At 38.9% G+C, this 144,179-nt stretch overlaps 2 protein-coding genes across 5 annotated transcripts in view; one reads left to right on the top strand and one right to left on the bottom strand.

Moving 5' to 3' along the window:
• The first annotated feature begins 26,867 nt into the window (after positions 1–26,867).
• On the top strand, positions 26,868–114,299 carry PAK3 (p21 (RAC1) activated kinase 3). 4 transcript variants are annotated; one of them, XM_069462931.1, is made up of 16 exons: positions 26,868–27,042; positions 46,476–46,576; positions 49,068–49,130; positions 50,699–50,743; positions 51,919–52,072; positions 54,369–54,406; positions 62,578–62,709; positions 63,233–63,398; positions 68,585–68,648; positions 89,419–89,467; positions 89,763–89,875; positions 91,180–91,297; positions 92,811–92,910; positions 93,413–93,609; positions 110,575–110,712; positions 114,210–114,299. In XM_069462931.1, exons 1-16 carry the CDS (start codon positions 26,868–26,870, stop codon positions 114,297–114,299), a joined length of 1,743 nt encoding a protein of 580 aa, XP_069319032.1. The 4 variants fall into 4 exon arrangements, with proteins under 4 accessions (XP_069319032.1, XP_069319034.1, XP_069319033.1 ...); XM_069462933.1 differs by lacking the exon at positions 49,068–49,130; XM_069462932.1 differs by lacking the exon at positions 50,699–50,743.
• A 24,399-nt stretch (positions 114,300–138,698) lies between these two features.
• Positions 138,699–144,179, bottom strand: part of CAPN6 (calpain 6) — a 17,757-nt gene continuing 12,276 nt past the window's right edge. Inside the window, exons 6-12 of the mRNA XM_069463781.1 lie at positions 143,872–143,949; positions 143,579–143,765; positions 141,802–141,924; positions 141,421–141,623; positions 140,311–140,432; positions 139,806–139,942; positions 138,699–138,881 (exon numbers count right to left, since the gene is read on the bottom strand). Coding sequence (XP_069319882.1) covers positions 138,699–138,881; positions 139,806–139,942; positions 140,311–140,432; positions 141,421–141,623; positions 141,802–141,924; positions 143,579–143,765; positions 143,872–143,949 — 1,033 coding nt within the window. The remainder of the gene's footprint in view (positions 138,882–139,805; positions 139,943–140,310; positions 140,433–141,420; positions 141,624–141,801; positions 141,925–143,578; positions 143,766–143,871; positions 143,950–144,179) is intronic.

The raw sequence follows: 144,179 nt of genomic DNA, 5'->3' as shown, positions 1-144,179 counted from the left end.
ACATATATATGCACACACACACACACACACACTCTCTCTCTCTGAAGAATTTTTCTTCTTTGTATAATGCTTTATGTTTTGAAACGTGTGCGTTTCATGCTCAGCAAAGTAGTTTCCCGATCTAGATTGCCATCTCTTTGAATCCCACTGTCACATCTGCCTCTGAGTTTTCTGTGTATTCTAGAGACTCCATCAGTGTAACCTGCTTTCCTGACAGGTGGTGTCCCAAATCCAGACCATTTCTCCCCAGTAAAACGTGCTGGTGTAGCTGGACAAATTTCCTCCTCTGAAAATTCGACTGAAATCGTAGTCTTCCTGAAGGGAGCAATTAAGGAAGATAAATGAAACCCCCCTTCCCCTCCATCCTGCCAGGTGCCCCTCTTTCTTGATGGCCCCACCTCTGTCTAGACAACCGTGACAGTGTAGAAGTTTCCATCTCCTTTCCCTTTCCCTCTCCATGTTCCCTCCCCTTCAGTTTTTCCCCCCTCCCAGGCGCTTCCTGCCTGGAAACAAAAGATTGGTCCCCAGTAGCCCACTCAGGGCGATTTTAGTTTTATGCTCACCATCTGATTGGCCTAGGTACGGTGCAGAGCCCAGGTGACGTCATGGGAGAGCAGGGTTAGGGAGCGGTTGCCGAGCAAGGGCTCTACCGCGGGCGGGCAGCGGTGGCAGCGAGCCGTCTAGGATCTCTCACTGGGGGCTGCAGCTCTTCCCCGCCTGAAGCCAGTGTGCGGGGGCGGGAGAAGAGTCGGGGGGAGCGGGCCGGGCCCGGGGCTGCGGCTGCGGCGGCGGGGCTGCGGCTCCCCAGCCCCGCCAGCCAGAGCGCTCCGAGGTAGAGGAAAGGTCTTGACAGTGTGGCTGGACCAGTGGCAGGTAAATCCCGCGGCTTATTGCCCCCGGGCTAGTGCGGGGGTGGGGGTGGCGGCTGGGAGCTGCTTTGAGGCTGCTGGACAGATGTTCTGTCTTTCCCGGGCCCCCCTCCCGCTCCCGTGGTGCCCTAGCTTCGAGTCTCCTACGTGGCTCCCCCGGAGCCCTGAGACCAAGCGCACAGTTTGCATGATCCCGGCTCGCGAACGGACAAGTGGGTGTGTCAGGGCTGTTCCCGGAGGGCCTGGGCTCCTTGGCTTGGTCAAGCTCTACACTCGTCTACTGGGGCCTGGGCCGCTTGAGGCAAAATTCGCCCTGAAAGCTACGTCAGCCTGTAAGTCTTATACCACCTTCCCGTCCCCCTCCACCCCGCCACAGTAGCGGTGACAGCAGTCCCCTAGAGAAGAGGAGGGGGTGTGGCCACGGTCTGGCCAAGTCCGCGTTAGAAGCCCCCAACGGGAGCAAACAGAAAAAGTGACTATTTTCTTAAAAGGGTGCCTTTCCCTCTTTCTTTTATTTTTCTTTATCCCCCTCCCCTTTTTTGGTGGGGGGATGGTAATGACAGGGGGACTCTTTTCTTCTCCTGTGGGGATTAGAATGATGCAATAACGTCCCTACCAAGCCCGGGGTCCCTTGGTTGGCCCTTGGCTTTGTCTGGGGAGCGGGGTCATTGGGTGCACTGCCTCCCCTTCTTCCCTGTGCCCCTCAGCTTGCAGGGGGCATTGCCCTCAGTTTGTGAACTGGCTCTAGCAAGGTGACTGCCGCACTTTTGGGTGAACTGAACATTTTAGATTCTTGCTCTGACAGGCTTTCCTTCCCTAGGTGGCTGTTGAGGGGTGGGATGGGGGATCAACAGGGAGGGTGGTTCTGGCAAGGAGGGAGCCAGAGATCCCACTTGTTTTTTTTGGTCCCACCTTCTAAAATCCACTTCCAGATTCTGGACTTGAGAGTTCTGGACTGTGGTCTGTAGAAGCAAAGGAGAGAAGGGTGAGTGGCTTGGCTTTGGGAAGCATGATGGGGGCGGTTGCAGTGCTATTTTAAAAAAAAATGGCTTTCAGCAGGGAAGCCTTTAGCCATGTTAGTCTTGCTCCCCCCATGGTTTTGCAGACTCAAATCCAGGCCAACTGTATGGCTGTCTGAGGTGTTGGAACAGAAGGAGGTCCATTCCTGTTGGTGACAACACTGTGGCCCTGTTCTGGGATGAGCAAGGTGTAAAGGTCAGTGCGGTTTTCACTGGGCCATTTGCAAAATTATAACTGGGCAAGATCTGTGATTTGGTACTTGAGGCCCCCAATCAGGGGTACCTTTGGGCAAAGGGGCTTAATACGGTAAGGGATGATTAACAGGCTGGGAATTGTAGAGAGAGCCATTGTAAGGCTCTGTTTCTGGATACAAATGTCATTCCCCCCCGTTCCCATGCAAGAAACTAAATGGGAAGAGACCAGGTCTAGGAGGTATGCTGCGTGAGATCCTACAGCTGAGAATCCTGAGGCCAGAGAAACCTTGGGATGTCAAGGAGCAGACCCTGCATGGCTCCGGACAGGCAAGTGGGCCTTCTAGGAGAGACCTAATGGATAAAGGAGGTTCATGTGCAATAGGGGTATAGGCGAGGGACCACAGCACCCTAGGGACATTCTGACTAGTTAACCATTCCCACAGGTTGAAGATTTTTCTGGTCGGAGGTGGACATGGTATATAGAGCACACAAGTTTGCTGAGGTCTTGGGGGAGGGTGGGTAGTGGACGTGCCTGGTGAGGTAAATGAGGAATAACTGTGAGGATGGGGAGGTGCTGACATCAGAGACTGTGCTATGATGAGGTCAAAGAGGGTGGCCAAGGCAAAAAACGATCAGATCTAGAAATCAGATGGAGTAGGTAGGATCAGATGGACTAGGTAGCATCAGGTGAACTAGGTGAGAGCAAAGCTATAGAGAGATAGAAGAAGAAAAGCCATCGTCGTATCAGGAACCAAAAGGCCCTGATTTCCCTGGTGAGATGGAGTAATTTTGGTGGTTGAGGTAGCTATGGTTCAGCCAAGAATAAGGGGAATGATTTCTAGATATTTAGGAAATCAATAGCATTCCCACCATTGTAACCCACCTTCAGAAGCCAGTAACTTTGGCCAAGGGAACAAGAAGAAACTCGATGAGCAGCAGCCTCAACAGCTGGCCCTTTCCTCCTGGGATAAGGAGAGAGGACTGGAGGGCCAGAGCCCCAAAGGGAAGTGGAGAGCTAAGAATCTGGCCTAGACAGGTAGGTTCAATGCTTTTACACTGGTGGGCTAGGGCCAGGTCTGGGACCCTTGCTAAAAAAAAAAAAAAAAAAAAAAAAGCCCTACTTCCGAGGGGCCGTTGGGACCCTGTGTGCGTGGGGGACGGTGTAAATCCTCTGCCCTGGAAGGTAAGTGTAGCTGTCTAGGCATCTGGGGCATAGCTTAAGCCTCAGCTGCAACCCCCCACCACCTGCCAGGGGCGGTTCCCTCTGCAGGGCCTGGGGTGGACTCTCCTGCCAACTTGGCACTACACAGCTTCTCCAGCAGGGGGCGGGAAAGGGCCTGCAGCGGCGCGCAGGACCCGAATCCTCCATTTCAGGTGTGAAGCCCGAGCCTGGGATCAACAGCTATACATTTAAAATCTGATTTAGGGGTACCGGAGAACCAAATGAATCTCCGAGTCTGGCAGTCTGTTTCCATTTCGTCCCAGAAATGCGTCGCTTCCTACCGTGCTCCGTAGCTTTGGAAGGCATTTGCATTTACATACGCGGTGATTATTTGAGTCACTAATATAGCCTAACCGGGAGTTTAATTGGAAATGTTAATCAGTGCAATAGATCTGTGTCTGATTTGCACATTCGGTCAATTATCTACAGGTTGGGGCAATCTGCGATGCACCCAGGGGATGCAATGAGAGGCCAAATGGTGCAGCTGGGTCTGGGGATGGGAAACATAATGGGGAGGTGGACCTTGAAGACTGGAAAGAGATTAACAATTTACTGATGGGGAAAAGAAATCATTCCAAAGGTGTGATCACAGGCCTGATCGCTGAGATGGAACAGGAGGGCCTTGGAATCTGCACAGTGGAGGAGAGGAAGGCTGGGGTTTTTCTGAGAGATGGGAGGGGGCTGGATTTGGAGGACGAAGTTTTTTAGGGGCTGGAACAGCAGGAGCTGGGGTGGAACGAACCCTGGGATTCGGAAGTCAGGTGTTCTGGTCTGAGCATGTCTGCCCCTCTCTGGGCCTCAGTTTTCTTGTCTTTCAAATTAGAGTTAGACTAGGTGTTCTCTAAGATGGTAGTGACATTGTAGGAAGTTAGTCCACTTATTCTTGGTAATGAATACAGGTCCACTAAAGTACAGCATCTCTCCCCCAAAAATTACCCCTTCTTTTTTGTATACCCTCCAGTTTGGGCAAAAACAATACAAAACAAACAACCTCACAACCACACACATTTCGTCTCTTTCAGCAATGTGGCTTTACTTTTATTTTATGTGAAGGGGGAACAAGAGGGAAAAAAGAAGTCCAAGTTGAGAATGTGCTAGGGACTCTGAAAAGCTCTGTATGGGGGTCTTATAGGAAGGCCCCCAGTGGGATGGGTAGACAGGAGATATTCACTAGTGGCCCTTACTCCCTAACTCAGTCTCAAAACAGAAGGGCTTGGGGGTGAAGGTGAAGAAGGGCCTGGCTAGGCGTGTATATCTTTTTCCTTCCTATCCTCCCCCGTCTCCCCCTGAGCCCTGAGACTTTGTGGAATTCTGCATCCTAAGGAGACACTATTCCTAACAATCAGCACAATTGCGCCCTCTAGTGACCGCAATGGGGACACCTTTGACAGAGCTCCCCATGTATCCCACAGCCCAGCCTGGGTGCCAATGCCCTTGTGCAGCTGTTACTCCCTGTGAAGAAGGGTTCCAGTTCTTCCAAGCAGCCTGACAGAGAAACTCAGGCAGCTGCTGCTTCTTGCAAGTCCTTCTCCTTCTTGCAAATGGTTGGGGGTTTATAGAGGGAGTCATCCCCCGTGCCCCAGTGCCCCTTCCTTCTTTGGGCCTGAGAAAGTTTCCAAAACTCCTTTCCCAGAAATCTTTGGTGCTGGGCAAGGCACTTGCAGTGGGAAGGCTCTATGGTAGAGAGAGTAGTTGTCCACAGTTTCACCCCACCCCTATCCCAATGATGGCAGCCCTAGTCCTCAGAGAGGGATTCTGGCAGGAAGCTTGACATGCAGCAAGGTTGGGGGGTGGTGGGTGTCGGATATGTACAAGATGTGTGCACTGATTTCTACCTCATTCTCTAACAGGAGGCTGAGCCTCCCATGCACAAGGCAGTATAGGCACACAATACCCACAACACAGTAAAGACACACACCATGGCATAGACATGACATAAAGCAAATTAGGCACATGGCACATTCACACAGCATGGTAGATATACAGTACACATCCAGCACGATACAGGCAAATAGTACACACACAATAGCATACTGACATGATCATGTATTAAACATGATATAAACACAACACTGTACACACAGCCAACATGATACAGATTCAATATACACACAATATGGTATCGATATGACATAGCACACACACATACAACATGGCACAGGGAGCAGCACAGAGATATATGACCCAGAATATGCATGTGCTCACACACACTCAACACAGCACTCCCCCAGGCAGGCAAAAGGAATGTGGCTACCAGGTGTAGTGCAATGCCCTCCCAGTTGCTTTTGTAATGGCTCAAGCTGGGCAAGTGGTGGGTTCAAGGCGGGCTGCCATGGAGTTAGTAAGCGGTGCTACAATTAGGGCTGCTGCAGGGAGGTGGAGGTAGGCTTGAGGAAAGCTCTTGATCTTGTTCAAAAATATGGGGGTTTTTGGTTAGTACAGTCTGGTGGTGCCGCTTCATCTTCCCACCTCCTCTAGCACAGTTTCTCACCCTAATGAGCAGATACGGCCTCTTCCACCAGCCCTCAGCCCCAGGGACGGGCAGGGGGCTTCTTGAGGCCATTCTTCTCTGTGATCTCCTCAAGCCCCACCCCTCTCTGGAGCTTTGGCAGCCTTCCCTCCTCCCCCCCCACCCTCTTGCAGCGTGAGCTCATGCAGCGAGGGAGGGGGCGGGTACACCACTCAGTGGCGCAGTGGGTGGGATTTGGAAAGGCTGCTTGGAGTATGCGTGTGGGAAGCACACAGGGAATGCCAGGGACGCTGGGGGACAGACTGCTCTGGAGTCTTGCCCAAGAGCAAAAGGCAGACCCAGAGTATGGCATGGCCTTTTCATTTGAGAATGGGGAATTGGAGATCATGTGGCTTTCCCTGGCTCCCTTAGCCTTCAGTTTTGCTATCATGCCACCTTTAGATATTCATCTATGTCTTTGGATTAGGACCCCATTCATTCTGGTATCCTTAAATGGGTGCTAGCCTGAATCATGTTCTTTTAGGAATTAGCATATAGTTGCTGCTTTTCTTTGAGGACAAACACTATTGAGGGAAGGGGAGTAGGAAGCCGAGTAGGAAGGATTGCAGAGCTTGGAGTTCTATAAAGGGGAAGATCAGCCTTCCCTTGAGAGGCTCAACTGATTGTGGGAAAAGGCAGAGAAGGGAGGGGTTAAAGAGACCCTGTCTCCTTGATGGTTAGACAGGGCAACCTCTGTGGGGAGGATGGAGTCAATTATCACCAAAGCAACAACAGCCACAGCAAATAGTATACATCCACCCTAAGAAATCTGGGGAAGACATGCGTACGGTGGAGATAGGAGGGTAGAGGAAAGGTCCCATTAAGATCAGAGGCTGAGGTCCTCAGCAGCTGTGAGATGTTAGCAAATTAGGGGACTGCAGAATGCTATTGCCTGGGAGACAGACTTTTATTCCTTCTCTGGTGAAAGAAGTTGGTGGGAAGGGGAATGGAAGTGGAGGCAGAGGCCTGGAGTCAAGGGTTGAAATGAATAGCAGTGCCAGGTTGTCAGGAAGTGCAGATATTCCCTGAGCCAACCAGCATTGGCCGTCATCTCTTCATTTTTTCTATTGTACACTAGACTCTACCACTTCCTGTAATTATGCAAATTTCTTCATAATTATGCAAACTATGTAAATATTTCACATCTGTCTTATTTGATTTAGTTCTCCTAACACTTGTCCAAGGCGACTAGGACAGGTCTTTTCCACTTGACAGCAAGCAGGCCCAGAGTGGTGAAGTGACTAACAGCAGTTCTCCCCTTGTAACTCCCATCTCCTACCTCCCACTTCCGTGCCCTGTCTGGAATCCCATGTAACAATGCTTTTTTACACTTCTTGCCTCTCAGATTCTCTAGCTGCCTTAAGGGATTGTCTGAAATTCACTGTAGAGTGTGTGTGTGTGCATGTGTGTGTGTGTGAGAGATGTTTGGGGGGTTGGATGAGGGAGTAGTAGCAGGTGGGGAAAGAGGTTCCCTCTCCCCCACAATGCTTCTCTCGGCAGGTTTCCCCCAAGAAAGAGCAGCTGAGTCCTTGCATCTTGTGGCAGCTGGTGTGCCCAGCACTGAATCCGTCAGAGCTGAAGCCAGCCCGGCCCCTTCTCATGGGCAGCACCCACCTGTGCTGAGGTCCTGCAGCGGTGGCAGTGTGAGGTGAGTAATGGATTCCAAGGCAGGGAGTTAGGGATCTCCAAATCCAGGTAAATGCTGCCTTTCCACCAGTGCTCCTGATATCAAAGACCTCGCTTGGGCCTCACCAGCTAGGCCTCAGGGCATGACCCCTGCTTTCTGGAAGATTTTGCCTCCTACAGCTGCCTTTGGTCTCTTGGTTCCCTCATCTCTAATATGGGAATGACAGCCTTGACCTACATTTTGGGGTGAGGAGGAGAAACAACATAACAATCATTGCCAAGTCTTTTGCAAATGTCAGGCACCATCTATGAACTTCAGTGTAACACAGACATGCTTCCCATCAAGCTGACATTTCCTTTCTCCTCCTTTCCTGATGTCTAAGTGGCATTTCAGCCACATGCTGCAAATTTGCCTGTCAGTTCCTGTGATTTCTACTGCCCTATAACCTTAATTTTGCCTTCCTATTCAAAGTGTACTCCCACTCCATCCATCCCTGCTTCTGGGCCTGGCAGAGTAAGCTTAAACATTCCTGAACCTTCCCTCTGCCTTCCCACCCAACCAAGGAGCACTTCCTCCCCCAGCTCTCCAATAACACTTGAGTTTGTAGCATGCAGTGTAGCACTTGTTTCTCTACTGCCTTAAATAGTTCTCGTATGGTTTCTGGAGTCTTTGTCTTAGCAGGTAGATTGTAAGCTCTTCAAGGGAAGGGACTAGATTTTACAGGTCTCTAGTCTCCCTTAAAAGTGCCTGACAGCTCCCTGGCAGCTTTGCAAGTTGAGCCCCTGTCTCTTCCTCTGCACTTCTTTCAGGTTTACTCAGCCTGCCTCTCTGATTATCCACCTGTCTTTTTGTCTGCCTCTCAGGCAGTCACCATAGCTGCTTCTGTCAGCTTCACCATCTGGCTTTCTGTTGCTATTCCCTGCAGTCCAGCTACCTGTTTGTAGCTTGCTGTCCCTCTGTCTCTCTGTCTGTCCTTTGTCTCTTTGTTGGCTACTTGTAAGGCATCTCTCCTATTGCCCAAGTCAAAAAGCAGCCAACCAAAATTTAAAAAAAAAAAAAGAAACAGCCAACCAGAAACAAACTAAACAACAACAAAAAAAAAAAAAAAAAAAAAACACCAAGAAGTAAGCAATACAATTCCCTTTCACACTGAGCATACATTGGGCCTACAGGGTGAGGTAAAACTGTAGCTCAGCGGCAGGTGTTTCTGTGATGCCTTCTCCTGAAAGGGAAGCTCCAGAGTTTCAGCCGTGGAATTGAAGGTATGAAATTACAGCCTTGTTGATACTGATGCATTCAACTTTCTAGCGATGTTCTGGTAGGGGATCCTCTATAGATCTTGATGGACAGAAGGTAACTAGAACTGCCTAAAATACGAAGCAAGCTCCTGGATCTCTCCGGGGTGTTCTATGACAGCTACAATAATAATTTTTATTTATTGAGCGTCTACTGTTGCTAGCTCTATGCTAGGCACTTTATTTGCATGATACCATTTGCTCCTATAGTAACCCTGCAAGGTAGGTATTTTTGCTAATAGTTATTTTTTTCTGATTATACAAGTGATACTAGCTCAAGTTAGGTATTATTATCATTGTCGTTTTACTAACAAAGAAATACACGTTGAGAGGGGCTAAGTAACTTGCCTGCAACTGGAGACATGCTGTGGCTTTGGGAAGAAAGATACTTTCTGGAGAGAGTTTCCCAGCATCCCAAGTTATTTTGGTACCCTCTAATGCTCACACACAATACGCACACCCTCACGAGCACACTCATGTGGTCTCGTACATTCCAACAGTTCCTCCCAGACTCCCACTCACTTTTCACACTGGACTCATTTGTAATGACAGTCACTATTACCCCCTCACCCTCACACACACTCATATTTACAAACACGCATTCAGTCACGTTCACACTGCCACACACTCATATTCATATATTCACATTTTCATATTAACACACAGTCACGCTTACCACACACTCCATCCTCACGTTCACACCCACTCACACCTTTGTGCTATTTATTCCATTCTCACACACTCACAGTCACATACTTTCATGCCCACTCACATTCACGCAGATGATATAGTCACCCTTACCTGCTCAAATTCCTGTATGGTCACCCATACTCTACCGACAAATACACATTGACTTTCCCCCTACCCACACTCAAACTCTTTCTCATGCTCACAGCCATACATATGCTCAATTTCATAACTCCAACATGCTTGCACGGATACCATTATTTCCTCCTCACAGTCACACAACTCATCACAGGGACATAAACATGTGCATATAAACTAATATATTCACATTTGTGTGTTCTCACACCATAAGCACCATCTCACCCACTTACACTCTTCCACTCAGAATTACACACTCTTGCACTCATATGCATGGTGCTGAAACCGTCCCCCTACCCCAGCATACTCACACATAGTCACACTCACACATAGAGACACACATTTTGACACACATTCACACTCATGCACTTACCTCCTTCACACTGAGACATAATCACCTTTTATACCAAACTCACAGGCGCACACACTAAAATATAACCATATATACACATTTTCATAAATTCAGCCATTTTTCACTAACAACCATCACTGTACCCTCTTACACTAATACACAGTCACTTAGGTGTATTCACATTGACCCATTGACACATACGTATGTTCACTTACGTTCAGTGCTCATACAAATTCACATTAGCACAGTCACACTTCACACATGCTTACACTCTCACACAGTCAAACACTCACATCCACAACCACGTATTCAAAATTACACACTCCTGCTCATTCCCACAGACACACAGTCACACTATCCCACACTCATGTACATTCACATGTATGCTCTCTCACAGACCATCTCCCACTCATACATCACACATTTTCATGATGACAAAATCACACTTACCACACACTTACATTCTTACACATTTCTACTCTCCTACTCTCATACTGATACAGCCTCACTCGCATTGCTCATATTGCTGTGTACATTCACACTAGTGCACATGGAATGACATGCACAGTCACTGACCTGCATTTACACTGGCACACACCACACACAGTTCACATTGCAATAGTCAATTCACATAGATACCTACATGTACTCATAGGCAATTATTGATACTACACATGGCCACATAGACTCACACACTCATCCTGCCACACCCTTTCTTATACTGATATGCATAGATACACTTAACTTACACTGACTCACGTGCCCACACAGTCTCACAGTCTCCTGTAAACGCCATGTACATTTATTCAGACTCTCACATGGACACATTAACACTGACACATATTCACATTGATACTGACCTACACTCCGTTACTGAGATAATCACATTGACCCACATCTATGCACATTGAGTCACATGTACTAATAGTGACCCACACTCTCATGCACATGCTTATAATACTTTCCCAAACTCTTACATATGCCCCCAGACTGATATTATGATATTGTTGCATTTACACACTTTCTCACTGACACGCACACAGTGATGCCCCCAATTCCAAGCAGTAGTTTACATTCATAGTTGTCATTCTTTTTTCTTTCTCTTTGCCACTAGTGCTCTCCTCATCTTTGCTAAAAGTTTTTCCAGCAACCAGTGACCAAAAGAAGAATGTTGGTCTTATCCACGGTGCCAGTGTGAAATAGATCCTTCCAGAGCAGAAAGGAGCATAATTTATGTCTAGGATTAAAAGGAAAAGCTCAAACCCACAGATCAAGTTTTCTATCCTTCCACCATAGTTTCTTTAACAATGATCATCTCTAATAGAGCCTTAGCCAATCCTGTCCAACAGAGATTGGAGTTTAGATGCTGTTTGTTTTCTGGAAATTTATGGCTTAACTTGCCACCCCATTTCTCTCCCAGGATAGGGAGAAGGTGAAGAAGGTGTTTCTTTATGCACTCTTAATGGTTTCCTACGCAAAAGTACACATCTCCAGTTTTATGTTTATGATCTGGAATTGCCTGCTGATTACACACATGGAAAGGGCAGGACTGCTTCCACCAGGCACCTCTAATGTAGCCAGGTATACTTAATACCCTGTTAACCCTGGAACATGGCATTCAAGAAAAGGAAAGAGAAGGTTAATGAACTAGCTGGGTGATATAGTAAATTTCTACTGAGTGTGCATGTGCGTACGTAGACCCCACTGAAATTTCAACAGCTGTTACTAACAAGTTACCAGAGGAGATTTCTCAGTAGGCGTGGGTAAAGATAAGCTGAAGGAAGTCCCTTGCACCCCAGAAAGATTGTAGATTTTCCTGCAAGTGGGTAAAAAGAAACACAAACCCAGGAGTGAACCAGTGGATTAGGAGCCTTATGCTAGAGCCATTTGCCACCAGTGATTTTGAAACACAAAAGCACCTTGTAGGAACCTCCCTAGTATGTGACTTCTTTTGCTGGAGTCTCCCTGGAGCAAAAATGAGTGCAAAATATGCCCATGCTGCCATTTGATATGGGTTCTGGCATGCTATGGGGAACAGCCTATACTATGGAACATCACTCAACCTCCCTCTTCCCCCTGCCACCCACTGGTAGATTGAGAACTTCTTTGACAGCAAGAACTATATTGTCTTGCTCATTTTGTGTTCCTGATGCCTAAGCACAATGCTAGGTTCAGAGCAGCTACTTGTGAGACTCAATTAAGAAACTAAAAGGAGTAGGTGGGCAGCAACATGTTATCAGTACAGATCCAGTGTCTCTCGTCTTCTCTTCCTCAATCCCAGAATTCCAGTGGCATTACTGGCTGAGACTGGGGATTGTCTATGGGCCGCACATAGTGCTAGGCCCAGAGAGAGATTCAAATGGGTGAAAGACACAATACTCTGCCCTTGATGTACTGACATCCGTGTGGGAAGGATAAAGTTCCCATCACCAGTAGTACAAGTCTTGAAGCTTGGGCTTGGAGGGGTCTTTATAATGAAATCCAGTGGTCTTCAAGCTCCAAAGGCCTTGAAGACTCACAAGTGGTTGGGGACAGCAATCAGAATTTAGGGAAGACACTTCCCAAAGTAAACCTCCTCATAGATGTCTTGCTCAGCACAGAACTGTGCCATCTCCCCAGAAGATTGTGTCATAGAGCACTTTGTCACTGGGCCTAAGCTAGAGGAAGAAAAGTGAACTATAGCCCTTAATGGAAATATCGTACTTAATTAAGATCTAGCCACCACGTTCTTCAGGAGAAGGCTAACGCTACCTTCATTTGCTGGCAATTTTACATTTGATAGTTTTTTTGCCAATACCTCAAGATTCACCAAAGGCAATTTTTACAATATACAGTACTGACTGAATATTAGAAAGGGAAAAATGCACTTACTTGAATTTACTTGAATTTAGTGAGAAGCACTGAGAAGACTCACGCCCTTGCATTTATTTGATATTTTACATTTTTCAAAATATTTAATAACCCATTCTTCCATTATGATAGAGGTGTTAGGAGCAACAACTCTGGAGCCAGGCAGACCAGCATTTGAATCCCAGTTTGGCCAGTTCCTAGCTGGGTAACCTTGTTTGAGTAATTACTTAGCCCCCTTAAGCCTCAGTGTTCTAATCTGTAAAATGGGAGTGACACTAATGCCATCTACCTCATGGAATTGTTAGGAGGATGAAATGAGATAATATGTGAAAATGTTAAGCACAAAGTAAATGTTCAGCATATGACTCATCTTATCATCTTTACCCACAGCCCTTTGAGGTAGGTGCCTTCAAAGGGACAGATCCCTGAGATAATAGAAACAATATGGTTCTTTGCAGTCAAAGACCTGATTTTCACAGGACTTTTTGCCTCTTTTCCTTTAAGTCTTTATTTCTGCGTAGCCACAAGCTAGATGTCAGTGCTCATTCCCACTCAAGAAGATGAGTGAAAAACTAGCTTAATACATGGAGAGTTTCCTCAATTCCTGTGTCACTTTAGGACGTGTTTATCTTGCCACTACAACAATGTTTCTTGTTCCTTTAGATGTTTCCTCTAGCCTTACAACTTCCCCCCTTTCTGAAATCAGTGAGGCCTTCAGTGATGCCACCTTCATTTACTGGTACAAAACTTGTGAGAGTAGTGGGTGGAAGCGACTCCTGATGCAGGTGGAGCCAGCAGTTGGCTCTAACCATAGGCAGTCCTCTGCCCTTGGTTTTAATGTTGAAATGTTCACTTTGTGGGTAGAGGGTCTGCCCATTTCTAGGCTTTGATCACAGGCACCACAGTGGAGGCACAGTTCACTTACTCCAAAGCCCTAAGAACATTCATGCCCATGCAAAATCTGTAACTGAGAAAGCATCTCATCACACTTTGACCAAGGAAGCAGAAATAAGAGCATGAGGATCGGAGTCACACAGACGTGGGATTGTATAGTCTTGCTCTTCTCTTTACTGGTTCTATGACCTTTGGCAAGTGACTTAATGCCTCTGAATGCCAGTTTCTTCATCTGTAAAGTGGAAGTACTGTATTTGGTTATGCAGGTTATGTGAACTTGTACATGAGCAACTTTTAGCAGAGTGCTTCGGACACGATAAGATCTCAACAAATAATAGCAATTTTGTTTATGGCTTGTGAAATCTGTGGCAATAATTGTAAACATCTTGCATTGGTAGAATGTCTTAAATTACTTCAAAGCAGTTCCCACATGTGAAGATCATTTGATCTTCATAACCTTCTAATAAGATGGTCACCTTTTCCAGATGAAGAAATAGACTCAGAGGGCCAAGCAATATACCCAAGGTCATGAAGCTCATTATTGGCCATGCTGGACTGAGAAAGCACCGGTCCAGATAGAATATTTGCATCTTCACTTGGCAAAGCCTTTGGGGCTACAATTAGTGAATAAGAGCTATTTGAACTGAACTTAATCCTTCTTGTAAAAAAATTAAATGTGAGCCACACTTTATCTATTAGCTGAACCATACTGCTTTTCTCTGTATCTTGTACAATGCCTAGAACATGCAAGAATACAGCAAATGTGACATAATATAGCAGTACCCTTCCAAACAGGGCTGAGTGATATATGGGCCACAGTGGCATCATTCACCACCAAGAAGATCTTTCTTGAGGCATACTGTGTGGTTCTGTTCATGCTACTCCATAACACCAAATGTTCAGAGCCTGGGAATTCTTAGAACACTGAAACACATCAACAGACCTCTGGTGCCACTTGGCCATGTCTTTTCTGACATGAAAATTACAAGACCCATAAACTTTAGGTAAAGGATGGGAGGGTGAAAAGATAGGAGTGCTTTTGACCTGTCTGTAACATTTGCCTGATTGCCATACATTCATCTTGAAGCACTCTTCTCTTGGTTTCTATGACATCATATTGTCACTTCCTCCACTTCATTGGCCATCTTTCTCAGGATTTACTGGTCCCTCTTCCTCTTCCAGCCCCTAGATGTTGGTGTTCCCTTAAGGTCTTTTTTATTCTATACTCGTCCTGGGCAATTGTACATATTCCCCCACTGACGGCCTCCAAACTAACATCTTCAGCCCACATGTTCAGCTCCCTGTTGAACAATTTCATAATGCCAAATGAATGTGTTAGAACCACTGCTGCAATTGTATTTATTGTCTTAATATTGCTATCTCTATTGAGAGGAATAGATATATATATATTTTTTCCACCACATGTGAATTGAAGTTTCTTTTAGGTTTTTAGTGCTTGCTATGTGGTTTATACTTCTCAAAGACAAGATGCTTAGATATTTGGCTTGCTTCCCACTAGATATTCTATAGGGTACTCCATTTTGAACATAGGCCAAGAATGGCAAGGATGCCAGGCCTGGTGGGATTAACTGGTCTCTGCAGCTAAAATGGAAATCTGGGTAGAAATATATTTCTATCCCAAGAGGCCCAGAGAAAGGTGGGAGGCCTGATGGTTTTTGTAGCCTTTAGTTTGTGCTTGGGATTCCAAATAGAATGGCTCCTCAGTTTCCATATTTGTGAAATGAAAGCAACCAGATAGCTTAGAAACGTGATGAAAAACAATGAATGAAGTTGGTGTGCTGATAACGAATATGAATATGTCAGAAGTCCCTTGTATTAGCAGCCATTGGACGACCAGTAACAATTGTATTCTCAAGAGAATGAGCACAAATAATTCTAATGTTTTTGGCCAATAGGACAGCACTATAATGAGTTTTATAGAGAATTCACCTGAATTTTTATACAGACTTTAACAATAAACATCATAATTCTACAAAGACTAAATATCTTCAAATCGACCTCAAATACATAACTTTTATATAAGTCAATATACAAAAATGAGAAGATAAGAACAGCTAATCATACTATCCTCTGCTTGAAACCTCTTTATATATGCAGGAAGAGTCCAAACCCTGCAGAAAGGCCTATAAGACCCTTCTTAATTTGTCTTTACTAATCTTATTTTTTTTTCCATTCCTCTTCTTTCTCTCTAATCTCCTCTGGGCCTTAACATGCATTATTCCTTGTGCCTGAAATGTGGTTTGGTTACTTGTTCTTCCTAATTCAACTCAAGTATACTTCCCCTGTGAAGCCTCCTTCTTCAGGCTGCTGGGAGTCTCTCTCTCTGTTCTTCCACAGCAACCTCTTCTCATCTTTGCACTGAGATGTCATGGCTGACACCCATTATATGTTAAGTCCCTTCAAGGGTAGGGACAACCTTGTTCATCTCTCACCCTAGAACCTGGTAAATTCCTGCTCATCCTTCTGCTCAAGTGCTGTATCTTCTGACCTCTCTGGGCAACATTAGCTACCCTTCTTCCACTGTCCTTTCAAAGCATGCTCTGCCTACCTTGGCACATCATAGATGCTATGTAAATGCTGAATGAATAAATTTCTGAAAGTTTAATGATTTCCTCAAGATTCCAGAATAATCCAGAAGTAGGGCTGGAATTAGTCATTCTTCCTTTCTTAGAAACAATTCTTTTGGGTTTATAAAGGACCTACTAATTAAAAATCAATCCCTGCAGCTGGGCATGGTGGCATACACCTGTAGTCCTAGCTACTCGGGAGACAGAGGCAGGAAGATCACTTGAGCCCAGGATTTCAAGGTTACACTGAGCTATGATCATGTCACTTCACTCTAGCCTGGGCAACAGAGCAAGACCCTGTCTCTTAATAAATACACACACACACACACACACACACACACACACACCTCAACCCCCCAAATGTAGACTAAATGTACAACAAGATGCAACTTAGTTCTTAAATGTAACGTGAAAGGAAATAGTTTTTTTTTTTTAATCCAAGTGTTCTATTACTAACACATTTCCCCCAAAGAAGTCTGTTTTGCTCATATGTGGCTACAGTTCTAGAACATGCTTTGTGTCAAACCATACTAATCCCTCTTCTGTAGTTCATCAGGAGCCAGCGTCCTGGGTTTTATGACTGACACATGTTACTTTCTTCTAGAGGTTTAAGATCTGTTCTCTTCCTTCTACAACATCAACATCATTAGTCCAGCAGAAACAGGGACCCAAGGCTAAGAAACCTAATCTAGCATGCTTAGAGCATTCATTGGTTGAAATATACTGTTGAATAATAATACCTGATACCCACCTAGCACTTTCTGTTTTTAAAATCCTGCTCAAGTGCTATGTGCTCTGGTCCCTCTGGGAATATGAATTACCCTTCCTGCTCTGTCCATCTAAAACGTATTATGCCTACCTGGGTTACATCACACTGCATTCCTATTGTATGTATGCATGTCTGCCTTCCTCACTAGACTGTGAGCTCTTCAAAGATAAGGGCTGGTCTTTATTCATCTCTTTTTGTATACTTCCTGTTCCTGACATAATACCTGGTACATATGAATGTTGGTGACAGGGGGTATAAGGCCAAATAGTGATGTTCTTTGGAATAATATCAAGCACGTTTCTTATGTGTGGTAGTATGATTTCCCATATAGCAGTCAGGTAAAGAGAGTCTTGCTCTCTTCTGAAGCGGTAAAGCCTCTCTCTCTCTTTTTTTTTTTTTTAGCACTCTTCATTTTGCAATGCGCATATCTTTAGTTGTTTTGTAGTTCTATTTTTGTCTGTATATTTGACATAGATTTAATACATAATGTGTAGCCAGGGATGACACCCACTGCTGGAACCTATAACCTCACTCAAGGCTGGATGCTTATTTATCTGTTTACACCCATCACCTCATATGGTGCCTGACACATACGCACTAGTAAATATTTGTTGTCTGAGTAAATTAATGCCTGCACAGATGGGTTGTTTAAGGAGCCCTAATAATAGATCATATTCTATACTAGAGTTACTGTCTGAACTCTCAAAGTTTAGTACATCTCTGTTTTTGATTCTTTGAAATGAAAGTCAACCAGAAATCAACAAGGATAAAGCATTAATTGGCGTATTTTCCTATAAAAAAAGCAATGTTTGGCTGTCATAAGAGCCTTTATTTTCCTCTATTTATACAGCTGTGTAACCAATAGACTCTCATTATTAAGGTGTACAGAAGAGTGTAGGGCATGCCTAGGCAATCTGCTAAAGGCCACAAAACCAGCTGCTGGTTGGCTGACATGATTGGGAGTGCTAAGACATTGGGAATTTATTAGGCTCCATCTTGAAGGAGAAAGAACACTCTGAGATGGGCATAATTTGATATAGAATAATATATATTTATTATGAACACCCTGGTTTCTTCTCCTTTATCTCCCCAATATTTTTATCAGGATGTGTCTGGGCCACAGCCAAGGCTCCACAGGTATAATTTAGGAGCTACTGACTGATTTACCTTCAGGCCTGCTGATTCCGTCTTCTTGCACCAAACTCTGCTTCTGCTTTATCTGCAATTTTCCTCCCAGAACACCATATCTTCCTTCTTTTGCGGTGAAGGCTGGGGTCCTCTTATCTCAGCTTAGGAGCTTTCCAGGGCCACAGAAAGACTTAGGCACATAGCAATCTTTGCATTGTATGTGTGTGAACAGCTGCAACCAGTTATTAAAGTGATGGGCAGCAAGGGGAACAAACTACTTGGTGGACCAGCAACTTGCAAATGAAGAGGTTGGCAAGCTGGGCACAGGAAGGCCATGGGGGGAAGGCAACATTTTATGGGCTCATCCTTCTGATCAGGATTTTGGTTTCTAAAGGGATTGCTTTGGGCTGATTATGATGTTTTTTTATACCCACGGTCAGTTTTCTTTAAGGCAAAACGTTTGTCATTGCTGAGGTCAAAGATGGAGAATTCCTACAACCAAGATTTGGAATTTCTTCAGTTAAGCCCATGGTCAGCTGAATGTTTATCCCCTACTATTGTGAAGTGGTACAGATGAGAAAGTAGGCCTTGTTATGTCCCATTCTTCCTTCAGTATTTGAGGAAAGCCTTTTTTTTTTAATAGATGATATTTCATTTTCCTTAATCATAGCTCCCAAATAGGATGCTGAAATGCACGCTCAGCTCTTTTAAAATATGGGCATGTAAACTTAGGTCAAGGGGCAAAAATTTGAGGAAGAATTGATGTATTTTATACCAGTTCAAATTCTTTAGCTTCCAGTTCTGGCAAGAAGTTCCTTTTTTTGGTAAAATGTGAATTTTGCTAAATTGATTTAAGGTCCGGGCTTAGAAATAATATCAGATCTTAATTGCCCCCATGTAGCTCTTTTCTTCAAATATGCAATGGACACCTGGCCTGTAGAAAGCTTATTTGGGTACGGGGAACCTGGGAATAGAGCAAGGATCTAGGATGATGAGCCACGATGCACAAGTTGCAAAGCAGTGCCCAGGCACCTCTATGGTATGCAAAAAGCCCTTGTAAATTCAGGAATTAGATTTCTGAGCCTAAATTTGAGGAAATTTGTGGATATTTCACTGGAATGGATCAAGGAAGGGTATAATTATAATTCATGCATAGTAACCAAGAGCAGCTAGAATTCCAGAGACTTAGGACATCGGTTTACCATATCCTGCTCACTTGGGATGTTAGTCTGCATCTAATTTGTTCCATCTGAATGCTTCCAAGGATGTTACATTCTCTGTTTGAGAACTAGGAAATGTTTTATTACTAGATTTTGCTTCCCTTTTCTTTTTCCTACCCATTTCTTTAAGGCATCTTTTAGGGTAATTCTGTTTTTTTATGCCTAAAAATATTTCTACCTCTGTTCTTTATGCATCTTATTTTCTCTTCTTAGAAGCATCAACATTGGAAATAAAAAGCTGAAACCTGTAATAATGTATCAGTTTGCAAATATAAATACATGTCAGGTAATCATTAGCATTTTCTTGGCATTAGCTCATGCAGCATACACAATGAATGATAAAGTATGGTGTTGCATACATTTAGAGGCTTAAGGCATTTGAAAAAGAACTATTTTAAAAAAAACAGAAAAATAGCTATTTGTCCCTCATAATATATGCAGTATATGAGGTCTGGATGCTAGAGTATACCTATTGATTTCCTTATTTGCAACCTGACATTGAAATTTGCAATTATAACATACTGGCTTATTAGACTCAATTGATGTCAAGTTCCTGCTGAAAACAATGGAAGTCACTCATAAAAATGTTAGCAGGGAACCAGGACTACAGCAAAACTGACCTCATTTGCTTGGGTGTATGAGAGAGAACATGAATGTATTCTGTGTGAGTGTGCTTGTATGTATGTCAGCAGTGAGCTATCTCTTGCATGATCTAAGATTGAAACTGGGCAGCTGTAAAAAGAGCTAGTACCTCCCTTGCTTGTCCGGCTGCTTTTGCAAATCTCCTGCCTAACAAGTAGCTCAGCTCCTCCTGATCAAATGATCTTAGAATTGGCTTCCCTCCATTACACACTGTAATGGTATCTCCCTGGCGAGGCTTTCTGAAACAGCACACCCCTGTCTCTGGTAGCAGAGTTCCCTTGGTGAGTGCCCCAGAAGAGGCAAGCTCCAAAACAAGGCCGTCCAAGAATTAGTACAAGTGGCCAACGAAACCTGTTGGAGTTTTGTCAGTAAATCACTTAGCCTTGGGCCTTTGGATGGGAAAAGCAATTGAAATCAGTAAGTACCAGCCTGAAGTGGGTTGAAATGAAAAAGCTAGACCTGTTACGTGAATATTTTGGAAGGATAAAATGTCTGTGTGAAGAGTGTGTGCATTTGTGGGTTTACTTGGATACACATTTTATTTGTGTGCTGGATAGGGAATTGACAAGAGTTTAAGAGCTCTAGGGATTCTAGTATCAATTCTTTCATTTATTTTGTGACCCTGGGTAAGTCACTTAACCTCTATGTTTTATAAATTTCTCATGTGGAAAATGGGGGTGGTACTCCCTTCTTCACAATATTGATGTCAAGTTCAAAGAAGAGCAAGATATGGAAGCTCTTTGGACATTACAAAGTCATGTATTTAAAAATGAGGTGTTGATAATCAGATGGTAGCTGGCTTCTAAATAATGCCCAATTGCTTGGCAGTTGGACTAGTGCTGATATTTCCAAACATGCCTTCTTGTGTCTGATATGCTACAAGTAGGCATATAGGCTTATGCAACATTATGAAAAACTTACTCATAGCTGTAACAATTACATAGAATGTGTAGAGTTCCATTTCATTACCTCACACATGTATGTAATGCTTATTGCGAACAAGAGACTGTACTACGTAGTATGAAGGCAAACAATTATGACAGAGGAGCTCTTACCCTCAAGGAGCTTCTGATCTAATGAGTGGAGTGACATGCATAAATGACTGTGCAATTTGAGACAAGATGATGGAAATGCTAAGTTGAGCCCATTTAGCTAACTGTAGTTAGTGGTTGGGCAATCCCTTTTCCACCTAGTTTGAGATGGCAGTGTGGGTTCAGAGCTGCTGGGAGATCCACACATGGCTCATTCTTCTTTCTGTAAAATGCTCTCTTTGGCATCTTAGCATATTACAGGAATTAATATTTGAAAAGTCGTTAGAAATCTTCTAATGCGAGTTGCTGTAGAAATGTAAAGCAATGTATATTATTTCCTTCAAATCATAAGACATCGTCCCTAAGACATGCTAGATGATTTTTCCTTCTTTCCTTCCTTCCTCCCTCCCTCCCTCCCTTCCATCCTTCTTTCCTTCTTTCCTTTGCTGCAATTAACTCCACTATATCTTCTTATATTATCAGTCATAAGTGAGCTGGTTGGTACATCTGTCAATAATGCATGCAAGATAAAGTGGATTTAGTGTTACCATAAGCTAGTTAGCAAAGCATGGTTTGTTTCCCAGTCTATACCTGAAAGCTCAGCTAGCCATCTTGAATATGTACGCTTTTGGTTACCATGGAGCCCTGGAAAGAGCCAGTAGGTGTAATTCTTGGATCCTTTTGCCCACCACCAAAGTACAATTCAATGAACACATCATTCTCACAGTAAAGGCAGCAACTTCAGCCTCAATACAAAGAAAAACCTAGTATTGATATTGTCTAAGGAGATATTATCTGACTTTAAGCCTGTGTTTACTTAATAACTTGAAGTCTGAAGGCTGTCATTAAGAGTTCAATTCTTCTTGATCTATAGAGGTAATTCTTGTTATAAAGAATTCTCAAATTCTATAAATTGGAAATACTCTCACGTTTTAACATAGTAAAAGTTCTTTGACCAGTTTATTATGCCTTTGAGATCCTAAAATCCATCTTGTTTTATATGTGCTCATTTCAGTATGTTATGGTAGGGCTGTCATCTCCTCAGCTCAAGGTTTCTTGCAACCCTATTCTTCATGTATGTATATTAGAAACATTAGGAAGTTCATCCTGGAAATTTCCCCTAGGCTACATTTCAGTCTTTTGTTAGATCCCCTCATCTGATATGAAAAGGACATTAAACAACATTGGTGTGCTCACCAACTTGCGATAATAGCCTTAAGTGGCTGGTGGTTTTGGAGCTTTACCGCTGGATTCATTAGATCATGACTGTACATCTGCTGGCCTGGGCTTTTGTTTTTGAAAGGAGGGTTGATTTGGTTTTCATTGGGAAAATATGAAAATAGTTATTTAGATTTTAAAAGCAGACAGAATAATACAGACATGTTTGTTTCTATATGTGTCTTTGATGTTATCAGATCTGATAAAATGTGTATTTTAATTGCTTATGGCTTAATAGATGACTTTGCAAGCTGTAGGACTGGTATTTCTGGATTCTCATCCTTTACATACCTGGGTAAAATGCCTGTGGCAAATGGGCACAGTTGGAATTTTTGGTTGTATGCAATCCAGCATCTATGCCATAGTGTGAGTTTTGTTCACATTAGCTAGAGTATAGTTGATTACTCATCTTTCCCCTTGACTTCTGGATCCATGCAAGTTGGTGGCTTTCTTTTTTAACCTACTTAGCATTCCCTGAGTGTCCAGTTTGGCACTGCCCTGATTAAGAGACTACCTTTTGGAGGAATGAGAGAATAATGACAATTATTTGTAATGTCTAATCCTTTCATCTATAGTTGCCATGAATTTTGATAATAGTTTTTCTCTAAAATGCTTTGCAGTAAAGTTCTATGTCAAGGCAGGTCAGTGAGGGGCTGTGTGTATGTGTTCATGTATTCACCTGTGTGCATGTGCCCTCACACTTGTGGGTGGGGGGAGAAGAGAGAGAAAAGGAGAAAGGGAAAGAGAGAGGTAATCTGTCCTAATACGCTGAAAGAGGGGGTGTTCAGATTCCTTGGGTATCATGATACAAGAGGCATATTTCTTATTGCTGATGAATTTCAATTGTAATTACAGAGCATTGGTAAACCACATTAAGTCCCAAGGGCTGGATCAAAAATATACACCATCCACAGAAGCCATTTGAATTATTTCTGAAAAACCTAGTTGTTAAGTATGTAATTAATTTATGAACAGATATAAACTGTTGCTGGTTGTCCATTAAGTTTAGCTGTTTCTCCACAATGCTAAGGGCCAAGATCTAAAAAGTGAAATGAATGCCCTGTGGCTAGATCCAATGTGCCACTCACTTGTATGTTTCTGTTCTGTTGTAAAAGTGAACGACAACAGTTAAACTTTAAAGATAAACAGTTTTTTGATTTCAGTTCCTAGAGAATAATGGTGTTTTTGTACAATTGTTGAAATAGAGCCTACATCCACCCCAAAGAAAATAGTCTCTTTCAAGATCTTGGAAATAATGACATCATAGGCAGATTGAACCAGCAACCCATTAATAGTATCCTTTGTAGAGACCTGTCTCAGGGGAGGACCTGGCTTAGTAGATTGGCATTGTTTATAAACATAACATAATAGAATCCCCTTTTCTCTACATTTGCCAAATAATAGGAGATACCTCCCACTTGCGAAATAAATACATTAACAGCAAGTCTTCCTTGCAGGTCCCTACCCTTTCTCCATTGGTCTTCTAAAACTGTGCTTTGAAAGTGAGTTAAAGATAGCAAGAATCTTCTGCATTACTCCTTTGTCACCAAATCAGAATTATCTGGAATTGTTAGCAGATGATGACTGCTTGTGCCTTGTAAAGGGTAGTGAACAGCTGAAGTAATATCAGAATAATTCAAGCAAAACCATATCTGAAATGTCTAGGGAAACAGATTATTTGGTTCATGTTTACTAAGTTCCTGGTGTGGAACTGGACATAGGTTCTTCAATTTCATTTCTGCCTCCGTAAAAGGTTTCTTCTAACTCTTCTTATGATGCTCTGATGAGTTAAACTGAAACACTTCCAGTTTGATGGACAGTAGAAAGGTATTCCATATAAGCTGGGTCCCCTGCAGAATGCCTGTGATACTGACCACAGTAAGTTTATGTTGTTGAAATTTTGACCAGGGATTTTTAGTGCCATAGAGAAAGAGTATAATTTGAGTTTCAGATCCCAAGTATCCCTTTCTTCCCAACCTAAACTATACCTGGTCAAATAAGGTCAGGATAATCAGGCAGCCTGAAAAGAAGCAGGGTGTCTACCTGCTTCTCTGGTCTGAGGGAGTAATTAGAATAAAAAAGGCAACTCTGTTGTTGGTCACACCTATTTATTGAGAACAAAGGAGCATAGTATTTTAAATTCTGCAGTTGCACTAGAACCATGACTAGCCCGGACTCTTACTTGCCTTATTATGCAAAATCAGCTTTGTATACAATTTTAAAGAGGTCATGGGGCATGTTTCTCTGTCATCTGAAGTAATATGTCATCAGAAAATATGTATCATCCAGAAAATGGTGGCTCTCTTTCCTTGTGAGACACATTTTTCAGAAATCTGTCTTCTAGGTATTTTGATTTAAATGTTCAATTCCTTTGCGATAACTTTGAAATTTCATTATTTTTACCAAGCTAGATTTTGTATATCTGAGATTTATGGAATAATCATTTCATATTTGGGCATTATTTCTGAACCCAGAAAAGTATAAAACAAACAAACAGACAAAGAAAAAACTAGCACCTTGTTTCTGGTGGCAAATTCTTCTTAGTGACCAAATGAAAACCATGAACCTGTCCAGTATGAGTAATGCCACTGGTGAAGTCAGTCCTAAACTCACTTTAATTCTAGAGAAACAGTGAATTTAGAAGGACCAAATATCAAAATACAAAAGAGAATGTAGACACATTAGCACTGGTTAAATTTAAACCCTAAATTTAAGTTCTAGTTAAAATATTTACTAGTACAAGTAGTGTCTATGAATATACTTTATCCTTGATATCATAGTTACTTTTTTAAAATTATTTTTTGTAGATACAAAGTCTTGCTATGTTGCCCAGGCTGGTCTCTAATTCCTGGCCTCAACTGATCCTCCTACCTCAGCCTCCCAAAGTGCTAGGATTATAGGTGTGAGCCACTGTACCTTGCCCACAGTTACTTTTTTATTGTACCTTGTACTATAGTTTCACCTATATAGGAAAATGTGAGGCTTCTAAAATTGTCAGTGGTAGTGACAAAACATTTATTACTGAGTATTTTCACTGTTGTGATTACTGAAAAATATAGAATTAGTCTTAATTCATTAAGATAATGCAAGGCATGACAATTAGGCAAAAGAAAATAGATCTCCTATCCAAATCAAGATCAATCCAAACATTGGTAGTTGGCAGTCATCTGTGAAGATGAAGAAGCTATTAGTTGATACTAACCTATTCTTGAGTATAGACTTTATTTATATATTTGACAGAATTTAAAACATAGTAAATTTTTAAAAATTCTCCACATAACACAATGTAGCTTAGAATGCATTACTGAAAATAATAAACACATTGTAACCAGCAAAGGGCTAAAAAGAATCATGATGGATTATTTCTCATTACAATAGTTAATGAGTAGATCCCTGCTTTTGTTATTATTGTTCTTAGGTTTGTTTATAATACACATTGTTGAAACAAAGTGATATGCTAAGTCATATTTGGAGAGTTCTTATGCTGTTAAATTAGTGCCAAGTAATACTTGATAAATTTACAGGGATTTTCTTGTGAGGGGATTTGGTTTTCCTTGAATTCAAACTGGGGATTCACCTGGAAGGTACTCGTAGCACCTAACTTGTGCTGCTAAGTGTCAGGGCCTTGTGGAAGGACATGAATTACAGTAAGAAAACACCTGGAGACAGAAACATTTCCTTGGGGAGTTCATGCTTTTCCAGTTCACTTTATTCTTACAGGGGAATGAAACCCAACTGTACTCAGACCTAGACACAAGATACTAAAGAACAATGAAATTAAGAAACAATTAGTTCCTAAAATCCAGACTGGATCTTATAACCCTGTTACCTCTGTTATCTCGCTTGTTGTTCTGTGTTCCAGGACATAAAATATGACAGGGAGTAAGGTTATGGTGTCTCATCAGGAAGTGGCCTTCTTCTCTGGAGCTCTTCTTTGCTCATGGTGATATTTGGCCCACCTTTATCTTCTACCTGCTTGGAAGACTATTGGGCATTGTTTGCTCTAACAGCACACCCAAACTCTACTGAAACTTCCAGATCATGGGATGGTTTCTCAGTTAATTACCATAAAACGAGAGAGTGCATTTTATAAATCAGGTATACACAAGTAAGAATCAGGCATCAAGGACGTCCCAATGTTAAAGCAGCTAAAAAATCATTATTATAGGCCATTAAAATCAACAGCCAAACCTGTGTAAATTCCAAACTCTGAAGAGATTGAACATCTGACCATTACAATCATCAGGACAGAATAAAGAAGATTGTAAATTGCTCATTAAAAGACTGTGAGTGGATTGCAGAAAATAGAGTTTAATTGTGGGAAAAACAAGGAACCTTGTGTGTTTTTGTATACATACTGAAAAACCATTAATTATTGCCTTCACTTTCCTCTTTTGAAAATCACGTCAGGGTCTTTGGGGAGGCGTTTTTCCCTCCAGAAGAGAAACCCCTCAAAATGATCCACACAAATCCTGAGAAAATGTGAGACCAATGCTTTTGTTTCTAAGATGTTAGAATCCCCGTATTTACTAGATTTTTTTTAGACCTCTCCTTCCTTAACTCCTGGTTTCTCCTCCTTTTCTTTAGGAGCTGTGAAATCAGTTGTAACCGAAAATGTCTGACGGTCTGGATAACGAAGAGAAACCCCCAGCTCCCCCACTGAGGATGAATAGTAACAACCGGGATTCTTCAGCACTCAACCACAGCTCCAAACCACTTCCCATGGCCCCTGAAGAGAAGAATAAGAAAGCCAGGCTTCGCTCTATCTTCCCAGGAGGAGGGGATAAAAGTAAAGTATCAGTGGTCGGGCATTGAAAAGGGGCTAGTTTATTTTTTCATTGTCACTTTCTTTCTTGGGTAGTTGTTTCTTGAGCATTGGCTCTTCAGAGTCTGCCTGCCCTTTTATATCTACATCTTCAGAGGTTGCATTTTATCAGAGGATAATGTTTGATTGAACTACTGTGGGCTGACAAAAAATATACTTATGCTGTGTTTGCCTTTCACATAAAATTGAATGCATAGTGTTAAGCCAAGGGAAATCATAGAAACAGTACTGTCTTGAATATATAAACAGTGACTTTCTGATAACTTAGAATACAATTTACAGTAATTCCTTCCTAAATTTAAGTTGTTCTTCTTGGAAATTTGAGTATAGGTTGATTTATTTCTGTATACCTTTTCGGTAAGTGTGAAGATTTTGAATTGAGTATACAGGAGTCAGTCCAAGTTGCCACAATATTGTCTCTCTGACTATATCACAAGGTGGGAGGAAACTTCTGAGTCATTTGTTTCCACTCTCATTCTTCTACCAGTTGTCCCCTACACAATCAGCCCATGCATCACAACAATATATTATCATTTATCCTTCTGGTGTTCGTAATATCATTTGGTGCTTAAATATCATATGCTAACACTTAGGGACACTCAGGGATATGAAATCTCTAGTAAGTAATTGTCAGGTTGCATTAATTAGCATAAAGCTGAAACATGGCCTCCATAGATGTGACTATTGAAGCAGATGAGAGTGAAGCAAGTACAAGGGCATTGGCACCATAGAAAGTTGTCAGAAGGGCAAGAAGGGTGATGTCTTTGGAAGACAAAAGGGACGTGCTCAGTCTTCTTCAAGACAGAACAAATATTGTAGGTTGCCTATACGGTGTTAATGAATTTACAATTCATATGATAAGGAAAGCTGAAACTCTTAGTAGGGCCAGAATTGCCTCTTGCACACCAACATCACTTAAAAGATGCTCTGTTCTTCATGACCCAAGGATGGAAAAGATGAAAATCTCTTAAACCTCTGGATTGAAGATACGCAAAAAATGAACCACATTCCATGCAAGGGATCTGTGACCATGGAAGAGAAATTTTCAAAGACATGTTTTTAGACACTGAACTAGATCTAGAAAAAAAAAATTTGCTGGGAGCAAGGGATAATTTAGGAAACATAAGGTGTACCATAACCAGGAGACCAAGTTTTATGTGATGGTGGTGCCAAAGAACAAACTACTAGATCTTGCACCTCCTATGTTGTATCCACCACAACTGCAGAAAGTGGTTGAAGAAGGGGATTATGTGTCTGCACAGATCTTTGGTGCTATTGAGACCATCATGCTTTGGAAACCCTTGAATAATCCTACTTGGCATTCTGGAGAGCAAGAGCCAGCTGATACTGAGGTCAGCAAAATCAGAGAGGCTGACATTTCTGTTTTGTGCCAGTACTTCAGGTGAATTCATAGTGAAACCGTTGCTGCTCTGCAGAAAAGTGTGCCCATATCTTCTCAGCGGAAAAAACTGAGCCAAGTTTCTGGTATCCTGGCAAGCAAATAGAAAAGCCTGGATGAGTCTTCCTCTCCTTAAGGAGTGGTTTGAACAGTACTTTCTTAGGGAAGTTCAAGGCTACTTAAAAGAAAAAAATCTTAAATTTAAAGTCCTGCTGATTTTTCACAATCCATTTGGTGTCTTAGGTACATTTGCCCATGTGCATGATAATGTCGAGGTAGTCTTTATAACTTAGCCACATGTCTCAGATCCTTGATACCTTAGATCATTGTTTGATCTGGCCATTCAGGAAGACTTACACTAAATTAATATATAACTTTGTTCAAAATCTTACAGTTTCCTCTATCTGAAGATCCTAGTGCATGAGATTCCCACATCATTACTAATGCTACATTCTTGATAAAAGAGGCATTAGATAGTTTAACAAAGCTTGTCATTAATGTGACCTGGGAGAAGATTTGGCAAGAGGTGGTGAAATATCTTTCAGTGATCACTCCAAAAGAAGAAGAATCTTTGGATCAAGAAGAACCTATGGATGAGGATGAACATTTGGTGCAAGAGTAATTATTGCCTGAAGTTGAATCTGAGCATGTTGACACTAATTGGAATGATATGCTGCTAGAAGATGATCCTCAGGAAGCTTCCAGTAACCCAGAGGTGATTATCATAAGTGATGATGAAGACAGTTAGGAGGCTATCGGACTGGAGACAAATACAGTTAGAAACAACAGGAGCAAATTTTTTAGAACAAGATTAAAACATCCCCAAGAAAGTAATGAAAATTGGCATCTTTACATGTAAAATCTTACCTGTTCAAAGCTTGAGTGATTTAGCAGCATTCTATAAAGAGGTGCTATAATGTCTTCAAACCCAATGACATTGGGCAAAAACCATCTTCAACAGAACTTAAATCATCAACTGCCATTTAATAGCATTGCTTGAACAGCTGATAAAACTACCTTCAGACAAAGCTTGAATGATTTAATTGGATTCTATAAAGAGGTCCTTCTCCGCCCAAAAAAAAAAAAAAAACATATTGGGAAGAAAGCAACCTCAGAAAAGCCTAAATCATCAAGTAGTACGTTTAAATACCCTTACTGGACAGCTGATAAGCTGCCTTTAGACATAGGTTGAATGATTAAATTGAACTCCATACAGAAGTGCTAAGGTATCTTTAAAAAAGACTTAAGAAGACAAGCATCTTCAGAACAGCCAAAGTCATTAAGTAGTGCCACTTAAATTCACTTACTTGATAGAGCTAAGGCCATAAGCAGGTTGGTACAACTTCAGGCTTGGACTTCAGTGACCGTAAGAGCATAGACATTCATGATTCAAACTAACAGTCCACCTCTGTTCATTGCCTCTCTGTCACCCCCATTATCCACTACCATAATGAGTGACAGACACATCCTCATCACCTGAGAAATCATCTCAGAATCTAAATGGAAATTTAAAGCCTATCATTTTTACTAATTTAAATTACATAAACTCTCATTATTCTTTTTATGTAATGTACTGTTATTTTATTTAAGTGTGCATAAAAATATTTATGAGGGCTCTCAAAAGTTTACTTGTGACCTCATTTCTCCTGCCCATTTTTTTTCTCCTAAAATTGTGATCTCCTCAGCTGAACTTTCCTACTTTGGGGGTTGTTCAGGAACCTGACCCTCATTGGGTAGGGAGGGATTACTGATTATGTGTTCCTACCTCTCAGTGACTGCTTGACTTAGGCCATAATCAGTCTTGAACTAATGGAAAGGCACTGGACTTGGGTTCTGGAGATCTGGGTTCATGTCTAGCTCTGTCACTGATTATTGTGATTTTTGGGCCAGTCACTTAGCTTCTCTGAGCCTCAATTTCATCACTTGTTAAATGAGGGTAGTAATACCTGGCCTGCCTCACAAGATATCTGTGATAATCAAATGCAATTCTAAGCACCAGAATACTAAATAATTGTGAGATATCATTATATTTGTAGCATTTTTGGACCTTATATGGACAAACAACTAAAACACTAGATTTTTGAATTCTTATTTCTTTTTATAAAATAACTTCCTTCTTAACTAGACTGTATATGTCAATTATAGAAAATTGAAAAAGAAAATTAAAATTGCTCATAATTTCACAAGCCAAAGGTAACTGAGTTGGTAATTTTCCTTTTAGTCCCTCTTCTCATTATATAGAAATTATTCATCAATGTGGAAAACTTAGAAAATAAAGATAAGCATACAGAAAAAAATCATCCATAATCACAAATCCCAGAAAAAATGTTAACATATTGGTGGATTTTTTTCAGACTTTTTCTATGGCTATATATGCACATATATAATTTGTGCATAGTTAAGATCATAATATATGCAGTTTTGTATCCTGTTTTTTACTTAACATTTTACCATGAATATTCTACATTTTCAAAAAGTCTTCATAAATATGATTTTTGATGGTGTGTAATATTTCATCATAGGGTGGCATCATGGTTTATTTAACCATTTCCTTTTGTTGGATATTTGTGGTCCTTTCCAAATTTTGTCATTATAAATAATGTCACAATGTCTATTTCATTACTTAAATGGAACTATTTGCTTTGGTGATAGCAGAGGGGTTTTTCTGTTGTTTGTTTGTTTGTTTGTTTGTTTTTTAAGAAATCCTTTTAATAGCTACATTTCATTGATCAAATGAAACTTCAAGGGACAGGTAGACGAAAAATAAGAAGTAGCAGATATGATTTCAAGATCTATGTTGGAGACTCTTCCAGGAGTTGAATCTTGGTATTAGAGCAAGATAGGAGAGAGAGTTTGACACAATTTTATGATACTTCACTATATAAAATTTTCAGGATTTAGACCAGGAAAAGGGCATCCTGAACAAGTGGTTTGATTTTATTTTATGGACCCTGTGAAGTGTGGGACTGATCAGGTTTCTCTTTTGTTGGCTACTAGAAAGATTGGAGCCAAATGTGTGGTCCATGCATAGCACTTGTAATGGGACTCTATGGTATGTATGCACTTTGTATTAGCTTTCTTCCAGGCTCCATTTTATGTTTTCTCTTTGTTTTTGTTTTTTCCTTTTACTTTCTTATCTACTTTCAATTTATGCTATCATGTTGTATTTTGTGCATTCTTGTAAGCCGCCTGATATCCATTTTGGAACAAGGTGGGGAATAAATACATGAATGAATAAATAAATACATGAATAAATAAATGAATAAATAAATAAGGAAAAGGCAATGAGGCAAATGTATGCAGCCAGGACTCTGAAATTGGCATAATGCCTCCAAAAATAATCAATGTTAAGGACTTGAAGCTTGGAAGAACATATGGGAAAGAAGCAGGTGAGGCTACATTTGGAGGTGACATGTTCTATGTGATGTCTGTGTCTTCTGAAGCGTGCTTATGTGTCTTGTGTCTTGTGCTGCACTTAAGCATTAGGTGTGCTTTAGAGGACATGCAATGCTGTGTGAAGGGTTGTGTCTTTAGAGGGCACAGTTCATGTGCATTTTGTTTGTGGGGAATCCAGAGAGATTTGGGAGCTGGTAAGCCTGGGAATGATGTGATGGCCCTACTTCCTGGAGGTGTAGGAGGGGATAGTCGTATATAAACCAAACCAAGACAAATGTGGAGTGTTCCACTAGTTGCTGGGTGCCAAGCTGTGTGCCAGGCACTTTACATGTATTGAGTCTTAATCTTTACAGCCAATCTGTATTATCCCCTTTTTACAGATGAGACAATTTAAGCTCAATATATTTAAGTAGACAGCCTGCAATCACATACCAAATGACAGAAACCAGAAATCTCCCAGGTCTCTCTGACTCCAAACCCTATGCTTGTTCTATTATATTACACTGCCTTGCAATGGGACAAAGGGTAAACTATATTTCTAGTATCCACAAGCCAGCAGTGGCTTTCATTTTTCCTTAAGAAGATAGTAGTGTGTTTTGAAATGTATCTGAATTTCAGAAAAGAGGGCTTTTAAAATTGCCACTCAGGAGGAAAGAAAGAAAACCTTTTCACGTTTTGGGGGGAAGAAATGATGGTGAGAAAATATTCTTGACAATAGTTATGTGCTAACCTTTGATTTGGGTGTTTTTTGGGTTAGTTTATTATTTAGTATGTGTACTTTACAGGCTAACATGTTGCTTACTTTAGAAAGTTGAGGCTCTAAATGAGTGTGTTCATATATGTGAAAAAGTTCTTAAAGTTCTATTTGTTACTGTATTGAATATATATTGCTGTTCTAATTCCTAGAGTATGTCATCTTCTATATAACCTACACAGCAGAAATCATTGCTGTGCAACAATTATATTAAAGAAAACTCTCCGTTATCCTTTATGGTCTTGTTAATCAAATGTTTTGGTCAATGCATATTACTAATTTTCATCTAATTAATGCACAATAAAATACACTTAGTGTGATAACAGTATGCAATCTTTCTTTGGTGATGCTAAAGACCCTTTGGGATCTTGCAGTAGCTCTAGGTTATTATCATTGCACTAATAATGTGTGGGAGTGTCAATTGAGAATTCTATCATCAGAAAGCCAGGTGTCAGAGATTGCTACATCCTGAATGGTGCTTACATTCCTCTTAGTTCTCCAAATGTAGCCCATCCAGCTCAGCAAAGAGTGCTCTTCAGAGATCACTGTCCTGCCCTTTGGGAAGCCTGAAAGGCATGGCATCTTGCTTATTCTTCAGGGTCAGTGCTATGCCCCAAGAGAAGAGCCTCTTTGTACTACTCCTTTAGCCCTAAAAATCTCCTGTTCAAGTAGGAAGAAGGTGGGATTAGGACACACTCTCCCTATGTACTAGGACTTGTGCTTCCACCTCAAGGCCAGATAAACAGGGAAAATTGGTCATAAGTATGGTAGCTAACTAAAACCACCAGACAGTCAAATTCAAGGGAAGTATAGAGTGTAGTATTGGGAGATGTACATACTAAGGTAAAGAAGCAATGAGGAGAAATAAATTGGGAGGAAGTAATGTTTGAGAGGGAGATTAGGAGGTGGAGAAGATACAAGGGATGGATAAAATGAAAGGGAAAAACAGAAAAGTGCTATATCAAACATTAAAATAAAATGTTGCAAGGAGAAGAAAATTGACAATGTGTAAGGGATATGAAGTTACTTTCCTCCTTAAAGCAAATGAGGCCTTTTTTTTCCCCTCTCAAACTTGTACCCTACGTAATTATCCACATGATCAGAAGTGTCTAGTTAGGACATTGCCTCATTTTTGCTTTTTGTTTTCAAATATTCTCCATTGAAATTGTTGCATATGTTAATTGGGTGTAAATGAGAGTGGAACCAGTATGTGTTGCCTAAAAGATGAGTAAGAGGCAACTTCCTAATGATTTCCCAGAATGATCACTGTTGCTGAATGTTGTTGAAGATGATAGCACTGAAGGCAATGGCTGTCTGTGTGTATGAGTGGGGGTTACTAGAGGGCTCACATGGGACTATCATTTCCTTTCCCCCATCTCATCATCCTCATGGAACATCTACCACTTTGAGTTTTTATCTATACATTAAAGGCTGCTAAGTTATGGAAGTCATGTGATATTTTCCATAGCCACTGAAGACCTGGCAGGAGGAAATGGGCTTAATATTCCATCAGAGGGAATGGAACTAGGCATGAAGAAATTCCAGATAGGCTAACTGGATGCTATGAGTTACTAAGAGTAAAATTTTATCGGTTCTTCATTGGGTCTCTCATGGCTTTAGCAAGTTCTAACTGAAGGCAGGAGAATGAACCTTCCACATGGGCCTTCCCAACTTTATGCTTCTGGGATTTGCTAATATAATAAAAGATATTCTAGTAAGAGCAGGGAATGTTTAAAATAGCCCACTTTAATCCTCTTTCTTGGCAGTTATATTTCCAAGAACATCACTCATGAAATGCAAGTGCTGGGTTTAAAAAGTGTCAGATTACTTAGTACTCCAGCAAACGTAGGCCCTGTTACTTAGTGTATTGCTAATGAGATGATATATTTTAGAAGGCTGTTACAATGTTCAAAGTACTTTCATATCAATTAATCAATTGCCTCCTTCAAACCTCCTATGATGGAGGCAGGGCAGGGATTATCTTCATTTTATAGAGGAAGACAAGTTCAGAGAGGTTAAATGATTTCCACAAAGTTGCCCCCCTACTTAATAACAAAGCAAGGCAGACCTAGAATTTAGATCCCCCAACTCCTAGTCCAGTGGTTATTGAACACTGTTTGCCATAAAATAAGAGTAACCTAACTTGTTTTGAAAATAGTTTTCAGCCAATGGAATATGCAAAAATGGAATTTTTACAGAAGCAGGTGAAACCCAGATGGATCAGAGATTATAACAGTAGTCATACTTTTGTCTTTACAAGTTATTCCTCCTGAGGGCCTAACTTGCCAGCAGGAACTAATTAGCCTTTGTAAAAAAAAAAATCATTAAGTATTTTCCCCAAATCCTGTATTATTTTGGGGGCTTTTAAATCTTTTTTTATTATAAAAATAATGCCTGATACTTGTAAAATTGAAATTTTTAAGAAATATTAAAATAGAACACAAGAATCACCTATTATCCCTCCTTTTAGATTCATTCCTAATCCAATATTTAAAGTAGATTTGAGGCCTCTTCCTGATTTAATAAACACCTTCGTTTCCTGCTCAGAATCAGTAATGTATTTTGCCCAAGATCCTAGGTTTAAGCCAGAAATATATCTGTTATGTGGAATCTCTTGAATTTTTGTCCACCTTGCATTGTCAATTTCTTTAACTACTTAGAGCTAACAATAAAATCTATTTTTATGCCTAACTTTCCACTGTAGTTACCATATAGTACTTTCAAATATTTCCATTGGGAAAAAATAAATTTGAAAGCCCACACAACAACATTCTTTTTTACCAAAAATATTAGGTGAAAACTAGAGAATTATTAATCTCTCCCTGTGTATGGGAAAATGTACATCTCGTAAATCCAGGAGGTAAGAAATTCCTCTTGGGTCCGCTCCTGTAATATGCCCCGAAACAGGATATCTGTTTATAGAGCAGATGTGTCAAGGATTAGAACCTTCTTTGCAGAAATCAGTCCCTCTGGGACTATTGCTCTTACAGTGAGAGCCTGCCTCTTTGACACCACCTTCAGAACTGCTGTTGCCATAGGAAGAACTATTCTGGGATACTTATTCTTATCCAAGTATAAGGAAGACTTCAGAAGACTTCCCCTCTGGGGGGTTATGGCACAGTGTGCTCTGTGACCCACAAATCAGAGAGTGGAGCAGAATGGCATTTTTTTTAAATAAAAGAGGAACAACCCCAGCACTTAACTCACTTTCCCGGTAGTTAAGTAGACACTAAGGAATTTTAATTCTTACAGGCCACAAAGGCAACATTTTGTATACAATCTTTGTGGGGCACTGACTAGCAGTCTCTTAGTGACTTAGATAAATCAGTGAACTGCTGAAAGCCTCTATCACCCAGCTAAAGAGTGACCAAGTCACTAGGGATCATCTGCTAGGCAAAATGAAGGTTGTCACCCATAGGAGAGAGAAAGCCCTTTAAAAATACTTTTATATCCTCCCAACATGGATTTCCCAGAGCAAAGCCCAAGAATATTGAGATAAAAAACAAGCCTTTTAGTATGACGGATCTCTAACCCACCCATCCTCACTGCCTCTGCCAGAAATGGCCCCCCTGTCTGCACAAAATTGTTTCATTTCAGGGATATATAACACTGAATACAGATTGTACCTGGGCAGAGTGAGCAGGACAAAGGGCGAGGAGAGGGAGGAGGGCTTCTGGTGTCAAGCTAGGGGTTGTGGGATAAGAGCAATTCCCAAGAGGGCCCCAACCCCAGTAACTCCAGTGTGAGCATCCTACTAGCATGTTTTATTAGGCATCCTATATCTCACAGGATTTCATGGAAGACCATGGGATAGAGAAATATGTGCAACCAGCCAATGCATAAATCTGGGCTGCATGCTGACTTTGAGCACAGATCTAATTGATTAACTCTCTCAGTTTAAAAATCAGATACAACAGAACCTGGACCACGTTTTTAACTGCTTATATACTGCATTCAGAAAAGATTTGTGCCTGCTTTGGTTTTGGGTTTTTGTTTTTTTTTTTTTTTTTTGAGACAGAGTCTCACTCTGTTGCCCAGGCTAGAGTGCCGTGGCGTCAGCTTGGCTCACAGCAACTTCAAACTCCTGGGCTCAAGCGATCCTCCTGCCTCAGCCTCTTGAGTAGCTGGGACTACAGGCATGCGCCACCATGCCCAGCTAATTTTTCTTTATATATTTTTAGTTGTCTGGCTAATTTTTTTTCTATTTTTAGTAGAGAAGGGGTCTCGCTCTTGCTCAGGCTGGTCTCGAACTCCTGACCTTGAGCGATCCTCCCACCTCGGCCTCCCAGAGTGCTAGGATTACAGGCATGAGCCATTGCACCAGACCCCTGTGCCTGCATTTTATGTACCTAGCTCTCTGCTGAATAATGTGAGGGATGCTACGTATGAAACAAGGTTCCCTATCCTCAGGTAATTTTTAATCTAGTTGCAGAAATAATATACACATGCATACATGTGTACACACACACACACACACACACACACACACACAGTTTGTAAGAAATGCCTAGTAAGTGATCTTACAGACAACAGATGCAGTGGTAGGTAGATCCCATTCCACATCCATCATTCATTCTCCTCCTCAGCCTGAGTGAAACAGCAACCATCTGGAAGCCTGCCCCCACCATGGCATGTGTACCTTAGCAGCTCACAGCTACTAGCTTGTCTTCTCACACCTTTTCTAATAACACCTAACTCCTTTTCTGTTATGTCGTCCATGTGCTCAAAACCCTTCCCAGCACATTCTTTATTACTATCTCCAATTACATCTTTCTTTTCATTCCTGATTTCCAAGGCTACACCCTATCTATTTACCTTTCTGTCTTCTCACTTCCTCGCATGCTGTGTATTTAGCCTTACTTCCAAGTTTTTGCTTCTACCACCCTTCCCACTTGAGAAGTCTTACCCTTTCCCACCTATCCAGTCTTTAGGACCCATCATTCAAGTCATATCTCCTCCAGTGAGCCCTGACTGTCCACCACAGATTTCTATGATCTTCTTCTCTTTTGACATGCTACAGTAATTATACTCTGTTTTGCCCAACTTATCACCTAATTTTCTTTGGTCTGGTAGTATTGGTTGCCATTTCTTATTTGTTTGCCATTGCTTATTTCCCCAGTTAGACTGCAAGTTCAGAATATTAAGTTCCTAATGAATCACCCAGCATATCCTGTAACTACATTGATCCACAATTCAGTGTACACTTGCTAACTGCCCCACTGACTGATTCAAAGGCAAAGAAGCTAGGACAGTAGCAGAAGAGAGTTGTTCCTTAGAGCCAGGGTTGTGAAATGCTTGCCTCATAGAACTAGCCAGGCTATGTGTTTATTTTTCTTTGGAAAAAAATATTTCTGTATTTTTTAAAAATATGCTTTATATAATATTTTGCTTTTAGCTTTCTTTATTAACATGGCTTTAAATGTTGCTTTTAAAGTTATACCATATACCATAATATTTTGCATGGTTTCCATTGCTTTTTTGAAAAAATGATTATTGTTTTGTGCTTTTAGGTTAAATTTAGGTAGGAAAGCACTTCCCTGTCTGTCTTCTGTCATCCCCTTTCTTTTCCTGCATGCTCTGTTTTCAAGAAGCTAGAAAGTGTTCTAAAAATAATTCTGGATGTGACCGTATGATATTCAATCAGAAAGCCCAACAAAACTTCCAGGAATTTTAGAGGAAGATGACAAGTGGAACTCCCACAACAAGGAAGACTCAGGTGACAGTTTTCTAAAATGCTTTCAGAAGGCACAGATAGCACCATCCAGGGATTTCATCTTGGGGAGAATTGGCTGTTTTGCTGTGCCTTGAACCCTGCCCAGCTGTGTTGCCAACATATGCCTTTGGCCCCAAAGTGGCACCTGGCAAGAGGTGTACCTGAATGAATACAGTCATCCCCACTATTGGGTAAAAACACCACCACCGCCACCACTACTACTGACTTCAACTACAAAAACAACTCTAAAACATATTTCCCACCCCTGGCCTTCTTGGCAGACATGGATCATTGTCCTCTCATCTGTGAATACATAATAGCAAATAGGCATGGCCTGTCTCCATATATCAAGTCTCATTTCATATAATGAAGGTCATTCATTCATCCATTCATTTGTTTGTTCTTTCATTTATTCATCAAATATTGAATCAGGTACTGCACTAGGTAGATGCTGGGGTACAAAGGTGAATAAGTCCCAGTCCCTGCGTTTAAGGAGCTGATGACCTAGTAAGGGACACAGACAAGTTAGTCAATGATTAGACATCAGCAATGGAAAGTACAATATAGACGTGAGCATTGAAGAGGAGTATTTGTTCAAGACTGAAAGGAGGAGTGATTAGGGAAGGCTTCCTGGAGGAGGTGACCACTGAACCGAGGTGAGTCTTAAAGGATGAATGGAGCTAGCCATGTAAAGAGCGAATAGCATTCCAGGTAGAAAGAGCAGCATTTGAAGGTAGTAGGTATGGCACACTGTTAGTTGAGTTTCTAGGAATACAATTAACAAGTAGTTCAGAATAGCTAGTGCTTAGATAGGAGTGGTAGATGGGTGAGAGATGAAGCTATGGAAGTAACTGGGGACAAGATCCTGGAGGACTTATATATGCCTTGCTAAGGGCTGTAAAGTTAATTCTGAATGCAATGAAGGAATATTAAAGTGGGGGAATGATATCAGATTTGTGTTTCAAAATATTACTCTAGCCACAGGAGGAAGAATAGATTGAATGGGAGGAGGGAGGGAAGGAGACAAGTCAGGCTGTTGGAGTCCTACAGGTGGAAAATGACAGCGGCCTGGCCCTTATGGGCCAGTATCACTACGGATAGAAGAGGATAATACAGAGGGAATATTCAGGAGGGAGAATTAATGGAACTTGACAACTAATCAGCTGGCAAGAGGAGGTCCTAGAGAAGGGTGAGACAAAGAACAAAGGAGGAATTTTTATTTCATGTTTTAGGTGGGGAAAGGAAGTGGAGAATTAGTTTACTTTTGAAAATATTTAGTGTGAGGGGTCTGCAAGGCATACAGACAGAGGTGTTCACTGGCCAGTTAACTACATGGAGTTGGGATGCAGCAGAGGGGTCAGGCTAGAGGTACATATGAGGAGTCACTAGTGTAAATGGTGATTAACACTGTGCATGTAGATGAGATGACCCAAGGAATAGGTGTGTTAATGAGAAGAGATGAGGACCTAGGACAGCTCCTGGAGGATACTATTTAAAGATCCTACAGAAATACGGTCCTGTAAATAAGACCAAGAAAGAAAACCCAGAAATGTAGAAATAGACTCTAGGAAAGAGTTATGTGAAAGAAGGTGGGGGAAAGTTAGTTTCAAGAAGTATATGGTCAGCAATGTCAGTTTTGACTAAGAGGTCAACAGATAAAAAGAGTGAAAAGTAGCCATTGGTCAAGGTGGAGACTAATTTGTGACTTTAGGGAGTCATCAAAGTAGTTTGGGGAGTGAGAGCTAAGAAAGTCTTGATTGCCTTTTCAAGAAGTTTAACCTAAAGAAGGAAAGATGGAGAGAACTCAAACCACTAAAGAAGGATGTGAGGTGGCAGAAAAGTTTTCATTTTTAAGGACAAGAGAGATCTCAGTATGTCTTTTAAGCCAAAAGGGAAGTGCCAGTAGGGAGGGAGAGATTGAAGATACGAAAAGAAATAGGACATAATTGATAGAGAGAGAGAGAGAGACCCCTGGAAAACTGAGAGGGACTTGGATCTAGAGCACCAGTGGAAGGACACACCTTAGGTGGAAGGGGGAACCTGCTTCTAGTGAGATAGGAGGAGAGAAGAGGATGCTACTGATTGGAGATAAATGTGTAGGGGTGGGAGAAGAAGTGAAGTCAAAGGAGTTCCCACCTGAGAAAAGGAGTCCCTCTACTTTTCTCAGTGAAGTAGAAGGAAAATCATATGCTGAAAGTAAAGGAGGAGGAAGTGGAGCAGAAGTTTGAGCAAAGTGGTGAAATTCCTGAATATTTGGTGAGGGGATTGGGAAAGGAAGTTGGCAAGGGCCAAGGAAAATATTACCAAGCATCACTAGTGACCCAGCTAAGGTCTGTGACCTTTATAATAAGCACCAATCTGCATGGCTGTTTGATTTTTCCCGAGTAACTCTCAGCAGTCTTGGTCTAGAAGTGGAGAAGTCCTATGATTGGATTCCATCAGGGTAGGGTTTTGTAGGACAATTGTAACAGAAAGTCAAAGGGCAAGCATTTATAGGACAGTGGCTTAAGAGCAATTTATATGATGGACCATAGAGTCTAGGCTAGGAGGAAGCTGAGAAATTGGCTAAAAATGGAGGGATCCAGGAAATGGAGGTTTTGTTGAGATCAAAGAACAAGTAAAATAGGAGCAAGCACTTGAAAGAGTTAGAAGGTTAGCCAGATGGGAAGCTGAGCTCAGAGAGTGACATAGCAGGGTGGAATATTTCAGATAAAGGATCGTTTGGGATAATGAAAAGACCTAGGAGGCAGCTGTGGTTCTCTGTTCTGACTGCACATCATCTATGGGGTTTTAAAAAATCATTTGCCCAGGTCTCACCCCCCAGAAAACCTGATATGGTAGGTTCTCGGTGGGCCCTAGACATTGGTATTTTATGGAACTCTACAGGTTATTCTGATGTGCAGCCCTCGTTGAGAAGCACTGGTTTAAAAGATGGCCATTGGAGTGGATTGCAGGAGTGGAAAGGAGGTAACGTTCATTAGAGTTGAGGGGGGCCAAGGAGCTATAAGGACAGGGTGTGAAGGAGATGTCCATTTATATCTTGTTGACAGAGTGATGGCAGCATGGGGTGTAGAAAGGAGAGGATTTTGTAGGCAAATGCAGGGATACTGATCTCAAATAAATGATTTGGAGTAAAAAAAAAAGGGGTGGGGAATTTGCCTTCTCCATTCCCCCAGGCCTAAGGATTTCGGGTGGAGGAAATGAGCAGCCTCCACCAGGATTGTCTGAGGAAGTGGTACCCTCATTGGATAGTAGGGTTGAAAGTTGTTGTTCTCAACCTCAGCTACATAATAGAAATACCTGAGGAGCTTTAAAAAACAAAGATGCCTGGACCTACCCCAGACTGACTGAATCATAACCTCTGGGGGTGGGGCTCTGGCATCTCCTTTTTTTTTCCCCCCAAAGTTTCCCAGGTGACAGTGATGAGCAGTGAAGTTTGAGAACCTAAGGCAAGAAGTGAAGAGAGGATTTAATGAAGAGGTTGAAGCTGTAGAAAAATTTATCTCTAATGGGACAAGCTCTAGCCACTAGGGGAACTGCTGAACATTGGAGTGGACACATAGGAGATGATAGATGATTAGAGGGGTTTTTCTTTCTTTACAAGGTAGTGGAATGGAAAAAATGTCAGGGTGAGAGATTTGGAGAAAGTAGCTGGCCCCTGGAGTTGCAACCAGAATTTATGCATACACAGTGGGTCCAAAGGCCAAATGCTGTTTGCAGTTTGTGGTCCAGTCAACATTTTGTGGCCTTGTTCTGGGTTTCAGGAGAATATGAGACATACAATTAGAAACTGAAACTCATTTGGACTTCTGCTCTCTGCAAATATCAACCCAGAGCTGATCAGGTTGGGTCTTAATATAAATGACCAATGCTCACAGAATTTTGGGGAGAGAGATATTTTAGTGTTCCTAAAGAAACAAAATAAAACAAAACCAGTTCTCATCTAGGCTCCATTCAGTCACTAAACATTTGCTGAGGGCTAGGGCTCAAACATGTTGATTTTTAAGAATGCCACTGAGTAATAGTGAAGCTATTAAGAGCTTTAGTTCTGGAGACATAGTGGGGACTTAGGTTCAAATCCTGGTTCTTATACTTGCCAATTGTCTAACCCTGCATAGTGGTTTAACCTCTCTAAGTTCTTTTCTCATATATAAACATAAGACCTACCTCATAAGATTGTTGTGGAGATTAAATGAGAGAACCTTAGAAGTACTTAGCATGTGGCAAGTGTTCCATTAATGATAGTTTTTAAGTGCATTGGCACAAGCCAAGTGCTAGGGAATGTGAGAATAAATAAGATACAGCCTTTGCTGTCAGATATCTCAAATTTTAGCTAGAGAGGTAAATATGTAAAGAGAAAAATCTAACAATACAGTGCTGATAAGTGCTAAACTCAGAGTATACACTGAGTAGTTTTATGAAAGCATTAAAGGAGGAGCACTTAACTTTGTCTGCAGAGGGAAGACAGGAAAAGACTCGTCAAAGGAGAGAACCCAAAGAGTGAGTCTTCAAAAATAAGGACTGATGAGAGTGATCCACACAAAGTTGAGGGAAGGGGTAAGAAGTAAGACTTTCCAGGCATAGGCATAGCATGTGGAAAAGCTTGGAGGTAAGAGAAAACCTGGCTGTTTAGGGAACATGGAATGAGTATAGATAGTGGGGTCAATGGCAAGAATAGAGGCTGGAGAGATAGGCTAGGAACAGATCATGCAGGCCTTTGGATATCATGCTAAGGAGCATGAACATTTAACAAATGGGCAATGAGGGATTCAAGACAAGTTTAGGAGAAATAATAGAGAGAAGTTGGTGATCAATTAATGTAGAAATAAAGTAGGAGTCAAAGATGATTCCCAAATTTCTGGTTTGGGCAGCTGGGCCAGTGCTGTACTACCCCATAGTGATAGCAAGAATGTTCATGTGGCATCCAGCTGATCAGGAGCACCGAAAATGTGGAAACAGTTGACTTCTGGACATATAGCTTTTAAAAAGACTCCAATTAATCATCGTGGGAACATAACTTTTGGACTTCCTAACTTTTTTATGCTTTAGTATTGTTTTTATTTGAATTGCATATTTGAAAGGGGGAATCATAATTTTTTCATTGCTTAGAGCCTCCCAAAGGAGGAGGAGTATAAGGCTTTACTCCTTCTCTAATCTGGGTGGTTAGTGGTACCATTTCAATGAGATATAGGGAACATTGGAAGAAGAGAAAGTTTGGGCTTCCTGCCTCTGTTATGTTTAGCCCAGAGGGAAGGGAATGGCATGATCAGGCTGGTAAGGGACTGGCAATCAGGTGGCCTTCTAGGGAGACACCATTAAGCCAATTCTGCATATAACTCAGCTAAAGTGGAGTGTTTGCATCTAAGTCAATATGTTACAAACGTGCAGCCACTATTAATAGAAAAGTTGCAAGAGTTTATTTGCCGGCAAGAGAGGGCATGAATCCAAACTGATTTAAGGTTTGGAGGTATAGATTAAGGTAGGGGCTTTTAACCTGGAGTCTAGGAGAATTATGAACCTCTGAAAGTACATGCAAAATTATATATATATATATATGTGTGTGTGTGTGTGTGTGTGTGTAATAGTGTATTTTTTATGGGCAGAAGTTCTACAGCTTTCTTTAGAATTTTCAGAGTAGTCTTTGACCCCAAAAAGGTTACCAAGAGCTGGTTACTATAAAGCAGATGAAGCTGCTGTTTCAGAGTTCCTCACTTACCTGGAACTCTCCCTGGGCCCCTCCACAATTTTGTAATTTTTTTTTTTTACTTTAAGGGAGCCTTCCTCTCAAATTACATAAAGTGTGTGGTCCCCCAATATCTGGATCCACCTCTGCTAACCACCGATTAGGGAATGAGCTAACATGAGTTAGTATCTGGGAGTGGATGCAGTCGAAAGGAATGAGAATGGAGAAAGGACTACAGAAGTCCAAAGACTGTATTAGTAAAGGCAGAAAAGAGAGAAGCAATGACAATCAAAGAAAGACTGGTCACTGAGGGAGGAGGAAAGTTAAACCACATTGTCGAGGAAGGGGAAAGAGAGACGGTTAGCCATGGCCAGCATAGATGGGAGATCAGGACAGGTAAAAAAATAACAAAAAGATTACGGGAGTAGCTAGGACACCTTCAGTGGAATGGCAACAACAGAGGGTGATTGTTCTGTTTGCCTTTCTGAGCAAGTAAAAATGGTAGTTGAACAAGGATAAATGGTAGCTACAGTGCACAAACATGCAAAGGAATTAGGAGTACCAGCAGAAAGCTCTAAACTTCACTGTTAAAATAGTGTTCATCATTAAAATAGGCTCACTGTAAAAATGGAATCTGTGCTGAGGTTAAGTTAGATAATGTGCACGTATTTTTTTCAGAATAAGTCCTAAATGTGCTCCATGGCCAGGCATAGGCTTTGAGCGACTCTTGTCCCCCTGCCCCCAGCCTTTCTTTCCTGATCCTGTGAGGGACCATAGTCCCTCTCACTACTTAAATTTTCATATTTCTGCCCCATATTTCTGTCCTTGGGCTGGAGATACAGAGCAGTGAGAGAGGGTGGAGAGAGAAATGTAGTCATGATAATGGCATTTGAACATGAAAAGTTTTGAATTTGAAATTCATCATGGGTAACCCACAAAACCAGTAATCCATATTTAGTTGAGTGTTGCCTATAATTCAGGCCAAGGCAACATCTGTTTGGACCAGTACGTTTTAAATTGACCAGCCTGGCAATTTTGAATTTGATTGGTTTCAACTGGGTAAACCTGGTTCATGCTGACTTGCCCAGTATTAGGAGGATGAGTATTATTTTTTCAGTGTGAAAAGCAGTCTTATCAGAGATAAATGCTAAAATCTGCTGATATGTGTGCTATAGAAGCTACTATATGCCATTTTAGAATGTTTCCACAGTAACTGCCTCCTGGGAACTATTTCCAGATAGCCTAATTTCATTATAGTTCTCTATTTATTTAGTGATTATATCTTTAAAGGCTTTTAACTTATTAGCTATTGATACGTTTATTCATAACTGTGTAACTGAAAAATCTGCTACTTGAGAAAGGCAATGATTTTGAATGGGTAATATGACAGAATATAATGGGAAAATGGGAAAATAGCTACAAACTAGAAGGCTAAACCAAGGAACTGGTTTGAGTTTTCTAAGAACTAAATAAAATTAATTCAGTAATAAAAAGCAGCAATTTGTAGCTTTTAACTAGCAAAGTACTAAGTAGGAAATGATTTTAAATGTTTTTAATGATAAAGATAGATTTGTAACATCATTGATTTGCAATACTATTCTTGTTGAAAGAAGACCAAGAGTCTATTAAGATATGCTTTATAGGCTGGGCATGGTGCCTCACGCCTGTAATCCTAGCACTCTGGGAGGCCAAGGCAGGAAGGTCACTTGAGCTCAGGAGTTTGAGATCAGCTTGAGCAAGACTGAGACCCCATTTCTACTAAAAATAGAAAAAAATATATATTAGCCTCGCGTGTAATGGCACGTGCCCATAGTCCCAGCTGCTCAGGAGTCTGAGGCAGGAGGATGGCTTGAGCCCAGGAGTTTGAGGGTGCCGTGAGCTATGATGATGCCACTGCACTCTACCCAGGGTGACAGAGCAAGACTATCTCAAAAAAAAAATATATATATATATATATACTTTATAACATAAATATGTAAATGAAAGAGGCTCTGACCACTTGATATTTAGCTATAGTTAACATAGAAACAATTCATAACATGCTTTTCTTTTCTATTCTTTCTTTCTAATAGTAAGCCTTAGTTTGACTTGAGTGTAAGAATTTCTTGTTTAGTAAGTGGTATTTGATCCAACAAAGCCAGTAAAGACAATATCCCTAGATGCCTGTTGGCTACACCATTAGCCTGTTAAAGGACATAAATCAGTTTAAATGAGGGTTTTGTTTGAACTGGGTTTGGGAAATTTTTGAATTATTTGGATATAACATTTTTCATCAAACTCTTAGCCACTTCTGCAAATAAAATTGGAAGGAATATCTGAAGAAGTATTGTTAAAATTATGTTAGAATCAATTGTCTTTCAACATTGTAATTGTTCTTGATGAACCTAGTTGTACAACTTGTGGATACCCAAACTGTACCCCAAATAAATACATGTTAACATTTTGCCTTTAGCCAATAAGAAGAAAGAGAAAGAGCGCCCAGAGATCTCTCTTCCTTCAGACTTTGAGCATACGATTCATGTGGGGTTTGATGCAGTCACCGGGGAATTCACTGTAAGTAAGCTCCTTATTTTGTTTTGTAAGCCATGAAAGGATTCCTTTATGAAAATAGGTTTCAAGCAAGAAATGCCACGTCCCAAATGTCAGACAATGTTTTTGATGATTCCAAATAAGATGGACTTTGCTTAGATGATCTTAGATGGAAATAGAGGGTGGCAGCAACATTGGCAAATTTATTTTGTCCATCTTAAATAAAATGTGTAATTGCTGTCCTGTCTTCAACTTGGTTGAAAATATTAATATTAATTTGCCATGGCACAGAAAATGTAGTCCCAATAGAGAGATCCTGCCTGAGTTTGTTCTTTTGCACGCAAAGTGAATCATAGAATCCTGTACTCAATTTGGCCAAGGAGGACAATCCATCTGAATAATTCAGGCTTTATATTGAAACCTGGATTACCCAGATGAGCTAACCACACTAACCAAAAATCTCTGTAAAACTGACCTGTTTGTTCTTCCCTTTGATTTCAAGAACATAGATTATTTTTATGATTATTAATAGGTATATTTATTTGTAGTGCTTACATAGCACAAGATCTCAGATCTATGACATTTTATATATATTTTTTAAGATCCAGTGTTTTTTTTTTAAGATGGATGAGGGAAAAGATATGACTGGAAATACGTCCCAAGAAAGGTCAACTACCTTTTTCCATACTAGTAAGGAACTCAATCAAAATGTACATTCTGAAATGAGGAGTAATTTTGAATGCATTGAGAAAAAAATCTTTGATAGAACTATCACCATTAATTCTTGGTTTGTAAACCAGAGAGAAATTTAGATGTTAAATAGTTGAAGTTCTTATTTCATAACATGATGGTTAGTGAGTAGACTGTCATATGATTAAGCAGAAAACATAAAAGAAGGAGCAAATTAATATGATGTGGAAAAACAAACCATGTTGCTGAATTGACAGTCTAATTAACTTATTTTTTTCAATTCTGGAAGTAAGCAATATGAGAATGAAATTGAGTAAATATCTTGGCCTCGTAAAGTGGTGTGAGCTGATTATTTCTGCGTTCTCAGTAGCAAGCAGAAGAGAACGTTAAGAAATATTGACACTGATAAAGTGGAGATAGGTAAGATTTAATCAATTTTGACATTGGAGTCAGAGACCTTATTCAAATGGCCTTGAGTTTGAGGTTGGCCTTTACTATATTTCCGGAACATTCTCTTCGTTACACTTAGAAACTATAACATCACTATTACCACTACCACCACCATCATCACCACCAGAAAAAAAGTAATTTCTATAATCTGAAAAATTTTATATTTTAAAAGAGTCATAAAGAGATTATAACTATTCTTTCTTACATTTGATACAATAAAAGCCCCTAAACTTTATAAAAGTTTTGCTAATAATGCTTCTCTTTTTTAAGAACTTTATCTTTCCAGTTTTGACCTTTTTATTTTCTCTGTGCTTCTCTTCTGTTTAAACTTATGTTTTATTGTTGTCATTCCAAATTTTTTCTCTTTTTCTTTTACTCTTGGGTGCTTTGTTTGTTTGTTTGTTTGTTTGTTTGTTTTCTGATGTGAAATTTTGCTCCTCCAGCTATTTCATGTGACATTCTGGTTCATTTCCAATATTTTATTCTTTCTACTTTTCCAACTTAACTTGATATGTTGTGATACAATATCTCTATCTTTAGCTCTTTCTTTGTCCTTTTGGGGTTCTGAATGTAAATGAAAGAAAGTGAATCACCACCATCTTGCTGACTGCAGCACCAGTCATTTTCACTTTGCTGTCAATTAGAACCCAAAGAACCAATCAGAGAGGGATGGAGCAGGATATGTGATGGGCAGTCTTTCCAATGGGGAAAAGCAGTTGGATACAATGGGACCAAACCAAACAAATACCCTGCCCCCTCAAAATCCCACAATTTGAAATAAACAGCTATTTGGAAGCAAACAATTGTTAGAAATCCATTGAATATATAGAAAGACACAGCCTAGATTTTGAAATTGGAAGTACTTTATTGTCATCTTGATTATCTTTTATAACTACTATCCACACATTATTTTTAAAGATACCAAATTCTGCCTTTTTCTACTGTTTTAACTTATGATTTATATCTATTATGTTTATTAAGTTTAAAAATGCCAAATAATAAGTTTTTAAGAAAGTCATTTTATTGGTAGGATTTAGAATTGGGTCCTAATTGCCACAGTACCACTAATTCGTTGTGTGTTGGGGGGATCATATTGCTAAATTTGATTATTGTGGTTGTTGAGGTTGAATTTTGAGCAATTCGTTGAACTGTCTAATCCAGTTGTCTTACAAGGGCCTGTTATTTTGAATGTTTGGACACTGATTTGGTGTGTTGCTTGGTGATTTCCCTATGGCTAACGGCCCATATAATCTTATATACCTGGTCACACACTTGGACCCTGAAGCTAAAAGTAGGTTGGGAGGTGAGATTTTTGGTATTAAATTATTACAAGTCCTTACCCATTATATTGCCATTTTTGTCCCAAATACTTCAGAACTCCCCTTTCCAGACCTCTAGACCTGTGACGGTCGCTTCAAGTCAATCAGAGGGAAAAATGGTATGAGTGATATAAATTATCATTTCTTATGATAAGATAAATGCTTGGCCTGTTATATCATGCTGCCATTCTCCTGGGCTACACTGGACAATCCCCAGCTTGATGTACATCTAGTTGTTATCGTATACATGGTCAGGCATTGATATGTGCTCCTGCTTCTGATGCTCAAACTCCTAGATCTCTAACTTTTAAGATTAGTGCCTCAATTTGGAGTTATCAGATGGCTTTCTGATTATGTGCCTTTGTGGCATACTTTCAAATTTAAGTGTCAGGTTTCATTGATAAATGGGTTTGTCTCAACTTAGAAAAAAGAAATTATGTCAGCAGTGTAGTCATGTGGTAAGTATAGTTGTCTGGAGGATTTTCTGCAATTGACAGCATTTTTTCCTGCTGTCTAGTGATCACAAGACTACTTATCAAGTTTAGAAGTGCCATAGGAATGTATAATAATTGCAAATATTCTAATGATTATAGTAATGATCATGCCAGTGATGTCTGCTCTAGTGGTTATGTGCAATGCATACCTCAATTTGTAACACTTAATAACTCCTTTGGCCATTACAGTATTAACCAAATGCTATTAATTGCACTTAGAATCAGAACTGGGATCATGCATGGGCTCCTGAGTTCAAATTTTTGGCTTAAGGCTTTAGCATCAAACTGCGTGATGAATGCATGTAAAAGTGTCGTTTCACTGTGCTTGGAGTAACCCCAAATGCCAGGAATCAAGGACGTATATCCCAAATCAAGCCAGTTGGGTCAAAGCATGTTTCTATAGCATTTGAGATATCTTTATTTAGACAACATTGTTACCTTATATCTGATCTTATTTTGTGGGAAGTGGGATTTTGGAACTGTAGCACTAAAATGGAAATTATTCATATATGGCTTGAGATGGAATGGTTTCCCTTTCCCAGATCTAAATGTCTAAGAAAGTTAAACATAGAGTCTGGCTGTGTGGGAACATCCTTTATCTAGCTTTCTGTAAGCCAGCCATGACTTTAGCTACAAAATGTAGAACATATCAATGAGAGGAAAAATTCAGCATCACCACATAGCCATCCTTTGAATTGTAGCCACACACACACTTTCAATGTGAAACTGAAATTGGTTAACCAGATTGGGAACTAAAATTTGTAAGTTCATCACATGGCCATTGGCTACTTGTGATCACTCAATTATAAAAGCAACTTACAAATTATTGTCAAAGGTTTTCATGATGCCATCCTTCTTCCCTCCAAATTCATGTTTCTGCCTTTTAGTAATTTCTCCAGTCACTTAATGGTAACTCTTATTATTACATACTTATGGAGGAAACATCTGGCCCAAAGTGGAATTATACATCCAAACTTTGGTGGAACACTGTCGTTTTCTCTGTTCTCTTAAATCTGTTGTCCTATAGCCTGTCCTGTCCCTGATTTAGTTAATACCTCCCTATTTTCATAACCGCCCCACTTTAGAAGGGACCCCCCCCATTCAGACCCATTGGTTTCATCTCCTCACACCTTCTAAGTTGTCCCACATTCTGTTTTAACTTTCTTTTCTTTCTTTATTTACGTCCATTACAGCCAGATCTCTATGGCTCACAGATGTGCCCAGGGAAGCTCCCAGAGGTGCGTCACAGGCCCAAAAGAAGCTTGCATCAAAGTGCTTCTTTGAGATGTCATAGCACTGCAGCAGCAGGTTCATGTGTGTACAGTAGAGTTGTTGCTTGGCTTATCTCACTTTTTTGTTGTCATTCCCAAACTCTGGAGGCCCACGTCACACATTGTTTTGCCGAGACTTCATAGGACAAAGCCACAAAAATTGTGTCTGGATGCACTTCAGGAATAGTGTGTCTGTTTCTCTCTCCAAGTTGCTCTTGGAGGTTGGATAATTATGAAATGGGGACATCTGTAGGCCGAAGATGTAGGAAAGAATGTTGAATGCTCAATGCAAAGCTAACCTCTCCGTGTAATTTTTGCAATTCTCCTTGGTTAGATATCCAAATGCTCCCTCCTCTCTGTCGTAAATGCTTCAGATTGTTACAAATTCTCTCAAGGCTTTGGCATGATTTTCATAGTCCCCAGGTTCTATATGGCCTATAAATTAAGTGAGGAGGAAGGGAGGGAGGGAGGAGAGAAGGAGGGCATGGCCTAGAGCAAGCTGCAGGGGAAATGCCCAAAGCAGCATTAATGTTACTATTTAGCATCTCAGTGGTTATTGCTCCTCCACAATTCTGTTTTTGTCTCCTCCCAATCCTCCTTTATGTTAAAGCTCTAGACCCAAAAAATTACACTGTGTAATCACAAAGTATAAACTGACCAAGGGTGAGGATTTCCTTTTATTCTAAAATATATTCTGATTACATCATGCCCAGAAACAGCTTATGTTATTCCAGTCATATAAAACCCATTGATTTGCACTATACTATGCTGTGCACAAATTTAGAGAAGTCTTGCTATGTCTGCCCTGAGTCGCCAGAAAAAAATAAGCTAAGCCGTAAACATCATTTCATGGATGAGCAGAGTCAATATGGAGGTGATTTTCATGCGCTTTTTTTTTCTATCACAGTCATACTCCCACCCACCCTTTTTAAGTTGGATCCTAGTTTTACCTATGTGTTTTAATTAGAGAAAAGAATGATTGCATTATTAAGTTACTAACTTTAAATCTAGAATGTAACTTCAGTTTCCCAAGTGTAATCTTACAGGTAGCATGGGCTTCTTGGTGAAGAACTTTACTGGAACGTGAAAATGCTGCTGCCAAATGTTCTGAGCTGCCATTCTTTCCCTTTGGTTGTCCACAGGGAATTCCTGAGCAGTGGGCACGATTACTCCAAACCTCCAACATAACAAAACTGGAACAGAAGAAGAACCCACAAGCTGTCCTAGATGTTCTCAAATTCTATGATTCCAAAGAAACCGTCAACAACCAGAAATACATGAGCTTTACATCAGGAGGTAAGAGGAAGTCTAAGGTATGAAAAGGTGAAGAAGTCATTCCAATCTCAGAGCCTCATTATTAGAACAAAATGTGTGTAGAACATTCAAAGTCAGTTCTAGTACCTTCTCCAAATGGCTTCAGCGTAAGTAAACCAAAAGACGAGTTGGAATTTGAGGTTGATGTTAGGAGATTTATATTACTCGGTGTTTTTAAAACCCAAATAAAGAATTGTTCGGTGAAGCAGTAGTTGTTAGCTTGGATTGGCAGCCACAATCGTTTTGTCTCTTTACTGGTATAAAGATTACAATCAGGCTTTTTGATATGTTCATGAAGAGGTGTATGGGTCAAACCATGGTCTCCGGAAATTTATCTCATCTCTCAGACTTATTGATTTGCACCATGATAATACAGCAGAAATTTTTTTGGTGTCAGCATATTTTGATCAGACCCCAAAATCAGACTGAAAAAAAGAAACTATGTCTGGCCATTTATAGAGATTGAAATAGCCACATTACTGCCAAATCTTGACATCGTTTGCTAGTGTGTAGACCTGACTTTTGTTTCAAGTTTTGATGTTCAAATTTGCACTACAAGCAACTGAAAAGTATATATCAAAATATACTTTCACATTTTGAGAAAGATGATCCAGGATGTTTCTCTAGAACAATTTATTATTTAACATCTAAAGAAAAAAGAAAATACTGTCATTAGTACCCTAGCTAGAAAGTGCACCTACCTCTTGGCACTGGATTTAATATAGGACAGGCTTTAAGTTTCTTTGGGAATAATTCAAGGATACACTTGGAAAGGGAGGAGTATCTGATTTGGCAATATCAAATATCAAAGCTCAAACTTGAAGGCATATGGCAATTTACATGCTAAACTGAACTCTTTTCTTAATGATAAGATAATTTAATTACTGTTTTCCAATGTCAAAACTCTTAAAAGAAAACCATCAAAGAGAACTTTTTATGAGATTTAGTCTTCCACATGGAATAAAATGTCTAAGAGATCCTGGTGACGCGTCAACAATGTTTAATGTGAGGAAATCAAGAGCCACGCTCTATGTTAGAACCATAAGCAACTAAAACTGAAAATGCATTCAAGAAATCATTTTAGTGTAACATTAATACCCTTCAGATTCTCAAAGCTTGTTCTTTCCTCCAAGCAGCCACTGCTCTTTAACACTTTTATTTTTATACGCCAAATTATTTCAACTCACAAAGATGAAATCTTGACAACTATGTTAGAACTCAACAGTATTTGAGTTATTGCACTATACTTAGCTGAGTGAAACTCATTGTATGTTTTCCGAATGCTCTAGTGTTGAGACTAATAGGATAGGAGGGGAGGAAGAGGAAAAGGTGGAGATGAGAAGGGAAGGTGAAAGGAAGGAATGGAAAGGAGGGAGGGAGGGAGAGAATGAGGGAGAAAGGAAAGGGGGGAAAATCCTAGATATATAGTAGCCCCCCCTTTTCCATGTAGAATACCTTCCAAGGCCCCCAGTTCGTGCCTGAAACTGAGGATAGTACTGAAATCTATACACACACACACACACACACACACACGTATATACACGCACACACACAATGTTTTTGCCTATATATGCTTACGTATGGTAAAGTATAAGTTATAAATTAGGCATAGTAAGAGATTAACAATAGCTAATAATAAAATAGAACAATTATAACAATATGCCAGCATACTACTCTTGTGATTTGGGGCCATTCTTAAGTAAAATAAGTGTTACTTGAACACAAGCATGGCAATACCTTGACAGTCAATCTGATAACTGAGACAGCTACTAAGTGACTACTGGGTGGGTAGCAGACAGCGTGAGTATGCTGGACAAATGGAGGATTCACATCTCAGGTGGGACAGAGTGGGATGGTGTGGGATTTCATTACATTCAGAATGAGACACAATTTAAAACCTATGAATTCTTTATTTCTAGAATTTTCCATTTAATATTTTTAGACCGTGATTGACTCCAGGTAGCTAAAACCACTGTGGATAAGGGGGGACTACTGTAGATGTATAGAATCGTACCAATCAAGAGTAGGTAATCTTGAGAGTCTTCCCTATAGGTAAGATTCATTGGCGGCCTTCATTAAGTCTGTCAGATGACTTGGTGAGGATGTAATGGTGTAAGCTATTTTAAGAAAAATTACGTTGTTAGTCATAAAATCTATTTAATGCTAAATTGGAAAATTTCTGTCTGGTCAAAAGCAAGCAGTTTTAATTTTTAAATATGGTCTCTAAACGAGGCAGTATTTATGAAACAAAGGTGACCTCTTTATTTTCACTTTTCAGATAAAAGTGCACATGGATACATAGCAGCCCATCCTTCGGTAAGTGAAAAATTGAAAACTGTTTCTCATGATCAGTGTTTCCGGAGAGCCAGTAGAATAAAATTGCACAGATCTAGTTTTAAGATATGGAATCTTTAAAAAAAATTAAGATAAAATTTAGGTATATAAAATTCACCTGTTTTAAGAGTGCAGTTCAATGAGTTTTAATAAATTTATATACCTATGTTACCATCACCACAATCAAGTTTTAGAACATGTCCATCACCCCAGTAAAATCCGTCATGCCTGCTTGCAATTAATCCCCACCTACCCCAGGCAATCACTAATGTGTACTTGTAGGGATTTATGTGGACAAATGTTTCTTTCTCTTACATATAGAATCTTGAAAATCATGGTCATATTAATAGCAACTTCTCTTTACTGAACACTTACAATGCACACTGTGGGCTAATATTATTTTTATATTCACTTAATCTTTCCTATAACTCAATTTAGTAAGTCTTACCATTGTCCCCATTTTACAGATAAGGAAAGTGAGGTTTAGAGAAATGAAGTAACTTGTCTAAGGTTACAACAGTACACGTTTTACTATCACTTATTCCAACAAACTGAGGTACAGTGAAGAAAGTGACTTTGCCCAAAGTCACATAGATAGTTTTATCAGAGAAGTGACTAAGTCTTTGGAATAAGTAACCTAGTCCTTGGAAGTGCTATAGTATTTGAAAGAAGGCCTGCAAACTTTAGACAAGAAATGATCTCAGACAAGGCTTCCCTTTCAAATGTGACTTTCATTTTGATTTTCTGATATAAATTATTTCCTGCCTCATTTACTTCCTTAGGAGTGAAATAATTAGCATTAATGAAAGTCTGCTAAGTGTTTATTTAAGAAGTCATGGATGGCCAAGCTGATTTTTCCTTTTCTAGAGGACCAGTGCTAGCCTGCTTGACATCACCCTAGGCAGCCAGTGTAACAACAGCAGATTATTAGTGGTAAAGAGTAAAGGCTCTGAAATAGTATGGTAGTTTCTTAAAAATTAAAAATAGGATTACCATATGATCCAGCTATTCCACTTCTGAGTATATACTCATAATTGAAAGCAAGGTCTTCAAGAGATATTTCTATACCCATGTTCATTGCAGCACTATTTGCAACAGGCCAAAGGTAGAAGTAACTCAAGTGTCTATCGACAGATGAAGGGATAAACAAAATGTGGTATATATAAACAATGAAATATTAAGCCTTAAAAAGAAAGAAAATTCTGATACATGCTACAACATGGATGAACCTTGAGGATAGTATGCTAAGTGAAATCAGCCGGCACAAAAAGAAAAATACTGTATGATCCTACTTATGGGAGGTACCTAGAGGAATCAAATTCGTAGAGATAAAAAGTAGAATGGTGGTTGCCAAGAGCTGGGGAGAGGGGGAATGGGGAGTTGTTTGATGAGTATAGAGTTTCAGTTTGGGAAAATGAAGAGTTCTGGAGAGGAATAGTAGTGATGGTTGCACAACAGTGTACTTAACAATACTGAAATGTACAACTAGAAGTGGTGAAGATGGTAACTTTTATGTTATGTATATTTTACCACAATTAAAAACAAAATGAAAAAAAGTGAAGGCTCTGGATATGGGTGTTTAATCTTATTCCTCCACTTACTAGCTGCGTGACTTTGGGAAAGTAACTTAGCTCTTCTGCACCTCTATTTCTTCAGCTTTAAGTAGGAATAATAACAGTACTTACCTCCTAGGACTTGTGTGAATATTGAATGTAATAATATATATAATGTACTTAATATACTACCTAGCACATAATATGTGTTTATTAAATATAAGCTACTATTTTATTATTTTTAGATGGCAACAAGAGGAAAAGCTCACTCTCGACATACATGAGGCTTGTATGAAGCCATGGTACTTGTCCCTTGCTCAGATTCCCCCAAACAGAACAGAATTGGCCCTCCCATCTCACTGGTCATTTCCACCCTTCCTTCTTCTTTGCCATGACAGCTTCCTGGGCCACACTGATAACAGCTTATAAAGGGAGGAAATAGGAAAGTGGGAAAGAGAAAAATGCCAACCTTCCATGATCAACATATTTTACCTCCTTTACTAATTGATATCATATTGTGCAACCCCGACTGGGTACTCCGGCAAAGAATTACCTATATTTTTTTTTTAAGTTTGGTCAGTTATCTGGAACACCAACCTGCTAGGATGGTCTACATATTGGTTTTCATTTTCTTCTAAGATATAAACTATTTCTTAGGAGATTGCTTCTGTTGGTTTTGCTTATAGAATTAAAACTAAGTTGAATTAAAACTAAGTCTACATAGTAGCCAAAATATTCCATTAAATGAGGAAAAAATGATGATCTCACTGTTTGGAGATAAAACAACTAGATGTTTACTTATTTAACATATATTATTAAGTGCCTCCTTATGAGCCATAGGCAGTTTGGAGTTCAGTGTCATAGGGGAAGATAAGTATGAACATAAAGAAGCACAATACAATATGGAAAGTATTACATACCATAAAACATGTCCATTTGCTATGAGAATTCTGAGAAAAGAGATTGCTTTTTGCTACATAGGGAAAGGGAAGCAGGCCCTTGTCTGTTCAGTGTTTGATACCAAATGGCACTTGGTATCTATTTGTTGGATGTTGAGTTAGAAAATGTTTCCTATAAAAGATGGCATTTGAGCTAGATCTTAAAGGTCAGATGAGAGTTGGATCTGTGAAGTTGGGAGGGGCATCCTAAGCTAAAGGAAAAGCATGAGGAAGGGCACACTGGTGAGGTGAACAAGGTAAAAGGGTCATGGGGTTGAATGAAGACTGAGATGCAAGAAAGTGAATCATGGGAGATAAGCCTTGAATGTTAAGTTGGAGCTGAATCATAGAGGACCCTAAATGGTATTCTAAGGAATTTGGCTTTTCCGGTATGCAGAGGGAAGCCCTTGAAATGTTTTAGAGCAGGAGAATTAAGTGATTAAAGCTTAGGCTTTGAGAAAAGTAATCTGACAGCAAATGTCCGTAATGAATTAAGGACAAAAGGTGAGACCGGATGAAGGGAGACTAGTTGGGGGAATATTATAAGCATCCAGGGCCAGAATTGAGGTAATGACAGAAGGAATGGAGATTAGATTCAAAAAATCTAGAGATGTTTAGATTATTGATTGGATGTTGGAGGAAAGGGTGAGGTCAAAGATGATTGCAGGCTTAAACTCATACGTAGGTGGGTAAAAAGATGAAGATTCTATCTTTCAGGAGATGCAGATTTCTGTGGGATGATGCTGAGTTTCCTATTGGACAGTTGAGTTTAAAGGGCTAGAGCTAATGGATTTAAGTGCTTGACTAAGGGTAGATTTCTATTGATTGAATGAACTGAATTGGACCCTGACATTCAGTTTGAATCACTTCGGTGGGATTCAGTTTCTTAGGAACGGAGAACTGCACCTTTTGTTTTCCTTATGGTTTTAGGGGAGAGTGCACTTCACACTGTGTATGCCTTTTTTTGGTGTCAGAAACACTCCCAGCAGATCTGGCTATCCTACAGAATCTGATTTAATTGAACTAACTACCCCTTATAGACATAGTCTGAACTGATCACAAATTTTGGCATCATTTAGTAACTGGGAATTAAAATGGAAGCAATGTTGTATTCTCTAAATGTTTTAAACTCATGGCTTTGTAATTAGTTTTGAATTCAGTGATACCCTCCCATAGTCATATGACATCTGTTTTACTGTACACTTGTGGTAGTTTCTTTGATATTAACGTATTAAATTCCACATACTGTTCAGAGACCTACTCTTTAGTTTGAGGCTAATTTTTAAGTTTCGTATTTTTATTATACTGTTGAGAATAAAACAATGTATTTAGAATCCTGAACTAGTATTTCAAGTGGAAGATAACATCATTAATATGAATATGTCATTTTTGCCTAGAAAAACTGGATGTGCAGTTGACAGATTGGTCTTTTTTGATTTGCAGTACTGATTTATTTTGTTCATCTAGGTTAAGTAGTTCCTTTACTTCAGTGTGTATCAGAATTTCCTGTGGAGTCTGTTAAATTGCAGATTCCAGGACTCTACTCCAAGAGTGGGTCTGGAGTAGAACTCTAAAATCTGCATTTTAAATAAGCACCAAAAGCAGCCCCAAGCTATTAATACATTTTGTATTATCTTTAGTCTTCAAAGGCCTTACCGCAATATACATAACCTAAACTTTTGTACCCCCATAATAAGCTTAAATAAAAAAAATTAAGCTTAAAGAAAAGGGAGTTTCCTAAGGTAGTTACTCTAGCTGGTGGGCTCTCTAGAGCAGGGTTCAGAACCTGTAGTCCATGGGTGGGTTTTAGAAGATCTATGAAGTTTTGAAATTATTATATATGTAAAAGCACATGTCTACGTGTATTTTTCTGGGGAGATAGGCCAAATCCTTCAGAATTTTAAGAGTCCAGGACCCAAGTCAGGTTAAAGAACTACCTCCCGTGCCCCAATGTGTGGTATAATAAAAGAGTCAAAAATATCTAATTTTGATAAAACAAAAATATTTCTTACTACCTATCTATATTTTTACAAGTTTAGAAATATTAGATATAATAATTCTCAGTCTGGAAGGAAGAGTGTGGAAATATTACACCATTGACTCCCGAAAAGACCATCAGAAAAATCTGTAAGTCAAGTAAAGCTGTAAACTTTATTAAACTTACAGCAGCATGAAAGCACTACATTGACAGAGTCATAGTATCTTAGAAAGGGGACACCAGGGGAGAATATTTATATGGTTTTAGCGCCTGGGCTTGTGACTGCAAGACAGGTCTTGAAAGGTGAGGAGGAGGTTAAGATTGTGCAGTATTTATGATAAAATAGCTTTGTACTAATGAATACAGCATGTCGAGGGTCTTGAAGCAAGTATTGGTGACCAAGCTGTTAGTAAGTAAACTGCTTTAGTTTGTTCACAGTATCTTCTAGGAGCAAATATTTCCTGAAGTAAGAAGCTATGTTATTTTTGCTTATTCTCAGTATTAACATAAGAACAGTAAAGTGTGTCTGTCCTGATACTGTTTAACACAGGGAAAAGAAAATATGCCCAGTCCTCGTATTATATATATATAGGGATAGGAAAGTATTCCTGGTCTCAGTATTTAGAAAATTATGTTAATTTTAGGTCCCAGTACCAAGGACTAGTGTTCTAGGTGGATTGCTGGGGGGTTAATGCTCCCTGGCCCAACCATAATTCGAAATATACTATCCACTGAAGGCCACGCATTCTTCCCAGTCAACCAACCAACATGGCAGGATAGTGTTTGGTCTGAGGTAAACAGAAATATCTGTCTTCTTCCTCTCACACAAACCTTCAGAGGACAAAAACCTTCAGGTTTTCCAGTAGTCCCCCAGGTCCATCCTTGGAGATGAGGAATGTCCTCTATTTGAAATTAGAATAGTGAAGATAGTAATGAATGTTAAGAAACAGCCAGTGAAATTTTGCAGACTGATCTTATATAGTGAAATATCAAGACTTGAGATGTGCAAGGTTATCCCTTGGCTGGTAGGCACTGATTGGCCTTTGTACCAGTCTAAGGATTGGAGAAGACCAGACTTTGAGTCATTATATTTGCCACTGTGGCCATTTTTAGATCCTCATAGACTATATATACTCTCACTTTTGGAGGCCACATGGTGCATTGTTTCAAATATTTTAAAGGACCCCATATCCCACTTTATATTTTTGCTGTAAATTTTTGAAGTGAATTTTAAAATATTGATTTTGAAATCATTTGGTTATCAGTAACATTTAATTCATAGGTATAATTTCATGGTAAATCATTGTGAATACTGAAGAATTATTGCTAAATAAGAAAATCGAACCTACAATTTGTTTTTAATGTAATTAAATTTCTATAAATGCTAAATTTAAATGACTAAAGTCTAAATATTATCTTATTTAATAGATATTTAGTTAGACATTAATTAATTTAGATTTTATAATTTTCTTGTGGTTTTTCAGAGCTGATGATTTATTTATTTCTGACCTCAAACATTCTCATAGGCCTATGTCAAGCTTATCATCCCTAAGCAAGGTTCATATTGCCTAATGGATAAAATAGCACCATTTGCCATATAAAAAAGTACTCAGCTTATATGCAAGTTTTGCCCTCCTACAAATGAACAATCATTAGGTGCATTCTTGATCCTAGTGGGCATAAGATAGAGCAAAATTTTCTGGAATATAATATCAAAGCAAATTCTGATAACCCAAAGGCCATTTTCCCCTGTGCCCACTGAAGTGCCCTGAAAAGTTAGTGTTTCACAAGAAGAAAGTAATTTTTTTTAGGACATGCTTGAAGCTCTGACTCGGGTGGGGCAAAGGCAATATATGTAACCTAAACATTTGTACCCTTGTAATATGCTGAAATAAAAAAAAAAAGAAAAGAAAGTGATTTTTTTAATCTGGAAACTAAATGTTATTAACATATGTTGCTATCCACATAGCCATAATACAAGAGAACAGCCCAATTGTTATGGCTAAATTAAGAATAAATACAGGTACATAAAGAAGAAAACCAATGTCCAATAAACATATAAACGTCAATCTATAAACCACTCAGCATTTATATCAGGGCAATCAAATATTCTTACAAATACTTGTTTATAAATTCTAGGTTGTCTTCCTTCTCATAGTAGATAAATCTGCAGGCTCCTATCAGATATATGATTACACCTTATGACTCCACCATAGGTTTATGCATGACTGTAGAAAAGCCACATTGAATTTTTAATCACAAACTGAGGTTCTTCAATGTAATATTCTATTAATAGGCTGCCTATAACTGCCTTAGGAGCTTTGTCCTCAAGAAATGAAAATTTGTTGTAGGATTATGCTGGGCCAGTACACCCAATGGCGTAAACAAAAACCAAATCAATAAATACAGAAAAGTAAAACAAAACAAAACAAAACAAAAACCAAAGACCACATATAATAGTACTGTCCAAAAGAAATATAATACAAACCATATATGTAACTTTAAATTCTCTAGTAACCATATTTTAAAAAGTAGGAAAAATAGGTGAAATTAGTTTTAATAATTTATTTTATTTAACCCAGTATATTCAAAATATTTGCATTTCAACATGTAATCAATATAAAAATTGAAATATTTTACAATTTTTTCATGTTAAGTATACAATATCTTGGATGTACTTTATACTTACAACACATCTTAATTCAGACTAGCCACATTTTAAGTGTTCAATAGCTAGTTGCTGCCATATTAAACTGTGTGGTCCTATACCATAATTCATGGTTTTTAAACTTGAGTGTGCATCAGGATCACCTGGAAGGCTTGTTATGACATAGATTGCTGGGCCCCACTTCCTGAGTTTCTGAATCATAGGGATGGAGCCTGAGAGTTTGCATTTCTAACAAGTTCCTTGATGATACTGATGACGCTGATCGGGGGATCAAACTTTGAGAACCATGGCTATAGTTCTTTCAAAATCCAACTTTGGAACCATTTTACCACTGCAATAATATGAATGATCAAGAACTGACTCTAGGTACTATGGGTGTTGGTGGTGGCAGTGTTATTGCAGTTTATGAAACATTGTAAATCACCATTTACCTGTTGGTTAATATTGAGTAATTATTTATGTGGATGGGCATTTCTTAGATCTTCATGTCTATTACTCTCTGAGTGCTTCTTTTCAGGAGGCTGAACAGGAAAGAAACATTTATTGGCTTGCTTGTTCTTAGTGAGTATTCACAGAGCTGTATTAATACCCTATCTATATGCATGCTCTGATCTTTAGGCAGAAAACAGCCCTTTTCAAGTTGACAGACTGTCAATCAACATTGACAATCTGCCCAGTACAGATTCAAGGCTGTAACGGCACTTAATTTGATTTTTTATTGTATTTTTTAAAACATTGACCTTTAAAAAATCAAGTGAATAATAGTTCACTATTTTTGATCTCAGTGAAAAATAAAAAGAATTTTTTAGACTTCATGGTCCTTTAAACCATGACATAAATTTATCTCTGAATGTGAGCAGGTCCTGGCCACCAAATTGTTGATGATTCTGCTCATTTGTAAAAGATGTAGTTCCCTCTTATTCCTACACATGTAAATATTTCATTTCTCTTGTCTTATTTCTGAAGAAAAGCCTTGAGGAGTTAATACCTGGTCTTTAAACTTTGTTTATCACCAGAGTACAAAAACAGCATCTGAGCCTCCTTTGGCTCCTCCTGTGTCTGAAGAAGAAGATGAAGAAGAGGAAGAAGAAGAAGACGACAATGAGCCCCCACCAGTTATTGCACCAAGACCAGAGCATACAAAATCAGTAAGTCACAAGTGACTATTTCCAAATGATTCAAAAGATGTGCTTTGGAACAGGTATAGAATTACAATATAGTTAATCAACTAGTACCTATTAAGCATCTCCCATGTTCCCAGAACTAGAGTATAAGATATGACCCATGTTTTGAGGTTGCTGTTTGAGGATACAAGATTAGCACATTAAACAACTAGAGAATAATACCAAGCAATATATAGATAACTGTTAAGTTATAAAACTGCTGGAGAAATTAAGATAGGGAAGGAAATACATGTGAACCAGGTAGGAAGAATTGCATATGCAGAGGCACCAAGAACAGAGTACAGAATACAGCAAGGCATATATGGGGACCTCAAAAGATTAGCTCCCAAGATCTTTCAAGGGCTGTGTACTTGAAGCTACTAAGAGTCCTTTTTTAATAGAAAACCACTTGTCTTTAGAAACTCATTGATATGACAATACCTTGACACCATACTCTTTCCTTGGCCTGCTGTTTTAATTGTAGAAATTTTGGGGTTTTGTCTTTTAGATCTATACTCGTTCCGTGGTTGAATCCATTGCTTCACCAGCAGCACCAAATAAAGAGGTCACACCACCTTCCGCTGAGAATGCCAATTCCAGTACTTTGTACAGGAACACAGATCGGCAAAGGAAAAAATCCAAGATGACAGATGAGGAGATCTTAGAGAAGCTAAGTGAGTTTTTTACCATCATTACTTTCTTCATGGGAGGGTTTCTTACAAACCATTGAGAATGAGGATTGATCCTTTAGAAGTATGAATCTGCTTATTTGAACTCCAGACTCCCTGAAATCAACAAGATGAAAAGTTTAGGACTCACTGTATATGCCAGATATGCCAGATGGCTCCCTTCCTCCCACTCCTAATTGACAGAAACTAAATATTTTTACTCGAAAAAAGTCAATTGAGGAGAAAACTTGAATTAAGTAGTAAGTTCTGTTTTAAGATTATGCCTTCAAAAGGAATAAAACAGTCTGATGATATCTTCTGATTGTATCTCAAGAGGCCCCAACTGATCAATCATGATAGATAAGTTACCCTCAAAGCCCAACATGGTCAGTCAATACTTGCAACCACAAATAATATAGCCTTAATTTAGGAGTGTTCCTACGTGGGGAGGGAGAGAGAATCAGCAAATGCTAGCAGTCTCCTTCCACAATTTCATTAGTGTGTACATGCTTGTGCATACACACTTGTTGCCCCAATCTTACCAAACACTCACCTTCTAGTTAGTTTTTTGAGTCAAGAAGATAATAATAGATTCTCTGGTGAAAAGAGTCAAAAGTCTGTGAAGCATATTAATGAAACTCATATCACAAAAGTATCTAACAGATTGCTAGATATTAGCAATCAGTGCCTCCTAATTTGATTAACTTCTACTCATGCTTCAAAACTCAGTTCAAAAGTTGCCTCCTCAGGAAAGTGTTCCTTGTCTCTCCCAGTCTGTGTTAAGGGCCCCTCTTCTTTACCCCCTTTATTGTAGCAAATATCACACCATACTAGTCTGTCTCCTTCACTAAACTGTGAGCTTCCCAAGGGGAGGTACTATGCCTTTTTTTCCTATATGTCCAATTACCAGTGAGTTCCTGTCACATAAAGGCACTCAACAAATGCTTTTTGAATGAATGAATGAAAAAATGAGCAAGCAAAGTCATTTTTACTGAGTTCCTACTTGTCTGTTCTATGCAAGAAACTTTGGAGAACACAAACAACAAAAAACTTACAATTTTCTTTGGGAGATAAGATTTAATAGCGTGATACAATTAAAGAATAGAAGTGTCTTGTCTCCTGCAAATTTTTATCTAAGAGACCTCAGAGAAGGAAGAAAGCAATTCCAGTTGTAGGCCACAGGGAGGCTCTGCAGAAGTGGTGGTATGACGATTTTGCCCTCCAGGGGACATTTGGCAATGTCTGAAGACAGTTTTTATTGTCATGATTCAGAGAGTACTACTGGCATCTAGTGGATAGAAGCTAGGGATGCTTCTAAACATCCTACAATGTACAAGACAGCTCCCCTCTCTCCCACTTCGCAGTAAAGTACTATTCAGCCCAAAATGCCAATGCTGCTGAGGTTGAGACATTTTGAGCTAAATATATTTGGAAAGGCAAAGGTTGGGGTTGCAGCTATCAGTGAGCACTCAGAACTGCAATTGCTGGACTTCAGCTAACTGACTTTACTATACATGATTAAATTTGTCTCTAGCACTAATACCAACCATTTGCTGTAATAACAACAGTAACAATTCTCATTTATTGAGTACCTTCTCTATGGGCCACTTTATATACATTATCAGGGTTAATTTTCACAATAATTCCTTGTGGTAGAATTTGATATCCTCATTTTATATATCAGTGAAAGTAAGCTTTCAAAAGCTTAAGTTATCAAGTCATCAAACTAATGAGTGGCAGAGCCAGAGTTTGAATTCAGATCGGTTTGCCTTTAAAACTTATACTTTTTCTATTACCCACTCTGCTTCTGCATATCCCAACTGTCTATTTGTGTAAAAAGGAAGGAAGAAATGAAAGAATTGCCTGGATAATATAAGTTCAATAATTCAGACAATTGCCTCAATTTTTTCCCTTTATTTTATACATATAGATGTGGCCCATGAGAGTATGTCAGATTTTAAAAATTTAGCAGCCTTACTTTAATAAAAATAACCATTATTTGGTATCTGTTTCAAATCTCAATAAATTTATTAGAATGAAAATGCATTTATAGCTTTGCTAAGTTAGCTGACACAGAAGCAAGCATTATTTTCTTGGACTGAAATCTTACTTTGCTTGTAAACTGCAGTGGTGCTAGCACTGTGGCCTTTATGATTTGTCGTTTATTCTGCTTTGCACTAAGCAACGTGATGAAGAAGGGGACGCTAACTTTGGTTCCATTTTAATTAAGAATTAAGTGGGGTTTTTTTCCTCTCTTGGACTTCATGTTTGGGCCTGGAATCATTTTCCCTCTAACTAGTGGGCCATCTGTGACTGCCATCTTTACCTTGGGCTTGTGGATATTGGCAGGGTGAACCTGCAGAGAAATGGGGGAGTGCTTGTCACAAAGCAGATCCAAGCTGAACTATACCTCAAAATCTGCAAAGTCAAGCTTTCCTGCTCCTGCTCCACCATCACCCTCTCTGAGCCTCTCTCTGCCACTTTCACACTTGTCTTAGACAAGTCATTTAACCCCTCTGAGGCTCAGTTTCTTATCTGTCAAGTAGAGATAAGAATCATAACTACATTTTAGGACTCTGTCTATAGGATGGATTTTAGGGTGCTCAACCTATGTTTAAGAGGATAGATACTGGAGATAAAAAGACCCACATGTAAATCACAGACCCATTGCTACCAGCTGTGTCACCTTGGGGCCAGTTATTTAATTTTTCTGGGGCCTCCATGTCCTCATCTAAAAAGTGGGGATAATAATAGTACCAACTTCATACCATTATGATAATCAAATGAGAATAATGCATGTAAAAACCTCAGCAACAGTACCCAGCACATCGTAGGTGTTCAATAAATGGTAGTTACTGTTTTATTACATGAATATAAAAGCCTTAATAAGATAATACCGTGGAATGAGTCATAATTGGGTCTGAGTCATAGACACAGACTAGCTGAGTGTCCTTAGGCAAATCACTTAACCTCTCTGAACTTCAATTTCATCATCTGAAAAATGTAGAGAATAATAGTACCTATATAATAGGGGTTTTCTGAGGACTAAATGAGTTAAAGTGTATAAAACACCTAGCATAATAAACAGTAATATAAAATTATTATAATGCTATTTTTACAAAATTAGAGTGACCATATTTTTTCAGTGTAACAAGTGGGGCATGGAGTCTTATAATGGGACAGAATGTTTGAAACCAGAGATAATCCCAGATCTTTGACCCCTATATAGAAGTCATTGAGGACCTTGGATTCAAGGTCCCTATTGGAGCTTGAAGAAGGAGTAGAGGAGCCTGTGCTATACTTTGCTGAGAGGCAAGGAGAGAGGAAAAAGAGGCAGGGAGGTAGAGGGATGGCCAAAAACCCACACCAGAGTGGACCCCACAAGCATGAGGAAGAGGAAATGATAGCCTCTAGTAAATCATCCTCACCTTCAGCCTTGGGGGTCCAATTACTCGCTGGTGGGCAGCCCAGACCACAGAGTCACCAGGCTATTCATCTTCCACGCAGATACTGATTGTGGGGGCCAGACCAAGGGATCAGTAATGGCTGAAATGGACAGATCATCTTTCACTTTTACACAGACAGTTAGCCTAGCTCTGGCTTATTCATTGTGGTCTGTCTGGATCTACTGGAAGACAAAGAAATCCCTACATTCGAGTGAAAATTTTCAAAAGGCACTGTCAGTAAAATTGTACAATACAGGAAATTTGTCTTCAGCCTCCCTCCTCCAGGCCCCACAATCACCTATCCCTCTTGTCCCTCCCCTCTCCCAACATTCCTCACTAAGAACTCTTTTTCCTAATTCACCCTCAGGTAGAACTGATATTAATTTAGAGGATTATTTTGCTTTTTCTCGGGAATCAAAACCTTCATTATGCTAAAGGAATAATCTTTTAATGGTGGGAGTTCAGCTCAGCTTAATATGTTAGGGAATATATTCATGGGCTTTTCTGCCACTGAAACCACATCATGAACCCTATTTACAAATACAAGTATTTAGTAATTTTTTAAAACCTTGCACTTTAAAATGAATAGTGTCTTATTTAGGGAATTACTCTACTAGGAAATTGTTCTGCTATTAGTTTTTTTTTCCTTTTGATTTTGATTTCTGATTATTCTTACCTTTTTCCCTATTGTGTCACAGTGTTTTTTTCTTTATTGTGATTTAGAAAAGCAAATTATAAGGAAGCTGATGAAACAGATGGCTTTAAAAGCTTGTTTTGTGATTTGGAATTGTAAACAAGGCCTCTTGTGCACTTGCCTAACATCAGTAGATGGCAGCACACACTCTCCTGTGAAGGGTAATGGGTGCGGGGACGCCATCTTATTTGAATAGCAGTTAAATTCAGGAAAGAGAATCTCATCAAAATGGTTGTCTTTTGGTAATCCTCATGAAAGGATTTATTTCCAGTTTTTTTTTTAACCCCACATACCACGGAAATAAAGGTTGAATAATTTACTACCAGAAAGCCTCATTAACTGAACCTGGCCAATTGGAATGGGTCATAATTCAGAAGGTGGCTTGGGCTGAAGCTTATTTGCTTTTACTCAGTCTTTGGAAAAGAGTTTGCTCAGCAAATTTATAGTAAAACTTGTAGAAGATTATAAAACATTTAATAAAACTATGGTTTCATGTGACTTTAAAAGCATTATTTAATTTTTTAAAAAGCCCGGGCCCTTACCTGTTAATAGCTAACTTAAATAAGGATGGCTCTCAGTGATATAGAATTCTGTTAGACATTTGAAAAATAAAATACCAACTCAGAAATTGCTAAATTGGTGACATTTGATAGATACAGCTCAAGTAAAACATACCTTCTCAACTCCTTTCTTAAACAATAGGGCATTTACAAAAGGAAATACCTAATTTTGAGTTTAATAAACATTTACTGAGTACCCGATATATTCCAAACATCATCAATTTTGAATATAAGCAGCATGGTTATTGCTGCTTTCATTCATTTCATACTACTTCCATTAATATATTACTATTTGTTATTTTAACAAATAGAAAATATCATCTTTCATGTAAATTATAGAAATCACATGGGAGTATTCTTCTAATTTTTTATTTGTCGTCAACTCTGCCTTCTTAATTTTCATTATAATAAAGAGAAACCAGTCAATTAATTCCAATCTGTCTCCCTCTCTCCCTCTCTTTCTCCCTCTCCCTTCTCCCACCCGTTTCTCAGGAAGCATTGTGAGTGTTGGGGACCCAAAGAAAAAATACACAAGATTTGAAAAAATTGGTCAAGGGTAAGTGATGATTATTTGAAATATCAAAAGATGAGCACCAGCAACATACATTGAAATTCAGTAACAGCTTGGGTTTCTGGTAAATTATTTTTCTCATTTCCTGGATTATATTTTTGTTTTGCATTCTCAACATTGGCCTTTCCAGCTGGCAGGCTGACTGTTCATTAACCTAGGAACACATCCTGCTGGAATCTTCATTGTTGTTGGGCTGACAGTGAATTCCGTAGGGACATTTCCATCCCATGTAGTTACAAGATTCAAACTGATTTCTCGGGAAAAACATTAGGGTTATGGAAACTTGCAGCTTATGTGAAAACTCCCCTTATCCCTGTCCCCCCTACATCTATACAGATGGTTAAGATCCTGTTTCATTGTCAAACTGTAAAGTGACAAAATGAGGGGTTTGAGGAAAGTTCTTATTGAATGATCTGGAGGTGGGCAGAGTTGATTATTTGAGTACAGAAGAAACATATCAATAATCTCTAAATGAAACAGAGTACATCATTTCACCTCACATACTTGTTAAAGATTCCCAGGCCCCACTGCCAGAGATTTGATCCAGAAGTCTGGAGTGGGGTCCAGGAATCTGAATTTTGCAAAAGTTCCCAAGATAATTCTGATCATCAGTTAGACATGGGAACCACAGTGTCAGATCATTCATTAGAGCTGAAGGCAGGAGTCACCAGTTCTGTAAGTCATCTATAATTAAGCATGCCTCTTAGGTCTCAGTGTGAAACTAAGCAGGAGGGGCTTAGCAAACAACAGCCTCTGAGACAGGGATAGTTTCGTTTAAAGAGCAATGAAGTATTCTAAAGGGACATCCTTAAATGGGGAATGACACATATTCATGTACACTAACTACTATATGTTAGAAACTGAGATGGCATCCCAGAAATCTTCCAACTGAAGCAAGGGACTGATCAGAAAGGGATACAGCTAATATGCCATAAAATTTTGCTAGCCCATCAGCCATCAGAGTCTAATTATTTTAGCTTAAGGGAATGTAGGATTTCTTTAAGCACCTGATTGCTTTTCGTGGGATTCTTAAGTTCAAAAAAGTATATATCGTATATAAGCTTGGTTATTTTTCATGATTTTATATTTCTTTGGTTTTCCCACTAGCTTTTGTAAAAAAGTTTCTTTTGGACTTGCCAATGTATCTCAGGAAATAAGGGAAAGCATTAGTTAGACGTTTGAGACATTTGTATTAGAGGATAAAAAGGGCACTCGTAAGGATTGTGCCCGATGGGAATCAAGGTGAGAAGACTTTGAGAGGGAGACAGAAACTCAGGAAGAAATACATAAGCAAGTTTATTTTATCAGTGGAAACCATAATGGCGTTGCACTTGACCTTCCCAGGGGGCTAAAATATATAACTATTAGTGCTTTTGCTTCTTTCATTATTATTTACTATTACTGGTATTCTTACTTGCTCACAAAAAAAGAAAAGTTTTATAATCTCTAGGGGCTCCTGTCACCTAGTGGGTCAAATAGTATTTCTGCCCATTGTTCTAAAACAATGCTGTCCAATAGGACTTCTGTGATGATGGAGATGTTTTATATCTGTGCTGTCTAATATGGTAGGCACTGGCCACGGTAGGCACTGGCTATGGGACACTTGAAATGTGGCTAGTGCAAATGAGAAACTGAATTTATTTGAATTCATTTACTTGTTTAGCAGACATTTTTTGAGCACCAACTATGTGCCAGGCACTATATTAAGTGCCAGAGAAACAGAGATGGGTAATGATGGTATGGGCCTTCAAGGAAATTATAGTCTACAGTGATAACTGCTTGACAGAGGGCTATGTAGGGTGCAAGGAAAACATTGAGGCAAGCCTGCTTAATTCACCCCTAAGTGCAGAGCAGGGCTGGTTTCTCCAGTCATTATCTCCCACCTGGAGTTTTACTTCTTAATCTCTGATGGACTGGTTGCTTTGCTTAAGTAAAAGAGCTGTACCTTCCCAAATCCATATACAAACTTCAACTCACCTTCTTTATGCTCAAAAGGTAAATACCACCAGGCAGGTTGCAAAACGACAATATTACATCTTAGGGGGCTCAGAAAACAAAAGTTGGCTTTTAGATTCTATTTTCATCTGGTTGGGTCTCTGGTAGAGCTAACAATAGGAAGAGATATACAATCCATTTAGGAGTAGCACTCCAGATCTTTGTTTTCAATATGGTGGCCACTGGCCACATATGGCTATTGAGCACTTGAAATGTGGCTAATCCAAATTGAAATGTGCTGTAAGTATAAAATGCACACCTGATTTCAGAAACTTAGTGTGAAAAAAGAATGTAAGGTATCTCATTAATAAATTTGATATTGATTACATTGTAAGATTTTGTATACATTGGGGTAAAGAAAATATATTATTAAAATTAATTTTACCTTTTTAAAAGTTTTTAAACATAGCTCCAGGAAATTTAAAATGTGGCTCACATTATATTTCTAATGGGCAGCATGGCTCTAGTTGTAGGTAAATGGTAGCAGCTATCCATTTATTAATTCATAAAGTTATTTCTCCAGAGTTGTTTTTTGGGGGTAGAAGTGGGAGATGTTATAATTTTTGTTTTGGTTGTTCATTCCCACTAAAACCCAAATGAGCCAAAAATAGCATTGAACTTAAAAAGGAAAAAAAGTAAGAGATAGTTTCCAATATCTCCCAGATGCCAGGTAATGAATGAAGCAAGAATAATTTCTCTAAGAACAAAGATCAGGCCACCAAGCAACTTTGTGTACCAGAGATTTCCCCTCTTGGTTATTATTTATGCCTCTGACTTTTAAAGATGAAAAGGAAAGTTCTTTATTTCTGAGTTCCTTTATGAAGTCTTTATAATCTAAAATAACAATCAAAGCAGAAATCCTGCTTGCCATTATACAAAGGCCTATTATAAATTCCAAACAAGTTCATCATTTTTAAAGAATGATGAAACCAGCAGATAATTCACTCATAGGCCCAACTCAACTTTTTAATAAGTCATTAGAGGGTAGGGAATCTATTTTATTCCTCCTTTTGTATCTTTTAGTTTCTAGCGCAGTGCTTTTGCACTTAGTAGGCTCTCAAAAACAATTTTGTACAGTTATGGTCAACAGCCCTGTTCACTCTTACTAGATTCAAAGAACTACAGAGCCACCCCTGTCTGCCATCCCCATCTCTCTGGGTCTGTTTTTGCCTCAATGAATATTTGCTGAACTAATCAAAATGTTTGTCTTTCTAGCTGTCCCTTTCTTTCGTCCTCTGTCTTTTCATTTGTATATATATGTCTGTCTTGCTCTTTCTGTCTCTATCTTTGTCCCTCCCTCTTTTTCATCTCTTTATCACCACATCTGATTCCTCATCCTTTGAGTATTGGTGTGTGCTACACGTCTGTCTTTTTCATGCATGTTGGCTTTACCTTCTATTTCTCATTTCCACACATGCACCAACCCAAATGGTCATGATATAAAATAAAGATATATTTTTTATAAAATAAATATGTATTTTGAAATTAGCTTTTAAGATATAATGTAGTAACTTAAATCTGTTTACTCTGATTTTATCATTTATTTAATTTACTAATTTTATTTTTTGGTCTTAGTAGATTGTTTGCTCTCTGTTCTTAATTTGTAAAGTGAATGAGCAAAATGTTGATCTCTTTCTCTCTAGGCCAAAAAACATCCCACTTATATTAATTTTCTTTTGACTTAAATGGCTCTCAACTGACTTTTTCCATGAATTATTGGCCTAAGTTAGACAAACTAATCGCTACTCTCAATATATAGAGTTTTTATTTTCTTTTCATTAAGTCTGGGTTTTTTTTATTGTTTTGCTTTACCTATTGTTATGGCAACATTCAAAATTGTATCAGTAATCATTTGGTGCTAGGAATAATCAGTCCCAGTATTCCATTTTCAGCTCCAGGGAGCACAGCAGCTCACTCTTGGGAGCCAATGTGAGAAGAACCTCTCCATTAATCACCCTCATTTACTTGGAAAACTACATTTTTCCAGTATGGATTTCTGCCATCCCAGCATTCAGGCCTGGGGCCAGAGAATTGGCCTCCATTTTCCATAAATCAAGTTCAGAATCACATGTCTAATCATTTGAGGTCATAGCTATGAGTTGACATTATTTCACTAGGTTTGCTGTGAAAAGTGTCCTATAATTGGCTACCAAATCCAGACATTTTGAGCAAACGTATGCAAAGTTTAAAAAATGAGGAAAGAAAGAAAACAGATCAGGTACCCCAAAATTGTCATTAACTCAACACCATGAATTTGTCAGAAATATATCCAGCGGAGACTTCAGAATCTTCACTTTCTTGAATAGTTATGTAAAAGAACTTGTTTAATAAATGGGGTAGGGTGAGACAACAAAATCAAATATTTATTTTCAGTCAACAGCTATCATTGGCAAGCCTGTATAATTCCTGAATAAGCAGTAGCTATGTAGCAGAGGGGTGAATTTACTAACATTGGCAGCTGTCCTCACAAATTTTTCATTAATATATTTGAATTTGTATTAAGATCTTTCCTTAAGTGAGAATGCCCTGAAAAAATAGACCCTCTTTCTCTTTTAGGTTCATATTGTCTTTTCGCCTCAACAAATAGAAAAATATTTTTGAAGGAGTAGCTCAGAGGAGACGGTCTGGATCCAGTTTAACAAATATCATTTTAAATTCAGTGAACTTTTACTGCGTGCCTATTATATGCAATGCAGAATAGCAGTTAAGAATCAGGTTCTGGGAGTCCACAGTGACCTTTATGCTCATTGTCCCCCTGAACATCTGACAGGGAGAAAACGAGAGTTATATCAAGAAATAAGCAGACTGTCCACTCCCATGCATGTGCCTTCCCCCTATATTTTATTTATACACTCATCTTCACTGTCATCTCCCCCATGAATCTTTATTCGGATGCCCTGGCTCTAATTGACCTTTTCTGTCTTCTGTTTTTCTGAATCCTACATACTATATCTGTTCCAGCATGTATTCACCACTTATATCTCAGCTTGTCTGGTCATGTAAAATTGCTTGAAACTTTGAGGAACACAGAGAAAAAAGGGAGAAATTTTGAAAAATTTGAAGAAAAAGAAAGAGCCAACATTCTGAACTCAGAAGGCTGTGGGCAAATTGTTTACTTTCTTTAAGCATCAGTTTTCTCATTCATAGTAAGCAGAATGTACATACCTCTTAAGGTTGTAAAAAATAAACAAAAGAAGGCATTTAAAGTGCTTAGCACAGTATATGGCATATAGTAACTGCTCAGTAAATGGTAGTTATTATTAGGGGTGAAAGACACACCCACATGGTGCTATCATATAGAGCAGAATATGGTAAGTATTGTAATGCAATTACAAAGATCTATGAGGACAGAGAGGAGGGATAAATGATTTACAGCCAAGGAAAGCGTAGGATGGATTTTTAGAGGATACAAGTGAGAAGTGACTTGAGAGAGTGTAGGAATTTAACAAATGAATACTAAGTTCAGACTGTAGGTTTCATTTGCTTTGGTATCCCTAAGGTCTGCAATACACGCGTGCACGCGCACACACACACACACCCACCCACCCATATATGCTTGAATATAAGGTGACACAAATAATTTTTAAAACAGTTCTGACTCATCTGAATATATAAACTGTTAAATATATAAATAAATGATTGAAATGGCTGAATGTGTACTTAGGATGTTTAACTTGTTAATTTACTCTCATTTACATATTTAAAGCACATATTATGTGAAATAATATATTAATTTGGAGGGATTTTTCTAGTCTCATATTTCATGAAGAGTATAATTCAAAATATTCCTATGCATCTTTAACATCATAATTTTTGTAATCATGAGAGCCCCTTTTTGAGTCTTCCAGCAGTTATCCAAATATATCGTCTGACTTCCATCTAAGATCTTTGAGATTCTGAATCCATATTTGATTCTATCCCTGGATTTTTTATTCCTAGTCACAATTCCCCATTAATATAACATGAAGACAATTGTTTTCTGAGTTTGTCCTATAGGTATATATTTAGATCTTCACAAATATCTACTATCTGCTATATCACTTTTAAATTTATATTACAAATTTTCAAACTTACATAAAATCACTTACATGAAAGTGATTTCAATAAAATCACAATGTCATTATAACATCTATAAAAATGCTATTTGTATATTTGATTTGTTCAAGTCAACATCAAAAGAAAATCCACACATTGCATTCATTGTTTCTCTTAAGTTTATGTACTCTGAATCAGTCTTCTTTTTTTTCCACTACCATTGACTTATTGAAGAAGCTGGTCATTGTCTTTTAGAATGTGCCACTTTCTGGATTTATCTGTTAGTTTCATTTGGTGTCATTTAATTTGCTCATCTATTCCCTGTATTTCCTAGGCTTAATTGCATTCAGGTTCAAATTTGGCAAGATTTCTTTATAGGTAGTACTATGTGTTTCATATTATACATCACATTAGGATGCACACAGTATCTAATTGTCCCCTATTTTAGTGATGAGTACATTGATCAGAAGATTCAATGGGTGACTATCCTCTCCTACATAAAGTTCCTCATCAGCTTTTCATTCAATGGTTTCATCTATTGATGCTTATTGCTTAAATATTTCATTAGGATTGCAAAATTGTTATTTTCTAAATTTATCATTCCTTCCATACTTATTAGCTAGAGTACTTTTGTTGAAAAGAACTTTATCTCATCAGCTAGGACTCTTTGATTATCCTGAAATATAATCATATAGAGAAATCAAAATAAATTATTAATTTTTTAATTGCCAACTTTCAGCATAAGGAGTTGCTGCCCAAGTTAGTTGCAAAAGTGTCCAATTGAGAGGTGTTTTGATTTTTTTTAAGTGGGGGAACTTTTAAAAATATCTTTATAAACCCTTTGGGTTTTTCTGGTTTTAATTTTTTTTCATTTAGTTGCCTTTGATATTGTTTTTAATGGTTAAACTGTCCCATAGGCAAACGGGAACCCCTTTGATTGCATTAGTTTTAAAAGTGATCTTTTAAAAGCTTATTTATGACATCTAACACTTGCAGTTATGAGGTCATACCCTCAGATATAATTTATTTACATCCTTTCTTTCCAATTCTAACAGGTACTTTCTATGAGCATCCAAAACTAGCATTAATTGAGAATAATATTTCAACCTAATATGTCTCTTCCAAACTGTACTTTGTGGATAAAAATAAATGAATATGGAGAAATACCACATTACATGAGAGATTATATACGGATTTGAATATAAGGCAACTCCTTTTATTCTGGGGGGAAATTTAGAGAAAATAACCTTTATCTTGTATGTGGACATATATGGCACATTTCTCTCTGTGTGTGTGTGTGTGTGTGTGTGTACGTTTGTTGTGGATACATTTTTAATGCAAGTGGTAACATACTACATCTCCCATTCTGTTATGAGCCTGTGTTTTAGAGATTTTTCCATATCAGTGCCTCATTGTTTTTTACAGATGCACAGTATTTTATTGTTTGGATGTACCATAACTTATTTAACCAGGCCCCCATTGATGGATATTTAGTCTGTTTATGATATTTTGCTATTATAAACAAGGCTTTCGTGAAGATTCTTACAAATAAACCATTTATACATATGCAAATTTATCATTAGGATAAATTCCTAAAAGTGGAATTGTTATGTGAAAGGATATGTGCATTTCTAATTTCCAAGTTGCCCTCCATAGAGGTTGTGCTATCTAACACACCATCAACAGTAAGAGAGTGCCTCTTTGCCCACACTCTCGCCAACACAGCTGTATTCATTTATTTGGGATTATAGTACTATAATAAAAACCCATCCCCACACTGATTTTTAAAAGAGAACATGTATAAGAAAGAAACTCTAACAAGAAATCTTGTGGCAAAACAAAAGTCTATCTTGAAGAATCCATTGGCCAATGTAGTACATGTCTGGATAATGCCAAAGTATCCTTGTTACATGTCATATTTCTACATAGATTAAATCAGCCATGGAGCTTTGTTTAACAGAATGTGACAATGGGAGCATTTCTTGAAATCATTTTATTTCCTCCTAGGCATAAAGATATACATCTGGCCAAAGCAATTTTGTCTACCATCTGGATCTTTGCCAATCATATCATTATATAGAATGATGATAATATGATCAGTTCGTCAGTAATTGCAAACAAACTTTACTGCTAGCTCATGTGTAATCAAGCCCTCAGTTCCTGTCTCTCTTAATTAGTTTTAGTTTTAAGGCCTCAGAAAGTAAATATATCATGTTAGCTACTTTTCAGACTTATCTCTGCTACTCAATGAAGAGGCCCTTCTTCTTACTGTAACATAAAGTTCCCATATTGATGATGAATAGTTTTGAAGCTTAATTCTTAAAGGACTTGATGTGAATAGCAGCTTGGTTTAGAGGACCTGACAAAGCAGTGCACAGCATGAAACTCAGGATAAGTGCTGAGAATAAAACCTCTGAGTTTTTTTGGTTTGGTTTTGTTTTGTTGGTTTTTTTTTTTTTTCTTTTTGTTCAGCGAACTATAGGCAAGAGCAGAAGTGGTGTCTAGTGTGCTTATAGAAGCGATTCTTTGGGTAGGACCACCCACCCAAAAAGTATTTGCTTCCTCATCCAATCTATTTTGGGCCACACAAGGTAGAACACTGCTAGGAAGCACTAAATAGATGTAGTCTGAGCTCTATAAAAGGATTTGTGATGTAGGAGATCGAAAATACATTAGCATTTGTGAAGAACAATGTTTATGGAGCAATTGAAGATGCTCTTTGTTCTACTTAATGCTCTTAAATGCGTTGTGTTGTGTACTGTCCCCTGTAAAGAAAGATGATGCCACTCAATCAAACACCATTAGCAGAGTTTGCACGTTAAGTTGTTTTTTCCAGCCATAGTAATGAGCTTGCATTAAGCCACCTGCCCCTGCTTTCCTGTTGAGGCCCTCTTGAAGCCAATGGCACACACTGTGGAGCAGCTGCTTAGACTTAATGTGAGAGTGAGTAGCTGAGAGTTATCTGGCCTTTCCAGGGATTAAGCCCTGTAACTGTGGCCTCATTATCACTGGACTATAACCCACTGAGCTCTCTGGCCCCACACCCATAATGTGTTACAGCTCTATTTAAAATTAGATGACCATGAATACTCTGGGAAAAGTCATGCCCTAGCTAAAGTACAGAAAATTCCCTGTTCTGATTTATAATCTAAGTAATTAAAGCCTATACCACCTGGCCCTGGCTACATTCTGTGTACTTAGAAAGGTACTGAGATAACATGATTTTTACATAATTTTATCTTTTTTAAATTTAGAGATGCATTTTTTAGCAGTAAAGTACATAAAAGAAAACACTCTGAAACTCTTTATTTGGAAAAGTTATTGCATATAATGGTAACACCATTCCTGAGCCATAAAGGACATATGTCTCAACAAAACAAGTAATATGTTAGTATTAAACAATATACATACCTGTGTATTTTTATGTCATGTGTATTAATATAGTGAGATGATTCCCAGATAGGAACCTGTAAGTAGAACTTTCTTTTTTTTTTTTTTTTGGAACTTTCTTAAGTACTCCTCAGAAGATAAAGTCAATTCCTAAAAACTAGCCCCAGCCCAGCACACTCTCATCCACATGACCAGTCTTAATTGAGTAGGAAAACAGAAGAACCACCTTTGCTTGGTTATGCCAAAGGAATCAAACACACCATGTCCTGGGACAAACTAAATGGCTTGTGGATTAAGGGAGCAGAAAATTAGAGGCAAGATAAATATTTTGGGGAGGCAGCTTAGCATAACAGATACAAATGTGAGCTTTGGGGAGTACCACACTTGCGTTTAGCATTGATGGAAAAATGCTAAAAGATCTGTAGAAAAACAAGAAATGGTGATTAAGAGCATGAGCTGTGGCGTCAAACTGATGCATTTTTAAGCTCAGTTTCTAACTGTATAACCTTGGATAAGCTACTTATCATTTCTCAGTTTCAATTCCTCATTTGTAAAGTGAAGATAATAGAACTTACCCCATAGGGTTGTATAGGGTGAGCATTAAGTGAGATCATTCATTTACAGAGAGCTGGTAGAGAGAAAGGCTCAATAAGTGAAACAGCCGTTTCTAGCAGCAGCAGCAGTAGAAGTAGGAGTAGATGCAAAAAATAACCACCCTAAATGGGGATTAAATCCCCGACCATGAGCTCATTAGCACCAGATTTATACTTGTAAAACCTAAAATCTGAATATTACTTATCCTTCTGGCTCGCTCACTCTTATTCTGACTAGGCTCACAGTGGACCTTGCTGAGCTTTCCAGTCCTCTTGCCCTTTTCTTTTTCTCTAAGTCTGTGAGCTTCTTCCTGGCCTCACTTCCTTTCCCTTCTTTTGCTCTAATCTGTTTCCATGCTGAAATCAAAGTAATTTATCTAAATTACTAGTTCTACCATGTTGCTGCTTTGGCAACTCCTTATGATCGTCGCTTGACATTGGCTCTTGGTGGGAAACATCGAAACCTGATGAAGATTACTGATAATTAAACTGACTTGTGAGGAAAAGGAAGAAATAGTGAATTATTTGTTTCTTTCTAGACCGTTCAGGCTAGATGCCAATGTTTCCATTTGAGTGCTAAGTGGTTGGCCATGTCAGGGAGAGACCGTTGATAAAGCATCTAATGGGATGCCAGGAACCCAGCAGTACTCATCACATTGTAATTGATGATGATTCCCAATGGTTGAGCCATGTATTGGTTTAGTTTTCTTTGACTATAGTGTTAACTAACTATAGATTAACTGAAAGATCTCTAACTTTAGAGTTAAGAGACCTATGCTACTTACTAGCTATGTCATTTGGGGCATATCCTTCCTGCACTCTGAGCTTCAGATTTCTCATCTGTAATGAGGAGGTTAAACTGAATGATCTCTATTTTCTTTTGGGTCCTGATAATGTATGATTTCTTTGTACTATCTGAGAGACTAAGATTTGGAATTAAAAAAACCCGTCATAAACAAATGTTCTCCTTGTAGCAATCTGGCTTCAGTATAACTGGAATGGAGGGATAGTAGGGATCAATGTAATTAAATGGTTAGCATAAAAATCAAATTGACAATCTTGATCATTTTAGCACACCAGCCCCAATATGCCAGACAATTAGGAGTTTTACCCTCTTCTTTGTTAGTTTGAGTTCTGGTATCATTATGTCCTAAAGTATTACATGATTCTGACTTATTTTTATGAAAGTGTATTAAAGTATTATTTTGGAAAGATATGCATTGAGATACTTTGATAAACCCCAGGCTGTTGCACAGCTCATCTTTTGGGAATCAATGTAACATATGGTTGGCTTGAAATTGTTTCTTTGGGAGTATACACTACTGTGTTTCAATTATTGCCAGGAGAGTGCTGCCCAACTATACCACCAAGGACCCCTTCAATTATTGTCTTTGTAAACTGCAGGTTATAAATAATTTTGACTATTAAACTACATTGATTAAGGAAAAGTTTATTTCTTGCACTTTTCCTTTTTTTGTGTGAGCATTATATAATATTATTTATTGCTATCATTTCTTTTTTTAAACTTCAAAATATCAAGGGAATAAAAATATTTTTGTTACATGGATACCTTGTATAATGCTTAAGTCAGGGCTCTTGGTGTGTCTGTCTCCAGAATTGTGTTCATTGTACCCAATAAGTAAGTTTTTATCCCGCACCTCCCCTCCCACTGTCCCCTTTCTTGGTTTCCAATGTCCTTTATATGTCTTTGTGCATGTGTGTACTCATCATTTAGCTCCCACTTATTAGTGAGAACATATGGTGTTTGGTTTTTCTTTCTTGAGATACTTCGCATAGGATAATGAACTCCAGTTTCATCCAAATTGCTGCAAATGAAATTATTTCTTTCCTTTTTATGGTTGAGTAGTACTGCGTGGCATGTATATGTGTACACACACACACACACACACACACACACACAAATATTTTCTTTATCCACTCATCAGTTGATAGACACCTAGGTTGGTTCCACACCTTTTCAATTATAAATTGTGTTGTAATAAACATTTGAGTACAGGTGTCTTTTTTATAAAATGACTACTTTTCCTTCAGGTAGGTACCAAGGGTGGGATTACTAGATTGAGTGATAGGTCTACCTTTATTCCTCTAAGGAATCTCCATACTGTTTTCCATAGAGTCTGTACTAATTTGCAGTCCTACCAACAATGTATAAGCGTTCCTATCACTCTGCATCCATGCCAGTATTTATTGTTTCTTGACTTCTTAATAATGGCCATTCTGATAGGGGTAAGGTGGTATCTCACTGTAGTTTTAATTTGCATTTCTCTGATGATTAGTGATGTTGAGCATTTTTCATATGTTTGTAGGCCATTTCTTTCTTTTGAGAAACTTCTCATCTTTTGCCCACTTTTTTATGGGGTTGTTTTTTTCTTGCTGGTTTGTTTGAGTTCTTTGTAGATTCCAGATACTAATCCTCTATCAGATGTATAGTTTGCAAATATTTTCTCCCATTCTTTAGGTTGTCTATTCAATCTGTTGATTATTTCCTTTGCTGTGCAGAAGCTTTTTAATTTAATTAAGTTCGATTTATTTCTTTTTGTTGTTGTTGTATTTGTCATAAATCCTTTGCCTAGGCCAATGTCTAGAAGAGCTGTGTTTTCTTCTAGAATTTTCATGGTTTCATGCCTTACATTTAAGTCTTTTATCCATCTTGAATTAATTTTTGTATATGACAAGAGATAGGGATCCTGTTTCATTCTTCTGAATGTGGCTATCCAATTTTCCCAGCAACATTTATGGAGTAGGGCTCCCTTTACCCAGTGTATGTTGTTGTCTGCTGTGTCGAAGATCAGTTGGTCATAGCTATATAGATTTATTTCTGGGTTCTCTATTCTGTTCTATTGGTCTATGTCTCTACTTTTATACCAGTACCATGCTGTTTTGGTTACTATAGGCTTGTAGTATAAATTGAAGTCAGGTAATATGATGCATCTAGGTTTGTTCTTTTTGCTTAGGATTGCTGTGGCTATTCAGGGTCTTTTTTGGTTCCAAATGAAGTTTAGGATTTTTTTATAGATCTGTGAAATAAGACACTGGTATTTTGACAGGAATTACATTGAATCTGTAAATCACTTTGGGCAGTATGGACATTTCAACTATGTTGATTCTTCCAATCTATGGGCATGGGATATTTTTCCATTGATTTGTGTTATCTATGATTTCTTTCATCGGTGTTTTTAGTTCTCCTTGTAGAGATTTTTCACCTCCTTTGTTTAGTATATTCCTAGGTATTTTATTTTTTTTGTAGCTGTTGTGAACAGTATTGAGTCCTTGATTTGACTCTCAGCTTGACTGTTGTTAACATATAGAAATGATACTGATTTGTGTGCACTGATTTTGTAACCTGAGACTTTGCTGTATTTATCAATTCCAGGAGTCTTTTGGTGGAGTCTTTAGGGTTTTATAGATATAAGATTATATCATTGGCAAACAGGATAGTTTGCCCTCCTCTTTCCCAATTTGGATGTCCTTCATTTCTTTCTCTTGCCTGATTGTTCTGGCTAGGACTTCCAGTACTATATTGAACAGAAGTGGTGACAGTTAGAACTCTTGTCTTGTCCCAGTTCTTAGGGGGAGTGCTTTCAACTTTTTCCCATTCAGTATGATGTTGGCTATGGGTTTGCTGTATATGGCTTTTGTTATTTTGAGGTATGTTCCTTGTATGCCTAATTTGTTGAGAATTTTTATCAGGAAAGAGTGCTGGATTTTGTCAAATGCTTTTTTCTGCATCTATTGATGATCATATGGTCTTTGTTTTTGCTTCTATTTATGGTAAGTCACGTTTACTGATTTGTGTATGTTGAACCATCCTTGTATCCCTGGGATGAAACCCACTCGATTGTGGTGAATTATCTTTTTGATGTGTTGTTGAATTCAATTTGATAGTATTTTGTCAACAACTTTTGCATCTATGTTCATAAGGGATATTGGTCTATAATTTTCTTTTTTGTTGTTTTTGTGTTTTTTTCCTGTCTTTTGTTTTAACATGATACTGGCTTCATAGAATGAGTTAGGGAGGATTCTCTCCTTCTCAAACTTACGGAATAATTGCTATAAAATAGATACCAATTCTTCTTTGTAGGTCTGGTAGAATTGGGCTGTGAATCCGTCTGGTTTGGGGCTTTTTTTGTTGTTCTTGGGAGATTTTTCTATTACTGTTTCAATTTCACTGCATGTTATTGGTCTGTTCAGGATTTCTATTTCTTCCTGATTCAACTTTGGAGGTTGTGTGTTTCCATTTCCTCTAGGTTTTTGTAGTATTCATGGATGATATTTTGTACTTCCATGGTATTAGTTGTAATGCCTCCTTTTTCATTTCTGATTGAGGTGATTTATTTGAGTCCTTTCTCTTCTATTTCTGATTAATCTGGCTAGTGATCTATAGATTTTATCTTTTCAATGAAACAACTTTTCGTTACATTGATCTTTTGGGGTTTTTTTGTTTGTTTGGGGGGTTTTTTTGGTTTTCATTTCATTTAGTGCTTCTCTAAGCTTTCTTATTTCTTTTTTTCTGCTGGCTTTGCATTTGGTTTGTTCTTCTTTTTCTAGTTTCTTGAGATGTGACATTAGGTTGTTAATTTTGATCTTTCTGTCTTTTTGATGAAGGCATTTGAGGAATTTTCCCCTTAGGAGTGCTTTTACTATATCCCATAGAGTTTGAAAACTTGTGTACCCTTTGTTGTTCAGTTCAAGGAATCTTTTGATTTACATCTTAATTTCATCATTGACCCAAGGATCATTCAGCAGCAGGTTGTTTAATTTCCATGCCTTTTTAGAATTGTTTCTCTTGGAATTGATTTCTAGTTTTATTCCACTGTGGTCTGAGAAAATACATGGTATGATTTTGGTTTTTTGAATTTGCTGAGACTTGTTTTGTGGCCTAAGACATGATCAATCTTGGAAAATGCCCCACATGTTGATGAGAAGAACGTATATTCTGTAGTTTGGGGGTGGAATATTCTATAAATACCTGTTAGGTCTATTTGTTCTAGAGTCCCATTTAAGTCAAGTTTTTCTTAATTCATTTTCTGCTTCAATGATCAGTCCAGTTCTGTCAGTGGGGTGTTGAAGTCCCCAAAATAAGATGGTGCTTTTTATATCTTTGCTTAGATCTTGTAGAATTTGCTTTATGAATCCGGGAGCTCTTGTGTTAGGTGCATATGTATTTAGGATTGTTATTTCTTCTTGTTGAATTGCTCCCTTTACAATTATATAATGACCACCTCTGTCTTTTTTTTTTTTTTTTTTTTTTACTATTTTTGTTTTAAAGTCTATTTTATCTGATATGAGGATGCCTACACCTGCTTACTTTTGGTTTCCATTTGCATGGGATATTTTTTTCTATCCCTTTCCCTTGAGTCTGTGTGTGTCCTTGTGGGTAGATGTGTTTCCTGGAGTTAGCAGATACTTGGGTTTTGTATTTTCATCCACTCAGCCAGTCCATGTCTTTTAAGTGGGACATTCAGACCATTCACATTGAGTGTTAGTTTTGATATGTGGGATACTGTTCTGTTCATCATGTTGGATGATACCTTATTGTTTTGTTTTTCCTTTCATGCTATTGTTTTATAAGACCTGTGAGCTTTAATTTTGTGGTATTTTTATACTGGTTGGAATCTACTGTACTGTTCCATGTATAATGTACTTTTGAGCATTTTCTGTAGGGGAGGTCTAGTAGTGACAAGTTCCCTTAGTGTTTGCTTGTCTGGAAAAGTCTTTATTTCTCCATCATTTATGAAACTTGGTTTTGCAGGACACAAAATTCTCATCTGGCAGTTGTTCTGTTTAAGGAGACTAACGATGGGGCCCCAATCCCTCTGGTTTATAAGGTCTCCACTGAGAAGTACGCAGTTAGCCTGATAGGTTTTCCTTTGTAGATTAGTTGTTGTTTTGGTCTTACAGCTTGTAGCATTTTCTCCTTCATTTTGACTTTGGTCATGTTGACAATTATGTGTCTTGGAGATGTTATATTTGCTATGAATCTTCCCAGTGTTTGATGACCATCTTTGTATCTGGATATATGAATCTCTGGCGATACAAAGGAAGTTCTCCTCAATAATTCCCTTGAATAGGTTTTCCAAGCTTTTTGTTTTTTCTTTTTTTCCCTCTAGAATACCTATAATTCATATGTTGGCTCATTTTACATAGTCTCATATTTTTCTGAGTGATTGTTCATTCTTCTTTATTCTTTTTCCTGTGTCTTTGACTGACTGGGTTAGTTTGAAAGCCTTGTCTTCAAGCTCTGAGTTTCTTTCTTCTTCTTGGTCTAGTCTGTTGTTGCAGCTCTCTGCTGTATTTTATAATTCCCTAAATGATTCTTTATTTCTTTAAGTTCTGTTATATCCTTTCTTATGTTGTCTACTCTTTAGTGGGTTTTTGGTATTTTTCATTTATGTCCTGAAATATTGTTTTGGTTTTCAACTTTCTCTTCAATTCCATTCATCATGTTTGCCATACATAATCTGAATTCTATTTCTGACATTTTGACAATTTCCTTTTGTTTGAGGTCCATTGCTATGGATGTATTGTGATCCTTTGAGTGTGTCAAACTAGTTTGTTTTTTCATGTTGCTGGGATTCCTTTGCTAGTTTCTTCACATCTGAAACCTCTTCTCTCAGCTCAGGGCAAATAGGTTTGTGGTATGCCTGTTCTCTGTTGCTGGGAACTGTCCTACTTAGAAGGAGGAGAAATCCCTGGATAGTACTTTTGTGTCCTACTCTGGAGGATTGACCTGGTAGAAGAGGAATGGATGCACTGAGAGCCTGTAACACGCGTTGTCCCATTCCCCTGTGGTTGTCACAGCCCAAGCCAGTGCTGGAGGATATTTGTTCAGATTGATGGGTTAGTCCCCAGGCTGCTGTTGAAAGCTTGGGCAGGGGGCTGGGTAAGTTCCTCTCTGTGGAGGCAAGCAGGTGGCTTGATCTTGGCTGGCACCTGGGTGGGTCATGGGACCTTGGTGGGTGCCTGGTTGCATCATGGGACTGCAGCCAGTTGTGGGGCATGTTCCAGGACCTTGATGGATGCGTGGGTTTGTCACAGGACTGCAGCAAGTGGCAGAGCAGGTCATAGGACCTTGGCTGGCACCTGGGTGGCTCATGGGACCTTGGCCAGAGCCTGGGTGGGTTGGCAGACTGTAGCAAGTACCTGGGAACACTGCAGGACCACATCCTGTGGTGGGGCAGGTTGCAGTACTTTGTCGGGTGACTAGAAACCACGAGGGTCTTGGCCACTGCCTGGGCAGGTTGGGGACCACAGCCAGTGATGGAGTAGCTCCTTGGCCACAACATCTGGGCTATCTGCATCTGGCAGGGTGGGGTGATGTTCAGCACCCTGCCAAGCAGTTACAGTGACTGAAGCTTCCCTCCCCACTCCCTCTCTGATCTGGCAGGGGTAATGAGAAGGCAGCTGCAATGGAGCTGATCCCTCTGCATACTGGGTGTTCTGGGGCTGACAGTGGAGACTGGAGTCTGTTGTCGTGACCTGGGACCAGAAGTTGGCTGGACACCACTGTGCCTGCCCTCCGGTGCAATGCTGCTGCAGTCTCCAAGCAGCTCCCTGATCAGTTTGGAGGCCTGCTGTGTTGGGGGAGCCCCCTTGCAGCTTAGATTTCAGTGTCTGTGGGGGAAGTGCAGAGCCCCGGGGATCTCTCCCCTAACCCTTCCCTGCATGTGGATGCTTCCCCCACGTACCTTCTCATCTTGCCGAGCGGATCACCCTGCTCCTCTCTCCCCCACTTTGTGTGTTTCCAGTCATTTCTGTGATGATTCACACTGCTCTCTCCAAGATGGTCCATCCACAGGTGAACCTCTACCTGCAACCTTTGATCCTCTCCTTGAGAGCAACAAATGCAGGCTGCTTCTAGTCTGCCATCTTGGCCCCTCCTCTTGTACTTTATTAAGTAAAAAAATACATATATGTGCTGCTTAGAGCTTTTGGTTAGCATGTGCTATCTAACATCATCACAAATTGATATAATTCTAGCTAAAAAGAAATAGATTTGATATTTGAATTAGTTTTACTTAGGTAAATGTTGAATTTTTGTTATGAATTTTGAAACATCAAATATCTTTAAAACTCCCAGATACTTAAAGAGCTTCCTAGTGATCCACAGACTACAATTTGGGAACTTAACAAATATATTAGGTAACAATCCACCAAATAATAATAATTATCATTATTGGTAATATTTATTGGGAAATTACTATATGCCAGATCTATATACATTTTAAGTACTGTATACATTTAATCTTCATTTAATCCTGAGCCACATTGGGATTAAATTACTTACCAAGGGTCACACAACAAGGAACTGGTAGGATTTGAACCAGGGGAGGTTTGAGTGCATGGGATTGAAGACTGTTGTTCTCAGCTCAGCAGTGAACAATGAGAGTGCTTTAATAGACGAATCTTAAAGGAGATTAAGATCTCTTGAAGGAGACATTCATATTTATATCAGTTGAATCTTAAGTTGTCAGGATGTGGAAAGGCATCAGAACTGGGATGCTGAGAAATGTTAGGGGTGCTAAGATGGAGCTAGAGATAAGGTACTAAGTTTTAATCTCCAGGTTAGTACCTGAATTTGTACATTTGAGTTGAGGGTTCTACAGAGGCTAGAAGTTGGACAAACCAATAATTTATTGATCAGAGCAGTGGGTTCCAACCATCTAACAACATGTTTGGTTTGAGGGGTTGGTAGGTGAGGTGGGGGAGTATATCACCATTCTAAGACAGGGTCCAAGGGTGAGGGGAAGGGAAAAACAGCTCCCTCTCGACAATTGTTTATATACAATAAGGTGGGGGGAGAGGAAGTGAGGAGAAAAGCTCATTTTTAGTTAATAACTGATGGTCTAGAGTTTCAGGGTCTTTAACGCTCTGTGGATTAGGAATTCGTGGCAATTCTATACCACTGAATGCCATAAAACCCAGGATATTGAGATTCCAGGGTTAGGACTTTAGCAATTTTAAAACAATGAAGTGCTGAGGGGGGTGGGGGACAAAAAAACCCCAAGGATTTGAAAGGTAAAGCTCTGGAGATGTTAAACACTAATCCACCTTGCACTCCAAGTCAATCACAATTTTAGCCCCTAGTGCAAGTGGAAATGGGGTTGGGGTTTGGAAGGAAAGGGGTGAATAAAGGAAAGGCCACCTGGGCAGGCATTTGGGCCTCCCTCCCTACGTTTAACTGGAGCAACTCCCATTTTATTTGTTTAATATAGTGAGAGTTTCTGCATACAGTTTCATTTGATAAATGTGTTCCAAGCTTAAAAGAAAAAGGCAAAACCACTTTGCTAGGGAAAAAAAGGATGTGGAACCTCTAAAAAGTATTCCAGTAGTTCACCTCAGCCTCTTTTTTTTTTTTTTTTTTTTAAATAACGGCAGACACTAGCAAGGACTTTCTGGCTGGGATATTAGGAGGGGCCAACTAACAGTTCAGTGAATCAGTCATCCCCTACTGTGAAACCAATAACAACAACAGCAACAAAGAATAATAATAATAGCAGTTACCATATTAACTGTCAACTCTGATGTGGCACAGGGCTAATTTGCCCTAACATTAACAAGCTATGTGACCTTGGACTAGTCATTTCCCCTCACTGAGTTTCAGTCCCCTCACATGGAAAATAGTAATCACAGTAACAGCAAACATGTATTGTGTGTGTGTCAGACTCTGCACTAAGAACTTCACAGAATTTATCTCATATAATCCTTACCATATATCTATAAGGCAGGTAATATAAACTTCTTAGGCTTGTGAGACATATTTTGGCAGTACCTGTCAAATGAGATAATAATAGTACCTATCTCATAGGACTACAGAGAATTGAATGGCACAAATGAAATTGACTATTTTTCTTTTTATTGGATGTAGGGGTAGGAGGTGGTTTAGAATGCATGTGGGATTCACAGAAAGTTACTGTGAATTCAGCTTACTATGCAATTTATATTTTCAAAGCAAGAGAACCCAGTAATTAAAATGAGAATGGAAGTATGAGTACTACCAAATCTTAAGGAATGAGATTTTAAAAGCATATTGGGCCAGAGTGACACCTCACAGTAGAAGTTGCTGATAAATTTAGCAAAAAGAAAAAAACAATGGCTCAAATAGTAAAGCCACATTGTTGTTACGTTGTGTAGCTATAGTATAGGCACAGCATTGAGAGTGATTTGTTAGATGAAGATATTCTTAAAAATTTTGAAATATATGAAAAGAGCCACTCTGTTTCTATGCTAAAAGTGGAGTTTAATTTATACTTGCCTAAGCAAAAGATGATATATTCTTTCCTAACCTATACTTTGCTTTAATCAGAGGCCTACAATGTTGGTTATTGTAAAATCCAAGGAATATTCAGGAATTCCCTCATAGGAACAAGGCCATTTTGCTCAATTCATTACTGCATAGTGCATGACACATGAACTGGTGCCAGAAAGTCTGACTGGAGTTCCTAGACCACCACAAGGGATACATTGTGATTGTTGCAGGTGCAATTTCTGCATAAAAGGATTGTTCCGATACTGTGCACTTAAAAATTTGCTAAAATGGTAGAGCTCATGTTGTGTTCTTACCACAAGAATAATTTTTAAAGATTGTTCCTTTTTTACTTCATTCTTTCGTCTTGAGTTGGCTAATTTTCCTCTCATGAAAATAATTATGTTTTATGTCAAACAAAATATATTGGTAACACCTTGATTGCCTATTCATTTGATAATTTTCACCTTCACAGGGCATCAGGTACTGTTTATACAGCACTAGACATTGCAACAGGACAAGAGGTAAGTGCTAACATTCAATCCTGATTTTTATTTTCCTTTATTCATATTTATCAGGTTTCTTCTTTGATGGAATCTATGCTGGAAAAAATGGGTAGCACTGGGTAAAGCATCTGAAGCATCTTAAGTGGATAGTTGATCCAGGATTGACCAAAGAAAACAGGCATAGTTTTGTGGCACAGATAAAGAGCTCAGTAGATAAATAATTTATATGCCTTACTCTGTGTCCCAAAAAATATGGATGCTTATGTTTATTGTAACGATTGTAATTCATTCTTGTACTTTAATCATCATTCAGGTGGCCATCAAGCAGATGAACCTTCAACAGCAACCCAAAAAAGAATTAATTATTAATGAAATCCTAGTCATGAGGGAAAATAAGAACCCCAATATTGTTAATTATTTAGATAGGTAAGTGGTTTTTTTCTCATTATGTACTTGTTCTCTTTATGGGATGTCATTTTCTTTGCAAATTACTTTTTTGGGGATCTATTCATTTAACCGTCATTCTACAAATATTTCTCAAATGCTACAAAGAAGTAGAGTGTTAGATCTATTGCTGAACTTTCACCCGCTTATCTTTGTCCACCCATCAAACACTTGAAGAAACATTTTATGGTCTTTGTTCAAACATAAGCAGTTTGTGTAATTTCCTTTTGAGGATCGTGGCTCCATGTTGGCAGGAAATAGACTATTGCATATAAGAGAGAGCAGTGGTGTTTTAAACATTTCGTCAAGTGTTTGTTTGGAGCCAGTACAGTCTCTGGGAGTCTAAGTGAAGAAGGCTGACTACAATGGCTCTGCTTTAATGGGTGCTTTGTGATTAACTGACAGTGAGGTCTAGGGAATTGAGACTTTAATCTCAAACCTTTTTCCTAAACCAAGTAATTAACGTCTCTTTCATCAGTGGTATTAACAGTGTGTTATAAATAGGCATTTAAAGACAGCACTAACTCTTCACTTGTGGTTAACATCTGTCTCATTCAATTTCAATAAGTGTTTGTTTAGCACAACTGTGCTGTGTTCTCTGGGGGTATACAAAGGAAATAAAGCTAGGTCTTCAACCTCAATGAGCTTAAGATCTTGCTTTCTGTGTTTTGGGCCAGGTAGACCATGATACAGAAGGAGGAAAAAAGAGGAGGAAAATGGACGGTCAAATCTTGAGTGTTTCATAAAGTGTCATTTAGGGACTACCTGCAGCAGAGTGACCTAAAGTCACTCTGTTTGTAACTTTGTAAAACTTGCATTTTCACTTATAAAAATGCAGATTTCTAGGCTGCTTTCCATAATTAATGAAATGGGGACTATGAATTTTCATTTTTAACAGGCTTCCCAGGTGAATCTTATGGACACTGCAGTTTGAATACCTTTCTATCCTGTGGGTCTTAGGACAGGGTAGAAACATTAAGGTCATTCCATTTCCTGTACTTTCTCTCTGTTGCTGAGTAGGGAGCCAGACAGATCTGATAATACTGCTAAAGTGCCTTCTGATGGTCCTAGGTGATTTGAATAACCTCATGCTCTCTTTGCCTGAATTGTGGGGCTCTGGTGACCCTTGTCTCCATATTTGATCACTTGGGGTATGTTCCTCAATAACTTCTTAAAGATAATGGGCGTGGCACAACTCACAATTGAATTCTGTCAGAACTGAGGCCTGGGAATGTTACAGTCATTCCTTAGTCCCAAGTCAAAGTCTTGTTTTTTTATTGTTATAGCTACTTAGTGGGTGATGAACTATGGGTAGTCATGGAATACTTGGCTGGTGGCTCGTTGACTGATGTGGTCACAGAGACCTGTATGGATGAAGGACAGATAGCAGCTGTCTGCAGAGAGGTAAGAAAGTAGAGCATTTCTAGCTGAGAAGAACACCAAAATTGGCAGTTCCTTATTTCTGATTATTGAGAATGCTTGTAACAAAGTAACAATAGCAGAACTTTTCTACTGAAAAAAAAAATTCGAAAGCCTAACTTTAATTTAAATCCTAACCTAATAGCATTCTTCTGAACCATGCTTGCCAGCCTCTTGTTTATTTTAGTTGTTTTTTTATGGATTTTGAGTTCTGTTATGCCATTCTTGAGGTACCATATCTAAGCCCACATGCTGTAGTCTCAGTAAACATGGGAAAACAGTGATGTTAGCATGGAACTTCTTTCTGATTTGGGGGGATTTTTACATGATAGTTATTTTGTCTTGCATGTGCAATGTGAGCTATGTAAAACACAAACCACATTATATTCTCATTTTCTAGAAGACAATTTAAATAAGGTCCTGAAACAAAAAGGAGATAATTTATTTAGAAAACTTAAAGATTAAAAAAAAATAAGGTCCTCCCTCATACGAGAAATGAGTTTCTTTCACAATATAATTTGAACATCCCTCATAGTCTTCCAGGGGACCTCAGGGTCTGTCTGTTTTCCAATCACAGTGTCATATCCCTATCATCAAGCTAAATTAAAGATACTATATTTATTTCTTTGATATTTATAAAACCACACACTTTTCATTGGAGTCTCATCTACCCCATTCATTGTGGTGAGGTTTTCTATAGACAAAAGTAGGAACTCCAACTCACTGAAACTTGAAAACCAGTGATAGGAAAACAAAACTATATGGTATCAGCTACTCTTTGCCTGTTTATTTATGTTAAATTGTTCACTTAAATCTACTCCTCCCTTGCCTTCCTCTCATTCCCATTTCCCCCACTCCAAACATACATATACACATCTACCAAACACATAGATTTTCTATTCATGCAATAAATCAAACTTATAGTCATTCAAGGGAACATTCTTCCCTGAGCCTGTGGTTTCCATCTTCTAGTATTACAATACAAAGGCATTTCCAAACAAGTACCTGTAGTTACTTCATAGCCTATGAGCCTTCAGAGCCTGGCTGCCATTCAGAAATAGCATTTATGGCATTTGTTTTAAATGCAGATTCCTGGGTCCCACTCCAGATGGTCTGAATCAAATTGTACCAGGTGCACATAAGTTTACTACATCTGTAAAGGACCAGGCTGAATTCCTATCTTCCAGATAACTAAGCCAAAGTATCATTATATTCATCAGTTAGTTTGCCTGTATTAATGATTAGTGCTACTTATCACATCATCACTCTTCATGTCCTAATATGACATGGGAGCCATTATAGTTAGCATGTATAATGCTAAGTAGGATCATTGATGTAACTGGTAATGTGGTTTCAAAGTGGTGTTAAAGCATTCAGTGATATATTTCACTTGACAACATAAAATTATACCCTTGCCCAAAATTTATCTAGAAATGAAACTTAGAATCTTAAAAAATTCGTTGTGATATAATTAGACTTTTTTTTTCTGATTTAATAGTGCCTCCAAGCTTTGGATTTCTTGCACTCAAACCAAGTGATCCATAGAGACATAAAGAGTGACAATATTCTCCTCGGGATGGATGGCTCTGTTAAATTGAGTAGGTATTTTGGTTCAGATGGTGTTTTGAGAGAGTATCAAGGAACTTCTGCTCTTTTATTTTCTAGCTTGAAAACATAATGACTACTGAAAGTGATTGATTTGAAAACAGTTAGGGGCTAGTTTGAAGCAAATAATTTTTCTAACACTGTGTTCCTGTAGACTGTGACCAAATTTTTTGGATTTAAGATTTCAGAATTTCTAGTGACTTCTAGAATGGATAGATGACAAATACCTAATTAGAAAACTAAAAGATTCTGTAAGTTTGAGGGAACAGTAATGGGGGGGACTAAAGTCTACTAAAAGTGACATCACATTAGTCAATTATTTCAGACCCTTTGTAAAATCAGGACCAGCTGAGAAATCAGGTAACAAAAGGATATGAGCTAGGCAGTTGTGGAAGCTCAGGATGTAACAAGGGAAGGTACAGCCATATCTGAAAGTGACCTATTGTAAAAAGAAAATAATTTGGGTTTATTTTAACTGACTTTTCTTCTCTGCAGCTGATTTTGGGTTCTGTGCCCAGATCACACCTGAGCAAAGTAAACGAAGCACTATGGTGGGAACCCCTTATTGGATGGCACCAGAGGTGGTGACTCGAAAAGCTTATGGTCCGAAAGTTGATATCTGGTCTCTGGGAATTATGGCTATTGAAATGGTGGAAGGTGAACCCCCTTACCTTAATGAAAATCCACTCAGGGTAAGTCAGAAGAGAACTCAGGTACTTTATTTGCAGGAAAGGGGAAAGACTAAATGTCATTTCTTGCTTCCACCAAAAATGCCCAGAATGGGCTCGTTCCTGGGACAAGTAACATAGACGCACCAAGTTATAATTTTCAAAATTACTTTGAGCTTTTTAAAGTTTATCTTATCATGTCTCAACAGTTTTCTAAAGTGCATTGATATCAGTATCTCTAAAGATAGGGGTCTTTAAAATTCCTGAGTATAACTTTCTATTGTAAAATAAATGCAGCTTTTTTTAAAAAAAAAAAAGTGAGATGTGGGAAGAATGAATATTTTTATCATATGCCATGGTTAAATGGTCTATCTAGGAAACACTTGCTTTATAATTACTTTAACAAAGTAAATAAATGCATTTCCAGAACAGCTGTAATTTTTTCAATTGGATTTTCTTCGTTATCAGTAATGATTTATTGAGCAACAACAGCTTGAGGGGTATTGAATGGAACACAGAGATAGACAGAGCGCCAGCCTGGTGAAATCACAAATTTAATTAGACTGTCAAGTAGAAAATGAATGGAAATAGTTTGGGTTGGGTAACTCAGTTTGCTACTGCAAAATCAGAGGTTTGGTCCTCACGTGGTCTGGTTACCCCTGCAAAGAGAAAAGCTCCATTTCATAGTCTAACCCTACCATCTTTATTCAGAGATGTGCTGTTGATCATGAAGGGTAAAAGCAAAGCAGTATGAAAGAAATGCTTGCTCAGCACAGAAGTGAGCCAGTAGCTATTTTGTTGTACATAGCCTAACAGCGACCCAGAAGCTGTGTTTTATATATATATATAGACATCACAATGTTGAAAAAGGAAATATGTACAGATTCAAATTCTACTCTCAAAACTCATCCACAGTGCCAGTGTCAAAGGCATCTTGCGTATTGTCTGCATCATTATCACTAAAAGTCTAAAGTTGACTTTTACCCTTGGTATACAAAAAACACTGTCCTTAGTAAAAGTAAAAAAGTTTTCACATTTAGCTCATAAAATCTATATTCCAGCTAAATATATGTAGCTTTCTATGCATGTAAAGAGACCTGTGAACTAATTGTCTAGTCATTTTTGCAGTTGAACATTTTGTAGTTGGGAGCTGCATTCCCTATGTCTGAAGAGGGGAACAGCCTCCTCCAGACTCCCTCTTAATTCGTCTCTGATATTTGGCCTCTTGTTCTAGTCCCTGCGCTGATTAGAAAACAACAGATAAGAGTGAATGTCCTCATGAATGCTATAGGCGATTGCTCTGGTCTCATGAAACAATCTGAAAGTGAGATGTGCACATTGATTAGCTGCCTGCAGGGCTGAGTGGAAAAGAAGGGGCATTTTCCCACCGTTTGTGGGTCAGTCCTCCATAAATTTAATCAAGTCCACCCCTGACCTATAGACCAGTGCCTCAGGATAATTACATGGGCTTTTCCCTATTGTTTAACCACCTTCACCCATTAAGAAATAGCACTGAAAGAACACATCAGGCCTCTTGTTTCCATGGATTTCCTCCTCGAAGTCTTAGGAGTTTGGAGGCACTAAACGGATTATGGCTGTTTTGCTTTCTGCCTTCTAATGAGTAATTTACAACCTGCAAAATTTAAGGATTAAATAAATGGCTCTATAAAGCAACTAGTCTCAGTAATGCATTTATTACCTTCTTCAGTCCCCCATTACAATTGATCACTCTTTAGCTAGGCTGCTAATTGTTAGCAAAAAGGAAACAACTTTTAATCTTTATGGGCATCTTCTAGCCTGGAATTAGAACTCATAATTAACAGCTTGTCTCTTAGAATCCACAGCCTAATATCTAAACAAGTACTTGCCACAAGGTTTAGGAAGCCTTCATTAAGACTGTAACAAAAAGATCCGTCAGAAAGACCACCCTGTTGAATTCCACTGATAAGGATTTGCTCTAACTTTGCTCATTACTCTTCGTGTGTGATCAGCCTCCAATTAGTCTATCAGCAAGTCCATACTGAGCTAGTCCTATTCTGAGTCTATCTCTCCCAGGCACCAGAAGTACATTTTTTAGTTTTGATGTCAAATATGTTTTCCTGGTGTTCTCTTAAATAAAACACAATGTCTCAGGCTATATGCCCTTATTTGGAATTAGGAAACTGTAGTCACTGAAACCATGGGGAGATTGGAGAGAAAAAGATATAAACATGAGCCCGTAGGGAGCCTACATTTTCTTGGATCCTGGTGACCAGGCCATGTGTGGGGAGAAAGAGAATCATCCAGAGCTTTAGGTATAAAAGAGTGCTAAATTAGTCCTTCTTTCTTTAAAATCCTTCTAACACAACCACCTGTCTGCCATTTTAGGCTTTCAGGTGGAAAGAAGTGGAAGGAAGAAAGTAAAATAAGTGGGAGGAAAACAGAGTGGTAGAGGACAGAGTAGCATGTTAATATGAAAAACATTCAGTCCAGTAGTCAGGTAGATTTGGCTGTGTCCTGGATTCACAACCTACATGCTCTGTGACCTACTGCAAGTCACTTAAAACCTTTCTAAGCCTGTTTCCTATCTGTAAAATGAGGATAATATCTATCTTGCAGAGTTAATGTGAAAACTAAATGAATAATGTGTGTAAATCACCTATCACAGTGTCCAGTTCTTTGTAGGAAATATATATAGAGAGAGAAATTTATATATGAGTAGAAAAGTAAGAAAGGAAAAAGAGACAGGATGCTTAGAGTGCTTTTTACCCACTCATGAAGGGAGATTGGATTCACCACTCCCCCAAGAACTTCCCCTTCACACTGGCAGCACCACCATCCCCTTAAGGAGTGGAGGGTTCTGTACAGTTCAGTACAATTATCATGAACAGGTAAAACTGAACAGAAGAGGTTCAAGGTGAAGTCTGGGGCTATGCGTTTGAAGGTTGTTTGTGCTTCACTGTGGGTTTTGTGTGTGTGTGTGTGTCTGTGTGTGTGTCTGTGTCTGTGTCTTGTGTCAGTTCCTGCTGAGCAGACTCTCTATGAATATTGCCTATTAACATATCGATGATGAAAGAAATTAGCTACTTTTACCCGCTAGTTATAAAGTGGTTGAGATTTTTAAAATGTAAATTGCTCTGTACTATTTGACCTAATTTGCTCATAAAATGCCTTGTAAAGGTCAGAGAGTTATTAACCGTACTGATGTTATGAGGTTGGTACCCTTCCAGAGACAGAGAGGAGACAAGCTTCTTACCGTCCCCCACTGCCTGAAGTCTTTGCGCTCAACATAATTGGCCTTGTACATGTTGTTCTGTGACCCGTGGACAGTTTTAGTGTAGTCTCCAGTAATATAGTGCCTTGTTTCTTCTGTTTGCCAAAGTAAATAGGGTTAAAAAATCTAACGTTCTCTACGGATATACAAATCAAATGCTGGTGCTCTGCTGATAACTTCAACTTTTTTGTTAATCGAAGATATATTTTTTAAAACCTGGGATTATCCTATAATAACCTGATTCTAAATAAGAAGGCACAACCATTTTTGTAAAACAAAACTTTGGTTTGTTTTATTCCTCAGCACTAAGTGTATGCTTCCTTATTAACTTTGCACTCACACATAATAGAGCTGTTCTTATCAACAGGTTTTGGTGGGATTTGGTATTTGTGAAATGTCTCAATGACGTCCACTTGAACTCCCTACTGGACCCTTTGAAACCCTTCTTTGTGTGTAATTTTTAAAATATTTATCGAAGTTGAAATGAACTTTAAGTGTTCTCTTTCTACCCTTGCTTTAAGCATCCATGAAGCTGTATCAAAGGCTGCATCACTAGAAGACAGTTATTGGTGTCAATGCTAAAAACTGTATTTAGTATAGTGTGTAAACCACAGATCCTATACCAGTGGTTCTCCTCTTCGGTTATGCATTGGAATCATCTATGGAGCTTTAAGAACCAATGATGCCACAGTCCCTCCCCCAGAGAAAATTGGTAACCAGGATTAGGCCAAATACAAAACTATGTGGCAAGCCCTTTATAGAATACTGTCCAGGCTGAAAACAATTCTTTATCAGCCCTCCTTGAGCATGGTTGTCCCACAAGAAAAGAACACAGTATCATTCTGCCCACATTTCTCCATTTTGTCTAAAAAATTATGAGCAACACTGTCAAAGTCTAGTTGAAATCTTGATGTGCTGTATGTCGTTGTCTGGTTTACTAGTACAGTAACACTATCAAAAAATATATGGCATTAGTTCAGCATATATGTCCATATTATGCCATTTCTTTTTCAATTTTGCTTCTTCTGAAAATGGAGTTCATCATTAAAATGTGTTAGCTGCTGTCTGAGTACCTAGCACATATTGGTGCATGATAAAGTTGGACTGATGTCCGACTACTCATGATTAGGAGTGCATTACCTGTATGGCCGGGTGGGGGGAGGGCAGAAATCTAAATTCAGACCTGTTTTCTAAACTAAAGGCTTCCTACTTGCCTTTTCTCCACACTTAAAGCACTGCACAAATTTTAGTTAGCCTTATTTTTTATTATAGGAACAGGGGAATTCTGGTTAGCTTGTATGTCTAGGGAAGAGAGTTAAGTAGAATAAGAGAATCTCTAGCAACTGAAAAACAGCAACTAAGGGCCAAACTGCCTGTAGCTCCCTCCAACCACTGGAACCTGTGCTATGGATTGGAATGTCTGGGTTTGATGGCGCATGCTCATTTGGAATTAAACTCAGACATAAACTTCCTGAGTGCCAGAGGAGCAAGCATACTTTGCTAGCACTCGGTCAATATTGTTTTGAATGTATTTCAGGAAGAGCTGGGAGCATTCCCTTCTTTTTCCGTAAGCCACTATGGAACAGCAAGGTTTATTGATGGTTTGTTGACACTCCTCCTACTTTGAGGGCAAGCCTATGCCTAAAAGGAGGGGTGAGTTGGGATAACTACAACTAAAATAATTGCAGAACAGTAACAGGGTTCTTTTTAATCAGAAAAAAAATATTGCCTGTCAAAAGATAGATGGTTCTTAAGAAGCATTGGTTGTCAGGAATTTAGCATAGGAAAAATGGGACTTAGCCATAGGAAAGCTGCAAGTCTCATTTAGATTGTAATTCAGAAGCAGACAGCTTAAACTGGTGAGTTACAGCCCAGAAGACAGCCAAAGGAGAAATTGATTCCATAGCAAACTAAATCCAGGAGTCTCCGACCAGGCGAAGAAGAGGGAAAGAAAGTTTTAAATTGTGGTGACTGGGGACCCACTGTTGGCTAAGACTGATATTCCCTTATCCTACCATGATCTTATCATTTCTCAGAGTCTTTATAGCATGGTTTGCGAATAAGCCAAAGATGCATATGCCTATTGCCCTAACAGGTACCATACTTATAACTAAGTAGTTCAATCCCTCGAAATAAAGTTCATTCTAAAGAAACAAGTCATGGAGTATGATGATGGACATTTGCCCAGTGAAATGCCCACTCACATGTTTTATCCTATGGCTTTTGAATCTGTGTTTTTGCCAATGAGAAATGACTTTACCAAGAAAATCAGGGTTTTCTTGATAATTAAGATCATTTCTGACCTCTGTCATCATTTCAATTTATTATACCTTTACTAACCTGGTTGCAACATCATTGTAGAAAATTCTTTGCATTCTAGTAAAAGGATACTCTGAGATGTCTTAGATAAGCCTCTCTGCAGAGGAAGTTAAATTGATTAAGGCAATCTTAGCTCTGTAGCTGGGAGAGCCAAAATTCCAACATTATTCCAAGAATCAAAGCTGACCTTTTTGCTGTAGCTTGCTTTTTTTTTTCTTTTGGTAAAGAATTGCCCTCATGCTCAGATGGCAAAATTCATCAGCACTCTTCATCTAGGAGTGGCCAATGAATGTGAGGGAACTAGATCAGGAGCTTTCTAGTGTCTCTACCAACTGTATACATTAATTGTGAGTTGAAGAGTGAATTGTATTTCCAGATCTGCCAGTCAGGAACTCCATGACCTTGTGTAGATTACTTTTTGCTGAGCTTTCATTTTCTTATTGCTACAGAGGAGTGGACTTTGACTAGATTATTGTTTACCAGTGGACTGCACAAAGCCCTAGAGTTCCATGGAATTCCTTAGAGTATTGAAGAAGCCAAGGGGGAGGTCACCTGGGTAGGGCTCTTGGTTCCACCAGAATACTTCCTCTTTAATTTGTTTTCTACACTGAGCTGTCACAGAAAGTTTACTTAAATAAAGGGGAAACTCCTGGGTCTCTTACTCTGATTCTATGTGCTTTGACTGTAGACAGGCTACAGCCTTCCCTGACTCTGCCAAAAAGGCCATGGTTTGAGTGCGTGTTGTGTTTAGAGTGCTTCCAGAGGAGTGATCTTCAGAAACACTCCTCAGAGACATCTCTCTCATCACTTCTGGACTAAATCTGTATCTTGCAGAATGGAGAGATGCCCCTTTTCCTACCAAGCAAAGATACTTGATTATGATGTGAAACATGCTGCATGTGGGACTCAGTAACCTCACTCTGGTAATAATCTTGGGGAGAGGCCAGTGAAGAGCACTGTAGTGATAAAGCTGTTGCAAGGACACATGGTCTACACTCTGGGGTTTGATGGAAAGAATTGTATGTTGTTATGTGTAGAGCTGTTCAGCTGAGGAACTGCATATAAAATAGAAGTTGAAATTATAATAGTTTATGTGAGCAGTACTGTATGTTTCACAGATCATATCACAGTCAGCCTGTTTTTATCCTAATACGGTAATTTGGAAAAGCCAAAAAAATCAGAGAATTAGTCCTTTCCTGTACTAATGTTCTGAAATGAGACATGAACAAATGGATAATGTTAAATGATACCTTAAAACTAGAAATTAAGGGTGGGTTGAAGACAAAATGGGAGGTGAGGAAGTTGATATACCAAATATAGGCAATGTTATGAGATATTTTGTGTGAACAGGACCAGAGAAAAATGGAGCAGTAGCAGAATGGGACCTAGGATCCAGGTCCCCTTGACCTCCCAGATTGTCTAGCCTTTGTCTATCTTCATTTCTCTCTCTTTTCATCCCATTAACCACCTTCTTTCTCATTGTCCTTTGGCCTACTTTCCTCTGCTCCCTCTGCTTCTCACAGCTTCTTTCCTCTACCTCCTGTGCCATTTTACTTTTCTTCCTTTCCTATCTCTATGCCTACCCCCACCCCGACTTCCAAATCCCCTATAGTTCCAAACCTTGGGTACTGCTTGGACTGCCAGGGTTGCTTCATGAGCACCAATAGCCTACTCCACATTTCTTAACATGCAATATTAATCCTGAGAATGAGCACATGTATTGTCAGAATCATCTGGTATTTATTTTACAGCATTGGTCAGTCCTTTGTGCTTGAAAGGAGTGGTGTAAAGCTATGCTAACACCTAATCAGTCAGCATTACCTAATTACCTTTTACTCTCAACCTATAAGGGGATAGATATAAAATAGGTTCATTTTAAATAGCTTTCTAAAGATTAAACAACAAAACAATAATAACTAAGCCCCTCCTGTAATTTGGTGACAGATGAGATCTTCTATGCAAGACAAGTAGGGAGCTAAATGAGACCACATTGCTTATTCAGCTACCACACTGGACTGTTGTGTTGAATAAGTCAAAGCATAGATAGAGTGTTTGTTGTCATGTAGTGATTTCTTTGTGAACATTTGGCCCCATTTACTGTCTTCTTAGAAAGAAAGAAATGTCAGGGTCTTTCATGAAATCCATAAACACATCAGAGGCAGTAATACACCCCTACCTTTAACCTCTGAAATCCCAGATCATGAGTAAACTAAGGCATAAGGTTTCAAATCACTTGTTGCTAAATCTCTCTCATAAAACACTCAAAGTTAGTTGAAAATTCTAAAATGAGAAAGGAACCAGGACAGCAGTAGGTTGCAGGCAACAACTAGAGTACAAGCAGCATACAAACCCTCAACATAGATATATACCGTCAGCCCTCTGAATCCATGGGTGCCAAATCTGTGGATTCAACTAACCATACAATCAAAAATATTTGAAAAAAAGATAGTGGTTGCATCTGTACTAAACATGTACAGACTTTTTTCTTCTCATTATTCCCTAAACAACAGTCATGTGCCACATAACAGCATTTCAATCAACAATGAACCAAATATACAGTGGTGGTCTCATAATATTATAATGGGAAAAATTCCTATCACCTAGTGACCTCGTAAAGTCCGCATTACTCACGGGCTTGTGGTGATGCTGGTATAAACAAACCTACTCCTCAAGAAAAGCCTCAGGCAGGTCCTTAAGGAGATAGTCTAGAAGAACGCATTGTATTGTAGGAGATGACAGCTCTATGCATGTTATGGTCCGTGAAGACCTTCCAGTGGGACAAGATGTAGAGGTGGAAGACAGTGATATTGATGATTTTGAACCTGTGTAGACCTAGGCTAATGTATGTATTTATTTCTTAGTTTTTAACAAAAAGGTTTAAAAATTAAAAGAAAAAAACATTTTAACTATAGAAAAAAGCTTATAGAATAAGGATATTAAGAAAGAAAATATTTTTGTACAGCTGTACAATGTATTTGTGTTTTAAGCTAAGTGTTATTACAAAAGAGTCAAAAAGTAAAAAAAAAAAAGTTCAAAAGTTTGTAAAGTAAAAAAGTCACAGTAAGCCAAGGCTAATTTATTGAAGAAAGAACATTATTTTTTATAAATTTAGTATAGCCTAGGTACACTGTTGATAAAATCCATAGTAGTGTCCGGTAATATCCTAGGCCTTCATATTCAGTCACCACTCACTCACTGACTCACCCAGAGCAACTTCACTCATGGTAAGTGCCCTATACAAGTGTACCATTTTTTAAATCTTATATATTATGTTTTTACTGTACCTTTTCTATGTTTAGATATGCAAATAGTGACCAGTGTGTTACAATTGCCTACAGTATTCAGTACAGTTACATGCTGTACAGATTTGTAACCTAGGAGCAATAGGCCATACTGTGCAGCCTAGGTGTGTAGGCTATACCATCTAGGTTTGTTTAAGTACACCCTATGATGTTCACACAATGATGAAATCATCTAACGATACATTTCTCAGAATGCATTTCCCATTGTTAAGCAACACATGACTGTATTTACATAGCATTTACATTGTATTAGGTATTATAGGCAATCTAGAGATGATTTAAAGTATAGGAGAGGATGTGCATAGGTTATATGCAAATACTACACCATTTTATATAAGGGACTTTAGCATCTGTGGACTTTGATATCCTTGAGAGGTCCTGGAATCAATCCCCTATGGATACCAAAGGACAAGTGTGTGGATGTGTGTAGACACTGGGCAATACCATATGATACCCTTCTACCTCTCTATCTGTTGTTCCCCATTTCCAAACTAGTGGAAAATAATTGACCTTAAGAGGGCCCACTTCCTCTGTAGAGGTAGAGGTGGATCAAGTAAGTCAGTTGCTCATGCACAGTGTACCTCGTTTCTTAAAGAGCCCTTGTCTGCCTCTGTTAGGAGAACTCCTGTCCCAGAGAATGGGAACAGTGCGAGGCGATATTGTGCTGTGGTCAAGGGCATGAATTCTGGACCCATACTCTCTGGATTCAAATATTGATTCCCCCATTACTAGTTATATGCCATTGGACAAGTTATTATTTTTAACCCCACAGGCCTCAGTTTCTCTGTCTGTCAGTTGGAGATCATAATAGAGTCTACTTCAGAGGGTGCTGTATGGATTACACAAGCTAATACTAATCAGTCAATAAATGCTTCCCATGGATATAATATTTATACAGGTATTGAGATATAGATGAATAGCCCTCATGCTTTTGTAGTTCAGTTTCATTGTACATTAAATAGATTTTTGTGGGCTAAGCTGGAGCCCATTTACCATGCATAATATGATTTCCACGGTAAAATGTGTTTTCTGTCCCAAATATTCAGCCCCCATAGAAACTTTTGTACCACACTCTATCCTCTTTGTAAAGTGAGTCTTTATATTGATACTAGGGACTCTCGTGGTTGCTAACACATTTCCATGTAAGTCCCCTGGTTTGTTTTCTAATGTCTTAACCTAAACTTTATAAACTGTTATAAAGAACTAAAGTCACAAACTGAAACTTTTTAATTAAATGGTTAGTACTGTTGCAAAACTGCCTTAATGAAAATTTATTGAGTACATATGGATTGTTTTGGGACTTCTTTGGAGAAATGTGGTAATTTCTACGATGACTGCTTTGATCTTCTTTAACTGAGGAAATTGCCAGTAAGTAAATTGAATTAGTCCTTCAACTGGGTAAACTAGCTTTCTCTTAGTACTTAGGTAAATTCCTTTGTATATTGGGGTCAGTGAAAACTTCAATGTTTGTGTGTTATTGCCAAGATATTTAGAGTTATTATGAAAAATTCTAGAACATCAGTAACTTCTAGGTAATGTATATATCACCATGAATAAAGCCACCATTTTTTGTGCAAATGTTGTATTTCTAACATTATAAATAAGGTCAGTAGGCCATGGGTCCTATATTGCCTTACCTTAGGAAGAAAACAGACCTCATTTAATGATGTAACAGATTAATTAGGAGCACTTTCTCTGTTCAAAATCAGCCAGAGAAGATAAATTTCTGAACTTATGTTTCAAGTTCCAGAGAGCATGAGTTCTCATCTCTTCCTCTGTGGGTTTGCCTGCATTAGATGTGTTGTGGTCATCTTTTTTTTTTTTCCAGTTTTCCCTCCCTTTGATGGTATCCCCTTATGTACACTATTCATGGAGCTCTCTTCCTTCTCTCACACTGAGCAGTGGATAACCAGAAGTTATCACATACCAGTCTGTTCAACTCAGAAAAGGTGCTTTTTTTCATTTTATGTGTATTTTCTTTGATTTTTAATAGGTCATTTTTAGGTTCTGAGCTTTAATACTTTGTGTATCAATCTGTTATATTCCCAGATCAGTTAAACTTATACATTTTTGGCTCTCATTTCATTCAGCAACAAAACCATTTATTGAGCACCTATTTTGAGAAAATTGCCATAAAATCCAGGGTTAATTATGACACAGTTCCTACCTTCCACGTACTCACAGTCCAGGAGGGAAGACAGACCTGTAAACAAATAACAAATATGCATAATACAATGTAAAAATAGACATGTAAACAGAGGGTTATGGGAGCTCAAAGAAGGAAATAGCCAACTCCATCTGTAGGCTGACCAACTATCCTAGTTTGCTTGGGACTGAGAAATACAAGACCTTCAGTGCCAAAACTCAGGACAGTCCCCAGAAAACCAGGGTGGTTTGTCATCATATCTACCTGAGAAAGATAGAGAAGACTGTAAAGAGGAGATACCATTTGAACTAGAGCTTGAAAAGAAAGTAGCAATTTACCAGGCATTTAAGGGAAGTGAGGATAGCATTGTAGGCAGCTATGAAAGAGTATTTCCTACTCAGGGAATGATAAACAAATTGGTATGAATAGTATATGAGGTTTGGCCAGTATGTATATGTGTGGGGGTGGGGAAAGAAGGGCCCTAAGGTGAGCAGAAAACAGATGAAAGCTGGGAAGGTGGGCAGGGACCAACCTTATATGCCATGCTAAGGAATCTTTATAATGTCCTATAGACCAGTGGTTTTCAAACAACTATAGTGATGTTTCAGTGAAACCTTGCTTGGAAGAATAAATAAATACAGAAAAAAAAGCAAAATTTCTTTTATTGGGACAGATATATGTGAGTAGAGGGTCCCAGAATCTCTATTCTCTTTCTTTCCCTCCTCTTTTCCCCTTAGCTGTTCTTGAGGGGCATTTTGGTAAGCACAGTTTGCAAACCATATAGGTGGAACACAGGGAGCCACTCGAAATTTGAAAGCAGAGGAGTGAATGACATGATGAGATCAGTGATGAGATAAGATTGTTAAGGAGGATGGACCACAGAATAAAAAGGCTTGAGTAAGGAAAACCAATTAGGAGGCTATTATAAACTTGTAACTGGCTGAGAGAAGCCTGAATTAAGCAAAGACAATGGGGATAGAGAGAAGTGGATGGGTATGAAAGACATCTCTAAGAATGGCATTAACAGAACCTGGTAGACCATTATAGTAAGGGTGGGGGGAGGGGAACTCAAAGATGATTCTCTGGTTTCTTATGTTAGAAGCAGCCAACTACTGTATGGGGAATCTCTAGTCTAATTTCTAATAGCCAGCTTATTTTCTTTGAGTTTTCACTCATTTGCATAAAACCAACTTATGATCACTCAGGCTTAGATCTGTTTCCTCACTCTTTCTTTGTCTAAGACTTGACTTTGCTAATAAAACCCTTTTTTTGCTGTCCTTTTTTATTGTCTACACCTGTATTTGCCTCTCGCTAGCAGTGCAGTGGATAGCAATTTTCTTTTTTACTAAGATAGTCCCAAGCTTATACACAGGATATATCCAAAAGTTCATTTTTAAGTTAGTTATTTGGAACTCAAAGTGCATTTTCCCATAAAAGAGGCATTATACATAGTGATTAGATTCCCAGGCCATCCACAAAGGCCAGTTTAGCCCATAACATGATGGAAAGTATGGATTTTTACAATAGAAATTAGTTGGAAATAATACTGTTGCAATTAAAAAAGAAAACAATAGTTGCAAAAGAAATAGTCTGGGTTTTAGTTTCCCTCAAAGCAGCAGTCCCAATCTTTTTGGCACCAGGGACTGGTTACATGGAAGACTATTTTTCCACAGACTTGAGCGGGTGGTGATGGTTTCAGGATGATTCAAGAGCATTACATTTATTGTGCACTTTATTTCTATTATTATTACATTGTAATATATAATAAAATAATTATACAACTCACCATAATGCAGAATCAGGGGGAATCCTGAGCTTGTTTTCCTGCAACTAGATGGTCCCATCTGGGGGTGATGGGAGACAGTGACTGATCTGACAGGAGGCGGAGTTCAGGCAGTGATTCAAGCTATGGGGAATGGCTGAAAACACAGACGAAGGAAGCTTCGCTGGCTCGCCCACCGTTAACCTCCTGCTCTGTGGCCTGGTTCCTAACAGGCCACGGACCAGTACCCGTCCACAGCCCAAGGGCTGGAGACCACAGCCCCAAAGGGTAGGGCTTGATGAAAAGCAGATTTAATCCTATGAAGACAAAGAGAAATTTTCTTTTAGTCAGGATCCTTTAAGATGAGGATTTTTGTGTAAATTGGACACCATGGCTTTTATTTTTAAAATAATGTTTTGGAGGGTTTTTAAAATAATAAAAGCAATCATACTCATTGTAGAAAATTTGGAAAATTGAAAAATATTTTTTAAAAATTAAGTCACCAATAATTCCACCACCCAGAGAGGACCACTGTTAACATATTGGTGTGTTTCAACCTTTTTTAAAATCAGTCCAACAATAGTAATTATAGTGCATCTTACATGATGAACTATTATGCAGCTTTAAAACGATATTCATGAAGAATTTTTTAAACATCAAAAAATATTTCTGATATAGTGTTGCATAAAAGGCAGCCTTGCATTTGATACCTAGTTTGGGGATGAAAGAGTGTAAACAGATCAATACTAATCAACCAGGGCGGGACTAGGCTGTTAGGCTACCAACCAAGACCCCCTATCATCAGTCCCACCCCCCACCAAAAACCAGTCTTTTTGTAGAAGTTCTGAAGCAGACATATGTGTTCTTTGAAGTACTGTAGAGGTTCGGAGCACTGGCTCCTTGTGACTTCTAGTTTTCTTTCAAATTACAGGGCATTCTTCTCCCTTGATGCACTTATCAGTAGCACTACTCAGGCTTAACAACCATGATTAAGGTCATTTCTTTGATTCATAAATGGAATGGAAAAAGCAGCATGCATTTCCTGATGTAATCAGGCACGGATTGAAGAGAGATGAGAAGGACCTGGGTAGAGAAGATGTGAATGCATTTGTAAGGAAGAAGATTATATGCAGTAGAATATATTGAGCTATGAATAGTGAAAGAAAAGTGAGATAAGGAAACAGTATAGCATGCATACAGATCTAGGGAGAGTGGAAAAGACTTAGGGAAAGGGAGAAAAGAGGTGTGTTTGTTTAGGACTGGGCTTGGCTACAGAGCAGGAAAAAGCAAGCAAAGGACGGTGAGCCTGGGGGAGTTATAGCCAGCTGAAATAAGAGAGTTCTTAGACAAGGCAGCAAATGTAATTTGCAGCAACTGATTTTCTTTTATTAAGGGAACAAAGATGGTTTGTGAGGACAGGTGTTTCAAGCACTAATCATCCAGGAACCAAAACACTCTGTTTGAACTTAATGTATCTGCTATGATTGTGCATTATTTGATTTTAGCTCAGTAATTTCCTAAAAGAGGTTTTTGTGTCCCTTTTCCACCCTATTTTATTTGCCTCTGACATATTTTGGCATGGAAGTCCTAATAGCTGCCACCTGCATTTGCTGTTCATTGTGGAAGGAATTGAAAATTACAAAGGAATGAGAGGTGGCGGAAGAGGAAGGTGTCCATTTGGAGGGGGGTGTATTAAATTTTACATCTTGGTTTTTAAATGTACATTACTAGGGGAAAGAACCCAAAGTTTCATTACACTCTATAGAAGCATATGGCATTGTAATTCTCACGCATCGCTGTGCAAGAAAATCTCCTTCTATGGCATTCTGTGTCTCTTAGGTTTGGAGTACATGTGTTGCAGATATTCCGAGTTATTAAGTACGGGGTGGGCTGCAGGTCTTTGAGCCAGTGGTTCTCAATATTGGCTGTAAATTGGAATCACCTGGAGAAGCTTAAATATACTGGTGCCTGGGTTCTGTTCCCAGAGATTTTTACTTAATTGCTCTGGAAGTGAGAACTGGGAATTGGGATTTAAAAACTCTCCCCAGGTGATTCTGATGTGCAGACAAGTCTGGGAACCTCTAGTTTAGCCCATTAATTAATTACCTGGATAGATTAAACCAATTGTTCTCAAAGTGTGGTCTGGCATCAACAGAGCACTTAGAATGCAAATTATTGAGCCTCTGCCTAGATTTACTGAATCAGAAATTCTGGAGGAAGCTCAGGAAGGAACCTGTATTTTAACAAACCCTCTAGGTGATTCCAGTGCATGCTATAGGTTGATAGCTACTAGATTAAAGAGACTTTCATGACCCTTTCCAAAGTACAACTGTGGGGGGTTGCTGGAAAGGAGAAGGGATGTCCTTACCAGCTGATGAAAACTGACCTGGGAAAGGACTTTGATAGAAATACTTGTAATAATGATATTAGAAGCTGTGGTAAGGAAAGGAAAAAGGGGATGATGATTTGCTGCAAAGGCCAAGCAAGTACAGGAGGGAGCCTGTCTTCATAAGAGTTAAGGAGTTGGTTACATGGGCAGACATAACGCTAGTGGCAGTACCTGCAGGCAAACTTCTACTAATTCATTAAGACCCCTTTCAAATGCCAAACTCCTCTGTGAAGCTTCCTCTGAGCTCTGGTATAAATTGCTTCATCCTTGTATTACTTAGCACTTACTACATTCCTCTATTAGCTCTTAACTCACTGTAAGTCTTTCTCCCTCACTAAATTGTGTGAGCTTTAAAAGCAAGATCACTCACTGTTTTATTCATCCTTGGATCTTTAAAACAATACCTGGTACATAGTATAATAAGTGCTCTAGAATTATTTGCTTAGGGGAGGCATCAGGAATGGCCAGCTTTATTGGCTACCAAGCACCTTCAAAAGATGGGTTTACCTTTGTAAATTAATCATGGTCCTGGGTTCTACTCTCTGATTGAAGGCTAGGGAGCTTGACTCTGTCAGCACACCTTGAGTTGATATCTCTTAGTGGTGACCTAACACACCACAAAGATCTCAGGGATGTATTAATAATATATACAATTATTAACAACTTATTATTTTACCATAGTAATTGTCAGGTGCCAGGACTACTACTACTGTCAACTTTTCTCATATTTCCTCTCCTTGTAGGTAGACCTTCTTGGGAAATCTAATTAAAATCAATAGGGATACAGCTGGCACAGGACAAAAGTATTTGAGTCTTTGGGCCCCACAGGTTGCCTCTCATCCAGGCACTGCCATCTTCTAGTTCTTTGTACTCTCTAATTCCATAATCTACTCTCTTCATCCTACGTCTTCTCACAAATATTTTGCAAACAAGAGAAGCACTTAGTAAATTACAATCACCTTTCCATTGTGCCTTTCCGAGGTTATACTCAGGTCAACATGATTGGATGTATGTGTGTCCCCCAACTCTTTAGAGTAACAGATTTGTAGGAAATCCTTTGGTTTAATTCCCTAGGTGCTTAATTATACTCTCATTATATAAGGATTTTTACTGGCTTAAGTCTCAGTGGACAACCTTATAACCTTATTTCAAAGTCTTTTGGATATGGGACACCTTACTGTCACCTCATTTACTGCCAAGATGAATCATTTATAAATGTTATAGAAACTTTGAAATATATGTGAATGTCATTCTCTAAAATGGAATTTTTTTTTCATATATGCCATCTCATTTATTCTTACAATTCTTTTGACACCAGTATTAGATTCAGAGAGTTTTAATTTAATTAAAACAGCTAGTACAAAGAAGAGCTGAATTTCAACCTCAATTTTTCTGGCTCTTATCATAAACTGCCTCCTGGCTACCCCCTTCAAACTTGACATTTTATAATATTTACTTTGTCTGTTTTAGCAAATTTTAATTTTCCTTTTACATGCTGATAGCAAAACTGTAAACAAAATGAATATGTATGTAGTATATGTATGCAGTATACACAGTATATATATGCATATATATGATTATAATAGAAGGCATAGAAAAACAACTCTTTTTGTGAAAATTAAGTAAGATTTTTTTGAGAGGAAACATTGTTTCTTCAAAGTTATTTACTATCTATAGAATATGTCTTAAAATTTATAATAAAATGGAATTTTTAAGACCCAGGATGTAAACCAGAAGAAGCTGAATTTGTGCCTTTTGTGCCAACCCATGATCCTAATATGTACATGCTGAATAGATTTTTCTAATTTTTTTCTATAGGCATTATATCTGATAGCCACTAATGGAACCCCAGAGCTCCAGAATCCTGAGAGACTGTCGGCTGTATTCCGTGACTTTTTAAATCGCTGTCTTGAGATGGATGTGGATAGACGAGGATCTGCCAAGGAGCTTTTGCAGGTGAAAATAAAATAGGACAATTACAAAGAGAGTCATTATATTGAACTTTTCCATCTCAGTGTGACAATAAGAGAGCTCCGTCAAGAAATGTCTAGAGTTAGGCTATTACCATTTGTTTTTAGACCACAGGCACATAACTGTAGGCATGCATCTAATACATGATTGATTGACATGTTGCCTTTCTTCTGAGAAGTTGGCAGTTAAATCTATAAGTCTCTTTTGTTCTTCTGGAGTCTTATTTTTCAAGGAAAAACAACTAATGTGACCCTGTGGTGTTGCTGTTTTGTTCTAAACTTTACTTGTACCCCAGGATGTTGTATGCAGGTGCTCTTGGCCAGAGGTAATTCTTTACATGACTATGCAGTTATTTCCGTGGCATTTGCTACTCTAGTGCTTTACTGGTCAAAGTCCCTTTGTTTTTGATGCCAAATGGTAGGCACTTGCTTGCCTGGGTGAGTACCATCCAGTGGTGAATGCCTCTGAAACCATTTGTCCTTCTCATGGCTCTCAGGGATTAGTATATATGATGAGAAATAGTACTTATTATGTACCACATTCATTACATAAATTATCTCATTTAGTTCTTCCAACAACCCTATAGGGTAGGTGTTATTATCCCATTTTATAGATGTGGAAATTGAGGCTCACACAGCTCTTGAGTGGCAGAGCTAGGATTTGAGCCCTGGATTGTCTGACTTTCCACCACACATCCCACACAAATCAATTTAGATAAAAAGATCTATCTATTGATCTGATAAAGCAGCACATGCCCAGGATTAATAGATTCATAGCTGGGACTTTTCCTCAGGAACATATATCAAGACTGGTAATATCTAAGAACAGTGACTGCTTGTTCTCTCTGTGACTTTGAACACATAAGCCAATTAAACAAAAGGTGCAACACATGGTTCTGCAGAGTGTTAGCCACAAATTCAATCTGTCCTAGCCCATCCCCCTCAAAGACAAATCTGTTCCTGTTGCATCTGAACTCCCTCCAGAGACAGAGAGCCACACCCAGGCAACAAAATATATATATTTTATATATATATATATATATTATATATATATTATATATATATATATATATAATATATATATATTATATATATATACCATCTCAACTCATATCACACCTGGGATAAACCTATTTGGAGGAATTAAGAGACTACATCTTCTCTTCTCTGCTACCTGTGAGCCTTTCACAGGTTGTCATACGGCCCTGAAATGTCAAATCTAGAAGGGCCCTTTGTTAATCCTCTAGTTTTTCCAGCCTCAAATTACAGATGAAAAACCTGCACTTTTGAGTCCTTTACTTCTACATCTTTTCACCTCTCCAACCACCCCACATACACATCCCGATACATTCCTGTTATGCTTTCTTCCAAGCACGAGTGAAGACATAGGCTCTGTTAGTATACCTATACAGGTAAGCAGATCATTGAATCAATCACCTAATTAATTCACTCCCCAGCAATACTTTTATATGAACTAGTCAGATAACTGATACAAAACTGTATTTTGAGTCTAAATTGAATAGTTTGTTTGTTGCATCTTTTCATTTTATATATGTAAGCAATAACCTGTATATCTCCTTAAGTCTACATAATTCCATTCCCTGACTCTAGCCTATCACTGCCATCTTAGAGAATAGAAAGTAGAGAGATACACAACATCCATGTCACTGGAAGGCTGGAGAAAAGACCCGGGTCTCATATATTTGTGTGCCTTTCGGTATGACCTAAGTCAGTTCTCTGTCCATCAGTTGATATTTATTGAGCAACTTCAATTTGCAAATCATAAGTGCAGTAGGTGATACAAACCTGGTAGATGCATGATTCCTACTCTTAAGAAGTTCACAATCTCCTTGGATACATGAAAAGATAATGCAAGGCTGTTTAGAGACTCATTCAAACCAAGTGGCTGTTCAAATAGTAAATAATAAGGTTGATTAGAGAAATACTTCTCCAGGCTAGGGCAATCAGAAAACGTTTACAAATAGGAAAGAGGTCTACTGGGCCTTGAAGGACAGATCAGTTTAGATAGGTTGAAGAAAAAAGGGGAAGGGATTTCAGATGGAAATGTTATGGTATAACCAAAGTCATGTAGGCAAGATTTAAGAGAACAGAACATAGAAAGTGTAGCTGAAGTAAATAAAGAAGCTACAGGAGATCAGACTATGGAGGGCCTTGAACACCAAGCTAAAGAGTTGGGGCTGTAGGTAGTGGGGAAATGCTGAAGACATCTGAGGGGCAAACATGATGAAAGCTTTGTTTAGGAAGATTCATCTGATAGTATACAGTAAGGATTAGCAACAGGAAAAAATGGAAGCAGAGAGACCAAGGGGGAGTATTATCATTTGGAATTAAATTGATTAGGCCTGAACCAGGAAAATCAAGAGATGATTATAAGAGACATTGAAAAGAAAGTACTTGGTAGCTGATTGCATGTAGAACATAAGAGAAAGACAAAAGTGACTTTAGTATATCAAACCAATGGTAGCATTCAATAAAAGAACAAGTGATAGAAGATAATACAATGGCTAACATTTCTTGACCCTGTATAGCTAACAGGGGACTGTCATTTACCTCATTCAACCATTATAATAAACAGAGGCAAGGATCGACCCTAAGTGCTCTGACCCCAGAGCCCCTGTAGCTTACATCACACAAGAGTCCTCTGTTTGGTAGACTTTAACATAACTTTTTAAATGTTGAGTTGAAGGTGACAGAAGAACAGTCCAGAGGAAATATCCAGCAGGCAATTGGAGAACTAGGACCAGAGCTCAGGAAAGGGATCAGGTCATACACTATGGGTTTGGGAGGCATCCCCATAAAGCTGATGATAGTTGAAACGTGAAAGGAAATGAGATCTGTAAGAAATTAAATTAGAAAAGGAAGATGATGGGAGCCAAGTTCTGGTATGTAGGAGGTAGGAGGAGGAAGTGAAACCAGGGAAGAAGACGGAACAGAGTAATCACGTGTGTGTGGAAGAGACCCAAGACAGTAGAATGTCACAGGCCCCAAAAGAGGAAAACATTTCAAGAAGGAAGGGATATTCACTTGAGTTATGTACTGCAAAGAAGCCAAAAGAGAGAAGGCAGAGGCACAGCTATAGGGTTTAGCAGGTAGGAAGCCATTGGTTTCAGGATAAAGTTCTTTAGCAGTCAACTGAAGATACTTTTCCAAGCATGAGGGCTCCTCCAGATAAATTCATCAGTTTCAAAGAATCAGAAAATCAGACCGTTGCAAACACAGTGAGATTTTACAAGATCCCTACTCAGTTTCTAGATTTCCCAGTCAGCTTCCAAAGGATTTCATGACACTGAAGGAAAGACAAAAACATATGAAGGACAAAAGCTCGCACCATTGTTAATTAAATGATGTTTAACTGGGTGTTCAAAATATATTTTAATAAAAAAGGGTTGCTTGAAAATGTAAAGTAGTATACTTGGAGAAAAGAATTCCAGTAATGTCTCTTTCTTTTCCTTTGTCTTGCAGCATCCATTTTTAAAATTAGCCAAGCCTCTCTCCAGCCTGACTCCTCTGATTATCGCTGCGAAGGAAGCGATTAAGAACAGCAGCCGCTAGGACTGCAAGCCTTACCCCTCACCATCTCCCTCATGAGTAAGACTGAAATAAAACTGTGCTGCAAGAAAGATGAAAGAAAAGACAGTCAAAGGGGTGGGGGTTCTTTAACTTTCAAATGAATAGAAACTTCTTATAAGCCTTTTTCCTACACCCTCAGATTACGTAATTTATTTGTAAGCCTGAATCGCAGCCCAAACAGGGCAGCAATGTTGAAGTGGCCATAAAGTGGTCACTTCCCACCGTGAAGCGAAAGAGCCAGTAGTGAATCCCCTCATTTTGTGCATTCACTTTGAAGAAAAAAAAGTTTCTCAAAGATGCACACTCCCTCTTCATAGTGTTGTGTTTGTTTTTAAGTTAGAGAGTAGTCCCTCTTGCATTCGAACCTCCTTCAAAACTCCTTACCCAATGTGATGTTTTTCACTTGCATTGTCATTAGATGTCCAGAAAAAAAGATGTCAAAATGTTTTTTTAAAAAAAGAAAGCAAAAAAGCAAAGCAAAAAAACAAAAAAACAAACAAACAAACAAAAAAAAAAAAAACAGAGCAAGTACTGTGTGAACATGTGGAAGTCCATGCCCTAATAGAGTTACAATCTTTTATTCTTCTTCTATAGTGGTGGCTTGGTTTGTGTACCTATTTTTCTGCATTTATATTGGAAAAGGTTTCTTTTAAGATGTTTTCCAAAAGCAGAGAGGAGTATGTGTGTTCAGGAAGGGCTTTTAAAAACTGTGTATCTAAATAAAGCTCAAATGGTGAAATCCTGCCACATTTTCACCATGATGCTTTAGAGGTAGTTGACTTGTCATTTATGGGAACTAGTTTGTTAATCTTCATGATACCTGAAAGAGGGCAGACACACTGAAACTGTGGCAATCCTACATGGTGAGTCCAGGTCCTGGACCTAGGAAATCCTGATAGGAGAAACCATATTTAAACAAAGAAGGAACTTTTCTCTAAGAGCCAAAATGGAAAATAAGATACAAGAATAATGCTGAAATCCTTGTTGGACATTAAACAAAGATAAGAATATCTAATTTAATCCTCTCTTGTGATGTGGAACATATGCATTGTAAAATAGGCACATCAGGAGGAAACAGATCCATTAACCGACATTACCTTATGATAAAAATTATGTGTTTTGACAATTTATAACATTTTTGAAAGATTTAGAGAACAGAGATATAATAAACATTCAACTCTGTAAGAAATGGGAGGTCAGTGAAAGCTACATCCCAATCAACATTTGGCTCTAAATACTTGTTCCCATTTTCCCTATGTGTCACCAATTTCTGTTTTAGGATGTGGTGTGTTCATACTTAGCTCCTTGGGCTCTTGAATATCAAAAGAGTGTTTGTAAAGATCTTGAAATTCTCCAGTGAAAATAATTTTGACTTGCAATCATATGCCAAGAAATGTCAATCCAACTGAATTCCTTTTGTGGCTTGAGGAAAATACCAAAATTTGACTATTATTTCACCATATATCTATTTATTAACAATTCAACAGTTGGCACTTCCTGAATCTTCTGAGAGTAGAAAAATATCTGGAGGGTGTCTGTGTAGAAAAGGATATGCTTCTCTTTCGAGTGTATTGTCAATTTTGCAAATCCTGGAAAGTTGTTTCTCTAAGCCTTTGAAAAGCTAACAATTTGTGCTATAGAAGGCTTCTTGATTTATAGTATATAAAGAATCTGAATAGAACCTACAGCAAGAAGGGAAAAGAGATCAATGACATGGGACTCTTTCCTTCTCTGCCAAGGTACATCCATCCATCTAACCATCCATCCATTCCTTAAAATGAAAACTCTTTCTTTAGAGCTTCAGCTAACCATATAGTGCATGTGTTTATGTTCAGGAGATGATGCCACTGGTGGATTATCTATTTTCCTACTGTTTTCTTTGACTATACAATTTGGGAGGGGCTTGACCCCCATGAAAATACTCACAGTGGGATAAAACAACAAATGTGAAGGGAAAATCAAATGGTAATATTAATATGAAGCATACTATGTTAAACTTTGCAAAAACGTGTCTGGGCCTGACATTTTTAATGCCACACCACTCTAATGAGAGAGAGGCCTTAATTTTAATTTCATTTAACATTAAGGTTTTTTTTTTTATTCTTACTCAGAGTGCCAGGGAATTCAATACCTGGGATGCCAATAAAATTCAGTACACTGGTAACTATACCCTGCCAGTGGAGAGAGCCCAAAACCTGATTGGGAAGCCCTACTCATCAATTAGCATCCCTTATGTCATAAAGGTCTATTTTTTGTTGTTGTTATTTTGGAGACCCTGGAGCAGTGATCCTTCAGATCACTGTAGGCAGAGAAATGGCTTCTCTTTTATGCTTTCAGTTCAGCATATTAGCAATGAGGAGCCAGGTACTTCTTTATCACCAATTTGTACCAAGATTTGATGATAATATATCCCAGTAGGCATTACTCTTACAAATTTATATCTATGTAAATTTTCAAATGAGAACAGCTTCTAAAGCCCCTTCCCTGTGTTGGAGAGTTATGTGTATTTCTAATAAGTATTAGAGAGAAACCGTTTCTCGTGCCAAAATGATACTGAAGGATTCACATTTGGTACACTTGAACAACTTGGACTCCAGATGGTTAATAGTTTATTCCCTTTCCCTGGATTTTTTTTTAGCTCATCTTGACACAGGTGAGTCTATCCAGATCTTTAATGTTGCTTGTGTGCCCTAAGATAAGGAGGGCACATCATCGAATGTTGATTCCAAAATGTCCTGAGATAGGAATAGGGCAGTGGGAAAGTCAGGGAAGGGTGAGAAGCACAGTAGAGATTATTTATTTAAAAAAGAAAAGAACGCTAATGTTGTAGCAAGGATCCGGTGCGTTGTCATAATCCCATGAGGATTTTTGGATGACACAATCCCCTCAAATCAGTCACCATGTCGGGTAATGACTTCGTTCTTGCTGATCTCGTCTATGTGTCATTGTAAATATTTGTGCGTCCATGTTCCATTTTGGCTACTGGATGGCCAAGTCATGTAAGAAGATTTAACTCAAGTATTTATTCTTTAATTGAGTTATTCAGATTTCTTTCAGGCTTGTGAACTGCACCCCAATGTTTCAGTTTAACCACCTGATCCTTACATCTATCCCTCCCCTGTGAAGCACATTCCATTGCTAAAAGAAAAAGAAATATGAAATTGCTTCCTGTTGTCTGTATAACTGTTTTGATAGTTTCAGATGTTTGTCTATAAAGGATATTTCTCAGCTCAAAGATCGTGTAAATAATTACATTCCTTTGCTCAGTGGGTTGTTTATTTCTAATGAGGCTGCCAGTTCTCAGAGAGATTCTATAAAATCACTTTTAAATAACATAAACAGGGATTACAACTATGTAAAAATAAGTGTGTATATGGACAAAGACTGGGAACACAGATAATTGAAATCAGTTGTGGTAGGGTGGTGGGATTATGTGAAAATTTTTTTCTTTTAAAATTTTATTTGATGTTGTTATAATATTGCTTTATAATAAATAAACATCAGAAAGGGAACTATAGAAACATAGAAAAGACGCCAGAAGCAGAAGCCTTCTGGCCAGAGCCCAGAGCATGCAGGGCACAGATATTTGCTAGTTACAATTATTCCATAGGCTTTATACTTGCCTGGGTGCTGAGGTTGGCACACGCTCGGGTATGGCACGTGCTTTCTTAGGAGACTATTTATTATCTATAAGTTAAAGCTAGGGAGATGTCACTATTAGAACTCCAAACATACTCTTCTGCTTTAAAACAGGCTGCCCTCTGCTTTGGTATGGCATTCAGGTGTCTGTTTTGTGGTTACTTTAGATTGGAGGGGTGACCATTTGACTAGCCCCCTTGATAACATCTGTTGCAGGTGTCACCTTTCTGGATCGTTTTAGCAGATTTTCAGGTTGAACTTTGAAGGAATAGAAGGATAAAAATCTCCAGCTCCCACGATTTCCTTGTCCAACAGGATATTACTGTATATCATTCAGGTAGGATTCTTCTTTTAATGACCAATAGGCAAGTCCCACTGATTTCAATAGAATTTGACTTGCAATTAAAAGCTGACTCTGAAATCCTTAAGACAGATATTTAGGACTGTTTCTGCCTGTTGGCATTCATTTACAGTCCTGTTAGTTTGGGCTTAAGATGGTCTCCGTGTGCTTTTGTTCTGCCTAATTATAGGTTATATGCAGTAGTTGTGATTTTTAAAGAGCAAGGGAAACCATCTAACCAAAAGAGTGGAATTTCCTTCTAACTCACAGAAGAAACTTTAGGTGAGGACTTTAATAATGAGGTAGTAGCCTCGGTTATGTTACTTAGTTACACCAAAAGCAGACCTGATACCTAGAGAACTCACAGGCTTTGCATTGGCCATTCTCAATGTACAAACACTTACTGGAGTCTTAACCCTGCCATCTCGGTTGAATTTCATGGTCCTTTTCTGAGCTACTTGCAGTTAATATTCAGTTAAACAAAGGCATGGCCAGTGATGCAAGCATCTCCCAGTCTCTGAGCTCTGAGCAAGAGGACTGAAATTCAGCATTTGTAAAATGACAGTCTAATGGGCCTGGGATTTTGAGTGAACTTAACACACAATTCTGAACATATATTTGCATGTGGACTGGGAAGGAAATAAATGGGACCTTGGAAATAATGGAAATATTTTTCCTATGAAAGAATTTTTCATAGAAGATTTGTTTTCCGTTGGTTAGCTTTTATTTTTTTCACTCTTTTTCTGATCCATACTCCTTTAGTGACTGAATGAATATAACCCAACTTCTCATGGATTGGGAATGTCTGTTTAATATTAAACAATGTCTAACTGAATCTGCAAATGCGGGAACTGAGATATCACTTCCATGTGCACACCTCTGTGCACAAGTATACTTTACAACTTGTAGCATTTACTGCCACTTAATTTGGCTGAACTTGCAAGATAAACTTATAGAAGCTGGTTAGTGCCATCAGAGTCTCCTTTAGAAGCTGCCATCAGGTGAATACTATCCCGTAATACTAGCAGTAAGGCAGGTACCATGTTCGCCTGATTTAGTATTTATGAGAAAATCAATAGCAATTACAGAGAATGAATCAGATGTAGTGGAAGGAATACTAGCCTAGGAAGAAGGAGGCCTAGATTCTAATATGAGCTTTATTACTAACTTGCTGTGTGACCTTGGGCAAGTTGCTTAACCTTTCCATGACTGACTGTTTCCCCATCTGTAAAATAAGGGCATTGGACTAGATGATCTCCAAGGTCTTTCCAAAAGCTCTAACATTCCATAATATTATAGGTTGCCTTGCAAATTCAACCTGCTATAGTGATGGAAAATATCACATGCTTAAGCCTGGGTCTCTTGCAGTTAAACAATAGAGTTATGTAAGATGATGAAAAAATTCAAGTAAATGAAGTTAATAATACTAGGGTATGTTGATAAAATTGTGGCAGCCTTCCAATTCATTCACAGTCGTTTTGTTTTTGTTTTAATGTCCATTTTCTGTTGAGTGTTCCCAGTTTTCATTTTCCATACACTCTGTATATGAAGTCTGGTTTTCATTAAGCTGTGGCCAGTATTTGCTACTAGAATACAAATACACTGTCACACTTGCTAGAATAGAACTGTACTCAGGCCTCTCCTTTCCTATGAAGCAGTGCTGGGCTTTATAGAGGTTAATTTTCAAATGGCACAAGATGACAGAACCCATGCATTTTAATGGCTGAGACATTAAGAGTTGACCTAAGCACTTGCAAATTGCAGAGAGAGAAATGAAAATGTAATTACATGCTATTAGCATTAAGGAGTATTGACAAATTCACTTGTGGGGAACCAAAGATAGCATTTCTGATGACAGCTCCCACAGTGATTGGCCAGTTATGTGAGTACACTGCTGGAAAGAGGGTTAACTAGAAGTTAGTTAGTGGATGGTCACAATGCCCTGCCTACAGCAGAGTGCCAACCAGCCCTGAGTGCAAAATTCAAGTTCAATGTGTGTGCTTGTGTGGTGTGCTTTATGGACCCGCATATACTATATTCATTAGTGATGAAGAGATCTTTCACAGAATCCTGTAACTATTAATGGGTTGAGTTCTAAATCTCAGTACATCAGCCAAGAAGAGCCAGATCACAAGGGTACTGATGGCTACTGGGATTATACTCATAATATCCAGAAAAAAAAAACAAGTTGAGGAGGATCTACATTTTCATTGTTTATCAGAATTGTATCTCATTTGGCTGTGCATTACTTTTGTCAAAATGTGTTATCTGTAAACCATGTGTAGTGAAATTCTTCTGTAACTTTGGATTAAAGGTATTTATGGTCTTTTTGTTTGTTTGATTTTTAAGTAAGCTATTTCTTTGTAGACATGCTGATGGTATGGTTCCATCATTCTGACCTCAGCATCTGATCTTTTTAAGAATTTTTGTTTCTAATATTGTTATTTTAATTGTGGTTGAAGCAATAGAAAATTGAAATATGGATTGTGCATGACTGTGTCTTGAGTGTAAAAATATTGCAGTTTGAAACTTGGACCTAAAGTATTGCAAATAAAAATGACAAACATCAATGAGCTGGTGCTTTTCTCTTCTGTCACCTTCCCATCCACCCTCTCAACATTGGACATTTTACCTACTTCACAGGTTGGAGGGTAACACTGTCTCACAGGTATGTAGGCAAAGAAATACCCAGCCTTGTGAGCAGTATAGGAAATGCCCTGCAGATTCTGTTCCTAAATAACTCAGACCCAGAGTCTCCATTTGGTTTTTACATGAAATAGCTCAGAGAGGCAAATGCGGATACTCAATGCAGAGCAAAAGCCTGGTAGATCCCAAAGGTAGATGAAAGAAAACTGCCAAAAGAAATCACATGGAATAAATAATTTGTTCTTGATCATTTTTTCTCCTTGGAAAATTCTGAACATGTAAAGCCATCTGCATGTTTATATGTGCTATTAAGGTTCAGAGGTCACAGAAGAAAATCCAAACCCACATTACTGAGAACCTTCATTCACTCATTTGCTCATACATTTCAAAAGCATTTATTGAGCTCCTGCTATATGTCAGACACTGTGGACATTTCTACTAAAGATAACTTTTCTCCTAAAAAAATCACCTCTAAATGTGACTAAATGACAGTAAAGCTCATTGAAAGCTGCTAGATGTACCTGTTCAAGTCAGATTTGTCAAAGACTCTGGAGACCTCAAAACTCAAGACAAAAACACCAGAGATTTGGTAAACTGGAGGATTGTTCCACCAGTAGTACTTGTACAGTGGGTATAGTGCTCCTTTTGGAGCATGCATACATAATTTTATACCTTTGTGTTAGTGGATATACACTGGTACTATATTCCTTACAAATGGATTGTATATCTTATCAAATGTGTTTTGATTGTTTTCTAGTTCACTGTACTTACATGCAAGCTTTATTTTCTCACTAAATATCTCCATGTTGAAAGCCAAAAAGACATTTTCTATAAACATGAGTGGGCAAGTGAATGAGGATCCCAGGAGCTAGCCTTTAGCCCAGTTCTCTATTGCCCATGTGCACAAATAACTGCATTGCCGCTCCCACTGTTAGCCCCACATTCTTCCAACCTTTGTTGCCAGACTTCCTCCAACTGTTTTTTCTATACCTATTAAATGAAGTAGAAATACATTTATATGTTAGCAAATTATCGGTACCTTCCATCAAAAAAATTTTAAAGACATTTCTGTTTGCCACAGTGACTTGAAGGAATAGAGTCCAAACAATGACACATGTATTATTCCACAGCTCAGCCCTACAAGTCTGATTGCTGGAGCTCTAGCCTCATCCAAGTCCCTCACCTCCTACTGAAGTAGGGAGAGGCTAATACTTGAAGTGTTCCCCAAATTATGGTTGTTCTTCACATCCCATGAGGCCTTGGCCCCCAGGCACTTGGGTGGAAGCTTCTGGCTTCCTACACATCTGTGTCAAGCACCACTACTATAACTACCCTCTGCTAATCCTGTAGCAGTGCCACTGTCCAATTGCTCCTGTGCTTGTCACTCTACTTACCTGTATCTGCAACATTCACATCAGTCCCTGGTGGAAGCAGAGCTCTGAGTAGGGCACTGCAATGAATTATCCACTTTCCAGTTTTATAGCAGATTACTTTTTGTTTTCTATACCTGACTGCAGAAATGCCTCCCATGGAATCACACCATTATGCTACATCTTTGGACCCATTTGGGTGATTCTTTTTCAGTTCTTGCCACCTCACTGAACCAGGGAGCAAGTTTGGTCTTGGTTTTTACCCTCCCTCTTCTTGGGGCTTCTCAGGTCAACCTTTGCATATTCCAGGCCCACCACCTACCGTAAAGGTTAATCTGCAACTTTTGCTACAGCCATTGATTTATACATGCTCCATGTTCTCCCAAGCAGCCAACATTGATGTAAAAAGGAAATTGACAATTTGGCCCAATTTTACATGTACTTTGATGTTTTACCTAGAGTATCTGGTTCTATTTCCTAGAGAATTACATTCCCACAAAGTAAGAAGCAAGACTATATCACCATTGAGGGGAAATGAGTAAAAGGTGCACAGGATTTTTCTGCCTTAGTTTTTACAACTCCATGTGATCTACAATTATCTCAACAAAATTTGCAATGGACTTCGTGGAAGTCCAAGAAAAGCAATGGACTTCGTGGAGCTTTTTAATGACATTTCAGAGGTCACAGTAATGAGATAGGGTGATATCATGCCCCACCCAATTTCCATGATCAACTACCAATTACCTTAGTATCAAGAAGTTCCTCGCTAACTTAATTCCACCTGTCAGCATTCCCACCCACCTTAGATAGTAGGACTTACCACTTTGTCTTCAGGCACTTCTAAGGCCTCACTAGGGAAGTAGGAAACTCAAATATTATTGCTTATGAGTTCTTCCCGGTGGATATGGATTCATTGGCTTCTCAGCCTATGGTGTCACATGACAATAAAATTTATAGTGAGAAACAACTTTTAATTTTGCAACATGTCATGCTGAGTTGCTTTGTTTTAAAAGACAGGAGAGCAGTTCCATGTTCTAACATTGTTTACTACAACATAAGACTCTTGACATTGCATCCTGAAACCCTGCAGTAGGCCCAAGTGAATAGCCCCACCATGTTTTCCACATTTCCATATTTTCTTTCTAAACTCTCTTGAACAGACCAGCAAATGGAGTTAAAATCTTTTTCATACTTAAATAGATGTAGCTGACATAATTCAGATATTTTTAAATTATTTAAATAAAATAGTTATTCCTCTAGCATTCAAGTAGAAAGCAGAGATTACCAAACTATTTCCTTTAAGGAAGATCTTAATTCCTGGTGTTCCTGGTTCATTACCACCTTCAGAAATGATTTTTTGTTTTGATTTTGGATATATTAATGTTTATTAAACTGGTTTTCACCTGAAGCAGAAGTATATATGTATATCATAATCTGCTTTCAGGATATTTCTATCATAAAACTTAACTATGGAAAAAACAATAATTGCCCCAGTTTGTATTAAATCATTTAGAGTCCTCTAACTCCTTTGGATAAACACTATCTGGATTCTATCTTTTATCATCAGTCTCACCAACACTAACACATGTAGCATCAAAATGATATAAATACTTCATTGTGGGAAGGTCCATATTACCAAATCCCAAGCAATAAGGGTTTTATCCCCCACATTGACCACATTGGGAGACAATACCAAAAAGGTCATGCAAGAAGCAACATTGATGAATTTTTTGATTCCATGCATGTTGCTTCTCCTATGGCAAAGTTGCATGAATGCCACTTGGACTGATCTGTTACCAATGACTTAGATGTATGTATTAATATCAGAGTAGCCTATGGTACCAGGATAAGTATCTGTAATCCAGAAGATTTCCTTTCATTAGTGCTCATATGAGGAACAAAGGCATCAATTCCAGGATCAATGAAACTCCTCTTTTTAGTTAGCTCCACAGCAAACTCTTACAATATTTTCTAACTCATTGTCTGCATAATTTTGAGCATTACTAACACCAGCCTTCCTTCAAATGGTATATCAACTGTCTCACTTTATGGGTTATTAAAGAAGCTAAAGCCCTGATGTCATTTGCACTAACATCTATACTGTAAAGGATGCAGTGTTAGTTGTGGTAGGTCTGTGCAATCTATATGACCTTCCAGGAGCCACTGTTCCACTGATGGGAAACAGTGGCTCCTGGAACACTGCAGGCTTAATGATTCATAAGATGCCATGTACCCAGTTGAGTTCATCTCAGTTTCTCAGATCTTCAGATTTTCCACCAGCTTTTCTCCCACCATCTTGGCATCACAATTGAAGAAGTCCCACCCCTAATTCTGTAATGTATAATTTCCAAGCACATTGTCCTTCATCATTGTCATGATTCCTAGCTACAGCTGAAGTGGCACCTGCTGCTACAGTAGCAAGGTCAAGTACAAGTTTGGCTCCTCAGCCTCTGAGGGAGAAATAAAGAATGAACTCTGGAGGAAAACTTACTTTGCTGGCCAACATATGGATGGTGACCCAGTGACATTTCTTATTTCCTATTAACTGGAGTATACACTGTGGCCCAGTGTGAGAGGTTCACCCCATTTTTCTTCCTGTCCATAGAAAAGGCAACCATTTTGGGCTCCCCAGGGAGGTAACCAATTCCTCAACAGAACTCAGCACTCCTTCATGCAGCTTCTGTAATCATGCTCTAACAATGTACTAGTATTTGTTCCATTCAAGGTTGTTACAAAATGCCTTGGAGACCAACCTGTATGCTTCTAGTAGTTTTCACTTTAATCTAGCTACATATTATATCAATTCCTGAATCTCCACACCTCCCACTTTCTCCCCCATCGAGAAAGTCTCTGGGCAATGGGGTTTCCCACCAAAAATGAAATTATGTGGGTAAAATCATCATTTGCAGTGGGGTGGTAGCCCAGTACCAAAAGGCTCCATCCTGGCTTTCCCTGCCTCTTTTGCTTTTGCCTCAATTTGACTTGATCATATGCTGTCAAGTCTATTAAATCTCTGAAATTATGGATTCCCCCTTAGGCTAATATGGGATTAAGAGTTCCGATTTCAGAGCTAGAACTGAATTTTATTTCTCTCTAAGCATTAGTTTGCTCATTTTTTAAAAAAGAGGGTAAAATACATCATGAGTTGTAAAGATTAAAAAAAAAGGCGACATATGCAAATGTTTATTCTGCCACATAGTAGGTACTTAATAAATGATAGCTATCATTATTTTTATTAGCCTGTTTTTTTTAAATCTTGGCCAACTGGAACACCTTCAATAGCAGCCACTTCTCTGAGTGAATTTTGGCCAGCAATCCAAATGCAGAGAAGTGTTTCTTCCATAATACTGTAGCCATTATTAGAGACTTTTGGTCCTGAGATGGACAAGCCTGAGTGGGCCCTAGTAGGTGAAATGTGCAGACAGTGTTAGTATGCACACCAACTTTCCCCATCTATAACCAAGGGCAAGAAATCTTTGCTCACGAACACCAGCATCTTACTTGTGAGGATAGCATCTCACTATGCTCTCGGTATTGGCGGGGCCTTGTCCTGTGCAAAGCAAGCCCATGCCTCATGTTTGTGTGTCAAGCCCTCATCCATGTTAGACAGAAATAATAAGTTCTTTAACAGTCCTCAAGTCTTTTCTCTTCTTCTATTGCCAAAGCCATTGTATAATACTATTAAAACCATAAGACGATGCTCTTGGGGGAAAATAAATCTATTTCCATTTATTTTAGCAGTGGGCATTACAGCATCCGTACAAAAACCTGGTCAACCCATAGTTGAACCGTACAATTAAAATCAGGCAATTTTATTGTATTTATACTTCAATGAAGCTGAAACTTGAAGCAATGTGAATGTGTGTGTGTGCAAATGTGTATTTGTATAATTTGATCACTTCTCACCCACCACCTTCACTGCAATCAATCTGATCCAAGCCATCTTCATCTCTGCTTGGATTGTTATTACAATAGCCTCTTAACTGTTCTCCTTGCTTCTACACTTGCACACCTAACTATAGTCTTCAACACAGCATTCAACATAAATCAAAACTCTCCAATGGTTCCATATTCCTCTCAGAGTAAAGATAAAGTACTTATGGTTACATCATACAATGCCCTCCACTGTGTGTACCACCTCTTGCCTTCTCACCTCACTTCCTTCTATTCTCCTTATCACTCATTCTTCCCCAGGCCCACTGGTTCTTTGCTATACCACAAGCATTTTAGACATGCGTTTGCCTCAGAGCCCCTGTGGGGGCTGTTCCTTCTGATGGAACACCTTTCTCTCAGATATCCACATCCTTATCTCTCATTTCAAGTCTTTGTTCAAGTTTTTCTTTTTTAATGAGGCCTACTCTGATCACCCCATTTAGATTGCACTTCCCTGGCCAGACTCCCTATCTGCTTTCCCTGATCCTTTTTCTCATAACCTTTATCAACTTCTTTCACACTCTACTATTTATTTGTTTATTATGTCTCCTGTCTGACTCCTCCTATTTGAATGTAAACTCCACCAGGACAGGTATCCTCCTTTTTAATTTCCTGATGGCATTCTCAGACATGTAATAGTCACTCAACAAACCTTAGTTGACTGAGTGAATGTTGGCTGTTCCTTTCTTCTTGAAACTCTGTTTTCTTTTTGTTCCGTGACCAATCTCTCTTGATCATTCTCCTACCTTTCTGGTTGCCACTTCTCCAGTTTGTTTTTCACATTCCTGCTTCTAGCTATCCCTTACATGTGGGTATCCTCTTGGATTCTTTCATAGTCTGTTTTGCTCACACCCATGTCTTTAGCTCCCACTTATATCATAACTCCCAAAGTAATACCTCTAACGTATGCATTTTCTCTAAGCTCTACACACATTATAAATGCACCTACCTACTCAAAATCTCCACTAATGTGTCCCAAAGGCACTTGATACTCAAGTTGTCCAAAAATGAATGCATTATCTCATATTTGTTGTATCAGAGCCTGTCCTTGTGTTCTCTCTCTCAGCACCACCCAAGTCAGAAATCTAGGCATCATCCTTGAATTTCCCCTCATCTTATTTACCACTACTATTTCCTCAGTTACCAAGTTCTTTGATGATTGATTATTCCCATTAAATATCTCTTAAACTATCCCTTGCTCTTTATCCCCACTACTACTGGGAAATATTTCAGTAATCCAGGAAAATAAATAACGAAGGCCTGAAGGAACTGGTCTCTTAGCTTTCACTTTTGGCACCCTTCTATTTCACATTGCTGCCGAAGTGTTTTTTCTAAAAATCATATCTGACTAGGTCATGCCCCTTCTTAAATCCCTTCCATGGACTTTCTGGATATATCAGGATAGGTCTCTGGCTTTTCAGTGGATCCTCTGCTCAAGTTCAAGAGCTTCTCTAATACTTCCTAAACATAAAACAGAACACTCGTTTATAAATCCATGGAGATATTTGGGAACCACATATGAAACTCACACCAAGAAATCAAAATTGATGATCTTAAAGCCAATGTGGAGTGAAAAAATATAGCAAAGAACACTGGTTGTAGTTTGTGACTGCAAACTCTTCCTGTATGATAATCCTGTAGAAAAGCATATAAGACCAATGATGTAGTTAGTTCTGAGGCCAAGAACTTGCAGACAGATGAGGAGGAGGAGGAGGAAGACTTTTTGCACTAGCCATCATACAGAAGAATCACATAATACTCCCCATTCCATGGGATTTGGATTTGTCTTTTCAGTTGCTGCAGTTCAAACTCCATCCTGGAAAGTAAACTAATTCGCCTCTCAACTTGGTGCTTAGGAAGGCATGGTACTTGCCCAATAACCTGAATGGATTTGATATATTTTGCATTCTTGGAAATGACTCTATAGTGGTCTAGAGCTAGACACATAGAGATCTTTTATTTTACAGTAAAATGGGTTCTTACACAATTGTCATTCAGAGCTTCATCCCAACTGGTTTACCAGGAGACAAGATCTACACTGAAGTAAAAGATATGAGTTTTGTTGGTCTCGCTATAAGTCCGGCCCTGGGATAAAAGGCAATGCCCTTCTCTGGGTAGAGCTCCTCTGGAGAGATAGACTGTGCCAGGGTCCAAGTCAGCTTGTATAAGTACTCTGGCACAGACTATGGACTTTCTTTGTGACCCTCATCATTTGGAAGGAGCAACTGGGAATAGCTAAACAGTCTAATGGGGTCCAAAGAAAGGAAACGAGACCCCTTTGTCAAATCTGAGCAGCAGAGTAAGAAAGGGGATTAAAGATATGTTTTTATATTCTCAATGGTCTCAGAGCATGGAAGCAATAGTAGTATCAGGGGCTCTGGAGTTAGACCAACCTTGATTCAAATCCTGCCTCTGCCACCTAAGAGCCCTGTGAATTTAATCTAATTCCTTAAATATCACAAACTTTTACTTCCTCATCTATTGAATTGGAATAGTTATACTCATGTAAAAGGTTGTTGTAAAGATAAAGTGAGACCATGTTGTCAGTTAAAGCAAGGCACAGGGCTTGGCAAACAATATTGTCTTGATAAGAGACTTCTTGATTTCTTATTCCCTTACCCAGCCACAGACTATATGAAAAGTGAGCCTGAAAAACCAAGAATCCTCGGGATCAAAGCTACTCCTTTTTGAACTGGCCTGATTCTCACAGCAAAGTCTTTGTTCCTGTCTCTAAAAGACCAATTAAAAACAACACAAGAGAGAATTGGAACACTTGTTAAGACAGGAGCCTTCAAAAGGGACTAGTGTACCATTTTTAAAATAAATAATATTTGTTTTATTTTTATCTAAAAAGTGATACATGTCCCATATTCATTTTAATGTTGATAAGTTAAATGCTATTTAATATTAACAATAGATTCAGTGTAATCCCTATCAAAATCTTAGCTGGCTTCTTTGTAAAAATTGACAAAAATTGACAAGCTGATCCAGAATAACAACAAAAAATTCTTGAAAGAGAAGAACAAAGTTGGAGGTCTCACACTTACTGATTTCAAAACTACAGCAATCAAAACAATGTGGTATTGGCATAAGGATAGCCCTAAGTCTATCAAGGAATAGAATTGAGAATCCAGAAATAAACCCACACATTTGTGGTCCATTGGTTTTCAACAAGAGTGCCAACACTATTCAATGGGAAAAGACTATTTTCAACAAATGATGCTGGGACACCACCAATTGCACATAGATATCCACATGCAAGAGGATGAATTTGAATTCTTGCTACATACCATATACAAAAATTAACTCAAAATGGATCAAAGCCCTAAACCCAAAAGCAAAAACTATAAAATTCTTAGAAGAAAGTATAGGCGTATATCTTTCTGACATTGGATTCAGCAATGGTTTCTTAGCTACCACACCAAAACCATAAGTAACAAAAGAAAAAAATAGGTAAATTGGACATCATGAAAATTAAAAACTTTTGTGCTTCACAGGACACTGTCAAAAATTAGAAAAGGCAGCAACACAGAAAACAGGAGAAAATAATTGCAAATCACATATCTGTCAAATTACTTAGATCCAGAATATATAAATAACACTTACAAATCAATAATAAAAGACAAATAACCCAATTTTTAAAAATTAGCAAAAGATATGAATAAATATTTTTCTGAAGAAGATGTATAAATTCTCCATAAACACATAAAAAGATGCTTAATGTCATTAGCCATCAGGGAAAGGCAAAACAAAAACACAATGATGTATATTCATCCTTCATAACTGTAACTTTGTACCCATTGACCAACATCTCCCCATTTCCCTCACCTTCTCACCCCTGGTAACCACTGTTCTCTCTGTTTTTATGTATTTGACTTTTTTAGATTCTACATATAAGTGAGATCATACAGTATTTTTCTTTCTGTGTCCAGTTTATTTCACTTAACATAATGAATAAGACTAGAGAACTTATGTATAATATGATGACTATAGTTAGTAATACTGTATTGTATATTGGAAATTTGCTAAGAGAGTAGATTTCATGTGCTTGCAAAAAAAATAATAATAACTATGAGAGAAGATGGATATGTTAATTTGCTTGACTATAGTAATCATTTCACCAGGTATGTGTATAGGAAAACATCATGTTATAAAATATCATGTATAAATAGATACAATTTTTGATTTTAAAAAACAACACAATGAGATATCACTTAATACCCCTAGGATGGAAAAATCAGAAAGACAGATAATGACACGTGTTGACAAGAATGTGGAGAAATTTGAGCCCTCATACACTGCAGGTAGAAATGAAAAAAATGTGCAACTGCTTCGGAAAACAATCTTCCAGTTACTCAAACAGTTAAACACAGAGTTACCGTGTAATCCAGCAACTCTACTCCTAGGTATGGACCCAAGATAATTGAAAACACCTGTCCACAGACCAGTGGAACAGAACTGAGAATCCAGATATAAAACCATCCTCATATAGCCATCTAATTTTGACAAAGCAGACAAAAACATACACTGGGGAAAAGAATCCTTATTCAATAAATGGTGCTGGGAAAGCTGGATAGCCACATGTAGAAGACTGAAACAGGACCCACACCTTTCACCTCTCACAAAAATTAAATCACGGTGGATAACAGACTTAAACCTACGGTGTGAAGCTATTAGGATTCTAGAAGAAAATGTGGGAAAAACTCTTATAGACAATGGCTTCGGCAAAGAATTTATGAAGAAGACCCCAAAGGCAATCACAGCAACCACAAAAATAAATAAATGGGACCTGATCAAATTAAAAAGCTTCTACACAGCCAAAGAAACTGTCATGACAGCAAACAGACAACCTACAGAATAGGAAAACATTTTTGCATGCTACACATCCGATAAAGGGCTGATAATTAGAATCTATTTAGAACTCAGGAAAATCAGCAAGAAAAAATCAAACAAACCTATCAAAAAGTGGGCAAAGGACATGAACAGAAACCTTTCAAAAGAAGACAGAACAATGGCCAACAAACATATGAAAAAATTCTCAACATCTCTAATAATCAGGGAAATGCAAATCAAAACCACAATGAGATATCACTTATCACCAGTGAGAATAGCTTTAATCAAAAAGTCCCAAAACAATAAATGTTGTCCTTGATGGGGAGAGATAGGAACACTCGTACACTGCTGGTGGAACTGTAAACTAGTGCAACCTCTGTGGAAAGCAATATGGAGATACCTTAAACAGATACAAGTAGACTTACCATTTGATCCAGCAATTCCATTATTGGGCAACTACCCAAAAGAATAAAAGACATTCTATAAAAAAGACATCTGCACTCAAATGTTCATAGCAGCACAATTCACAATTGCAAAGATGTGGAAACAACCCAAGTGCCCATCAATACATGAGTGGATTAATAAAATGTTACCACATGTATACCATGAGGTTCTACTCAGCTATAAGAAACAGTGGTGATATAGCATCTCTTGTATTTTCCTGGATAGAGCTGGAACACATTCTACTAAGTGAAGTTTCCCAAGAATGGAACAAGAAGCACCACATGTACTCACCATCAAATTGGTTTCACTCATCAACACCTAAGTACACATATAGGAATAACATTAATCGGGTGTGGGGCAGATGTGGGGGGGGTGTATACATACATAACGAGTGTGATGCTCACCGTCTGGGGGATGGACACGCTTGAAGCTCTGATTCGAGGGGGGAGCAGGGGCAAGGGCAATATACATAAACTAAACTTTTGTACCCCCATAATATGCAGAAATAAAAAAAAAGAAGACACTTGTCCACATAAAAACTTGTACACAACTATTCACAGAACCATTTTTATAACAACCCAAAAGTAGAAACAACCCACATTTCCATCAATTGGTGAATGAATAAATGAACAAATTGTGGTATATCCATACAATGGACTATTATCTGGCAATAAAAAAAGTCATTATAAAACAGAAGATGACAGTTCCAGTTACTCTGTACCCTCACCAACACTTGATACTGTCTTTTTTTAATTTTGGCCATTGCATAGTGATACCATATTGTGGTTTTAATTTGCATTTTCCTGATGAGTAAGAATGTGGAGCACCTTTTCATATACTTAGCCATTTGGTTATATTTTTGTGAAATTCCTCATCAAATATTTTGCCCATTTTTCCTGCATATTGTCTGTCTTTTTCTTATCAATTTATGAGAGTGAATTACATATCTTAGATATGAGGCTTTTGTCACCCAAGTGTAAGGCAAATGTTTTTCCTCACTTTGTTCTTGCCTTTTTTTTTTTTTTTTTGAGACAGAGTCTCTCTCTATTGCCCTGAGTAGAGTGCTGTGGCATCAGCCTAGCTCACAGCAACCTCCAACTCCTGGGCTCAAGCAATGCTACTGCCTCAGCCTCCCGAGTAGCTGGGAGTACAGGCATGCGCCACCATGCCTGGCTAATTTTTTCTATATATATTTTTAGTTGTCCAGATAATTTCTTTCTATTTTTAGTAGAGATGGGGTCTCGCTCTTGCTCAGGCTGGTCTCGAACTCCTGACCTCAAGCGATCCTCCCGCCTTGGCCTCCCAGAGTGTGTTCTTGCCTTTTTATTATACTTTCTTAAAGTTGTGTTTTGATGAAGAGGGGATCTTAATTTTAATAAGGTACAATTGATCATTTTTGCTATTATGGTTAGTGTACATTGTGTCTAATCTGAGAAATCTTTTCCTGTCCCAAGGTCATGAAAATATTCTATGTTATCTACTAGAAAAATATTTCTTAAACTTTCAAATTTAGATTTAAATTCCACCTGGAGTTTATTTTTGTTGATAGTGTTGGGTAGGAATCAAGATTCATTTCTTTCCCACGTGGATAACCAGTCGACTCCATGCCATTTACTGAGATGAGTTTCTTCTCTCTACTGCTCTTCTGTGCCTCCTTTTTTACATACAAAATTTCCACATCTGTGGGTCTGAGTTGGTCTATTCTATTTCTTGTGCCTTGCACTACTAAACCACACAACCTTGATTACTATATCTTTAATCCAATCACGAAAAGAGGGATGCTATATGATTCCACCTATATAAGGTACCTAAACAGAGACAGAAAGTAGAATGGTGGTTGCCAGGGGTTGGGGGGAAGGGGAAATAGGGAGTTCTTGTTTAATGGATACAGAGATTCAGTTTGAAATGATGAAAAAGTTCTGGACATGAATGGGGGTGATGGTCGTGCAACAGTGTGAATGTATTTAATAACACTGAACTGTACACTTAAAAAAGTTAAAAGTTTATGTTATGTATATTTCTCCACAATGAAAAAAATAATCTAAGTCTTCATAAAATAAAAAAATGAAGCACTGATTCATGCTACAATATGGATGAGCTTTAAAACACTGTGCTAAATGAAAGAAGCTAGATACCAAAGGCCACAGATTGTATGATTGCATTTATAAGAAATGTCCAGAATAGGCAAATCCATAGAGAAGAAAGTAGATTAATTAGTGTTTTCCTAGAGTGAGGGAAGGAGAATTGGGAGGAAGTAGAGAGTGACTGCCAAAGGCTTCAGGATTTCTTATTGGGGTGATGAAATTTTCTAAAATTGATTGTGGTGTTGGTTGCACAACTATCAATACACCAAAAACCATTGAATTTTACACTTTAAATTGGTGAATTATATGGTATCTAAATTATATTTCAATAAAGCTGTTATAATAAAAAGTGATACATGTCCATTATAGAACCATAAGAAAATTCAGCAAAGCAACAAGAAGAAAAGGAAACTCCATTCACATTTAAAATTTTTCCCATATTTCCCAATTGTCTGAAAGATTGATTAAGTCAAAAATCCTTATCCTGAAATAAAAGGCCTCCCATGATTCATCCCATTTACTTCTCCAACATCATTTTTCATCACTCCCACATTGACAGCCTATGTTCCAACCATAACAAACTGTTTTTTAACAAACATTTCATGCTCTCTTGCAAATCCATGCACTTGCAAACATTATTCTCACTGCTTGTAACTGTTGGTCCCTCCCTTCCTCATTTGATTAACTGTACTCATCCATCAGGATTCAGCTTAGGTATCACCTCCTCCAAAAAGCTTTCCCTGGCCACTGGGCGGAGGTATACCTCTTTGGTGTCCAACAGCTCCCCATGCATAGTTCTATCAAATCATTCCCTGTACATAAATTTTGTTTTTATTTATTATTATTATTTTTTTTTTGAGACAGAGTCTCGCTCTGTGCCATGGCCTCAGCCTAGCTCACAGCAACCTCCAACTCCTGGGCTCAAGTGATCCTACTGCCTCAGCCTCCTGAGTAGCTGGGACTATAGGCATGCACCACCATGCCCAGCTAATTTTTTCTATATATATTTTTAGTTGGCCAGATAGTTTCTTTCTGTTTTTAGTAAAGACGGGGGTCTCACTCTTGCTCAGGCTGGTCTCGAAATCCTGACCTCGAGCCATCCACCCGCCTTGGCCTCCCAGAGTGCTAGGATTACAGGCGTGAGCCATCGCGCCCGGCCTCATAATTTTAATAATTAAAATTTAGAATTTAAAAAAATTATGTCAACTTAAAAAATGAAAAAAATTTGCACAGGGCCTCAAAGATCTCTGGGACAATATCAAAAGGTCTAACATTATGTTCTTAAAGTCCCAGAAGAAGCAGAAATATAGATTGGTGCAGAAAATAAATTTTTGAATCAATAGTTGTTGAAAACATAACAAAATTTGATCAAAGGCACACATTTACAGATTCAATAATTCAGTGACCCTGAAACTGGATAAACTTAAAGAAAATTACTTCCGGACAAATAATAAAACTGCTGAACACTGAAGATAAAGAAAAATCTTGAAAGCACCTAGAGAAAAATGACACAATATATATGGTAACAATAACGTGGAGCACTGTGTATTTCTCATCAGAAACCCTGGAGACCAGAAGACAGTGGAACAGTGTCTTTACTTTTTTGAAGAAGTTTTGTTTTTTATTTTTATTTTTTTCAAAAATAATTAAGGACATTATGAAAGTCAACAAGGAGCAGAGAAAATGATTCTGGTTAGATATGGAGTCTCTGCTATCTGAATATATTTCACAAAAGACACAGAATAACATTTTATACACCTTATTAAAAGTTCTAAGATTTATCATTTTAACAGAAAGTTAAATTTTATTAATAGCATTTCTTTTCTTTTGATTATCATTTTTATAGATTTGTGGGGAATGTGTGCAGGTTTGTTGTATAGATATTCTGCATAGCAGTGAAGTCTGGGCTTTTTGTGTAACCCTCACCCAATTAATGTACGTAGTACACATTAGGTAATTTCTCATCCCACTTCCGCCTGCCACTCTCCAAACCCTTCTGAATTTTAAACATGTATTTAGATATACCAATGCAAATTTTAAAAGAGGGTGAAGTGGTTATAAGGCTTCACAATAAAGCTCAGTTGAATTTTGAAAAATCCAGCCCTGTAACCAACACAACAATCAAGATACCAAGCAGCTCCAAGATAATGAACATAATCATCACCTCAAAAAGTTTCCTTGAGCTCCTTTGTATTCTTTTCCTCCCTTCCTTTTCTACCTCCCCAGACAACCCATGATATGTTTTCTGTCACCATAGAGTCATTTGCATTTTCTAGATTTTATATGAATGGAATCCAGCAGTATGTACCCTTTTTGGTCAGGCTTGTTTCACTCAGTGTAATTATTTTGAGATTCATTGATGTTGTGTGTATCAAAAGATGCTGGTATATATCAGTGCATTGATTCCTTTTGGGAAGACCGAGTCTATGTACACATAATATACATGTAAGTTAGAGATAAAGATTCTGGGAGAAATCATTTGGAATGCTATCTACACAGTTCTTGGTACCGTACACAGCTGATAATACAGATGTAGGTGAGATGTCACCACTTTTGGGGGGACAGTATATTTTCATGGAAAAAGCCCAGGTTCTGGGGTCAAATGCACATGATTATACTAAATCCATCACTTAATGGCTGAACAATCATGAGCAAGTTATTTTGTGTCTCTATTCCTTAACTTCCTTATCTTTGAAAAACAGGGATAATGACAGCAAGTCATACAGTTATTGTGGGCATTAAAGTGAGACAACATATATAAAGCATTGAGCATGGAGTCTGACACACAGCAAATAATTAAAAGTGTTAAATCCTTTTCTTTTCCACCCTTTTTTATTTGGAAAAAAAAAATTCTCGTTCTTAAAAAAAAAAAAAGTGGTAGCTTCTTTGAGCTTAATTGTAATATCATAGTGCCATCTGGTGACCATATGGAATGATTACATTATATGTATGGGATACTTCATTTCTAACAAAATTCTACAATATGTAAATCTCTCCTGTGTTCTGGGCTAGTGTTGCAAGGACAGAGAGTGAGGGCTGTACTTGAGAACTGTTCTGCTGAGCTACTGGAGACCCCTCCCTTGGTGAGGCATCCTTTCATGTCAGGAGGAAAAATGAGAGGAACTTCCCCCTTAACCTACCCTAGGATGAGCAGATGGCAGATTGAGTGTGTAAGCAAATGAGTGCAGTCTTCACATCCATTTGACTCTAAGGGAGGTGCTGGGAGAGGAGAGTTGGTATTTTCTCTTGTTTGGCGGTGTGTGCCCTTGAAAGATCTGGTTACTTACTGTAACTTTGGCCTTGAATACAATCCCATCTGAGAGGTTTCAAAATCAGGTAACCCCAAATAGCACCCAACTGTTCCTAAATATGAAATAAAAGAAGGGCCCTTTCCATTCTCCCAACTACTTCACCACCCAGACAAAGAACTGCACCATCAGAGCGCAGCCAAGGCCTCTGGATCCATCAGACTTGTGCCTGGGCTCAGGTTTCATGAAATACCTCCACTCCCCCACCTCCAGAGGCTCCCAAACAAGTCTCACCAGACGACCACTCTTGCCACCTCTCCCGTGCTATCAATTCAAATCCAGACTGGTCAATTTTTTGAATATAAACTTTATTGTGATTTGGTGTATGTAAGGCAGTGTGGTGAAGGCACTGCAGAAGTTACACAGACTGGAAAATGTGGTAGGAAATGAGCGAGCTAAAATAAAACTACAAAATATTTTTTTTAATGAATGCGTGCTGGATTAGACTAAGTACTACAACTATGTTTCTTTTTCATGATTGCAGAAGCGTTGAAATATTGTTGAAGGTGGGGGTCTGGGGTGGAATTAGGGAAGGCTTCATGGAGGAGGTGGCATTTATGCTGGGCCTTGAAGGAGGGGTAGAATATCAATAGATGAAGATAAAGGGAAGAACATCTCATAATGACTGAGTCTAGAGAAAATTCTGTAGAAGTACTGAAAAACAAGAGGGCGAACAAACACCCTTGGGGAGTGAAGCTTCCCAACTGAAGGAAAAGCCTGAGAAGCCTGGGCTGGGACCAAGTCTCAAGCCCCTAGATGGGGTCTTCAGTACCAATGATATTAGGAGGCACAGGACAACAGGCTTATTTGTAAACCTAGCAGCAGCAAGAGGTTTCACATTGCAGTCAGGGGCCCCAAACTGGCTGTACTATGCCTGGATGGATACTCTCATGTTTTCAGTGTATGTGGCACTTATTCGTCCTTCCTCTTGCCCACTGACTGCCTGAACGGTAGGTCGTGCGCGCCCATGTGCGCGTGTGTGAGTGTAGGTGTGTGTGGATGGGTGGGGGACCGAGGTTTTGTCTCCCACTGCAGCTTCTTCCACTTTTCCCTCTTGTGGCACACAGCTGGCTTCCACTGAACTGAAGCTCAGGCCCTTCTCACTGTCTAAGTCTCACTGAACTCCAGCTCTAGATTAAGCACCTAGGAAGCTTCCTCAACATGAAGGCAAAACTTACTGTGGGGGGTGACTTGGGTTAGGGCAGGACTACACTTTCCGGAGGTGATGATGGTGGTGATGGCGGTGATGGTGGTGGTGGTGGTGGTTGGTGGTGGTGGCAGTGGTGACAGTAAGGGTTAGGGACTTAAAGCCAGCTCTGGCTGCTGGGTGAGATGCTGCTGGGAAGTCTGTAGTGTTCAGTCAGGAGCTAGGATGTCAGGCTAGACCAGCTTGGCCTTGATCATCCCTTTTCCTTCCTCAAAAAGCCCTACAGGTGAAATATATTGAACTGAAAATATCAAAGACATCTGCAGGGTGTCCAGGCTCTTGTTATTATCCTGCTTGAATCTCACCCCCGGAAGCCCCAGAGATCTTTTCTTGGTAAACATATATGGTCTCCAGATAGGACTGTCACCTCCCCCTGTCCAGCTGCTGGAGGTATATAGGTTATGTAGCTACTGATGCTACTTGGATCGGGAGGTATGGGGAACTTATCAGAAGAAAGGAAAAGTTAATTATTGTGAATTTCTTTCTTTCAAAAGATTGTGAATCTTAGCTAAGACCTGACACCTGACAGAAAATAATAGGATGGAAAGCTCTGTCAGGATTCTCTGGAATGGGAGATTTAGAGCTCAGTGAGATCATCGCTGGAAATAACCTTGAAACTGATGTGGCCTTGCTTGACTTTGGCAGTTGGACCACCCTTCTTACGCAGGTACAGAGACTTCAGATCACGGCAGTCGCTGGGGTCAGCATCCAGAGTAACCTGCCCCAAGAATTGATCACAGAATTTTCGACTGTTCCAGACCTGGAGAGACAAATCAAAGGCATGAAGATGAGCAACCCTCTTTGAGATTGGCCTTTTCCCAGTGACATCTAGAACCTAACACTGAGCTTGGAATGATCTGTTTTAAAACCAAGAGACTATTCTGTCCTTTCCAGATAGCCCTTTGGCTGAGGTGATGATATCCTAAAGAATAAAGATGGAAAAATCCGAAAGTAGAGCTCAGGATTATGCTTGACCTGTTGAATGGTTCAGCTGGTCAGACATGTTAAGTCAGAAAAACTGCCAGACTGTAGTGGTTCATATAATTAAAAGTGTTACCTGCAGATGATATAAGTCTGCTCCTATAATTTGAATGTCTGTCCCCCAAACCTCATGTTGAAATTTGATCCCCAGTGTTGGAGGTAGGGTCTAATGGGAGGTGTTTTGGTCATGGGGGCAGATCTCTCATACGGCCTGGGGCCATCTTTGCAGTAATGAGTGAATTCACACTCTTTTAGTTCCTGGAGAGCTGGTTGTTAAAAAGAACCTGGCACCTCCCCCCTCTCTCTTGTTTGCTCTCTCACTGTGTGATCTCTGCACATGCCAGCTTTTCTTCATCTTCTGCCCTGAGTAGAAGCAGCCTGAGGCTCTCACCTGACTTAGCAATGTAAGGGTCATCTGAACTGGCATATGCTTTCCCTCATGGGATTTTATGGTACATATGTTAACATGCATACCTGTGAGCATGTGGGCTTTTGCCCACAATAAACAAATGGAGGAGTGGAGATTAGTAAGAAAGTCAGTGTCCACGCTTGGTGGGAGGTGTTTTTGAGTATAAAACAAACCAAAAAATCCCAACGGGATAACTCTTTCTCTGCATCCTAAACATATGTGAGGCACTTAGGAGAATCTAGTATCTGGTGCAGAACATGAGCCACCCTTGGGGAACCCTGTACACATTCTTACCTGTACTATAATAGGAATGTCAGTGGTCCTTCTGTAGAAAATGGCCTGGGTGTCAAAAATGGCATGAACAGTATTCTTCTGAACAGGAGAACGGACTTCCTCCTTTCCACACTTGATGACCAAATATGGGTTCACAGCTGGAATGAATGACACTTGTTTTTAACACAGTGAGTAAAATTCCCTTTCTAGATAGGCAAGCTAGCTCAGTAAGTCAGTTCTAGGATTTTCAGCATAACACTCAAGCACCAGAATGACCTAGAACTCAACACTTTTGTTCCTACTACCTTGTCCTTTTCCATATTTTATATAAGAATATAAAAATTACTCTCATGTAGACCTGGCCCAAAGAAGTTGATATCCCATTCTCTGCCATGTTTGCCATCCATCCTGGCTTTTCTAGACTGGAAATACCACTGGATAAAATAATTTGTGACCATCTTTTCCAACTGTATGTGCCATAAATGCAACTGAATTTATCTTTTCCAGGCACTCATGCATTTCTTACTTTCATTGGCATACTTCTTCTCCAGGCCCTCAGCACTGTGAACGGTGATCTGTGTAACTACCTTCGGGTAGCCACGAGCCAGGTTCCAACAAGACATCTTGGGCATGTCCAGAGTCAGTTCCCTGGAACATCAAAAAGAGGATATGTCATCCAATGATGAACACCTTTTGACAATATAAGTCTGCTCCTATAATTTGAATGTCTGTCCCCCAAACCTCATGTTGAAATTTGATCCCCAATGTTGAAGGTAGGATCTAATGGGAGGTGTTTTGGTCATGGGGGCAGATCTCTCATACGGCGTGGGGCCATCTTTGCAGTAATGAGTGAATTCACACTCTTTTAGTTCCTGGAGAGCTGGTTGTTAAAAAGAACCTGGCACCTCCCCCCTCTCTCTTGCTTGCTCTCTCACTGTGTGATCTCTGCACATGCCAGCTTTTCTTCATCTTCTGCCCTGAGTGGAAGCAGCCTGAGGCTCTCACCAGAAGCAGATTCTGGCACCATGCTTCTTATACAGCTTGCAGAACCATGAGCCAAATAGACCTCTTTTCTTTATAAATTACCCAGCCTCAGGTATTTTTTATGATAACACAAATAAACTAAGACACCTGCCAAAGCAGACATTGTTACTCAAAAGCATGAGATGCTGGGTGACCTAGTCCATTCCTTCTCAGATATGGCTTGTATTTTGAGTATATTTTCCTTTCCCATTGATTTAAGGACCAGCAGATAAAGATCAGAGTAGGCAGGGCTGGGCAAAAGGTAGCTTTGGTGACCCAGCACCCAGAAGGTAATAGAGGAGCAGTGAGGAGTGGCAGCTGCTTAAGAAAAGAGGGAGTCAGCCAGAGAACATAGGATAAAAAATAAGTTAGGTTATAGGCCAGTTCCCCTTAATTGACAGCTCAGAGCTCTGAAGCTCAGACCTTTGTCACTGGGAAATTTCCCATGAGCCCACTTTGAGAAATATTTCTGCCACCGTGATTTCAGTTAGTTAAGTCTGATTTGAAAAAGTTGTCCCATTGAGTGTCTGCATAGGGGAGATGAGTCAAGGGGCTTAGGATTGGAGGCAAAGCAGAGAATAGGAGTTTAGAGGTCTTGCCAAGGAAACTGAACCTGAGCTGGACTGGCACTTCAGAGAAGATTCTCAGGAGAAATTCGCTGGTGCGGCCATGCTGGAACATGGTTGGGACAAGCACATAGTTGCCCTTCTTCAGGTACTTGCTCAGAAACACAGTCCGAGTGTCAATATAGGTGGAAGTCCCAGCACGCTCCTGGATATAGAGGTGGTGGAGGCGGAATTTGCGGTTCATCTCCACCTAGAAATAAAATAAGATAAAATATCCCATTCTGCTCAAATCATGCTTTTTGTCTTGGAAGATCATAGGTCCTCTGGTCTTGTTTATCCTTGGGCCTTTCATAATGTCCCAACTCTAAACCATCCTAATTTTGACTCTGTTTGCCTTCATTCTCTTTGTTCCAAATGCCCATTCATACCTTGAAGAGCTCAAAGCCAATGATGTAATTGTCAGGTCTTCCCATTCGGCGGTAAGTGCGCAGGTCCTTCTGCTGCAGTGACATTATGACCTTGTGCCCATCCTCAGGCACAGTGAAGATGTACTAAGGGAAAGAGGCCACCAAAGAGCTGAGTTAAGACTCTCATTTCAAGTAAGCCTGCTCAAATTTCAGAGATAAAAACTCTGCATTGAGAAGCAAAACCTTGGGTTATTTCCTGGACTTTGCTATTGATCAGACAATGAGACCTTGGATAACTCATTGATTTGGTAAGTATAGATCATAACACTTGCTTCTCCCTATGGCATTCAGCATATGTTGAAGGACAGCTTCATTCTTATGCCCTTGATGCCAAAGAGGGTTTAATAAGTTCCTGGTAAGTTATTTTATTATGATTATGATTATTATTAGTAGTAGTATCACCTTGTTTTTAAATTCTGTATACAGAAAAAGTTCAGAAACTATAAAGACAGAAAGCATTCTTATTTGACTCATCCTGACACTGCAGCATCACCTTGGGCTAGTCTCCTAATGCTAGCCCAGATATGTGGCCTGTAGAAGGGCTAGATCCACTTCCTTGGAGAATTGGTGCTTTGCTACCATCACTTTAGGGAAGCTACAGGCCTGTGCCTGAGACTTTCCAAACATTATCTGGGGAATCATGGTGCTGTTGGGAGATAAAACTAAAAGGCATCAGATTTTCCTCTGTGTCTCTGTCTCTCTCTCTCTCTCTCCCTTTATAAAGAAGGAGAAAACAGATGCAGAACCAAGCCCCTCAAAGGTCAATTCTATGCGTACACATACAGTGAAGCTATTTCCCCAGCTTGGTGTATGTGCCTGATACTTGAAATATTTCCAGGATTGTAAATGGAGGAGAGGTCAGGGGTAGGGGGTGGAGGTTTCTTTTCTTTAGCAACAACTAATATGGAAGGAATGGAAGAAAAATACAAATTAGGTAAATCAGCCCATTGGCCTTGGTGTCCTCCAAAATGCCTGGCAATGAGGTCCATAAAAAGAAAAGACAGACCCATGGGCAGTGAGGCAGCAATACCGTTAGAATTCTTGTCTCCTATGGGTTAGCTCATCAGCATACTTAGGAATAAAACCACCCATGTTCTTGTAGATTGAGGCTTTAGCTATTTGGGTTTTTTACTTTGGGGTATGCCTGGGGATTTTCTACTTTTTAACTTGACACTGATGTGTCCCCTGGAATAGCACAGTAATAAGAGATAGAGGGGATGGAGTCATTGACAGGGCAGTGATTGAAATCCTGGGGATAATGACCTGGTTCTAGATGAGAAAAGGGAGGCATAAGAACTGAGTTCAGAAGTCACTTGCATGTGAAAGAGGAAGACTATAGTAAATGTGCACCCAAGAGAACAGTTGGGCAGTAAAGAAAAATGAGGAAGAATTGAGACAGCATCTGGGATCAGATCCTCTCTTTCCAATGTGGGACCATCACAAGAAAAAAGGGGTTGTCAAAGAGCCATACCAAGCAATAGGGCCAGGAGAGAGGCAGCCAGAGGAGGTGACTCAGATTTGATAATGTTGCCAAGGTACGTCTCTGCAAAAAGACATAGTCTGCTGTGTTTTTACAAGAATCCAAGCCAATCCTTAGGGATCCCAGTTGATGAATATTACACAACAGCTGCAAATGGAAGACTTGATGCTAAAGAACTACTCCAGAGAGGACCAAAGTGAGACCTGGGTTCCTATTGATTGAGTAACTTGGAGGCAAAGAAAAATAATTGACTCAAACCTGGGGATTCTGCAGGAAGGTATCACGGTTGTTATAACAGCCTCCTGAGCGGTTCATCAGAGGATCATCATCCACAGTCCAGCATCCCAGCACCGACTCAAGCTCCTTTCGGCCAAAAATAGGGTTGTTCACATTGCGGCAGACATTCAGTTTGTGAAAGTTACGGCAAAAGTCCTCCAGGCTCATCCTGAATGAAGGGAGTGCAGGAAAGAAATGATGATAGTACTGAATATTTACCCCTGTATTTCCATGTAGAAGCCCCAATTCATTTAGTGCAGAAAACCTCTCCTCACCAAAACTCTCCATCATCAGACATAACAAGCCCCAGGTTCTTGCGATCTGCTGCTGTGAGTTGCTGCCACTCTTCAGAACTAAAGGCAAATAGAGAGTAAAACGATAAGCTGTTATGTTTGCCAGTGACTTCCTATAGTAAGCAGGATGTCAAAGGAAGAGAATGCATGAGGATTGGGCTTGCTTTATCTCACCTCTAGCTAGGTCACTGACCTTATGCCTGCCAAGAGCCCACAGTTGTCCCTGAGCATTGATGGCCCACTAACAGTCTGCAGGGATGGGCTTGGGAGAACTACAGGGCTTTGGATGT

The sequence above is a fragment of the Eulemur rufifrons genome, chromosome 30 (genome assembly GCF_041146395.1).
Source record: "Eulemur rufifrons isolate Redbay chromosome 30, OSU_ERuf_1, whole genome shotgun sequence".
Taxonomy (NCBI): domain Eukaryota; kingdom Metazoa; phylum Chordata; class Mammalia; order Primates; family Lemuridae; genus Eulemur; species Eulemur rufifrons.
The sequence above is the reverse complement of the archived record's forward strand: the minus strand, read 5'-3'. Positions and strand labels throughout refer to the sequence as shown.

Coding starts and splice junctions, on each gene's coding strand:
- PAK3 (XM_069462931.1), top strand. CDS start 26,868: ATGTCTGACGGTCTGGATAACGAAGAGAAACCCCCAGCTCCCCCACTG. Junction 50,744..51,918: donor GCCCAGGGAAGCTCCCAGAG/GTGCGTCACAGG, acceptor GGTTGTCCACAG/GGAATTCCTGAGCAGTGGGC. Junction 52,073..54,368: donor CATGAGCTTTACATCAGGAG/GTAAGAGGAAGT, acceptor TTCACTTTTCAG/ATAAAAGTGCACATGGATAC.